Source organism: Chroicocephalus ridibundus, chromosome 1, assembly GCF_963924245.1.
Source record: "Chroicocephalus ridibundus chromosome 1, bChrRid1.1, whole genome shotgun sequence".
NCBI classification, from domain to species: Eukaryota; Metazoa; Chordata; class Aves; order Charadriiformes; family Laridae; genus Chroicocephalus; species Chroicocephalus ridibundus.
Window position 1 is genome coordinate 74,561,453 of NC_086284.1, and position 144,179 is coordinate 74,705,631.

General features: G+C 41.7%; 2 protein-coding genes and 1 long non-coding RNA gene across 12 annotated transcripts; 2 read left to right on the plus strand and 1 right to left on the minus strand.

Annotated features, from left to right (window-relative positions):
• Positions 1-12,337: 12,337 nt before the first annotated feature.
• Positions 12,338-49,890, plus strand: CNGA3 (cyclic nucleotide gated channel subunit alpha 3). 2 transcript variants are annotated; one of them, XM_063340016.1, is made up of 8 exons: positions 12,338-12,485; positions 21,026-21,157; positions 28,838-28,954; positions 31,732-31,911; positions 38,044-38,199; positions 41,050-41,157; positions 42,075-42,181; positions 45,675-49,890. In XM_063340016.1, exons 2-8 carry the CDS (start codon positions 21,057-21,059, stop codon positions 47,078-47,080), a joined length of 2,175 nt encoding a protein of 724 aa, XP_063196086.1. In that variant the 5' UTR covers positions 12,338-12,485; positions 21,026-21,056; the 3' UTR covers positions 47,081-49,890. The 2 variants fall into 2 exon arrangements, with proteins under 2 accessions (XP_063196086.1, XP_063196097.1); XM_063340027.1 differs by lacking the exon at positions 38,044-38,199 and having other exon boundaries at positions 45,675-49,880.
• A 1,685-nt stretch (positions 49,891-51,575) lies between these two features.
• Positions 51,576-115,016, minus strand: UBE3A (ubiquitin protein ligase E3A). Of its 9 annotated transcripts, XM_063339946.1 has the most exons (15): positions 114,503-114,872; positions 110,504-110,593; positions 106,111-106,178; positions 98,696-98,842; positions 97,960-98,078; positions 94,511-94,555; positions 83,671-83,981; positions 78,016-79,271; positions 70,265-70,409; positions 66,315-66,520; positions 64,025-64,189; positions 63,485-63,640; positions 63,317-63,390; positions 62,263-62,406; positions 51,687-62,026 (listed from the first exon to the last, which is right to left on the minus strand). In XM_063339946.1, exons 5-15 carry the CDS (start codon positions 97,977-97,979, stop codon positions 61,906-61,908), a joined length of 2,643 nt encoding a protein of 880 aa, XP_063196016.1. In that variant the 5' UTR covers positions 97,980-98,078; positions 98,696-98,842; positions 106,111-106,178; positions 110,504-110,593; positions 114,503-114,872; the 3' UTR covers positions 51,687-61,905. The 9 variants fall into 9 exon arrangements, 8 of the variants coding, with proteins under 8 accessions (XP_063196016.1, XP_063196062.1, XP_063196038.1 ...); XR_010071765.1 differs by lacking the exons at positions 98,696-98,842; positions 110,504-110,593 and having other exon boundaries at positions 51,576-51,723; positions 57,226-62,026; XM_063339992.1 differs by lacking the exons at positions 110,504-110,593; positions 114,503-114,872 and adding an exon at positions 114,967-114,985.
• Positions 115,017-123,104: 8,088 nt separating this feature from the next.
• Positions 123,105-137,877, plus strand: LOC134517952 (uncharacterized). The gene is made up of 3 exons (XR_010071779.1): positions 123,105-123,768; positions 130,703-130,862; positions 135,045-137,877. It is a non-coding gene; the product is annotated as an uncharacterized LOC134517952 (long non-coding RNA).
• Positions 137,878-144,179: the final 6,302 nt, after the last annotated feature.

The following is a 144,179-nucleotide window of genomic DNA, read 5'->3' on the forward strand; positions in this document are numbered from 1 at the left end:
GGGGGTTTACAGAACTAATTTCGCGAGACTCAGCTGGCTTCGTCCTCTTCTCAGACGTACTTTTTGCCTCACAGATTAGGCATTCTTCAAAAAGCTGTCCTGCTGCTGGATGCAGGAGGACACTGCAGTGTGTGTTCCAGCATGTGACGAGTTGTGACAGGCTGAGAGAGTTAGGGTTGTTCAGCCTGGAGAAATGAAGGCTCTGAGAAGACCTTATAGCTGCCTTATAGCAGCTTTCCAGTACCTAAAGGGGGCCTACAGGAGAGATGGGGAGGGACTCTTTATCAGTGAGTGGAGCAATAGGATGAGGGGTAACATTTTTTAACTGAAAGAGGGGAGATTTAGATTGGATATTAGGAAGAAATTCTTTACTGTGAGGGTGGTGAGACACTGGAACAGGTTGCCCAGAGAAGCTGTGGCTGCCCCATCCCTGGAAGTGTTCAAGGCCAGGCTGGATGGGGCTTTGAGCAGCCTGGTCTAGTGGGAGGTGTTCCTGCCCATGGCAGGGGGTTGGAACTAGATGATTTTTAAGGTCCCTTCCAACCCAAACCACTCCATGATTCCATGATTTCAGTCTATCATGGGCTCAGGATTTCATTTCATGATGGACTAAGAAAAGGCTCTGAAAACTCCTGTTGCAGTTAACTCCTGTTTCTCTGGTGTATTTGGGAGATGTTAGTGCTGCATCATCTGTCTTTTTTTTCTTTATTTCTCAGAGACTACTGATGATTAACCTGAAAACTCACAAGCCAGCTTGTCCTGGAGCTAAAGGGAGCTTCAACTTGACAGACTAACTCTGGAGAAATGGAAAGCAGCAGGAGAAAGATATCTGTGCGAAATTTTTTCTTTCTCAGATGATTGTCAAAGTACATGTTATAAAAAAAGTGCAATTTATGGACTCAATGACTGTGATTTTTTCCCAGTTTTGTTTCTTTCTTTCCATTTTAAAGAAAATACCTCAAAATTATGTATAATTTTTGTGGTCATTTAGCCATGGTGTTATTGGCTAAATGGTATTTCTCTAACTCACAGGCATCTAATGAATACAATAAAAAGGACCTTTTTAAAGACCACAGGATGGTATGAGAGCCAGTTTCATCATATGTAAGTAAAGGCAAATAACAAGACAGGCAGTGTCACAAAACACTGAAAAAGGGGAAGGCTGTCTCCCCATTTTCTCTCATGAAAATAGTCTAAGAAAGACATGCATTAAAACTAACTTACTGAAGACAAAGATTTCCTAAAATGTATTGTTTTAAAAAAAAAATAAATCAATAGAAAATATGTTGAGACATATTGCCTCAGTTTACCAGCCATTTTCTAGCAGCTGTAGGTTTTTTAAAGCACAGATATTCACTCTGAATTGGTGTTGGAGAGATTGTATTTTGTGTGTTATGCTCTGAAGGAAGAAAGGGATACTGCAAAACTGGAACGGGAAAGCTCTTAGAAGCAAGTCTTTTCAGGGGAAGCCAAAAAAATGTGGACTCTTCATCGTATCCCTTGGGTTGGTGCAGAATGTTCCTGCAACACCTGCTTTGCCGATTGGCAAGAAGATAAAATGTTTCATCTTGGCAAGGTCTTTTCACCAGAGGTTCCTAGCGAGGAAAGGCCCTGTCTTCAGGACACATGGACTGATATTGTAGTTATTTGTAGAAGTATATATGGAAAATTCAGAGGAAAATTTTCTCAGTTCTTCAACTCAACAGAGAACTGATCTGAAAAGCAGATGGAATAAGAATGAATTAAAACATTATTGGACTGCACTGATACTCAGGGACTTGAGCTGCTTGCCACTCCTGGGGGGACCACTGCTAGCCCCATGCCCCTCATGTCTCTGATGGATGAGACTGAGAATTCCTTTCTTGGAAGTGCTTGGTTTTGAAGTGGACTGCTGGGAAACCCTGCATGCAACAGAAAGCTCTGATGCCAGCCAGGTTTAGTAGGGAGCAGGTGACTGATACTACCTTCCTGGTGACAGTTGGATGCCTGATCCTGTCTTCTTCTCGATCTAGTATACCTGTGTTCAGTCATTCGTGGATCCTTTTGGAAGTTAATCTTATTACTGATGATATGCATGAATGCACGTGAACTATTTTTCTTCATTTTACCAACCTGGCTGTTGAACTCTCAGATATACTGTGTTTTATTTTTCTCTTATGCAGCAAGTTCATTTCTTCATCTCCTTTTTAAACAGCAATATGAGTGCTCAAATTTTCCTGCCTCTTATCTCTTCTACTACCAGATCTGCTACTATTGAACTGAACTTCTACACTTCAATTATAGACATAGAAGAGAATTTATTTTCCATCCTGTATACTCACTACACCAGTGCAAGCTGGTGGAGTGATGCTTTACAACTTTGTTGCCTAATCTGATTCTGTTAACTTCTTTTTCTGCACAGCAAAATTTATAAAGTCAATCTTATTCAAATTTAATCCCTGCCTCAAATTGGCTGGAACAGTACAAATTCCAAGTCAGAAAGTATCAAGGAGCTTTTCTGCTGGTCCTGTGTGGTCTAGGGATGCAGAGGGCAGGCAACACATATGAGATTGCAGAAGAAGTGTGGCTGAAGGCAATAACTCTGAGTGGAGCACAGAGACTTAGGAAATGTTGATGACAGGGCAAAGAAAGGAAGGAGGGACAACTTAGCAGAGTGGTAGAAATGAGTTGCCTTTATGAATCATAGAATCATAGCATGTGTTGGGTTGGAAGGGACCTTTAAAGCTCATCTAGTCCAACCCCCCTGCAATAAGCAGGGACATCCTCAACTAGATCAGGTTGCTTAGAGCCTCATCAAGCCTGGCATTGAATGTCTCCAGGGATGGGGCCTCCACCACCTCTCCAGGCAACCTGTGCCAGTGTCTCACCACCCTTATTGTAAAGAACTTCTTCCTAATGTCTAATCTAAACCTACCCTGCTCTAGTTTAAAACCACTGCCCCTCATCCTATCGCTACATGCCCTTGCAAACAGCCCCTCCCCAGCTTTCTTATAGGCCACCTTCAGGTACTAGAAGGCCGCTATGAGGTCTCCCTGGAGCCTTCTCCACACTGAACAACCCCAACTCTCTCAGCCTGTCCTCATAGCATAGGTCCTCCAGCCCTCTCATCATCTTCGTGGCCCTCCTCTGGACTCGCTCCAACAGGTCCATGTTCCTCTTGTCCTGAAGGAACATCCTTCGTAACTGATGTCTCCCATGGGTACTTAAGGGTTAGAGGGTCAGAGCTACAGAGGTATTTGATTTCCACGGGAGCGCAATGCCCACGTATCTGATTGTGTAGACAGACCTGAATGATTTGCCACAGGTTAGAAGAATTTTCTCACAGGGGAAGAAACTAAAGCGATTTCTCTAGGGAGCAAAATGTGCACCTAACCATGGGGCTATGTAGTTGCCTATGCTCAGTAGCTGAAGCATTATTCCTAACAGCTAATAGACATTACTAGAGCTATTCTGGTAATATTTCTAAGGTGGCAAATAATTCTCACTTGAAAAACAGTAACTGAGGTGCAGAAAGATTTGTGAAAAAGCAGAGAGCCAGAATTCAGATCTTCGGTGGTCCAACTGGTGCCTTACTCAAAAGCCTCTTCTTCTTCCAAGGCATCTAGGAAGCAAATCCTGAGTGGCAGCAGGCACCAGCAGCAGAGGCCTAGTGTTTAATAAAACAAATTTCTAGATAGAAAGGCACCATTTAAGTATTACTTAAATATTAGTACTTTCCTGGTTTCAAAATAAACTAGGGAAGTCTTAAAGTGGGTATTGGCAACTATGTTATAATTTTATTAAAGGGAAGAGCTGGAGGTCTGTGTGCGGTTGCGGGGCCATGATCTCATTGCAATTACTGAGACGTGGTGGGACAACTCGCATGACTGGAATGCTGTCATGGATGGCTATGTCCTTTTCAGGAAAGACAGACCAGCGAGGCGTGGTGGTGGAATTGCACTCTATGTGAGAGAGCATTTGGAATGCATCGAGCTCTCACTAGGGGCGGATGAAGAGCGGGTTGAGAGCTTATGGGTGAGGATTAAGGGACAGGCAAATATGAGGGACACTGTTGTGGGTGTTTATTACAGGCCACCTGATCAGGATGGGGAGACTGATGAGGCTTTCTACAGACAACTGAAGGTAGCCTCGCAAGCGCAGGCCCTGGTTCTCATGGGGGACTTCAATCACCCCGATATCTGCTGGGAAGACCACACAGCCAGGCATGCACAGTCCAGGAGGCTCCTCCAGTGCATTGATGACAACTTTTTGACACAGGTGGTACAGGAGCCAACAAGGAGAGGAGCACTCCTGGACCTGGTACTGACAAACACAGAGGGATTGGTGGAGGACATTAAGGTTGGGGGCACCCTAGGTTGTAGTGATCATGAAATGATTGAGTTCAGGATCATGGGTACTATCCACAAAACAACAACAAGAAGTAAAATTACAACCTTGGATTTCAGGAGGGCTAACTTCGACCTCTTTAAGAAACTGCTTGGAGAGATCCCGTGGGCTAGGGCTCTGGAAGGCAAAGGGGCTCAAGAAAGCTGGTTGATATTCAAAGACCACTTCCTCCAAGCTCAGGATCGGTGCATCCCTAAGAGAAAGAAATCGGCCAAGGGACGCAGGAGACCTGCATGGTTGAGCAGGGAGCTTCAGAAAAAGCTCAAGTGGAAGAAGGAAGTTTATAATAAGTGGAAGAAGGGACTGACCCCTTGGGAGGATTACAAGAATGCCACCAGAGCGTGCAGGGATGAAACAAGGAAAGCCAAGGCCGCCTTGGAATTAGACCTGGCTAGGGACATCAAGCAAAACAAAAAGAGCTTCTACAAGTATATTGGAAGCAAAAGGAAGACCAGGGAAGTTGTAGGCCCACTGCTGAATGAGGCAGGAGTCATGGTGACGGAGGATGTGGAGAAGGCAGAGTTACTGAATGCCTTCTTTGCTTCGGTCTTTTCTGCTCGGCCCAGCCCTCAGGAGTCCCAGGCATTGAATAAAGTAACAGGGAAAGAAGACGACTTCCCTTGGGTTGAGGAGCGAGTGAGGGACCAATTAGATCATCTAGATATTCACAAGTCCATGGGCCCTGATGGGATGCACCCGAGAGTGTTGAGGGAGCTGGCGGAAGTCATTGCTGGGCCGCTCTCCATCATCTTTGAAAAATCCTGGAGAACAGGCGAGGTGCCTGCGGACTGGAGGAAAGCCAATGTCACTCCAGTCTTCAAGAAAGGCAAGAAGGAGGAGCCGGGGAACTACAGGCCGGTCAGCCTCACCTCCATCCCTGGAAAGATGATGGAACAGCTCGTTCTGGGTGTCATCTCAAGGCGCGTGGAGGAAAGGAAAGCTATCAGAAGTACTCAGCATGGATTCACCAGGGGGAAATCATGTCTGACTAACCTGATAGCCTTCTACGATGGCATGACTAGATGGATAGATGAGGGGAGGGCGGTAGATGTGGTCTACCTTGACTTAAGCAAGGCGTTTGACACGGTCTCCCACAGCATCCTCATAGGGAAGCTTAGGAAGTGTGGGTTAGATGAATGGACAGTGGGGTGGATAGAAAACTGGTTGAAAGATAGAGCTCAGAGGGTTGTGATTAGGGGCACAGAGTCTAGTTGGAGACCAGTGACGAGTGGTGTTCCCCAGGGGTCAGTACTGGGTCCAGTCCTGTTCAACATATTCATCAATGACCTGGATGAGGGGATAGAGTGCACCCTCAGCAAGTTTGCTGATGACACCAAGCTGGGTGGGGTGGCTGACACACCGGAAGGCTGTGCCGCCATACAGAGAGACCTGGACAGGTTGGAGATCTGGGCAGAGAGAAACCTTATGAAGTTCAACAAGGGCAAGTGTAGGGTGCTGCACCTGGGGAGGAACAACCCCATGCACCAGTACAGGTTGGGTGCTGACCTGCTGGAGAGCAGCGCTGTGGAAAGAGACCTGGGAGTCCTGGTGGACAACAGGATGACCATGAGTCAGCAATGTGCCCTTGTGGCTAAGAAGGCCAATGGCATCCTGGGGTGCATCAAGAGGAGCATGGCCAGCAGGTCAAGGGAGGTCATCCTCCCCCTCTACTCTGCCTTGGTGAGACCGCACCTGGAGTACTGTGTCCAGTTCTGGGCTCCCCGGTTCAAGAGGGACAGGGAACTGCTGGAAAGGGTGCAGCGGAGGGCTACGAGGATGATTAGGGGACTGGAACACCTCTCTTATGAGGAAAGGCTGAGGGATTTGGGTCTCTTCAGTCTGGAAAAAAGACGTCTGAGGGGTGACCTTATCAACGCTTATAAATACTTAAAGGGTGGGTGTCAGGACGATGGGGCGAGGCTCTTTTCAGTGGTGCCCGGGGACAGGACAAGAGGCAATGGGCACAAACTGGAACATAGGAAGTTCCACCTAAACATGAGGAGGAACTTCTTTACCCTGAGGGTGGCAGAGCACTGGAACAGGCTGCCCAGAGAGGTGGTGGAGTCTCCATCTCTGGAGACATTCAAAACCCACCTGGACATGTTCCTGTGTAACCTGCTCTAGGTGACCCTGCTCTGGCAGGGGGGTTGGACTAGATGATCTCCAGAGGTCCCTTCCAACCCTATGATTCTATGATTCTATGATTCTATGAAGATAAAAATAAATATATAGTGAAGTCAGACTAAAAATCTAGAAAATAGAATTCTTGGCACAATAATGAAACAAGAAAACATGAAAGAGAGAAGTAGATGGGCATCGCTGAACAGGGTCTTGAGGGTAAGTATGAGAAGTTCATGACACGAAAGATGAAAGAAAACAAGAGGAAGAATTTGGAGAGTGGACTGACAGCTGAGGAATTTCACTTGTGAGCTGTAAATAAGCTGGAAAATAATAAAATGAGAAAGCAAGCTATGAGAGAGAGGACTATATTTAATAACCAGGTAGCTGAAGACCAAGGCATGAAAGACTGTAACAGAAGGGGTTGCTTTTTTCTTGATTTTTTCCCTCTCTTTTCTATTTTGAGGTGCTGGAACTCCAGATTTTCCTTTTCTTATTAATTATCATTTCCAGCTGCAAACTATCACTGATGCTTTGCTTAATTGCAGACAGAGTGGAACAAAATGGATATTTAATTTGCATATAAAACTGCAGGATTTTGTCGAGATTAGACATAGTAATTCATGGTTGTGTTTTCAAGAGGTGTCTGTCAGAGACCAATAATTTTAGAAGACTGAGTTATATAATCAGTAGTGCCCTGTTGAACATAACTATTTGGATGGATGATGTCTTGCAGCTGTCAGCGTGCTGAACCTACTTGTTGATGGCTCTCAGAGGACTGGTTTAATGATTGTACAAATACAGCACAAGCTAAACTTGAAAAGATAATGCATGGAAATTAGGAAAATGTTGGAAAGAAGGAATATTTGTTCTCTGAATAAGCATGTTTTCACTTATATCTAACAATTCAGAAAATGGAAAAGTGGAAAGGTATTTCTTTTTTCCTGTCATCTTCACTACCTAGGCAACTGGCCAAACTAGTAGGTTGAAACCTGCTAGTAAATAGGTTTGAATAAGAACATGATTAACACATAGGAATAAATATGAGAACTGGAAAATGTTGCCAAATTTAACCACAGGACTCGGGATGGTTTTCTGCCTCTTAATGCCTACTACTTTGACAATGACTGATGACAGTAAACAGCCATTAAACCTTTTTGTCAGTTTGCTGTGTGTACTTCACGCTATTAGCCGCGTATGGTTAGAACTTTAGTGGTTTCATATCAACACTTCTCTTTGTTTTGTCTGGGTAGCTCTACATTTTAAATGTGTTTGTTCAATCTCTTTGGGGGATTATTTAGCAGAATTAAATCTGTGAGCTTTGCAACTAGTTACATTTCATTTAGGATATAATTTAAAATATAATTACTAGCCACATCACTGAGGCTGCCTTTGAAGAGGTATGGTCCCGATACCAATGTCTGGAACAGTCACCGATATTTAGAAAAGCATTAAATTTAGCAAACCAGATTTTCCTTTGGGTAAACTTATGCCAACTAAAAGCCTGTACCAGCATTTTTAGTGAATTAGCTGAACATTGTGGTGCTTAGGAGCTGTACAAAGCCCTCACCAGCACCTGTGCCTCAGAAGCAAATGGTGCTCAAGGACCAGAAGGGGCAGTCGGTTCAGCAGCTCCCTACCCTACACTGATGACACCACACCAGAGCGTTGAGCACGCTGGAGACATCTTGGTCCCCTCTCACCTGGTGTATGTCCCCAGCACACACTGTGTACATATGGTGGAAAAGGGCTCTCTTGGTTGACTTGACACGTAATGGGGGCATGTATAATGAGCCATCATAAACTTGCAGCAAGTTTAAACCTTCTGCTACCCTTTTTGGGTGGGTTTCAATGCCTGAATGATTGGGAGCTTAATCAAGTCTCTCTCTTCTGTGATTATAATAAATAGGAATAGTTGACATGGAATTTGTGACTGGAGGACCTCCAGCTTTTTTTTTGCAACGAGGAACACGCAGCTGGAAGCAGGAGCTGGCTCAGCACAGCTACCTTCTAAGGGGCAGCAAGGGGGTGGTGGTGATGGGGAACCAGTGGTTGTGATCTGGTACCAGTAACAGCTCTGTTGTTCCAGGTGATGCCCTGTTTGAAGGGAGAAATGTGCAGCGTCTCTCAGTGAACGCAGCTTCTTGAAGAGGACAAGAGGGCTTCACATGAATTTGAAGAGTGCGTACTCTTTTCCCTGGTACTACTACAAATTCTATTTTTCCAGATTTTTTTTAAAAAGTATTTGCTATGCAAAAGCTTTTAGTGCAGAAAGGGCTGTTTTAATGTAACAGGAAAGCTGAGAATGAGGTGGCACGCTTAATGGAGAACACTTAATATTGCTTATGGTTTTGTATATATTTTAACAGCCTACATAAAATAAATAGTACTGGGCTTTAATTAGGGCTTCTACCCCTCTACAGTACTGTAAGCCTAGGTTTAGCATTTCTACAGAGAATGATGACTCCAGGAAGATCCTAGGAAATAGAAAGGAAAACAATCAGCGCAGGCTGTATATTTATACTCTGAAAAATCAACGACCTTTTCTAACATTTATATAATTCAGTTTCACCTAAAAATTGAGACATAATTATGTATTCTTTTAAAAAGTTGTTATATTGTTGATGCATTTTGTCTTTGAATAGAAAATAGCATTTTTAAGCAAACATGCATGTTATGGTAAATGCTTAGATAAATTCAGTTAACTTTTTTTTTCCTTTATGAAACATTTTTTCTCCCAGAGAGTTAATTCTATGATATAAAAGATTTGTAGATACTTAGCTTTTATTAGAGAGGTAAACTGAGGTATTGTGAAGATGCACTATAACTTTAATTTCTCTAAATTTTCTAACACCAATACCACTGAATACCATGACAGACTTTGGAAAGTGACGCATTCTAGATGTGGACACTCATTTTTGTGGATTCAGCCTGGTTCCCTTATTGTCCAGATCGGGGACCTTTTGGTCCTTTTGGCTTTTTCCTTGATTCCCTTCCCAGGCTTCCCTGACGTAACAACCAGAACATGGGGGCAAGGTGTACAACTAGACCTTGTTACAGCAGGAAGCCAGGACCTGCAAAGGGCGTGTATCTACGTGTAGCACCTGGAAAGTGAAATGAGATCTTGAGACTTTTGAGGGACAACAGCAACCTGGCACTTGGTGCACAGCCTGGTCAGCTAGCTCCCGTACCAGCACTTCCAGGACACTGCCCAGAGTTCTCTAGGGGAGCAAAATAGCTGGATGGGAGGAGAAAAAGCATGCTCTTCAAACATTTTCTGCCTTCCCAGGCTTTCCTGTTTTGATCCTCCAAAAAGCTGTTACTTGGAAGACTGATGTGATCACTGCGTGAGACCTTGAGTTTCTGATGGGGTTTTAAGAGTTTTAGACATGGCCTTTTCCTGTCATTAGTGCTTGTTGTGTGATGTGGTTCATCTTTCTTAGGTAAAATAATTCTTAGACATGGGAGAGCAGTGAATAACTCTGCCTTTCCATAAACCCAAGCACTTAAATGCATTTCTAGTGTTATTTTGTGTTCAGTCTAGCTGAATTGATGCTGTGCAGCAACGTGCAGTGGCCTCTCAGTTACGAATGATATGGCTTCTGACTCTTTTTCCAGCTGAAAAATCACTTGATGGAGCTTTCATATGTGGTCTTTGTTTCCAGCTTTTCTGGACCTTGCAAAAAGCAGAATCAGAATCGAACAGGTAAAGTTCAAGGGGGTGTGATAGCCTTCAGGGAGTTTCAGAAGGCCAAGGTGAGGGAAGCAGGCTGCCTGGTGCAGGCTCAGCGTCAGTGTGAAGGTGAGCTCCCTCCAGGAGGTCAAGGAGAGAGGGCCAAATCATAGAATGAATCATAGAATGGTTCAGGCTGGAAGGGACCTTAAAGATCATCTAGTTCCAACCCCCTGCCATGGGCAGGGACACCTCCCACTAGACCAGGCTGCTCAAAGCCCCATCCAGCCTGGCCTTGAACACTTCCAGGGATGGGGCAGCCACAGCTTCTCTGGGCAACCTGTTCCAGTGCCTCACCACCCTCACAGTAAAGAATTTCTTCCTAATATCTAATCTAAATCTACCCTCTTTCAGTTTAAAACTATTACCCTTTGTCCTATCACTACACTCCCTGATAAAGAGTCCCTCTCCACCTTTTCTGTAGGCCCTCTTTAGGCCGCTATAAGGTCTCCCTGGAGCCTTCTCTTCTCCAGGCCGAACAAACTCAACTCTCTCAGCCTGTCCTGATAGGAGAGGTGCTCCAGCCCCCTGGTCATCTTCATGGCCCTCCTCTGAACCCACTCCAACAGGTCAATGTTCTCCTTGTGTTGAGAACTCCAGAGCTGGACGCAGTACTCCAGGTGGGGTCTCACCAGAGCAGAGTGGAGGGGCAGAATCACCTCCCTCGACCTGCTGGCCACATTTCTTTTGATGCAGCCCATGTGTGCCAGGATGTGGTTGGCTTTCTGGGCTGCAAGTGCATTTTGTTGGGTCATGCTGAGCTTCTCATCCACCAGCACCCCCAAGTCGTTCTCCTCAGGGCTGCTCTCCATCCATTCTCTGCCCACCCTGTATTTGTGCTTGGGATTGCCACGACCCACACACAGAACCTTGCACTTGGCCTGGCTGAACTTGAGAGGTTTTCCACCTCTCCAGCCTGCCCAGGTCCCTCTGGATGGCATCCCTTCCCTTCAGCGTGTCAACCACCCCACACAGCTTGGCGTCGTCGGCAATCTTGCTGAGGGTGCACTCAATCCCACTGTAGAGAAGAAGAAACCTATTCATCGGTGCACCGAGGAGAAACCCCTCCTCATCAAGAAGGCGTCGGTCCCACCAGTTCTGTGACCGGCTGTGGGGCACCGTCTCCTCGCCGACGTGCCGGGACGGCGGGGCAGAGACGCGGCGCCTCCCAGGGAAACCCGCTCCCTGACGGCTGCCGGGAGGGGGGGACACGTCCCCCCACCGCCTTCCTGACGAAGCCCCGCTCCCCGACCGCCCGAGCCCGCTCCCGCCGCCCTCAAGGGATGGCCCCGGAGCGGGGGGAAGCTGCGGCGGGCAGCATCATCGGCAGGGCAGCCCATGAAGGCGGGGAGCCTCCATCGAAGGCGCAGGGGGAGGCGTGTGGGAGGGCGCGGAGGTAGGGGAGGGCGGCGGGGATCCGTCTTCCTCTGGCGGCCCGGCCCCTCTGAGGACGCGGCGGAGCCTCCCCGTGCGGGGCGGCGGCCGGGACATCCGCGGAGGCACCGGCGGCAGCGGTGAAGCGCGGCCGGGAGCGGGATGGCGCCGGCGACGGAACCCCGCCTGGCCGGGAGGCAGGGAGGCTGAGGCGGGCTGCGCGGCGGCCCCCACCCCGCAACCCCCCTTCTCCCGGCCGGGAGGGGATGAGCGTCCGCCCGGGCGCAGTTCCGCCCCGCCGGTAGCCGGTGCCCCGGGGCCGAGGACAGCCGCCTGGCAGGGCCGCGTCGCTTTTCGTGCCGGGGGACGGGGCAGGGGACGGCGTCGCCGCCCGGGGCTGCGGGTCCGCGGTCCCGTCCCGTCCCGGCCGTGGGTTCCCAACTTTCCTCGGCGTGGCAAGAAACGTGCCCGGGGCGCCGCCGAGCTGCTTTGACGTCTTGATCCTCTCCGAGAACTTAACAGGATCGCAAAGCCCTTGGAGCGGCTTTTCCCGGCCAGCCGGGTTTAGGCGTGCGGGATTCGGCTGTAATCCGCCCGTGCGGAGGGGAGCGGAGGGGAGCGGAGCGGAGCGGAGCGAAGTGGAGGGGCGGCCGCGGCGGGCCCTGCCCCGCCGCCCCCGCCGGGCCGGGCTGGGCCGGGCCGCCCCGCCTGGGAGAGGGCTACCGCTGCGGGGGTCCGGACCGACACGGGCTTGGGGAAGGGCAGCGCTGGCTTAAGGATAACGGCCCCGAAGTGCCTGCATTCAGGCAGGCAGACACAGGCTGTCAGACAGAGAGTTTCTGAATTGGGAAACAGCGGGGGAAAGCGTGGACAGGTGAGTCTGGGAGAGGAGGCAGAAAGCCTCTCCGTCTCTGTTGTGCTTGGGAGAGTGGGATCATGTCGTGCACCTGACTGCAGTTTTAAGCCTTAACTCAAAAGCTTGAAGCAGAAATGTAACTTACAACCTATTTTTTTTAAAGAAAAATACTAATTTGTTTAATTGACACAAAAACCGTGTATCTACAATTAAATAGGATTCAGGACAGAAATCTGTACAGAAGCTGGGCCGGAGGCAATTAATTACCTGTTGACTCCGGTTGATTGAGGCTTCGCTTGGCCAGTTTGGTCCATGTGTCTCTAACTTCTCTGCTGTCCGGTGCCTGCGGTACGAGCACGATGTTATCAGACCGTTAAAGAAAATGCTAGCAAATACTACAAGCACAGTGAAAGAAAATCACTTTCCTGGGATCCCTAGTGCTCCCACTAAATTGTCCTTGTTTTTAGCAATATGACATCTTTTGCAAAACTCGTGTATTGTAAACCAGGCCATAGTGTGCCTAAAAATGTGCAAGACACAATAATAACTATAATTAACATCTTTCTCTAATGCATGGTCCACTCGCTTGCTAAGAGGAAAAAGCCAAAAGAGGACAAGGAAAAATGATATGAACGTTACTTTAAATGTCTGAAGAAATGATATTAAATGTAAATGTTGGTACAGTTTTTACTGTATTTTATTTTCCAGATTCAGAGTTGTTACTTTCAAAGCAAGTAGTAAGAGGATTGTTGTATTAAAATCTCTATTTTTCTTTGTTACAACTGAGTAAATTATGATTTCAGATGCTACAGCTTTTGAAATAGCGTAACTTTGTCTTCAGTGGGCACAGTTGTTTTTTTTCCCTGTAATATTTTTTCTGTTGTTTTCTTTGAGTATGCATGCTAAACCACCACCTGATTAGAAAAATACACGGTGCAGATGATAATGGGACTGTCAGGATGTCTAATCAGCAAGGATAATCATGATAAACAAGCAGTGAATGACTTGAGGGAAGAGCACATCAGCTTGAAAAATTATACGCCATCCTTCCATGTCAGCATCTCTCAGCTCAGCCTTCTGTGTACCTCTGCGCATCCCAGCCTTTGTCATCCAGTTTGCACCCAAGGCTCTGCCATTTCGGTTCAGCACGTTATCCTGCAGCCTTCTCCAGTGTTTCCGTCTCTTTTCATTAGTGTCTCTTAAATCCTCTTCTGTCGACTGCCTTGTTACTGCATGTGAAGCGTGACACAAATTACCTCTCATGTCTTCCTTCCCTAGCCAAATGGGATGGCTGCGATAGTTCACATAAAGTGGGCAGGGGATAATTTGAGCGGATAACATTTGCATGTATGCACGTGCATGCATGCAAACATATATATATTTTATAGATACTCATTCAGATATGTAAACCTGCTGTGTTTTAGCTGTCTACATGCCCTTGTTATGTTCACTTTTAAGAGTTAACTTGGCAAATGAATGCACTGACAGAGATGTTGGCAAAACTGGTAGACAGTGGTTACAGCAGCCTTGCACAGAGTTTATTTTCTATATAGAAACATGGACACCTGCGTCAAGTTAACCCCTACTAGCAACAGAAACCACACGGTGTGACTTGTCCAGTCAACTGTGATTTGTAATTTACTGTGTTTTAATTTACAATGTTATGTTCAGTATACACAGCTAGTTTCTCCTGAGCCATTTCCAGTCTAAAAAATAATTAATAGAAAATTGTCTGCAAAAATATTTAGTAGATCTTAGAAAACTGAACTGCATTAACTACAATTCATAGATATAGAAGGGAAACTCAGCCCACATAATTCAGTTTATTTAAGAGATTATTTTGTTACTACAAGGTGGCAGGGACTCAGCCATCAAATGGATTAAGGATAATCATATGCATTTCATTCTAAAACTATAAATTATACATACATGAATATGCAGTGTTGTTTGTAGTATATGCACATCCTGGAGTACCAGTGAGAGGTAGTGTATTTGTCTGACAGTTCTTTAGTACTGAGGTTACTAGGCTATGCGTATAAATTATGTGCATTTTCAGGAGATGTCAGTGCCCACAGACTATGGAAAATGCAGTATGATGTAGCAGGTAGTAATAAAATTTGAAAAGTGTACTTTTAAAAGAGGTCATAGGATTTAAGAACTGTTGATTTAAACTGTTACAATGAGGGTAAGGTGCTCATTATTTTTTCAATCCCTTGGGCTTGATCCAGTAGCCTTTAAACAGAGCTGATTTCTGTGAGAGTGTGCCAGAGTTAAATCTGCAGGTTAATTTACAGACCTACAAGTCACTGAAGAAAATAGTTGCAGCTTGTCTTCAAACCACTTAGTTGCTTAGAGGTCCAGTGACCAGTCTTTAAAGTCTGTATGTTGCCTGTACTGGTTGGTACGTTGGAACTGCAGACTGTCACACGTAACATACACAACATACATAACGTGCAGCTGAACTACAACTATTACGAAGTGATATAACAAGGATCATGTAGGTGGAGGTCAAATCCTGAAATAAATCCCAAAGACTTACCAGGGTTGAACCTGAGAGGCTGATGTGAGGATTTGGAACGTGTCTTAACTAAAATGATGTAAGTGATCCTATGCAGCTTATCACTGCTTCCATAGCAATAAATAAAATGTTTTTTGAAAGCCCCAAGAACAACAATATATTACCAACTACACAAATACATAAGATCCATTATAAAATCATACGTAAAATTACCTTTTACTTTGTGACAGTGATAGATACTTCACCTTGAAAAGCCGTTTTTTTTAAATTCTGCCATATTTTCTGTCTTTAGTCCTTTAAATAAATAAGCTTTAAGAATATTAAGTGGTGGTATAAACAGCTTGATCTGCCATCATTACTTGATAAACAGCTACATTTGCTTCATATCAGAAGTATTAACATTTGTTTGGTTAACAATTTTGAATTAAGTTGGGGTGAGTTAACATATTCTGTTCAAAAGGGGAACTGCTAGAGTAGCCCAAATGTGAATCATAGAATCATTTAGGTTGGAAAAGACCCTTGGGATCATCGAGTCCAACCATCAACCCCACTCTACAAAGTTCTCCCTTACACCATATCCCTTAACACCACATCTAAACGAGTCTTAAACACATCCAGGGATGGTGACTCCACCACCTCCCTGGGCAGCCTATTCCAGTGTCTGACCACTCTTTCTGTGAAGAATTTTTTCCTAATGTCCAGCCTAAACCTACCCTGTTGCAGCTTGAAGCCGTTCCCTCTTGTTCTATCGCTAATTACCTGTGAGAAGAGACCAGCACCAACCTCTCTACAATGGCCTTTCAAGTAGTTGTAGAGAGCGATGAGGTCTCCCCTCAGCCTCCTTTTCCTCAAACTAAATGGTCCCAGCTCCTTCAGTCACTCCTCATCAGATTTATTCTCCAGGCCCTTCACCAGCTTCATTGCCCTCCTCTGCACTCACTCCAGCACCTCGATATCTCTCTCATATTGGGGTGCCCAGAACTGGACACAATACTCAAGGTGTGGCCTCACCAGTGCTGAGTACAGGGGGACAATCACCTCCCTCCTTCTGCTGGTCACACTATTTCTAATACAGGCCAGGATGGCATTGGCTTTCTTGGCCACCTGGGCACACTGCTGGCTCATGTTCAGCCGCTTGTCAATTAGAACCCCCAGGTCCTTTTCCACCAGGCAGCTCTCCAGCCACACTGCCCCAAGCCTGTAGCGATGCATGGGGTTGTTGTGGCCCAAGGTGGGAGTGATAGTGTTGCCCAAGGGGGGAGTGATGGTGGTGAATTGGCCGCCACCTCTTTTTGGCCTGGAGTTAGATGCACAGTTATTTTCAGTCTTCCATTTTAGCTTCAGTCATTTCACATCGGCTAGGAGATGTAGCTTCCTTCTCAACACCTTATTCCTGGGTACCTGATTTTCTGCATGCCTTCTGTAGGAAATCTGCTGGATGGTAGAGCTCCTAAAATTTAGATACTGCAGCCTTCATACCTCTAGTTCTAAGTCCTTAATGTTATAGTTATCAAGAGATAAGTAGAACCTGATTTTCAGAATTAGGAAATGCTTATGTGAATCTGAAGTTTTCATATGTTACTTGAACTCCTATTTGTTGTCAGACAACTGGCTGTCTTGCTAAAACAGGTCTTTTATACCAGACAGTGCATATAAAATAATTTGACACAAAACATCAGTTTCTGTTGAATCCAAAAGGAAGAGGACAAAAGAATACATGAAGTGTTTACATTTGGAGTAGGGAGAGCTATCACTAATGTATAATTTGTTACATTTTTAGTAGGATAATACGTCTTTCTCATTTAGCTCTAGTTTCAGTCCCAATGATTTATGCACTGAAAAGCAATATTCTTGAGTGTGGAATTATTATTAATCTCTTTCAGGCTAGCAAAGAAAGAAATACTAAGAGAGAAAGCACGTTAAAATTCTGCTTCAGTCATTGGTAAAGATGTCAATCTTGCAAAAGCTAGGATTGTTTCAGATTAAGTTTTGTTTTGCTGACTGATACTACTGGAACATTCTTCAACCTGAGGCGGTTTTTGTTTTCCATAGTTTTACTGGGTGTGCTTAAAGATAAGTCACCGAGATCTGGAAAATTAAAAAATACAAGGATACTTTAAGGATCCATTTCTCCAATTTGGTTGCCTGAAACTGGGTAACTAGATTCATGCTCAGAGGACTGCTGTCTGTCTGTCTGTCTGTCTCTCTCGTTAAATTACTTGTGAGCTAACTAACTGTTCTAAGTGCCTAACATGGACTTACCAGACTTGTCAGCCTTTGGGCAATCAGGTTCTACCTTCAGTGTAATTACTAGCTTTAAATATTCAGAGCAGAGAGTGTAATTCAAAAACAACAGGGATTTTCTAAAAGGCAGATACCTACTTGAGTTGGGTGTGGGTGCCCAGGCGTTGGCGGGGGGCTGCAGGGGCCAGGGGCTGGACACAGCTGGTTCCAGCTGGCTCCAATGGGCCCATCACAGGCATGGCTGAGACCCTCAGCTGAGACGGTGGCACCTTGGGGAAAACATATTTAAGAAAGGGTAAAACATCACACAGGCAGCGTGCGGCGAGGAGTGTGGGGGAAAAAAAAGTCTGAGAAACAGCTCTGCAGACACCAAGCTCAGAGAATAAGGAGGGGAGGTGTTGTTCCAGGTGCAGGAGCAGAGGTTCCCCTACAGCCCATGGAGAAGACCATGCCAGAGCAGATAGCCACTGTGGAGGACCCCACAGTGGAGCAAGTAGATCATGGAATCATAGAATAGTTTGGGTTGGAAGGGACTTTTAAAAGTCATCTAGTTCAACGCCTCCTGCAATGAGAAGGGACATCTTCAACTAGATCAGGTTGCTCAGAGCCCCGTCCAACCTGGGTTTCCAGGCTGGGGGCTGTTTCCAGGGATGGGGCATCTACCACCTCTCTAGGCAACCTGTTCCAGTGTTTCACCACCCTCATTGTAAACATTTTCTTCCCTCTCTCTAGTTTAAATCTTCCCTCTTTTAGTTTAAAGCCATTATGCCCTGTCCTATCACAACAGGCCCTGCTATAAAGTTTGTTCCCATCTTTCTTATAAGCCCCCTTTAAGTACTGAAAGGCCGCAATAAGGTCTCCCTGGAGCCTTCTTTTCTCCAGGCTGAACAACCCCAACTCTCTCAGCCTGTCCTCATAGGAAGGGTGCTCCAGCCCTCTCATCATCTTCGTGGCCCTCCTCTGGACTTGCTCCAGCAGGTAGGAAGGAAACTGCAGTTTCTTGAAGAAAACTGCAGCCAGTGGAGACAAGCCCATGCAGAAACTGGTTCTTCTGACAGGAACTGTGGCCCATGGAGGACCCACACTGGAGCAGGTTTATCCTGAAGGACTGCAGCCTGGGCAGTGGACCCACACTGGAGCAGTTCGTGAAGGACTGCAGCCTCTGGGAAGGACCTATGCTGGACTAGGGGAATGGTGTGAGGAGGAAAGAGCGGCAGAGAGGAACCATTATGGACTGACTGCAAACCCCCATTCCCCACCCCCTGTGCTGCTGGGCTGGGTGGAAGAGGTGGAAGTCGAATTTTGGGGAAAAAAAAGAGGGGGGGAGGTTTTTTTGTCTTTGTTTCTCACCATTCAACTCTATTTTAATTGGCAACAAATTAAATTAACTTTCCACAATTTGAGTCTGTTTTGCCTGGGATGATAATTGGTAAGTGGTCTTCCTGTCCTTATCTCGACCCATGAGCTTTCTCATTTTACTTTCTCCCACTGGACTGCTGAGGAGGAGGAGCGAGTGAGCGGCTGGGTGGGCGTCTGGCAGCCAGCCAAGGCCAACCCACCACACTACCGTAACAACTGTGTTTTTAAATACAAAGCTGAGCTGTATCAGTTCTTAAAACTGTCTCGTAAGCACCAGCTTTTAGTGGCAGTTTTAGGACTGTGGACACCAGCTGTCTCTCTGCAGCCCTGCAAAAAGTGTTTGAGGAGCCTTACGCCTTTGCTGCGTTTTCCTGCAGGCTGACTCCTTGTAGTTCCATGCTTGCTGTAAGCTGCTCCCTAGTCAGGCACTTGCCAGGTTTTGGATCCAGTTCTGAAATGCTGATCTCCTCCCTAGACCGTTAAACACATTTATCATTAAGAACCTTGGAGGCCTAGAAGGAATAAATATTTCTCCTTTATCAGATAGCCAATAATTTGTCAGAATTTTATGTGCTTCAGGCAAGGCCAAACCGTGTTGCTTCAGATCTCACCACCTGTGCTGTACCCAAATTACTGCATTACTTATTTCTACCGGTCCTGTCTTCTGTCTCTCTCTACCACAGCTGGGCATGCGTGGCACAATTTAATAATGAACCTTCAGCCACTCTCCCTACCTCCTTCCAAAAATGTATTAATGCATTTTATTGCTTAATAGTAGAGTTGTATTTCTGTGAAATTTTTTGCTCCTCCTTTCCTCCAGTCTAGTGCAGAATAAAGATTCAGACCACACTGCATATTGAATTTGGATTTTAAAGATGAAATCATTTTAAGGGCTCTGAAATCAGCTCCAATTGTACCTACATATTTTTATTTTACAGCTTCTTATTCATTGCCTTTCTAGGGTAAGCGAGCCCTGTTTTTCTTTCTCTCCTTTTCCTATGTCCTTGATCATTCTTGCCATGCTTTTATTCTGCAGTATCTTTCTGTTTAAGAGAAGGGCTAATAGTGTTCCAGAGAAGTCTGCGCTGTTGTTTCATGGACCAGTTTTAATGTTCTTTGTGTCATTACACTTTCCATGTGTACATACATTCACCTTGTTTGTTAGCTATTGTGTCAGCAAGCTTGCCCTGCACTGAGCAGGGCATTTCACTGAGCTGTACATACATAGTGTTCAGGTTCCCTGTCTGAGAGCATATGCTTAATTTAGAAGCATATAATGTAGTAGTTTACATGCTTTTCACCTGTATTTATTGATTTACATTTGCCTACATTGCATGTCACTTGCCATCAAATTCAGAAATTGATCTAGTTGGTGTGGGTCACCCTGAAGTTCCTCGCACCTCTCTTGTTTCTCTTGTTTCTCTTGCCCACAGTGCTTCTTGCCATCCTGAGATCTTCTTGTCTTGCTACTCCTTTTTGTCAGCATCATTAATGAGAGGTTTTCCTATGGAACCCTGAGGAATATGGTTCTTAACCTTTTGTAGTGGTGAAGGCGACCATTTAATCCTGTTCTTGCTTTATGTCTTCTAAGCAGCTAGTTTTTCATCCAAAATAGTGTTTGGTTTTGTATCCTAGGAGTTCTTTTGTTTCTTTATTGGTCTTGAATCTTAAAACCTGTTCTGCAGGTGATAGATGTGATATGAATTTGGTAAGTCATTGAAGGCCAAACCTGGAAAGGAATTTAGGTCAATTTCCTAAGTCTTGTAGGAGCTGGGATGTTAAATATCTTAACAGAACCTGTCTTGAAGCAGTGTAATAAAAATGACATATGGAAATAAATGGAAAAAGAACCCTAGTATGTGTTTGGTGCAGAGTTTAGATAATATAGAATTAATGCATGGCATTAAGCTGAGGGAAACATTTAATTAATTACCTGCTTGGTTAATATGCATTTTCAGAATAAAAACCTTAATCAGAAAATAGATAAAATTAGCGCAAGGGGATCAACTTAAAGAGGAATGGGTTGTCCTAGCACATGTATTACCTAGCTTTTATTAGTTGGCTTTCTCACTGTAACCTTCTTTTAATGAGATTTTAAATGCAATTTCACTATGGATAATAGCTATGACAGTGTAGGCATTCAGAAAGCCCAGAGACTAAAAAGAATATAGTGTCACGTAACCATTTCCTTTAGTTGTGATGAATTTTCTTTGTTACACTTTTACTAGTCCTTTTTTCTGTCTAGTGCAAATAAATCAAAAAGCAGGTATCATTTGTGTGTGTAAATATCACTGGCTATTCTTCAAATGGTTGAATTTGCTTTTTGCTGTTAACCATTGTTTTAATAAATCACTGTTTTTATATACTGAGCATATTTCTTTTGCAGCTTTCACAAAATGTTTTTGGTTGTTTTTTTTTTTTTTCCCTACTGTTTCAGCTGTCATTTAGATGTTGATATGTAAAGCAAAATGGCAAAAATCAACACCCAGCACTCCTACCCTGGTATGCACAGACTGTCTGTCAGAACTACTGATGAAGATATTGAAAGGATTGAAAATGGCTGTATCAGGTAATGTTTTCCTTTCGTCACAGTCAAGAGGACAGATTGCTGCATAATTTGTGGCACTCCTCTAGCTCTGTATTATGGGAGTGTTATGTCATGATATTGTTGACCCAGTGCTCTTCACTGACTTAATGAACCAGAATCTGTATTACCTCAGAAATAAACCCCATTTTCACATCAATGGGAATTACACCAACTCGTTAAAGAGAAACCTTTTTCTTATGTCACCACACAGGTAGCAGGATCTGTGCTTCCCACAGAGTCTGTGGGATTTGGAGGAAAAGGGATCCTCCAAGTCCCATGCACTGAAAAGCCTCAGGAAGTTTTTTTCTGAAAGTAGCCTCTGCAAATTGCCTAGTTCCTGTGGGGAGACCTTATAGCAGCCTTCCAGTACCTAAAGGGGGCTTACAGGAAAGATGGGGAGGGACTCTTGATCAGGGAGTGTAATGATAGGACGAGGGGTAACAGTTTCAAACCGAAAGAGGGGAGATTTAGATTAGATATTAGGAAGAAATTCTTTCCTGTGAGGGTGGTGAGGCACTGGAACAGGTTGCCCAGGGAAGTTGTGGCTGCCCCATCCCTGGAGGTGTTCAAGGCCAGGCTGGATGGGGCTTTGAGCAGCCTGGTCTAGTGGGAGGTGTCCCTGTCCACGGCAGGGGGTTGGAACTGGATGATCTTTAAGGTCCCTTCCAACTCAAACCATTCTGTGGTTCTATGATAGAGAACACCTGTAGTGTATAAAGTATTTTGACATTTTTGTACAGGCTTTTCAGAGCCTCTCACTCATTCACCTTTCTCTGTTTTGATAGTTTCAAGGTGTTCGTTTAAAATGTGCACTTACATTTTGCGCAGTACCAGTCATTTGTCTAATCTGGGCAAACCCTGCTGGGTCTGCAGGAAAGTATCTGATGATCCACAGCACTTGTGCTGGAAAAACTGTTCTTTTAACTTGTTATGGTCAACCGCCTCCACTATGTGGACCCTGACAGACTGTCTCTTCCTGTTCAAATGTGTACCCAGACTAGAGGACTTAAAATCTTGCTGGACTGATAGGACTGCCTGCATTATAAGAATTTTGGATTGCACGCCCCTAGCATCTAGTATGGATGTGATCCCTGTCCTGTTTGAATTGGTCCTTTTTTTTTCCTTTCTGCTTTGCTTACATCGTACTTTCTGCCATGTAGGTGTACCTACACCAGTGAAGACGGAGCTTCTTTTATTCTGCACAGTATGGCTTGCTTGACTTATTTCTACTACCCCATGGTCTCCTTAGGGAGATTGGCAAGAGCTGTGTACCCCCGTCTCCATTTACAGTTATATCTCGGAAACAGAGAAAACACAAATCAAAATGAGCCTCTTCCTTTTGTTTTTTAATGTCCTTTTTGTAGAGGGTATCAGTGATTGGCAGCTCACAGAATGGAATTACCGGCAGGGATGTGAGAGTGTGGTTATAAAGGTTTAAATGTAGAATTAAATCCCTGCAGTCATCTGCAGTTTCAGAGGCAATGACTTGCTTATGACAGATAGAGGGACTGAAATATGAATTGCACTTTATCATGATGACGATGATGATGTTCTTGAAGAGCCATTTATTTAAAAGAAAGTTTGCTGTTATCAGCATTAATTGCAGGAGTCCATGGATGAATAAAAAGATACAATCTCACTCTGTAAGAGATCTCATATTTAAGGTTTTTGGATAGCTGAAGTGATTGCTAGTAAGTATATAGCTTTGTAATACCACTCAAAGAATTCTGATACACTTTTTTTTAATTCAGATTTGTTTAAGAATATGTCTTTACCAAAAGACAGATCCCATCTAAAATTTTAGCCATTCTTTGTCTCGTAGCAAAATATACAACTATAGACATTGAAAAAACCCCAGGTTTTCTAGAGTAGCATAATTTCTCCTTTGCCTTTGCCTTCCATCAATTCCTGTTGGCTATAGTTCAATAAAGCAATTAAGCACATTTCTGAGTTCTCATTAAAGTCAGTGGGTGTTAAATTTATGCTTAATGCGAAGGATGTGCATAAGTGCTTTTCTGCTGTGGAATGAAGCATTATCAAGGAAAAGCGTTCACTGAAACAGGTAACAGAAAGCTGCTGATGGTCTTTGAACTGTCATTCTCAATTATGCTGGAGTAGGTGATTCACGTGCCCATATTCTTCCAGTGCAGTGTGTTACAAAGCTGGTCATTTTTTAGAAACAAAAATTAACAAAAAACCCCCAAATGAGCCTTCATGTTGAAAATCCAGCCTCTGTATAGGAAGAGCTCAAATAGGACAGGCAGCGCATTAGCTTATAGGCACAGCTTTGCTATCTAAAAGTTGGAAGTATGATTCATCTGTGCCTTGTAGACATCTGGATTTCAGTGTCTTTATGTGAATAGGTGTCTTAAGTTCCTGCTGTCATCAGCGGAGATGCAGTCAGTACTAACGGTGGAGCCTAGGGAACTCTTCAGATGAAGCTGAATAGCTCTTCAGACTCGTTTGGCTGTGTTGATTATGAGAGGTATTTAGTTGCCTAAAATAGGCATCTAAAGCTCTTTGAGATACCATAGAGTATCTGAAGCATTTATGTCGAGCGAGTGGATAAGAGGTGAGACCTGTGTGCTCTGGAGAGGTCGGATAAAGTATTTTGAGGTATTTCAAATGGTACTAGACTCCTATATTGAGGCAACTGAATCGAGCCCTAAGATGGCAGTTAACTATATTGGGAACTTAGATACCCAGCTTATATTAGAAACCCTAATTTAGGTCACTGCCATCTGGAGCCAAATCCCGCCCTTGAAGTTTGGCTCAGTTGTTACTCAAAAGGCCTTCAGCAATTCCTCTTGAACTGATCGGAACTTCAAAACAATTACTACTAAATGAAAATTCTGTATTATTTCCTTGCATTTTAGGTGAAAATGGTCTTCTAGGGTTTGCTTGAAGATCTTTGTGCAAATTTAGAGCCAAATTAAGTGAAGGTACAGAGCAGCTGGTGATGTAAATGTCCTTCCCAGAGCTTACTCCGCTAGATACCTCAAAAGCATGGGAATAAATTGGCCTTTAGAGAGCTGAAGAGGCATGGAGTAGGAACCCCCATGCCCATGAGTTTTCCCTAAGATATAGTGACATTCCTACCCTTGTGGAAATAAAATATTTTTCAGCATAATCCGAGATGGCACAATCATCTGCTGCTCTTTCTGCTTTGTAACCTGCTCTCTCCTTCTTGGCACACTGCTTATTCTCTTCTCAGGTTGATTTCACACCCTGTAACGCCCTTGGATAGTAATGGCAGCGGTTACTGTTTTGCTGCAGATACCCAACAAGTTTATGGAGTCCAGATGGGAATGAGTCTGTCTTTGTAAAAATAAAGTAAAAACTCTGCCTCGTGCATTGAAGGTGTTACACCAAAAGCCCCATCTGTAACTGTCCCTCTGCATCGATATAAAGCCAGCTGACAAAGGCGGCCTCTTGTATTATCTGAACGGGGTTGAGGAAAGTCGGGAATGAGTATATGAGTTTTATAATAGGGAGTTATAATAGTGGAAGGAAGAACTCATTTTAGATTTACTTTTTGCTTTGCATTTGTGTGAATTAAAATATGTTTGTGATTGCTGTGTAGTATCGGACAGGTGCTTTCATAAGAGTTGCCTGGCGGAGTCCTTTGTGTGTTGTTTTCTGATCCCGTTGCAGGTATACATAAGCTGTATTTGTAAAGGTGAAATGCAAGCACTTCAGTACTGTTTCCACAAAATGATTTTGATTTTCCTGAGTTGTCTACACGTTATGTCTATAACTTTTTTGTAAGGTAAACGTGAATTTATGTACAAATCATTATATTTAGTTAAAACATAAACCTAGCTGTAGAAATTCTTGATGCACATATAGAGTAATCAGAAAATTGTCTTTTAAAAACAGTCAAGCAATTGAAATAAAAATACAGACTTCAAAATTTCACTGGTTGAGTCCATAATCCACCCAATTTGATTCCAGCAGTTGAATCTGAGAGTTTTGCCTCTTTTTTTCCTACAGAATATAAATGTTACAGTGAGTATGTCTGATCACTTATTGGTAAGAATCTGACCAGAGAGCAATTTACATAATTTGAAATTTTTAATTTGTGTTGTGGGACTCCGGATCAGATGAGAAGATGTTCGGATCAGGTCACGCGGAGCATGCCATTTTCTTTCATGTAGACAAAAACATTTCTTCAACATACTTCTGTCTCTGGATACCAAAAGCCATACCCTGGATTGAAAACATTGGGTTTTAGAGGGTGCCATTACATGCTCGGTAGCTGCTGCTAGCAAGAGGGCAGACAGTTGGTAAAACTCTCAGTGTTACGGATGCACAGAATACGATGAGACTGTGTAGGGACAGCGGAGCACAGCTTTCCACACTGCTGAGGAGTATGGAGGTGATGATGATGTGTATGGAGCACTTAACAGATGATGTGCTTAGCAAGTATGAGTCCGTGCTGGTAAGTGGAGCTAGCAGGACATTGCTTTTTGGTACCTGAGCAAGCTTGTTTAGAGCTCACTCAGCTCTCTCAGCACTATTCTGCGTTGCCTTCCTAGGCATTTACTCAAAACAAAGTCGAGCTTTTCATTCTTAGCCTTTTATTTATTGTCAGCAGATGCCCAAGCACAGCTATGTCAGTAATAAAGGAGGCTGGGACTAAAAAAATGTTTACAAAAAAGAAATAAGAAGATTAGTTATCAGTCCATTTTGGATAGCAATTTTAACTCCTGCGTGGCCCTTCTTCTCACTGATAAACCAGCACAGTTATATCAAACTAGAACATCACATGGTGTTCCTTGTATTTCAGTATGCTTATAGAGGCTAATAAAATGGAAATAGTTCTCCCTCTGAGACTGCAGAAAAAGTCTGACTGGCCTGCTTTCCTGGGCCTTTTCCTGCTACCCCTGTGTAGGGTTTTATTAAACTGACAAAGAAGGCACTCTGACAATCCTTTTTCTTTTTTAAATTCTATTTGGAAGGACACGTAAAGTATTTCAATCCATGTTTACTTTGTTTTCTGTATTATTATTATTATTCATTACTTCATTTTTTGACCCTTATATTTAGTTACCTATATTTAGAGCAAATAGAACAACTTAATGTACAGTCATTAAAAGCATTTGTGTTACTGCAACTTAGTGAGATATTCCTCATTATCCGAGTCATTGATTGAACACAAACTTCTAATCCATCCAGATATGAAACTAAAGATACTGGTTTAAGCCTCCATGCAAGGCTATCTATTTCTGCAAAATACAATTTTTTTTCACATCTGAATTGTTACACTTAAAATTATTTTCTAAGAATGCCCACCGTCTTCTTTTAAAAATGTTTTTTCAGGACTTAAAAATAGTAATAATTGGTAAGTAAGAACAGAAGTGGCAATATTAGAATTTATTGCTGTGTAAGATCACACAAAATGTATATTTTTCTGTGAAAAGGAATAAAAGGACATAAAAACAGCCATAGCAGCACAGTCTAAAAGACTGACTAGTCCAGTATCTTTTCTCCAGCAGGACTGTAGGCAGATGGTCCAGGAAAAAGAAAAAAAAAGCAGGCAAATTGCAGCATACTTTCCTCTAATAGTCTCACAAGTGTCCACCTCAGGAGGCTTCTTGGGCCGAATGCAGGCTCTGTGTACCTGGTAATCCATAATGGATTTCTGTTCCAAGAGTTTGTTCATTCTTCCCTAGAAGCCATGTTGATTTTGGCATCCACAATATTCTCAGCATCCACAATATTCTCAGCACCCACAACATAAACTAGGTTATAAAAGTTTTTCAATAACTGAGCAGTGTCTGTTGGTGTCTTCTTATCAGAAGAGAAGAAGAAAACAGTGAACAAGTTAAGAATTCTGGGCCTGTCAGGCCCTATCTTTTTAGCATGGTTCTTTGTGTAGGAATAATAAAGTTTTTAATTCTCTGTTTGTCAGTTTCTCAGCTGTGAGTACACACAAAATGGAGCTGCTAATTATCCTTTTATGGGCATTCAAAATGCCATTGTTAGTTCATATGAAGATATTGCAAGTATCATTATAGCCAGTGTTTTCCTGGCAATCCAGATTAACAGACTCATGTGAGAGTTCTTGTTCGCATGACGAAGGGGGAAAAAAGTGGTCCTTAATGGATGTGACAAAGTCTTGTGAAAGTTAATGCTAAAGAATGAAAAAACATAGAGAAAACCTTAGTACTCTTATAAAAAAACCCAGAGTGAGCCCTGGTAAAGTCCAGGTTCTAGTGAAGCCAATTTCAAAACTCCATTACCGAAAGTTGAGGCTAAAATGTCATGTTTTTCTCAAATTCTAATTATTTCAGTGCTAATAAGTAGTCTTACAATGACGGGAACTCGTGGGAGTTGGCAGACACTGCACGTAGCTCGACGTTATAGTCACTGTCTGCAGTTGTGTGCTACTGGGCTGCTGTAGGGTCTTCCACGTGTGGCGACAGCCTGAGGTGCCTCGTCTCTGAGATGTGATAGCCTGTTTTGCTACGCAATAGGTGACGTTTCAGTGACGAAGCGGGCAGCATTAGGCCTGCAGTTGTGCAGCTGGCGGCAAGAGGCTGTTGAGGCCTGCAGTGGTGCTGCTCGGGGCTAACTACTGTAAAATCACTGTTTTTCCCTTTCAGTCCCAGCAGGAGTGAAAGCAAAAAGTGATGCGTATTAGCTTTGAGTCACAAATAGGAACGGCACTGGTAGAAATTCCACACTGTTAAACCCAAACAATGTCTAGGAGAACAATGCTCCTAGAGTGAGGCCTGGTGAGGCCACACCTCGAGTACTGTGGGGCCCCTCACCACAAAATAGACATTGAGGTGCTGGAGCGGGTCCAGAGAAGGGCAATGAAGCTGGTGAGGGGTCTGGAGCACAAGTCTTATGAGGAGCGGCTGAGGGAGCTGGGGTTGTTCAGCCTGGAGAAAAGGAGGCTGAGGGGAGGCCTTATCGCTCTCTGCAACTACCTGAAAGGAGGCTGTAGCCAGGTGGGGGTCGGTCTCTTCTCCCAAGTAACAGGCGATAGGACAAGAGGAAACAGCCCCAAGTTGCGCCAGGGGAGGTTTAGACTGGGTAGTAGGAAAAATTTTTACACTGAAAGGGTTGTTAAGCATTGGAACAGGCTGCCCCTGGAAGTGGTTGAGGCACCATCCCTGCAGGTATTTAAAAGACTGGCAGACATAGAGCTTAGAGATACGGTTTAGTGATGGTTTTTGTCAGAGTTAGGTTGATGGTTGGACCAGATGATCTGAAAGGTCCCTTCCCACCTAGGTGATTCTATGATTCTGTAATTCTAACACTGAAAAAAGCAGTAGGCAGCCGCTTTAAAGTCCCCTGGGGATGAACTCCATGTTGAAGGAAAGCTACCGAGGCCTTACAGGAGGTGTTAGAGTGGAAAATATGCTTCCCATAATTGTGTATTTGCACACCAGAGTAGTACTGACCAGTGAGGAATAAACTTCTGAGCTTGCTGGAACAGATGGCAGAGCCTCCACTGACTTCATTTCGTGTTGGATGGCTCCAGAAAAGAGAGGAATATAGGCTTAGCTCTATGTTTATCAAATGTATGTCATATTACTAGGAAGAGGACAATTTGCTGCATTGTTTCCTGATGTAGTGGTGGAAAGAATCAGATGGGGGGAAGTCTGCTGTAGGCTGCATGGAATTCTTAAAAAAACCCTTGTTTTGCAGAACCCATTCACTGTGTGAGGATGCGTCTTCAGAACTGCAGAGAGTCATTTCTGTGGAGGGAAGACACCTATCTGAATCCCAGACGAGCTCATTCACGGGCAGAGGAGCAATGGCAAGGTAATGTGCTAACTAATACCATTTCCAGTGTTAAGTTTAGCTTGTTGAAAGAGACTGATCACAATTTGGAGGCAAAATAAAAAGAACCATCACTTTCCAAAGAAAATGGATGGAGTCCATCTGAAGAAAGTCTATGAAAAGTAACAGAAGCAGCTTTTGATGTTGATTCTGAACTCATCGCTTACTCATTGCTAATAAAAACCTTAGAATCCTAGAGATGCTGAATGACCTCACATAAATTAGTCAGAGTACAAAAAAGTAATTTTTTTTCCCATTATCTGATCTGAAAACATATTGAATGCTGAGGAAATGCATGAAGTTAAGCCAGACTGTAAAGTAAATGATCAAGTGTTTGGTTCTGGCTGATAGCTGATGCAATGTTTGCTTCCTATCAAATAAGACATAATGATTCCCCTTGCTGGTAGATTGCTCTGGCAAGTGAGGAGACAGAGGCTCTCGTGTCGGGAGTTTCTCTCAGTTTTTAGAATTCAGTTATGTTTATAATGGATTAGGAACCTTAGTCAGCAAAATTGAAGTCAACCATTTGCTTAAGTCATTTACTTTACTGGGACTTAAACGTAAGTGTAAAGTGGAGCTTCAAAAATTTGTTGTGTCTGCTTTAAATATTTCAGGCTGAGGCTGCATAGCTCTGTCTTCAGATACCATTGTTACACACAGTACCGATCATAGTCAGTTTAAGCATAGTGAATTTCAAAGAGCAAAGAAAAAAATTATTTTAAACTAGAGTAATTGAAAGAGTGTTGTTTACACTTCAGCTTTTTGGTTGGTAGAGAATAAACTTGCATTTCCCTGTTTGGTTGTCAGATAGTGACACCACTGCGTGTAGATGACAAAGCCTGCAAGAAGTTGGTTTTAGGTGGAAAACATTTATACGTGTGTGTTTTATGTAAAAATAAAGTACATGAATATATAAACCGATATTGCGAACTTCCTTTTTAATCTTTGTTTATAGTGTTCTTTACCCTTTTTAAGAATAGTTTGAATTACATGTGTGTAGTTACAGTTACTTATGATCTGAGTATACAAGGAAGCCTGTTGTGAAAACACGAATGCTTAGCTATTTAAATATTATGGTAACATAACTTGCCTCTTGAATGCAAATTCTCAAGGACCTAAGACAACAGCATTTGATGGACTTCACTGAGTATCTTACTTCAAGATGTAAAGGACAAAAGAGTGAAAATAATATAGCATGGCAGAAATCAGAAAATTCTATTTCTTTGTTCAAATAGAGAGGCTCTCAATCTTACTTGGTAAAATCTGTTTGCTCCTTAACTAACGGGTCTCATCAAAATGCTTTATTTTCTAACATAAGTAAGAACATCCATATTAGTAGTTTTCCATACCACTCCTTACACGAAAGCTTGAGTTCTGCTCTGGCAAAGAGAAAAATTCTGTAGCTTAATTTTATGCAGTGTTTTCTGAATAGAGTGAGGAATCTATTAAATATTTTCAGACTTTATGTGGAGCTTTTATTTTCTTTTGTGTTCCTGGTACGTTTTAAATTCTCTTAATTGTTGTCAATTGTAGGTGATTTATATGATGCTCTCTTGGTGTAGCGCTAAAGAACTAGAAATATCTTTTTTCTAATTTCTGATATGTGATATTATTCCTGCCTTTTTTGTCCTTTTTATTTCAGGGTAAGAGAACCTAGGCAAGATCTATGAGGAATTGTAGTTAGGCCCTTGAGAATGTAATTAAGAGGCAGATGTACTTTACCATAAGATTTAAATTGTTCGTATCAACCTCTTTGTGGATTCTGAGCGTATGTAATGCTAGCCGATGCAGAGAGAACATAAAGAGCTTTCCTTGAGTAGCCCAAGGTCTCTGTAAGAAGTTAAGCATTGTTCAGGATTATGCTGTTTTCGAGGCCAATTATGGGAAACCTGAATTAACACCACTTTTGTCCAAACTGGACTGCTGATAGGAAATAGTACAATATATTGTGTGGGTAATAAAAAATTTTGTAGATTTCAGTCTCCATTATTTTCAATTTTTCAGAAAAATGTTTCCCTTTGAACTTTGACAGAAAACATTGTAAGGATTCGTAATATGAATTAGTGGGTAGAGAAAATGACACATAGTGATACAGTGATAAATTAATTACGTTGTCATGACTTTTTGCTTATCTCATTTCAGTGCTCTGCTAGAAATTTAGGATGAGGAAATAGCGCTTCCTATGCAGTAGGCAGGTTTATATGTGACAGGGAATTACTATGCCTACAGACAGACCCCTTAAAATCATGGGGAAAGTGGCTGAATTTTTATCATTCCTTATTTCAAAGTCCATCCTCCTTCACCGACTGTTCAGCTTTTGTTTCTAATGTGTGTACCAGCCTGGATGCACATGGAAGTGTGTGAGCATGTGATCCTGTGAGTGTTTTGTATCTCCTAATTCTGTCAGTCCATGGATTCCCCCATTATCACATAACATCAGAAGTTTGTCAGAAGTCAACTGCCCCACCCCAACCACTTGGTTTGCCCCTACTTGTCAAGAATATTCTTCTGTTCCTCCTGTGGTGCTGATACAGTGGATTAGGAACTGATGTGTGAGATGCTTCCCTGACGCACTGCAAAATGTGATGTATGAAACTGTGGGAGGTGACTGGGTTCACACAGTTAATCCATCAAGTTTAATGTTGTGGCAGGTGGAGAAGTGGAGAAAAAATCCTCCTGGGCTACTCTTTGTGGGGATGATTTAAACCATCTGATGTTCTTTTCTGGTTCAGTCGATGTTGTGTGTCTGTTCCATGCAGGCTGTCACGATTTGTCGTATCTGTGAGGTCATGGGCCACAAGACATTTGCGCCATGAAGACCGAAGACCTGATTCTTTCCTAGAACGTATCCGAGGGCCAGAGCTCATAGAAGTGTCCACTAGGCAAAGTAACATCCGCTCCTTTCTGGGTGTCCGTGAGCGGCCTGGGGGAGTAAACAGGTAAGAAGATGTGTTTATAATTTAAACGAAGACGACTGAGGTTATGGCATTTTCTTGGTGATTAGGCTGTAAGTTTTATTTTAAGAAGTGGGTAAGGAGCTTAGCATGGGAGATGAACAGAGTATCTAATGCTGCCTAGAAATCTTCACATAACTGAAGTATTACAGCTTTCAGCGGATTTTCTCTTTCCCCCTCAAACATGCTGTGGCAAACATGTTGAAGTAAAGCATTTTGATCGTGCTGCTTCAGGCAGAAGTGTTTCTCAGGACTGGAATTTTATCATATGCTACCTGTGCAACGTGATGTTGCTAAACTCTTCTCTACTGAGGGTGAATGCAATTTCTATTTTGGTAATCTAGGATAATGCTAGTTGTGGCTTTTCAGGACAGTAATGTTATGCACATTATCTGCGAGTGTTAGGAAACTCCAAACAAGCAGTTGTGCAAAGTGTGTCATTGCTTTTTTATACCTACTCAGGAGTTCAGCTGCTAACATTACAGAAGGCTTCTGATGCCTGGTGAATGAGAAAATCTTTTGGCTGCTGACTTAACTTACTAGCACATACTCAGTCTTTGTATGGAAGGCAGGTTCAGTCTTATCTTAAATTTTTTCCAATAAAACAACAGAGGCTTGCAAAAGAAACCTTTATGTGTTTACAGTCTTTTGACTTGATGAATTATTATTACTTTATAAATACATGGTACAGTGTTTTAAGTCTTTTGACTTGATGAATTATTATTACTTTATAAATACATGGTACAGTGTTTTAAATTTCACTCCAGCTAAAAGAGGAAAATGAAGTCCCAAGACAAAAGTTTACTTTCTGTTTGGCATTAGGCTTTGAAGCATAGACTCCCATGGTTAAAGATTGGTAGGTAAACAAGTAATAAGTTGATTTGTTTCAAAATCTCAACTAATGGTACAGATTGAAGCAAGAAGCTTTTAAGGGCTGAGCATTATACGGGTTACCTTGGTTTGTTGTGGTCCAGCACAGCCTCACTATCTAGCCTTATTATCTTCACTTGATCTACTCCTTAGAAATTCAGCTCAAAAGCACATTTTGTTGAATTAGACAGACTGTTGTCTGATTTCTCAGACGTCTGGATCAGTAGCAACTGCAGATTCGAAGTAATTAGAGAGGACAACATTGATCCTGGGCCAACAAACCTCTATATAAGGCTATTAGAAGAAGTGAATTTGGGAGCATCCATCCTTGCCTTTGCAGTTTTACACTGTTGCAACTCCCAGTTCTTATATTGTGAAGGCTTAATTCTGCAGCAATGGTAGGTATGCTTGTTACTTATCCACAAGCCTTGACACTGCATCTGTGGAGAAGACTTGAAAGGATTGAAGAAAGCTTAAAATAGTAACCAAATTATTACCGGGCTAAAAATAGTGAGATGCATGTTGCCATGCACTAATATGCCCGAGAACAAGCTTCAGACATCAGATGTGGTCACAAATGTGTATGCCAAGCACATGGGAAAAAGAAACTAGTGCCTTGAAAGAGTTATGCAATGAGGCTTATCACTGCAGTCAAAGCTGACCTTCTTAATCTTATCAGAGCATATGTGAGAAGGTAGTAAGTCAGTCCGTCATGTCGGTAAACACGTGTATGAAATACCAACAGTCTTTAAACTCTTTAATGTGTTTTATTTAACTTGCTGCAGTCACTGGCCCTTGGCCAGGTTTAATGTCAACTATAGCAACAACACCAACGAAGAGTAAGTACTGATAACTTCCAAACACCTTTCTACTAGTAGCTCCTTCTCTTTTTCCCTTTCCAGCCTAGTGACATTTGTAGTGTAAACTCCTTATCTCTTCCTAAGCCTTTCCTAAGAATATAGTTTAATTATAAAGAAAGATCTAGTCGTCTTAGTATGAAAAGCATCCTTCGTGCTCCCTATGAACTTCTTTTTGTGCCTTACCTCTCAAGGAGTGAATTCGATTAAGCATTTAGTCCCTGCCTCCTCTAGTTCAGCTGGCTGATTTTACTGCATTGACGATTTATTAATTCTTCAATTTTTAAATGAGAGTCACATATTAATTTTTTAATAGTGATTTTCCTCTTTTAACATACTAGTCCCTTTTTGCAAATCAAGTGCCCCAAAAATTTCAGGTTGTCAAATGAGAAGTGCCACGGCTCAGGGTACCAAGAAAACACTCGTGCACAGTCTAAATGAAAACTAACCGTCTTTTAAAAATGTGTGTTTCGGTTCAGAAGATATTGTTGATGTAGCTGTAGAGAGAGTGACAGGCAACGTAGTAAGGCTTGCATTGCAACAGAAGCTCTGACAGAAGCTGTCCTTTGAAGTCTGTTTTATATATTTGACAAGATATTTCACAGTGTTACACCAAAGAGAAATCTCTTGAAAAGGTGAAGAGCTCCTGTAATTTAAAATCACCCAACACCAGTGTTTGTTGCATGTCTTAGACCACAGCTATCTGAGGACATGTCTGCTCTGTAGTATCCAGCTGCAGATCTGTTCTCACGCATGATGATAGTTAATTTTTTTCATTGCTTTCCAGATGAAAACAAAAATTAAAAATAGTCAGGACAGTTTCTGATTATTTCAGAAATACTTTCAGGAAACTCTCTTTTTTCCCCCTCCAAATAGCTCTATCACGGGCTAGCTCAAACTGTACATTTTAAATGATGCTGCAAAACCTTTGTGCACATACCTGGACAAGAGGTCTTCCTGCTCCTAAAGCAACTTTTTGGTTTGGTTTGCATAACTTCTATTAAAAAGGAAAATCAGTGTGCAGTCAACAGTGACAGAAATGTGCAGAATTTTATTTAGACTGGATGCTAAAAGCCTGGAGCCTAGCCTGCTAGTCAGGGCCCAAAGGACCGATTAGGATGGAAATACTGCTTTCTTACTCTCTTTCTGACAATGACTCATGTACCTCGGGCAAAACTTTTATCCTTCCAATGTTTCATTATTTTTAAGTGAAGACAACACCTGTCTGCCTGCCTGCCTGACAGCCTGAAACACACTTGATTCGCAAAGTACTTGGCAGATGAGGAATGCAAATATTTGACTCATTCAAAGAGTATGGCAGTGTTTTTATAGGGGCTGATGAAGACATGTTTTCTAAGTCTCTGCAGACTCAGAGCATGCTCCTTTGAATGTGCTGGAAACACAAAATGGATGCCACTGTTTTGCTGTCAAAGAGGACAGGCACAAACAACTGTTTATTAGTTACTGGATTCCAGTTTACTCAGTAGCGCTGAGAAGCTTTGGGGTTTTCGTTATGTTAAAGACCTAAGAGTGCCTGTCCTTGGGGAGCTGTAGGTGATGCTTTCAAGTCTTTGATTACGGCCAGCCTTTTCTGCTGCGTGACTTCCACTGTCAGACTACAAGTAGGTGGGAGTATGAGAAGTTGGGAGTTACCACAATAGAGAGGTGAACAGAGACCACAGAAATAGAAGAATCTCACTTATGAAAGATACCTGTAGTTGACAGATGAGTTTGTAGCAGATGTCAGGCCAGAGAAAAAGAAGTTTTGGCATTAGATGTTGTGTGAAAGGATGGGTTTTTTTCTCTTTTTTAAAACAAAACATAGGAGGAAGTTGGAATTGTCAAAATGTTCCCTCTGAAGTTCACCACCACTGAGACTTTTTGATTGATTCTCTATCTCAACCTACTTTTCTGTGCATAACAGCATCCACAAATGTACAGTGGCCCTACCCTTTGAGAATTATGTTTACTCACAATTCTTCCTTTCTGGTAAGAAAGCCAGACATCTGAGGTATTGAAGAGCTATGTTAATGTTAACAACAGCAACTGTGAATTGGCCTTTAGATCGGTCACCATGCATAGAAATGTGCAGTGAAATCCTGACATGTTTTTTAAATATGAAGGAGTTTTCAGGGCAGATTTGAAAGAGAAGCCATAAAAGCCCAGGGAGGTCAGTGGCAGAGGAATAAATACTTGAGCGGCAGTTCCCACTGCTGTGTAGAAATCAGACTTGGGAAATGAAAAACTTTCTTTGAGTTTAGATGCATGTATAAATAGAAAATCAGTCAACCCAAAGGTTCTTTTCTTCTCCAGTTATGCTCCCTTGCAGTGTATAATTTTAAAGGTTTCGGTGTTGTTGGTCAGCTTGGTAGATATTGGTTGGCCAGCTTGGTAGGGCATGGAGGGGTGTAAGATCTCAGCATTTTTTAGCAAACAAGTCTGGGCTTTTGCAAATTACACTCTGGTGCTGCATCACTATGGAACTATCTAAGGGAAAGAATTGGAACAGGTGCTGCTCATTGCTGATAAGTGAAAACTCCCACTACCTTAAAATTGGTGACTGTTGTCTTCCCCCTTGGAGTGCTTCTTTCTCTCTGTAACACATTTATAGACAGGACTGCCATTCACAGCGTAGACTTTTTCTGATCTGAGTAATACGAGCAAGTATACATGAAAAGCACAAGTGAGCTTGTGCTTACTAAACTTTTTATCTGTTTGTTCAAATTCTGTAAGCAGCACTTTTTCAACGGTTATTACATATTCTGTCTCTGCTGTGTGATGTTTCTGTCGTTGAACTAATTTGTCCTTTCTTGACACCAGTGCAAGAGAAGAATCAGACCCAGTCTTGGCAGTTCAGAGGAGAGCACGTAGCTCCCATGGGAGTAGGAGTCCATGGCCTTCATCCAAACCAGACCTTATGTGTGGAGAGTTATGTTTAGATATGCGTTATCCACATACAGGGTAGCGTCAGGAACAGTTAGGCTTTTCTGTCTAACCAGTGGGGACACTTTCTGCTCCAAGGAATAAAGAAATTTCAAATACAAAAGAGGGAGATCTCAGATGATGCATTTTCTGCTTGTACAAATGTGTGCTGTTCTTCAGCTTACATGATTTTTGACCAATGCACGTAGCAAATTTAGCTCTAAGATTAAGTATTGACAGAATCTTAGGAAAGATGTTAACTTTCTGCATTTTTGAAGACGATGCATAAGTCAACATAGCTCAAGACTCTTCTGTTTAGACAAACCTAAGAATGGGGGGAGTCAGATTCATCTTTATATCTGGCATATCGCATTCTAGTGAGCTAAAGGCTGAACATACTTGAACTGTGTGAAAATCCATATCAGGAATTAAATCTTGCAGCTTGAGTCTGTACTGCATACTATGGAATGGTAGGATATAATTATGTTAAATAGTCTGTATTTTGCTTTATTGCATGAAAAGCAATTAACAAACATGGGGATAATCATGATTCCATTAAGTCTAGGCAGAATTCCCATTGATTTTAGCAAGGATGGAACGTCATGCTTAATGCTTAGCCTTTGAATGCTGTGGCAATTGAATACAGGCAGAGCAACGTGGGCATGGTTCCTCTGACCAAACACCTGCATCTGAACTAGGCAACACCATCCTTCCTTTACAGTTGATGGAAAGAAAAAAATGCTTTTAGGGCACAAGTCGTCTTGTAGATGTGGACTATGGACTTGATATGGACTATCTTGTAGATACAGTAGGTCTCTACTGTAGAGATCTAAAATAGGTTGGCTTAATCATGTTGACTAAAGCATTTATAAAATGACTACTCTGTGGTTAAATGAGACACACCTCTTTTCGCTACATTTGCTGCTTTTGTTCAGACATTGACTGGGATCCTTCTCCAAGGCAATTGTTGAAGCCAGAGGTAATTAATTAATTATAGCTATGTTGGTTTTAAAGAACCATGAGAATAAATTCAGCCTCATTTCATTTAATTACTGCTAAAGCTTCAGACAGTCAGTGTGAGGTTTTGGATGTGCAAAGAATGTTGACAGTTTGTTAAGCCGTTTCAAGTTCTATTATCATTTGAAAGATTTTGTTTTAAAAGCCTGAGTTCTAAAGAATGAAACAAACCGGAAGCATTCGACTAAAATCAGCCCGGTACACTGATGTCTGAAAAGGTCAAGAAAGTATGAGTGACTAATGCACAGAATCAGCCAGCTGGTTACCTGATGTGATAGTGTGGTGGCATCAGTTTGACAGGCCTCAGCCTGTAAACCATTTTTACCAGTTGGATCCCTGTCCTGCTCTGCCTAGGAGTCTAGTCTAGTTTCCTGTACCTCAACATCCACCCTCTCTCCCTTAACTGCTAGAATATTGGTAATATTGCTAAGCCTTACATTATGTTGTACAGCAAAAAGGAAGAAAAGAAAGAGGTTAAAGAGGAGAAAAAAGAGGAAAAGAAGGAGGAAAAGAAGGAGGAAAAGAAGGAGGAAAAGAAAGAGGAAAAGAAAGAGGAAAAGAAAGATGATAAAAAAGATGACAAAAAAGATGATAAAAAAAAAGAAGAGTAAGTATAAAGAACGAATGTGTGCTTGTAACACACCTCCTACACTACAAAGCATGGTGTGGCATTTCATCGTACCACTTCCACGACAATTACTGTTCTGTAGGCTGCAGAATGTTAGCTTGTCAAATCTTTAATATGTTTTTCCATTTCAAAAGGTGCAACTGCTCAACAAACTTGTTGCATCTTTAAGACCTGTGTTAAGACCTGTGTTTACACCTGTCACAAACAGCTTCCCAGGTCAGTAAAAGGGAATTCAGCTAGCTCTGGTCACTTTGAGTTGCTGTTGAAGATCACTTTTTTACTATGAGGGCATTTTAGGATTGCAGCCTGCTTTGCAGATCTGCAGGGGCTTTTCATTGTTCCAGAATGTCCATAAAAATTCAGAGCAGATGAATGAAAAGTCTGGTTTGGACAAAGAACAAAAATCTTACATGTAGAAAATCAGACATTTACTGATAAGTTTAACTTACACACTGACTAGCATATTTAATTACTTAATATGGTTAAGTTCATTACTAGTGATCAATAAAGTTTCCTTCTGCTGATTAGGAGATGCTGTATTTCTGCAACAAAATGGGATTATTTGAATGCTTTTGACAGCAATGCATCCTACTCTTGTTTTGTTCCCCCAAAGCTGACCCAAACATAGTACAATTTAGTATTACCAGTCATTGATTGAGAGCAGCCCTGAGGAGAAGGACTTGGGGGGTGCTGGTGGATGAGAAGCTCAATGTGAGCTGGCAATGTGCACTTGCAGCCCAGAAGGTCAGCTGTACCCTGGGCTGCATCAAAGGAAGCGTGGCCAGCAGGTCAAGGGAGGCTGATTCTGCCCCTCCACTCTGCTCTGGTGAGACCCCACCTGGAGTACTGCGTCCAGCTCTGGAGTTCTCAGCACAAGAAGGACATGGAGCTGTTGGAGTGGGTTCAGAGGAGGGCTGTGAAGATGATGAGAGGGCTGGAGCACCTCTCCTATGAAGACAGGCTGAGAGAGTTGGGGTTGTTCGGCCTGGAGAAGAGAAGGCTCCGAGGAGACCTTATAGCGGCCTGCCAGTACCTGAAGGGGGCCTTACAAGAAAGCTGGGGAGGGGCTGTTTGCAAGGGCATGTAGTGATAGGAAGACAGGTAATGGCTTCAAACTGGAAGATGGTAGATTTAGTTTAGATATCAGGAAGAAATTTTTCACTATGAGTGTGGTGAGACACTGGAACAGGTTGCCCAGGGAAGTTGTGGCTGCCCCATCCCTGGAAGTGTTCAAGGCCAGGCTGGATGGGGCTTTGAGCAGCCTGGTCTAGTGGGAGGTGTCCCTGCCCATGGCAGGGGGTTGGAACTGGATGATCTTTAAGGTCCCTTCCAACTCTTAAGCATTCTATGATTAAAAATAACAATGATAGCAGATGAAAGGAGAATGCATTTGAGTGGACTTCACAGTTCAGGAATATGTTAATATACTGTTATTTATATGTAATATACTGTAAGTTTATATGTATGTATATGGTGGCATGTGCTATGTAGGCATGGGCACATGCAGTTAAGAATCACTTCCAAACGGAATCTGCTTGATCTCAAGATCTTGACTTTCTTATTCAGAGCTTTGTTTGATTAGAAAGCCTTTGTTCTTAGGATTCTCTTTCAGCTTCAATTACTACGTAGAGAGAACCTGAGCTTTGCAGTAGCCTAAAGCGTTTTAAAAGATTTCAGCAAAGAAAATAAATGTTTTAATGTTTAGAAGGTAGTGTACTCTGTCATACAAAGACCATATTTCATGGTCACCAGTTTTGAGATGGTGACCAATTTTTTAGAAGAAATGGCTCAAAACCTGTTGTGAAGATGGCAAGGGAAATACTTTTTAGATTAAAGCTGTTTCCTTTACTAACCACTGTCAACTGGACATTCATCTGACAGCAGGGATAATGCCAGAAATACACTCAAATATGAAATAAATTATCACTACATTTTAATATATTTACATTCTTGGAGATGGGGAAAAGTCACACAAATACGTGTCCAAGCATTGCCCGCTCACATATTCCCCACACTATTATACAGTTCACGCTGTCACCTGCTACTGTTGGAATAACTTCTGCAGTGTGGCCCTCACAATCCATGAGTACGTATTTCCTCTGATTACATACACCGTGCCTAATTGCTACCTGTTCCTGATCAGCCATTTCTTGTGCTGGGGAAAGGGCACTTCTGAGCATGCTCTGTGTGTGCCATTAGCCATGCTATTCTTTAAATCTTTAAATTCCAGGCCTGTACACTTCATTTAGCATCTCATTGTTGAGGCCTAGGGAGCCAGGACTGTAAATGTGTGAAATTTGGTTTTACATAATAATACATGTTTTAGTTCTAGTCATACACTAGATGTTTGTATGCACACAGTCTGACTTGTGTAAACAGGTATTTGATTACGTATGCGTTTTACTTGTTTAAATGTGTGCTCCTACAGTCATTTCCACAATAGGATTTGCCAAAACCATCAAAATTAATCTGCAAAGGAAGGCTCTTTCTCTAGCAATGGACCGTAGCCTTCTAGCTGGAATAAGAAACATTTAATGTTTTACTGTTTTTAAATGGGCATTATATGCAGAAAGGGTGTGTGTGGTTTTCAGCCTGGGCAATGTGAATGTATCTGGTTTTCTTTCCACTCCTACTTTTTCCAAAGTTGGGTCAAGCAAATAAATGGAGCGTGTCAGATGGTATGAAGCTAATATTTGGTATTTCATCTGGAGCTGCTTGCATGGAAACTTTCTCTTAGGCAGCTGTGAGATGAGCAGCTTCCAGAAGAGGGAGATCCAGTGGGTCACTTCATTACATTTCCAGTGTAAATATGCACATTCTACTTTCCAGGAAGAAAAAAGAGATCTTTGTGATAGATCCTTCAAGCAATACTTACTACAACTGGCTGACCATAATTGCAGCACCCGTGTTCTATAACTGGTGTATGCTAGTGTGCAGGTATGAATTTAAGTTCATAATAACTTTAGGTTTCAAATTTAGTGTCTTTATTATGTTTCCTATGTAAATCATCCTTGTATATCCCTGCAGTATTTTTTGAGTGGCTTACCTAGACGATTTACAGTTCATATACCCTTAGGGTTATATGCTGTACGTACCACTGGGAACAGATGGCCAATGTTTCTTTTTATCTTTTTTGTCTTAAATATAGTTTGTTGTAACTTGCAACGAGCGTCCCCCTGAGCTCTGGCTGTGGCTTTTGTGTGCCACCTACTGGCGAGCTGCAGAGATGTGCCTTGGGCACTGCAGGCTCAGTAAACCACTGCTGGAGAGGGGTCTTCCTATCACCCAGTAGAGAGCAGAAGGGAGAGGTGTGGGCAGTCTTGGGTCATCTTAAAATAATATCATGCATCTATAGATGCTTCAACGGCAGGAGGATTTTACTCGAGTATCTATTTTCCCTTGTAAAATGTGGAAATCGGTTTTAGTCGAAGTAATGGAGGGCTGTGGAAATGGTTCACCGTGTCAGGCTCCGTCAGATGGCAGGGAGAGATGAGGATGGCTTGCCACTCAGAAACAAATCTTGTATTTGGTAATTATCTTAATAGAGATGTGTATCCCATTAAATTTGAGGCATGTTTAATTGTAGGGATATGTGTATTCCTCCATAAGTACACTTGTGTGGCATATATGTGTTTGAGTTTTGCTCCTGGCCTAAACACCCTTGAATTCTGAGAGATCCTAGTGTCTGTTTAGCCATAGCTCTAGCATGCAGATGTCTAGGCATGGAGATAGGCTGCCCTTAATTTTTCAGTGCCAGTAATGTGCACTAACATGCTGCTAGGACTCACAAATACTCTGCTTATGCAGTTGGTGTAAATTTTTTTCTTTTTTTTTTTGTACCTTTATATCTTTAGAGCCTGCTTTGATGAGCTACAAGTTGAGCATATCAAATTATGGCTGTTCTTGGATTATGGCTCTGATATCATCTATATTCTTGACATGTTTGTCAGATTCAGGACAGGTGAGTTTTACGGTGTTTTCAGATACAGCATGAATGTAAAGGCTAGAAATAGAAATTCCCCTGTGGGGTCTGACCGGTGTAGTGTCCTGACTTCATCAGAGCCCAACAGTGGAGGCTTTGGGAAGATGAAGTGTCTGATCACCTTGGATTGTTTTAAGGCTGGACATCCCAACACCTGCACTTCCTTTGTTTCTGAATTTAATTCTATCAGTACTTAGTAGGCATGTCGAACGCTGACTGAATAGTCACTGTAACAGACTGTGTGGGGAAGGGAGAATAAGGCACTTTGCATGTCATGATCACTCTGTGCATGATATGTTCCTTGTGCTCATTAGAGTGGGCAAGAAACCAACTGCACCCCACAAGTGCTGCTTTCTTAGCCAAGTTGTGCAGCATCCTCCTCAGAAGTGATTACTGAGTTGGTCGGGTGCAAGATCTGGCACCCATCTCAGCGTCCAGTCCGAGATGCCCTCCGCCTGGAATGGGCACTGCTGCCCCTGTGCCACCAGCTGTGTGTCCTGCAGTCTCTGGGAGGTCCTGGCAGGTCTCACACTGCCTGGTGGTGGCATAGGGTTAACCCAGGAAGGTGGTGGTGTGGCATTAACCCAGGCACCTCTGCTTAGGTCCTGCCTTCCTGAGGGAAGTGTGAACCTAAAGGATGTGTGAGGACCATGCCAGGTCATGTGTGAAGTGGTTCTCTTCAGCGTCTGTCCCTGTTTCTGTAGTCCAGACAGGCTGAGAAGATTTCATATTTGAATGTTCCCAGCTGATACAGATTCTAGCCTTAAAGGGATATCTGTTTAAAACTAAACAAGGTCATAACATAAGCCTAAGCAATGACATACAGTGATCCATACCATTAAATTGCTACAATTCGTCCTTGATGTATTTTGGTGTGTGCACTGTGGTCTGTGCCAGCTGGCACTCTCTCAGGCAGCGTCTGGGCACAGCTGGAAGGACAGCAGAGGTTGGGCGGTGTTCATGGTGTCATTTTTGGAGGGATCTGGGAGAACTTACATGTGAATAGAAGCTGTCATGGTAGCTGGTCTCAGGGCCAGAAAACGTTTCCTGGCTTGTTGTATTTACTTGTACGGACCCAGGCCCAAAATGTCCCTTGAAAGGGTCCAAAACCACACTGATCATTATAAAAATGAGCGTTCTTTTAAATCTTTGATTTTTACCTTTTCTGGGGTTTTATTTGTTTGTTTGTTTGTTTTTGGTTTTTTTTTTTAATCATGCGGACAGTTTGACATTAGTTACGGCTTGTGACAAGTTGTAAACATAATTACAAGACAGAGGCTAAAAATGCTGTCACATTGGGAAGCACACAATTCCTGGCAAGCCAAATTCTTAAACTTAGCAAGTACCTTGTTTAACAGGAAAGTCCATTCCAGATAGCAGCCTAAATCACAAGACTGGTGTATTTGGGGTGGGGCAGGAGGGAGCTTCTTTGTGTAGTTAAAATGTCAACTGTGCCAACTACATTTCTCTTCTGCAATTACAGCTGTTGTTGTAACGCGAAGGAACCGAGCAGAAATTGGGCATGTCCAGGGAATGCAAGTTATAAAATTTCCATGGGCTGTCCTGCTAGTGATTGTACAGCTGTTAAAGCGTGGTTAGAAGGTCGGCTTTGCAGGCCTGGATTGGAACTGCAGAATTGCCGCAGAGATCTCCTGAACGCTTCAGTGCAGGTGTCAGCTGCAGTTTCATACACTCAGATAAGGACGTCACTTCCTTTAGGTGCTGAAATCTTTGTCAACTCTCTTAACAACCCCTCCTGGCTCTGCCTGTCCCTGATGCCTTTTCCTGTAAGTCTTTGAGGTCCATCTGCCCTGGGGACAGGGGTCCTGGAAGCCTTTGGGGAAGAGCGTGACTCCCTGCTGTCTAAGGGCAGAGACTGGCTTTGAACTGGGATCTAGGCAGCCCCACAGCTACAATGATCCACATCAGCTTCTCCATGGGGCATTCCTGTCTAGCTGCAGGGCCAGTTTCACTGTATTTCACCTATTTGGTAACTTTGCGCTGTGAAGGAGAAAAGATTGCTGTCTCTCAGCAGCTGGTTGTGTTTAGCATACCCTGCATTGTGATGCTTTCAAAAGGTTTTACTGTAGGACTTCAGTTCTGTGAGGGGACAAAAAAAACCTGAGGAGTTTTTACCTCCCTTCAGGAGGAAGGTGTTTTCAAAGTTATTTTTAATAAATGTGAGTCGGAAATTCATCGGCCTGGCCAACTTTTCTGTTTGGTTGCATAACTCTGTTAATAAGGGCGTATTTGACCAGCTTTTTCAACAGTTTTCTGGGAGGTTACACATTCATAGCACAGGAACTGCTTCCATTTGTAGTCACCATCAGTTTGCAGATCCCCGAAGACAGATACACACGAGGCAACTGTACGGACAGGCACACGTTCCAGAAATGCAGCTGTGCTGTGTAGGGCACAAAGAAATGCAGCTTGGTCTTCCTCAGGAGATGCTTCCCTGAGAAAGCTGCTCCTTGTAGATTGCTAAGGGATTAGCAAAATGTGCTCATCCCTGAGGCACAGGTAATGTTTGGCTTTTCTCTCAGTGGACTTTTCCTCCTGACTGGGCCTAGTGGGCAGGCAGTTGGACGTCTCCACTTGAAATTGCAGCAAGGATTTTGCAGTGCAAAGGCTGTTCCCTGCAGAACACTTTCAATGCCTTCAGAGCTTTCAGAGGTACAAACCAGCACCGCAGCTGTACTGCTCAGACAGCCTTTCTATGAGAGCTCTTACACAGATGCAGTTTACTTTGAGGTCTCTTACCACAGTTTACGTCTTATCATATTTTTTTGAAATCTAATACTTTCCAAAGTATTTTGAATGAAGAAATACTAATGTACAAAATTCTGCTTAGTAGCTCTGTCACTAGAAACACAAAAAAATGGCAAACCATTTTCCCCAAATGAAAAGGAATATCCTGTTAGCTTTAGCATTGGACACAAGAGGAAAAGCATGGCTCGGGAGGGGGTGGAAACTGGATTTCTTTTTCTCAAGGGTATCTATATTGTTAAGAAGAAGTTTCCAACAATCCATTATACCTACTTATTCTTGATATTTATTTAAAAATATTTCACTCCAATTTTATACACAATTGCTTAACATTTGCTTAATGTTTGTTATGACTCATGCCAATGATTCATGAAAAATGAGACATTTGAATCTCCCCTTTCTTTTTGCAAAGATATCTAAAAGAAAAAGATACAGCTGTCTCAGAATAGAGTGGAAAACTGCAGGGAGCACTGTGGTAATAATAGAGTCATTGCTCTTTGTCATTATATATCAGCTTTGAAACCTAATTGAAATATTTAAATTTGCAATTAAATATTTTTCATTAAATGAACCCCTAGTGTATCAATGTCTGTATGCATAATAGTACAAATGTTAATGTTGTCAGGTATCTGAAATGTGAGTCACTCAGTACTGTTGATGGTATTTTTATTCTGACAAGTAAAATATGTATTTTTATTCTTTGAAGGCTTCCTTGAACAAGGCTTGCTAGTTCATGATGAAAAGAAATTACGAGATCATTATACCAAAACTATGCAGTTCAGACTGGATGTGCTGTCTCTTCTGCCAACAGACCTGGCATATTTCAAGCTTGGTTTAAACTACCCTGAGCTGCGATTTAACCGCTTGCTGAGGATTGCTCGGCTGTTTGAGTTTTTTGACCGTACTGAAACCAGGACAAATTATCCAAACATGTTTCGTATTGGAAATCTTGTCTTATACATTCTTATCATCATCCACTGGAATGCGTGTATATACTTTGCGATTTCGAAGGTCATCGGATTTGGAACCGATTCTTGGGTCTACCCCAACGTGTCCATTCCAGAATATGGGCGCCTGTCTAGAAAGTACATTTACAGTCTGTACTGGTCAACGCTCACGCTGACAACCATTGGAGAAACACCTCCTCCGGTGAAAGATGAAGAGTATCTCTTTGTGGTCATTGACTTTCTGGTGGGTGTGCTAATCTTCGCTACCATTGTCGGTAATGTGGGCTCCATGATTTCCAACATGAATGCCTCCAGGGCAGAGTTCCAGGCCAAAGTGGATTCCATTAAACAGTACATGCATTTCCGAAAAGTGACTAAGGATTTGGAAGCCAGGGTTATTAAGTGGTTTGATTACCTCTGGACCAACAAGAAAACGGTGGACGAGAAGGAAGTTCTCAAAAATCTGCCTGACAAGTTGAAGGCTGAAATTGCCATCAATGTCCATTTGGACACACTGAAGAAAGTGCGTATATTCCAGGATTGTGAGGCTGGACTTCTCATTGAGCTGGTGCTGAAACTGAAACCGACGGTCTTCAGTCCTGGGGACTACATTTGCAAAAAGGGAGACATTGGGAGAGAAATGTACATTATTAAAGAGGGAAAACTGGCTGTGGTGGCGGATGATGGCATAACCCAATTTGTAGTCCTAAGCGATGGCAGCTACTTTGGTGAAATCAGCATCCTAAACATCAAAGGTAGCAAATCTGGCAACAGGAGGACAGCCAACATAAGGAGTATTGGTTATTCGGATCTCTTCTGCTTGTCTAAAGATGACTTAATGGAAGCCCTCACAGAATATCCAGAAGCCAAAAAAGCTCTGGAAGAGAAAGGGCGACAAATTCTGATGAAAGACAATTTAATAGATGAGGAAGCAGCAAAAGCAGGAGCTGACCCAAAAGACTTGGAAGAAAAAGTAGAAAGACTTGAAACAGCTCTGGATACTCTGCAGACTAGGTTTGCAAGGCTCTTGGCAGAATACACCTCCTCTCAACAAAAGGTGAAGCAGAGACTTGCCAAAGTAGAAACCCGAGTGAAAAAATATGGTAGTGGCACCTTATCAATTGCAGAAGCAGACGCTGAAAAACCTGAGGAGGAGAAAAAGTAGTAATGGAGTATTTACGTTTCCTTATTTATTGGAGAAGGTTGAAGCCTGTGAAAGCCATAAATATATGTAAATATGTGTGTGCATACATAGACATGATTATTTTTATATGAACTCAAGAGAATGGTTTTTAGCATTTTTAACTGAAGCAGTATTTTCTTGTAAATAGAATATTGTCACCTTCTTCTTAGGGGGGGATTTGGTCTGGCATTTGGGTACTTTTTTGTACTGGGAGTGGATTTCTTACAAGTCATGCTCAGGACGTCTGTTGTGTATGGTACGTATAGGTCTTGACACGTTGTCTGTTCCCATGCATGTTGCGTTCAGAAGGCATTGTACCTAAAGTACAAGAGATTGGGGTTTTTTTAAGGGCTTAAAAAAATAGTGATAGGATACATGCTTTATGTCGCTACCTTAGTAGCTGAGTAAGTGCATGGAGGCACATCTGGGCTTCTCAAAATCTTTGTTCTTTCACAGCAAAGCATCTGCGCAAAAAGTTGGGCTACCACTAAGCAGCAGCACATACCTTACCTCTGCGGTGTGTCCCCGCACGTGTATGAAGTAGCCGTGCATCCAGATGCTTTAGTCTGATGCTTTCTAATGAGCTGGGCTCTGCACAAAGGACCGTGCTGACAGAGTAGCAGTGCTCATTCACCTCCTTTCTTGCGCGGTCTGCAACAGCCTTTGCTGCTCTGCCGCTGCTTCGCTTGGGGACAGAATGGGAGATCCTCCTTTTTTTTTCCTTTTTGTATTCCCTCTCAGCAAGTGGGCAGTCCTCGAGGGAGGCTGCCAAGAAACTGCACGAGCTGCAGGCAGAGACAGCCTGTTCCCCCCAGCTTTGCCCCCCAGCAGGGTCTCTGCAAGGCAGGGAGAATAAGCCGTGTGTTGCAGTCTTTTCTGCTACTAGGCCTATGTTGTCTTCCTCTTTATTTCATTTGCTGATGCCTGCTCCGCCTCCTTACGCTATTTAGTGCCAGCTTTTCTCTGAAGTAGTCGTCTCAGTGCCGTGTTTCCATTAGTTAGGGAGAACGAAGGCCGCATTTGCTCTGGTTCTGCTGGTAGGAGCCTCATTGTGCTGGTTGCTTTTCTCCTCGCTGCAGAGTAGTTGTCTCTGCCAATGGTCTGGCCCTGAGGTGAATGCACAGGTCAGGTCCACTCAGCCTACCGTCATATTCAGGGCAAAACGGTACTGAGGAGGTTTCTTGCTCTGTCACATTGCAACCTCAGGATTTGCCTCTTGCACAACCCTCTTAGCCTTCTCCACACCAGTGCTTCCAGTTTCTTTCCAGGCTTCTCTCCCTCCCACCGAGGGGATTTCGCTAATATTCTCCCACTGGGAAGATACTACTTTTCATTCTTTTGCTGTGCAGTATTTTTCTGCCATGTAGCTTTCCCTGCATTACTTTCATCCTCCAGCACCCCACTGACTTCAAAAGAGCATGGAGTAGCAGAGGCTGTGCAGCATCTACGGCATGGGGGCTGGATCCTCCAGCGGCACTAGATATTACCACGGGCAGTGCTCTGCCTTTTAGGTGTCCTCAGCCCTGACTTAGGAGCCCTAACAGCATGTGGGCACGGGTGACCTGTTGGAAAATTGGTGAGGAACCCGATGACAAGAGAGTGGTTTAACCAGATGGTAGTGAAATGAAAAGAGGAGGTTGCTTTGCTAAACTGAGTACAACCGCTCAGGGTAAGCACTCGTCTCTGGGCAAGCAGATGTCCCCCTCCTATGGACACTTTTGAGCCTGGTGAGAGAGACAAATCTGTCAGCGACTAAGGAACGGGGCTTTGCCAGCAGCACTGGCAAAGGGACCACCAGGTAGTAGATGTCCACACATGGTCCATGTCTAAACTCGTGTTATCATCAGCCTAGAAGCCAACTAGGCTTAGATATCTACTGTAGGCTGGGCTTAACCTCTATTATCAAGATTTCCACCGAGTATAATGAGGGCTTTGGCAAGTAGCAGAGACTGTATGCAGCCAGCAGAGTTTGGGAGCTTTGGTTCTTCAGATGAATCTCGTCCTTGTTTTCTCCAAGGGCTTGAGGCAAATGGGGGAGGTAAGAGAGGCTGCTTTTGGCAGGGTGGAGTGCCTAGTGCCCTCAATCCCGCCCTGAGGAAGGCAGCAGGGTGGAGGTGGAGCTGGGTGCTGGCTAGTCGCAGTGTTCCACAGATGGTCTCAGGCTGCTGAACTTGCAACTCTCACCTTGTAGCAGCGGCAGGTACCGCACTGGCCTGTGGCTGATGTTCAGTGGTGTGGTATTCAAACACCTTATGTGGTAGGGGTTCCGTACTTACTGTCATGTTCTACATCAGTCGTCATTCTCTGTAAATATCTAACTGTCTACCCGACATACTACAGCTGTTCCAGCCTACTAAGTATATACAAATAGAACTGTTCAAAGTATTATTTGTACAAATATATACCTGTTAAAAAAAACAACCCACAAACACAAGAATGCTTCTTTACCTGATGGATCAGACCAGCTTAAGCTAGCAGTTAAATACACGTTTGCCCTTCCTTTTTCCACGCCTCTTGGTCTGGTTTTCGCATGCCAGAAAAAGAGCTATTTTGATGCCATTGGCTTCAGTGACTTTGAAATACGTAGCTTTTGGCATGATGAAATCACATCCTTTGCTGTCTTTCATCTCTGTAAGATGTTTTTCCCCTTTCTTTAATGTGACTACAGCATGTACATTAAAATATTTTGAGTAACGTTCAAGTAACTCTGTGTTTTCTCTTATCCGTGTCCCCTGGATTTTAGCATTTCATGACAAAACTTTCACAATGCCATTATTACACGGCCCAGAAAATCATTAGCTGGAACAGAGATCCGAAGTGACAGAATACCAAGCGGGAATGGCGGTGTTCTCCCCTCACCGCAGGGGAGTTGGCACGTGGCTTTGGTCCCATGCCCGATTTTGACACTGTTGCTGTGTTTGCAGATACCACACAGGCACAAGAGCCCGGCCACCACCTGGCTTTCCCAGGGGTGCCAGGCTCCTCCTGCCGCTGCCACCCCTCTCCAGTCCTCCCCTTCCCCAGCTCCATGCAGGGTGGCACTGTGGGGATGAGGCCTTCTCCAGCAGAAATGAAAGTGTTTCCTTTTTCTGGGCTCACCAGTTAAAGAAGGACAGGGAACTACTCAAATGAGTCCAGCAGAGGGCTACGAAGATGAACAAGGGACCGGAGCACCTCATGAGGAAAGGCTGAGGCCTGGGTCTGTTTAGCCTGGAGGAGAGAAGACCGAGAGGGGAGCTCATCAATGCTTATCAATATCTAAAGGGCGGGTGTCAAGAGGATGCGGCCAGACTCTTCTCAGTGGTGCCCAGCAACAGGACAAGGGGCAACGGACACAAGCTGGAACACAGGAAATTCGACCTCAACATGAGGAGGAACTTTATTATGAGCATGCCAGAGCACTGGAACAGGCTGCCCAGAGAGGTGGTGGAGTCTCCTTCTCTGGGGGATATTCCTGCCTAGATGTGTTCCTGTCCAGCCTGCTCTAGGTAAACCTGCTTTGACCAGGGGTTGGACTAGATGATCTCCAAAGGTTCCTTCCAACCCCTGCCATGCTGTGTTTCTGCTACTTGTGCACATGCACTTCACCTACCAAAAATCTCCCCCAGGCAGTACCCGGCATGGCTTGTGCTGGTCCTTCAACCCCACCACAAGAGAAAGCAGGGAAGGGGACAGTTTCTGTGGAGCATTTGAAAGCACAGCTTGAACCTGCAAACGCTGTTTAACAGCCATGGCGCTCACTTCACACAGATACAGGAGCCAACAGACATGGAAGCGGGCAGCCGTGGGGTGGTACCGATGCTCCAAGCTGCCTGTGCTGAGCGAGACACCAGATGGACAAAGCCCGAGGTTGTCTGAAATCTGCCGCAGGTGCAAAAGGAGGGCAAAGCTGGTGGAGCAGCACCGCCATGCTCCAGGTGCTGCCCGGCGTGAGCTTTTCCAGGGAAAGGGCCTTGAGTCACGGGCCCTGCTCCCTAACAGCAAATGATTCAAGTCCTGCTGGTCCCCAAAGTCCTCTCCATGGCAGCACCCCACCCTTTCCCCTCATCCATTACTAGCATTTTTTACTTAAAAAGGGTTTTAACAGTAGAAAGCTCTGCTCTAGAAAATTCAGCCAACTGAACTGGACAACAGACAGGGTGGTGACAACAAAACAGCTCGCGTGTGTGTGTACAAACCCCCTCACATACAGCCGAGGGTTGGGGTGAGCCCCACTGCGCAGCTCTTTCTGCAGAAACAGCCTGGGGCAGGAACAACCCTGCATTGAATTGTTTTTTCTTAGGCATCTGCTCTACAGTTTTATTCCTGCCAAATATTTATTAACCTACAAGCAGAGATGGTTCTGCTTTACATTAAGAAATGAACTGTTCATTTTCCTTTCCCCCCCAAAAGCGTTAGTGCCTTCTCGGAGCTGGTCTATACGCTGCTGATGTGGAAGACACGGTTGTTTCTGTAGCGCTACTGATGGCGAGGACTTCGCAGGCCAAAGCTAGTCCAGGTTGTCCAAGGAGATAACGCAGTCAGGCTGACTAAAGGAGAGCTGCTCTTCATCCAGAAGATTTGTGAGATGACAACATTTGTACTTGGCTTCAAAGTCCCCTGGCTCTTCTATTAATGTTTCCATCCTGGAACAGACAGAAAGAAAGAATCAAACCCTTGTTTACATAATTTAGCATTCATAAAAACCCTTTGTATATCCCTGAGAGCAAAATGAATTATGCACTAAATGGATCTGGCAACTGTACAGGCAGCTAAAACACAAGATTTCAGCTGTGGCGGCTTTCCTGAGGGAAGCCATCAATCCGGGAATCCCCCTCTCTCCCCAGCCCAGAGATGGAGGATGCTGCTGCCTGGGGAGTCCTTACCGGGAGGATGGGGAAGCCCCTGCTCCCTTCCACTCTGCCTTAGATGGAAGGGGCGGTAAAGACATGCAAACTCTGGGTCTAAAAATGGCCGGGCCTTTTGTTTCTGAAATGCAGATTTTGCAACCCTTTCCAGCTGACAAATCAATGGCCGGGGCTTGTCGCTGCCAACTACCCTCGCAGCTTCGCTGTGGAAAATAAAATTCTGCTGGTTTGTGTGTGCAGTCCTCCCTGCTCTGCGCCCTAAAAGCAGAGTGAGGAGGGAAGACTCACATTATTTAAGCAAAATCAGTTTTTGCAACCTCAAGAGCAGGGCAGCAGGTGTCCCTCAGCTTCAAGGATGAAAAAAATTAGCATTACTCCAGAAGCAGCAGCAGTTCTCATGAACAGATATTCTTCATCAGCTCTACCTTTTCTGCTTGGCTTCTGCAGGGAGAGCGCAGGTTGCCGTGCCAATGGCTACAGCTCCCGTGCCAAAGGCTGTCCTCCCAAGAGGGCGAGGAGGACACCGTCCAGCTCTGAGAGAGGCCTGTCTGATTTGTATAGGTAAACTGGGGGGAGGTTACTAAAATCAGAAGTGCAGAAGCGTGAAAGGAATTTACTAATGGTTGCTATTCCGTTTGTCTTTCCCTAACGTTTGTTGTGGCTGGCATCAACCTTTCTGTAACAGAGCAACTGATGAACAATAACATGGAAAATCAGGAAAGCACAACTGTATTCCAGACTGATGAGCAGCTTGAGGAATAGCTATTATTTTCTCATCTTTTTGTCTGTTTTAACATGTCATTTCACAGAATCACAGCATGGCAGGGGTTGGAAGGGACCTCTGGAGATCATCTAGTCCAACCCCCTGCCAGAGCAGGGTCACCTACAGCAGGTTGCACAGGAACGCATCCAGGTGGGTTTTGAATGTCTCCAGAGACAGAGACTCCACCACCTCTCTGGGCAGCCTCTTCCAGTGCTCTGCCACCCTCGAAGTTCCTCCTCATGTTTAGGTGGAACTTCCTATGCTCAAGTTTGTGGCTGTTGCCTCTTCTCCTGTCACGGGGCACCACTGAAAAGAGCCTGGCCCCATCCTCCTGACACCCACCCTTTGAGTATTTATAAGCGTTGATAAGGTCCCCCCTCAGTTGTCTTTTTTTCCAGACTGAAGAGACCCAAATCCCTCAGCCTTTCTTCATAAGAGAGGTGTTCCAGTCCCCTCAGCACCTTGGTAGCCCTTTGCTGCACCCTCTCCAGCAGTTCCCCATCCTTCTTGAACAGAGGAGCCCAGAACTGGACACAGTACTCCAGATGTGGCTTTCTTTACTTTCCTGACAAGAATAAAAAGAAACCAACAAAAGAAACCAATAAAACCATTCTGGTTTTATTGCCAACAGTTTTTTCCCCCCCATGGCCCTGGCAGGGGAGCCACCCCACAGCAGCCACTACACCTGAGCAGCCCCTCCAGGGGGGCAGCACAGCAAGAGCCCAGGGGCACTACCTGCCTTTCCAGAGATGGAGGAAGAGAAGCACGAAAGGATTATTTTTATTTTTTTTGGCACAGTTTGCCTCCAGGGCTGATGAATCAAACTGACCACGCTGCAAAGATCTACTCTTTTTAGGAGAACCGACTGCCAGTTCCCCGCTGAAGTACGAATATTTGACTTGGAGAACGGTGCAGATAACTCATCCAACAAGCTTCAGTGGGATTCCCACTATTTTCAAATTACTTGCAAATTTATGCTGTTTAAAGCACGTCCTCGGGGCTGCTTGTTCATGGGTACTTGTCCAATGCGTGGCACAAGGAAGCCTCTCTTACAGCAGCGACTTTGGGCACTCCATGGTGAAGGAAATGATCCAGAGGTGGGTTTTTTTAATGGAGTCTGACTACTGGAAACTCAATGCCTCATCTCCTTGCAATAACACAGCTGCCTCCGACTACACTTGCAGGAAGGTTAGGAAAAAAAAAAAGGCTTATGTCTAGCAACAAAAAGCTGCAGAGCTTTTCTAGGGAAGCGCCTCGTGCCTTTCCAAACACGTTGGTTGCCACCACAGCTCATTTGTCCTGTGAGCCACGACCAGGCTTCTCCGTGCGTGGTTCAGAGCAGAGCACTGACAGGGCGGGCGAGGCTCCCGGCCAGCGGGCAGGTTTGGCAGAGGAGCTGCCCCAAACAAAACACTTTCAGTTCGGGGTTTCAGGGCCAACTGCTTTGAAAAGGTTCCTCCTGCCATACCCGAACTGCACCAGCCGCAGGCGCTGGCAGCCGAAGGAGGATGAGGGCGATAAGGAGAGGAGCAAGGGAAGAGTGATGCAGCACCTCAGGGCAGGTGGTGGCAGTTCAAAACTGCAGCCAAGAGCAACGGGGACAGACGTGTCCCGAGCCAGGGAGAAGCACCAGGCGGCTCAGGTTCCTGCCGCCAGGGAAGAGAGGCTGCTACAGAAGAGACAGAGCGACCTGGAGCCCCGGGGAAAGCGAGCTGGGAAGCCCCTTTCTATTGACCAGGCAGTTTTCTACCACTGATTTACACTTAAACTTTGGTGGCCAGAAGGGGCCCACGGCGGACCCATGGGCAACAGGGACATCGCCGGTGCCGAGGGCGGGAGAAGCGTTGTGCAGCACAGCAGAGCTACCTACTCCATACAGGTGTCAGTCCTACAAGGCGTCACTCTCACTTGTGTAGGGGAGGAAAAAAAATTGCAGTTAACTCAGGTGATGAGACCAACTGATGCTGCCATCAGCCACTGGGAGACTCCAGAGGCTGCAACCAGCCTTGGGGTGGGAGATTCCCAGAGGAAAGGTGAAAACCAGCAGGATACGGCTGCTGGAGGCTCCCATCTTGCAGATGCTGGGAAGAAACTGCCGAAACAGCCCATTTTTACCACCCACAGCCCAGCAGCAGCGAGGCTGAGGCAGCAGGCAGGCCAGAGTTGCTTCTGCACCTCCAGCTTCCCCCATTGCAACCCCTGGTCTTCAGCGGGACATGGCAGCCGAGAGCGCTGGCTTCAGGCCACCTGCTGTCCCTTCGGGAGAAGCCAAGGGCACAAAAGAGAGAGAAAGGGCTAAAACCATCCTCTGAAGGTGGCAACAGCAGCAGTGGGTGGTCCCAGAAACAGAGTCCTGAACCCAGGAAACCTTTCCTAGGGCTGAGACACCACGAAAGCGCCTCTTCTCCAAAAGCAAAGCCATCAAAGAAACTGGCAGAGATGACAACGTCAAACTGCTTATCCCAAAAAGCTGCAGGTCTGGAGCAGGATTGCCTCTGGAAGGCCTGAGGTCCGCTGTCTGGAACAACTCCTGGCACAGGAGCGACGCTCTCACCGGGGCTGGCTGCTGGCAATTACAGCTGGGGCAGGAAGTGGAGCCTGACAAAGGCAGAGCCCAAAGGCTGCAGCCGGACAGGAACTTTGTTAGAGATACCCACTTGGGAATTTTAGTTTGGGAATATGAGACCCTCCCCGGAGAGATTCAAGGTGGAAAGAAACCTGGCCCAAGAACAATCCTTATCAGACACTCACAAAGAAGTCTGTGTTGTGTTTTGAAAAGAAAGTGTAAGTGCTGGTGAGGCCAAAGTGTCACCTGCTTTATTTTAGGTGACGTGCTACAAAGTTCATAGGATTCTTCGTGTGCAGATAGCAATTAAAAAAAGTTAATAAAATGCATCATTGTACATAGCACAAAGGAGATTATTCTTTTGAAAACATGCTTTCATCTAGGAAACGTTCTAGTGCTGAGTTTCCCATTTTTTATTAAAACCAGTTATATTGGGAAACACTAAAATGATTAATTCTATCATATTAGCTCACCTGTTCTCTATCCCTTGCTGCTCCCATATCGAGTGCTTGCAATGGGAAATAACTAAACCAAACGTAGCAGCACGAAACTTACAGCAGCTCAAAACTTAGAACAAAAACATTCAACTAGTTGCCATTGTGTACGGTTACCTGTGAGCATCTTTACTTACGCTGCTGCACTACACAGATCTGGAAGCAAAAAGACGCCGTGGGAAGCTAGATGTAAGGGATTTTTCTCTGTGTGGGTGAACCCACTGGCACAGCAGAAACGTACAGCAGAGCTTTCGGCGACAGTAAGAAGAAAAGCTTCACGTCAGCTTTGCACATGACAAGAGCTCTGCCACAGATCTTCAAGCTGCTGCAGTTTTTATCCTCGCTTGACATTGCTCAGTGCTGGTTGCCAACCAAGCCGGTACGAGCAGCAGCACCATTCCAGCGACCACCGGCTGACTTCCACAGTCAGCTCTGGCTTCATTTTTAAGTCTCAAAACTATGTGTAAAGCCCCCCCGGAAGATAATGCAGCAGTTCCTAACGCTATGTTATTATCCTAAAATAGAATAACAGTTCCCACCCGCTACTTGTGTGTCTGATGTCCTTGTCTCTTAGAAGTTTCCCCTCATAGAAATCCTGAAGCAGAATTCACGTCGAGTAACAGACATCCATAAACCCACGTCTACTAGGTAGACTTCAGTTATTTATCAGGACCACTCTCTGGATGTATCCTACAAACGCTGCAGAAGAGAACAAGACCACGCTTGTGTATCGCAAAGCGGCACCTCTGCAATTAAAACCACCTTCCCACCAGCCCTCGTCTCCCCAAGAGCCTTTCAGTTAAAACAATAAAATCAAACCAGGCCTCTGCTTCATTCATCCTCCCTAGTCTCTCGCTCAATCAAAATCCATTTTGAACTGCTTCTCTTCCCACCTAGTTACTTTTTTCTTCCAACCCATCTCCTCCTCTCCCATCTCACCCTTTCACTCGCTCCCCCACCAACCAACAGCTGGAGGGACTTCTCCAGCCAAGCCCAGCTCCCGCCCAGGGCCCATCCCATAAACCAGCCATTGCAAGCGGGACCAATGTCTCAGAGAAATGGGAATTTCCATCCAAGTGAAAGAAATACTACATTTTTCTAAGGAGAGAGAAAAAAAAGTGAAAAAAGAAAAAAACGATGGATTATTGCTTTCAAAGATCACAAGCCTTTTCTCCTTGCAGCCTCATGCCTGTTGGTTGGAAATTCCCTCCTTCTGTTCCAAGGAGAACGTGGGATCCCAAACCAACACCTACCATACCCCACTTTCTGTTCTTTGGAAAGGAAAGCTCGCAGGAGACACAATCCATGGACACATCAAGGAGAAAGCTGCTTTTTCTGCTCCCCGTGCATTCTATCACAGCAGCTTTCAACAGGCTGGGCAGCCCCTGGTCCGCCTGGTCTGCAGTTGCAGTGAACTGCAGTTGCGCCGCTTCAGGCTTGGCCACGATGCCACTTACCAGAAACTCAATCGAAGACACACCGGAGACTTCTGGGACACCATGAAGAAGGAGATTCCCACATTCAGTGACAAGGCGGTACATCAGGATGCCGCACCAGTGGCAGGAAAGCCCTCTGAGCGCCGGTCAGCCCCTCGCTTGGTGGTTTAATTACAGCAAAGCTATGAAGACAGAAACAGCTGTGCAGCATACAGCCCAGTGCTAGCAAATAACATTTAAAATTAATGCTTAGAGAAATCCAGCACCAAGACATCCTTTTCAATTTTGTTAATGAAAAAATAATAAAGAAATCAACTGCAGAAGACATCTTTAGATGGAGCACTGGAGAAAAATACATGCCATTATTTCATGGGTTTTTCAAATGAATTCATCTGCATAAGAAGTGACCCATATAAAGGCAAATGCCAGTATCAACTCTATTTCCAAAGCAGTGTCTCTTCTATGATACCATGTAAAACTGAAATCCTTAATAAAATTCATTTCAAGTCCCTGATGGTCTCACGGATTTGGTGACAACTTTGATCACTTCAATAATTCTGAAACTTTTAAGGAAAGTTGTGCACAAGTACAAACGGGAACTGTAGGTAACTTACGACAAACCCTGAGGTTCTGAGACTAGCCATAATAAACTAAACTCTTGTCAGGAAAGGCTCGATTTTGCATAGCTAAAGTTGGAAGATGTTCCTGCTCGGCCTCAAGTTTTGCCAGGGGAGGTTTAGACTGGGTAGTAGGAAAAATTTTTACACTGAAAGGGTTGTTAAGCATTGGAACAGGCTGCCCAGGGCAGTGGTTGAGGCACCATCCCTGGAGGTATTTAAAAGATGGGTGGACATAGTGCTTAGAGATATGGTTTAGTGATGGTTCTTGTCAGACTTAGGTTGATGGCTGGACTAGATGATCTGAAAGGTCCCTTCCAACCTAGGCAACTCTATGATTCTACGATAATAAGGCACAGCTCAACTATTCAGCCTGACTGAAGTATCTTCATTCTGAAACTTCTTGAGACAATCAGGAAATTTTTAATCCCCTGGTGAGCTTAAAAATTTACTTGGAGGTACTAGGCAATAACAATGCTAGGGAAGCACCTTAAAGCAGATGCTGTGGGGGCTGTCCTCCTCCTGAGCATCAGCAGCGTGGAAACCTGCGCCCCACTCCACAGAGCAGAAACCTGGGCAAGCGTCCGGGTGGCCCACACTGCAGGCTATCTGGAGGCTCAGCCCAGCAGGTACATCACACCCGTGGGGTAGGACATGTGGTATGAAGCTCCTGCTTCAACAGTGAAGACCGCTGTTGGATGTCTCATGGCACGGGTTGACTACTGTAACACAGAGCTGCTTGGAGGCCCAGGCTCATTGCCAGCCCATTCCTGCATCAGCTTTCCTCAAAGCACAGGGCCGGAGAGGGTCTCCTTGGCTGCCCACAGTCCTGTCTCAGGCTACTGCCTGCTGAATGGAAGAAACCCAGTTAGAAGTTTACAAAACACTATTCCTTAGTTAGATGAACTCTTCTCACTCCTGAGGGCTGTTCCTGAAATCTTTTTATCAACAAGAGCCTTCATCTTTGAAAAGGTGATGCTCTGTTCTTGCACTCACCTGCCAACGTACCTTTAGAGCTAAACAAAACTACTCCTTCACTCCTAATAAAATCTGAAAAAATACCATATTTTTTCAGTACTTAAGATGATTCTTTCAAGGCATCTGGCATTACCGTCATTTGAGGCCCATGATACTAAAAAATACAGCTAAAACTCTGATGTCCCCTTTGCACTGAGGTTGGAAGCATTTTGGCAGTCTATTAGGGCGCAGAAGGAAATGCTCAAAGAGGCATTTGTCACTTGTCAAATGAGACAATGCTGAGATGCGCAAAATACTTGCTTGTTAACATATTAAGGACACCCTGAGGAGAGAGCACCAGCATCCTGGCATCAGACTGCTACCTTGGAAGAGGAGTTTTCTGGCTCACGTGAGAGGTACTTCAGTGACCCATAAGTACACCTAAGTTTTTGAGGTAAGTTTCATGGACCTAAAATTTGCTAAATGCTATGAAAATGTGAGGGTGAAAGACATTCTGTGTGTACCTGGAGCCCAGAAAAAACGACCCAAACAAACAAAACTTAAACAGCATTTTTCTCCACTTTGACAAACCTTTCAAGCAACAGAAGACTGACCGGAACTTCTGCAGGGCAGGAGGGCAGCTTGCAGCTACAAGACCTCAAGATTTATTTATTTTAAGCCTTATCAACTGCTGCTGCTGGACAATTAGCACATTTATGCCACCACAAATGAGATAAGGTTTCAATACAGTGGCATTTTGAGGGAGGCGGTATATACTTAAATGGGAAATCTGTCAAATATAAAGTACTTGTATCTTACCTGAGAATGATTCCTTGAAAAATCACTTATGCTTTTAAAGGCCAATACAATTATGTATTATTTTAATCTTAATGCTAAAGGAAGACAGAAAAAGCATATTTACAATGTCAACAATTCAGTCAGAGAACTTTGTATTGCTATCCGATTACGCTGTCTGCCCAGCTTTTGGACCTATATAAAAAACCAGCATGAATTTCATACACTTGTCAGCTGGGTATAACCACCATCCATAGCTACATCAAAATAAAACAAGGTACAGGGCGATAGCTTAACAGCATTAGACTACTGATGTAGTACATACCACACAGCAGTATCATGATGTGGTTCATACTTGTAACAAAACACCTCAAGGTTCTCGGCAAACCTTGATCTCACCACTTACAGTCAAAGACGCCCCAAACCTGAAGGAAATTGGCAAGAACTGTTGTTAACCGCCCTACTGAGAGGCAGGGTATCTATCTTGTTTTTTCCTCTTCAAGGACAGGCAACGAGGTGGACATTCAAAAAGGCATACCCTAAGTGCCACCTCGAGATCCAAGACCAGGGGCCAGCCAGCGCCTCTCCCTCCCCAGCAAGTTCCAGTCCCCAAGTCCAGACCAGCAGCTTGGATTTGAGAGGGGAAGACAGCTGGATCCCGCATCACTAGAGCTCACTTCTGGTGAGTTTTACATACCTGTAACCCTCAAATTATGCTGTACTACAACGTTTTCTAATTAAATGATTTAATATCCAATTTGTCAAAGTAAGGAAGTCACTTGTTTTCTTTTTCACTGAACCGTGGTGAAAAAAAGGTCACCGTTTTATTCAGCATCATAGTCACATAACAGTTGTCTGTTTCTATTACTAGAAAGAATTTATTAAAATAGTCCTGAAAGACATCTTTTCTTTCTCCAATGATTTCAAAACTATCCCTTTTAATGCCAATTCCACACAGTCACGGGTTTGATCGGTAGTAGTCAGTTATAGCAGTTGTCAAGGCACAAGCTCAGCTCTGCACATCCGCTGCAGCTTGTATTATAAAAGAGATATGCCGGCTATGTCTTCTCTTAAAAACGCATGATCCCTTTATCGGAATATTGCAACAGGAGAAATTAACATTAAACACAGACTACGAAAGGTAAAGGATTTATTTCTGATATGGTTTGTAGAGTTAAATTAAAAACCTACTGAATACTTTATGTAGCAGATGAACATAACCTTAGTACTTGCTTTCTAACAGTTTATTTAATGGTTGGAAGTGTACAACATGAAGTAGGCCTTACGTTTAATATTGTTCAATTTTGCTTATTGTTAGATGAGATTAAAATACAGTAGCCATCCCTTTAGATTATGTTGCAACACTGATCATGTGCCTTGATAAGTAGGAACAACGATTCATTAAATAAACGGTGATGACATAACACGTAGGGAAGACTTTGGATTGTCTATTTAAAATGTCAACATAATAGGCAGTTAAGAATAAAACTTCATTTTAAGTGCACTTCCACATGCTTTGTTTATAATATAGCAAAAACTTCCTATCTTTTTTCCAAACACTTCACTCCCTACTCTAAAGCTGTTCAGTTGAAAATGCACTTTCCCCAGTAAACTTTTTTTAAAAAAGTAACTAAAATTTCTACCCTTTCATATGCTAAGAAATGTTTCCTAATTAAAAACACAGTTTATTACAAGACATGTGAAGACAACATATAGTGAAATGAATTTTAATTGTTGTGCTGTGACTAAAGTAAAGTTCTCAAGGCTGCAATTTAACATTCCAAGTTCTCCCTTCCATCTTTATTGATTCTTAAGATTTTGCACAGAAACTCTTTGGGGGCTAGAACAGCAGTAATTGCATCACACTGTTTTCCAAGACTTCAAGTTTCAAAAGCAAACTCTTCAAAAAGTACAGTTCTTGATTTGATTAGATACAGGGACAAAAATATAGCACATACTTGAAGGTTACATGGTCTACAAATGATGGCAATATTTTCCTTGGGAGAGTACAGTTTGTTTTCTTGTAAATACTCAAAAAGGCTCAACTTCAAGCAGTAATAAACACAAGCAAAAGTGATTTAACCCTTAAAATAAATATTCAGGAAAACCTCTCTGTACATACAAGTGAAAGAATATGTAACACTTTCACGCTAAAAGAAAAAATAAAGATTTTGTTCATATAAGCAGCTGAAATCTGCTGTTCCAGCCCAATGTCCCCAGTAAAGAAGGGAGGCACAAAACACAGGTGACTACTGTAGCTCACTATCTTATGGCCTTTTTGGACAGGGACATCATCACCATCATTTTTTTTTAATCCCTTTTGTTATATTTATTACAGCATGCCAAATCCTTTGGCATATGTGATGGCCTTCAATAATCTTTCTTTAAGCTTTTCTTTGCTTGAATACTCCGGAAGCAAAAGTACATTAAAGCATGTGTGAGATGTAGGTAACCTGTGGGGAGAACAAAAAAGATGAATTCAGGTTTGGGAACATGCAAACTGCATGCAAAGAAATACAACGCTATTTCACAAATCCAAGGGAATGAATTTAAAGAGAAAATTTAAAGAGAATCTACTTCGCTTAATGATTCAACTTTCAGATTTAACTAAGCTAATAAATTAGAAGCACAGAAGTTGCTTCCATTTATAAACAAAGAAGCATAATGTAGATTTTTTATTTTTTTTTACCTCTCTGTATCTGGGCCATTTTTGGCTATGATCATCTTTAATTTTCCAAGACCTCCCACAGGGGCTCTGTCTGTGCCTGTTGTAAACTGTAAGAATAGTCTTTTCTGTTCATCTGTAAATGAATGGACTATTTCCCAGAATTCCCTATCAAGGAAGAAATCAAAAAGTAAGCAAAATGAAAACTTTCTTTGGTATAAACAAGACTTTCAAAAGCAATCAAACTTTGAAGGCTTAGTAATTCTAATCAACCTTAACATCAGTTTACAAGTTGCATTCATAAACCAAAACTAACAGTAACGTATTTACCAATGGATGAAATTCAGAAGTAGAAATCAGAAGTATGACCAAAACACTGCAGTTTAACTGTTTTTAAATGTTAATTTGGCTGGTGAGTGATCTGCAAATATTCCTCCTTTATTTTATTATTCCTATTTCCTGAGGAATTATACTGGTTCCACTACACTGTCCATTTCTACCACCTTCTTAAACACCACAAGAAAGAAACGCAGCTGCTGTCAAAGGTTTTCTACCCTAGCAGGAACTAGTTAAGTAGTTAGCAAAGTCAAGAAGACCAAAGGTGCACACTTCTCTGACTCTCGTCTTCAGAGGTCTCTAATCAAAGGGGACAAGAGGGTAAAAACATTTTTCCCCTCTTAAAAACACTGAATTTACTTAATTTCTAGTTAGAGAAGAAAATTCTGCACATGTGACCTTTTCACACAATTCTGTGTTTTATTTTTTAAACAACAACAGAGCAGTGGTAATTTACTGAAACAGCCCTGTTTATGCTGGGAATTATTTATCTATATGATATGAGAGAGGCAAAAACCCAGGGAAAAATCCCTCTTAAGCTTTACCAAAGTTCACTGGAAGCTAAAGACAATGCTTATACTATCTGCTCTTTCCTGATGACAGTACTTGAGAAAAGTGAAATTATACGTAAGACACTTGCATCTCCAGTACTACAAAAATACTACGTCTTACAACATTGAATTCATTATGAAGAAACAGGCATGCGAAGTGCTTTTAATTTTTTGGAAATGAGAAAAATTACCTAATAATAAGAGAGTCTCTCGTATAGCCACCATCATATTCTGTAGTTTCTTCTAGTGCTTGAAAATCTAAATTCTGTAAGAAGATGACATTTTTAACAATGACCACTAATTACATACTTAGGATCAAAAGAGCTCCACTTTTTCTGGTGTAAATTCAGGATTCTTACCCTACTTCCACAAATAAGTAATTCAATTTCCTCTGGTCTAAATAAATATTTCAAAGGAGATTCATTGGTCACCATGTGGAATCCTCTCCGAAAGGCCTTGAACTGCTTTTCTACTGATTTATTGAGTATATAGTCAGCATACAGATTGACAAATTCCTGTAAGGAAACAATCCCAAAAAAACCCTTAGTACTTCCACACATGCCACTTGAAGTATCTCCCAAAGATATAAGACCCCAAAATACATCTAATTCTATAATTCTACATAGATTATCTGGGCTCAGTTTCTACTCAGCAATAATAAAGAGCAAGTCTCAAACATTTCTCCAACAGGTCAAACACGACATCCAGAAGCAGTGTACGCGTGTATCAATGCTTTCTTTAAAAGAGAAGCCTTTTCTGCTTACAACTACATTGCTATGGCAATTTCCAAAGGCTTTTAAACTTAAATATAAGTGAGACCAAACCTTTATAGAGTCCTACATAATTCTGCACGGAATATCTGAAAATTACAGATTACGTTAAAAAAATCATGAGCGTACCTTTCTATTTTCATTCGTAATAGGAATTTTATCACCGTTTTCCTTTAAATCATGCATCATTGGATTGCCAAAGAGATCCGTATGAGATATTTGAAACGTTATCATCATATCATCTTCCACACTTCCTTCATACTCTAGTAAGTCTCTCAAACTCTGGTAAAGAACCTAACAGAATAAGAAATATGTGTGTGTCATAAATAAGTTTCAACAGATTTCACCAAGTAACACCAGAAGACATGAAATCATCTGCCTCAAAAAGGGTTGTTACATTCTATGACACAAGTCACCTAAGATCTCCCTTAACAGTCCAAATAAAGGTATATTAAAATCAGTGTTTGTAAAAACAACCAATAGCAGATATTAAGGAAAGACAAAAAAGAAACACGGCAATAAGTGATAACTCCCTTAGAAGAGTCTACCAGTACCCAGGAATCTTCCTAAATGACACGGTCTGACCTGTAGCTTAAGAGCCACTGATTACCTCCTTCCTCTTTTAACTCTTTTGAAACTGTATTTGCTTTTGGCATCCAGAACATGTTACACTAGTAAGATGAACACATAGGTGTTAAAAAAAAATAAATCAAAGAAAGCGCTGTATTTTATATCAGATAAAATTAAGGCAGCACGCTTTTATCTCCTAAATCTTGATTTAAAATCTGAACAAACTGGGAAGTAATCTTGAAACAACACAGATGGGGCAGTCATTAAAGTAAGAAAATGCACAAAAAAAGTAATAATCACAAGTTAGGTTAGAATTTGCCAAGTGAAACCTGAAATTATCTGTAAATTTACTCTATTCAAAGGAGCAACCAGCCTTCCTCCCTACCATGCCTTAAGAAAAGCCCAAGATTCTCTGGGAAACCAAACGCTATATGGAAAAGCAACAATTCTTTGGCTGAGACAGAGGTGTAGGACTCAAAAATTCAAAGTGAAGGTAAAAGCAACAACGTATTTTTATAGTGAAGTAATAAAGTTACCCTCAATGTTTTAATTACTGAAAGTTTACATGTAAACCTCATCCTATCACCACCTGTATCCTTTTGATTCTTCCACAGCACCTTTAAAAAAATATCTTGCATTGGAAATTACTGACTTCGAACTGTTGGTGGTGAGGGCTAGTGAACACCTTGTCCTCCATGCCCTACAGCATTAGCTCCAAGCTTCATTTTTGGTTTCAGAAGCTCTGAAGTAAGTGTTTAAGTCATATTAGAATATAAAGAGTTTAAAAGGGATTATTTTAAGGTAAGTCAGTGTAGGTTTCAGAGGAGAAACATAAGAGTAGGGGAGAAAAATTAGAAACTGCTCTGACTGCCCTGTTCCAGAAAAATAAATGCACTTCTTCTGTCATAAAAAGCTTTGTGTAATAAAAGTTACAGGAAACTGAAAGCATTGTGTATTTCTCAACACCATTTTACAGACAAACTGGTCAAAGTTGGCATGCTGTTACACACAGCCACCCAAAGCAGACTGGATAACCTATTTTTTGATTACACATGCCTCATTTTCCAATTAAACAAAAAAAAAAAGGCAAGTTTTTTTTTTAAACACTATCGTTTTACTCATAGTTTTTGATTAGCTGAAGATTTTGCGTAACCGCTTGTGAAAAGGGAAACGTGCTACCATTTGAAATGAAATGAAGCATACTAATAACTCACACCAGCTAGCATGAGGAAAAGCTACTGGTGATCTTTGATTGAAGATGGAGCAGGGCCAAGACACCCTGCACGCATCCTTCTATGCTCTAGCTACTCAAGCATTTGTGTATGGGAGAAGGGGCTGGGGAGGGGTGGGGGAAGATGGACACTGACCACTGCTCCCAGACTGTAGGGATATTCATGAACTGCCTTATCTGTCTTTTGGTTTAGAGAAAAACCAATACAAGGACCACACTTTTCCATGTCTACTGTTACTGTCACATTTTTTGTAAAAATCAACTTCTACAAACAGATATAAACAGCCTAATTTTAGAAGTCGCTTTGGGAAGGTAATAACAGTTTATGCTTAATAGTGCTTAGTGATACTAAGCAATTTAGGCAGTATGTAAAAAAACAGAACAAAGCTTTATAAATACCCAGCCCTATTTGTTGACTTGACAATTCTGCCTCCTCCAAACCAGATGTAGTAAGAGGTTTTCGTGCTTATGAATTTATTTTAACAAATACAGACTCTTCACACAAGTCACTGTTGTTTCACTTCCGCTTCTGACAGTGATCTTGTGTTTAATTTAAATGTAGATTAAGGTATTGCATGGAAAATGCATTAATAAACTCAAAGAACATAATGAACTTACAGGATGAGAGTCTGCCAGATCACGGAAAGTTCCTTTTTTGCCCATTAGCTTCCTGTAGACAACCATGGGAAAATGTACATCCAGTATACAGTTATTGTAAATAGCCAGACCCAGTACTATGCCAATCAGTGTAAACTGACCCTCAGTTTCAAAAGAGGACGGATTAAACCAAAACAGTTTTGTAGATTCATCATATGTGAACATCCCTGTAAAAAAAATGATGTTGAACAATTATGGTTACATTTCAATAAAAATTACAAGTAAAACACACCATTATAAACCCATTTGCATTAGAATGCCTCTAAAACATGTTTAGCTTAACGTACATTGAGTTTAACAGCAAAAAGAGAAGCTACTTACCTTAGAGTAATTGGAGCAGCTCAAAATATTGTTACTCACATTACCACTAAAAGCATGCAGGAGACTTGCGATATGACGTCCTGCAATGCCCACTGAAGCTGTACATACACAACCTTTCATGCCCCTTCCATTACTGAGGAAGCAGCAGCACATTGTCAACACAGATGGTAACTTTGATAAACACAACAGTGCAAGAAAAGAACACAAACCAAAAACCAGGTGGACGAAATAATCCTGAAGAACTCCAATTAAAGTGATAGCCTTTCTTCAAAGTTACAGCAGATGCAGCCCTATTTCTGAACTGGAAGCTACAATGACGGAGCAGGGATTAACCATCATGTATAAACTTAAGAGTTAGATACCTAACATATTTTTTTTTGTTCGTTTAAAGGTACTTGACAAGGTCCGCTGTTGCTGCAGCTACCACGTACATCCTAACTTGAGCGGAAAATGTAACACGGGACTGTTGTTTCACAGAAGGAGTTGCAATTTTAACAGCTCTTCACTGTTGAAAGGGGGAGGTTTTGCTTTGTTCTCCTACTCCTTCATCTCATTCAGCTCACTATTTCAAGTGACCAATTTCCTGCCAAGTTCAAAGGCTGAGTACCTTCACAGAAAGCTTCAAAAAACAGCTGAACTGGCACATGCCAGGAGCTGGAGGGAGCGCGTAGGACTGTACAGACAAGAGAAGGGCAGAGAGCCCCTCACCTGTAGCAAGGCACTAGATTAGCTCTTGTTCGTGAAACCAGAGTTTGTGTACAGGCTATAAACTATTTATATGAGTCCCCACAGTAAAACCCATTGCTCACCTGACTAGATACCAAAGCAAGATAAGTGCAAAACCCATACACATAAGGGGAGAGAGAGAGAGAGAGAGAGAGAGAGAGAGAGAGAGAGAGAGAGAGAGAGAGAGAGTGTCAGTCAGTCCACCCTGGACAAATATAGTCCCAGTGACCTGTTGCTTGCACGGTTAAGTATCACAATTTCCAGGCAGAACCTAAGTGAAAGTGCCCAAGCTCCTTCCTCCCAACACACCAGAAGTTAGATGCACGTGGTCAAGAACAGGAATTACATTTGCCACAAGGATTTACCTGTCAACTCTTAAGAGATATGCTTATTTACAGCCTATGGAGATGTACAACTTGATTACAGCGCCACACAAACAGACCCACAAAATTACTCCTAACACTGAAAATAGGATGCCACCTTCAGCCAAGAGATAAAGCCTGAATTCTCACTCAATGTAAGGAAATGAACAGCAAACTCATTCAGAGACACTGGCTATTCCCCAGAATTGAAGATTATTTATCTTAGTAAGGTACTAGGACAGGGGCAGCTATTAGGGGAGAACACAAATAACAGATGACACGTCAGGTAAGCCAACTGGAAATCAGAAATGGATGAGCAACACAAGCATATATAGAAGAAACATTAAATAGAAGCCTGCATTCCATTTTCTGAATTGACTGAAGTAACTTCTGGATTACTGGCACAATAAAACCAATGACTTGTACTTTCTGGAAGGTGACGGAAGGGTTAAAATAGTCAAAACAAACAACTCCAGCAAATGTTAATAATGAAGGACTAACACTTTACCTAGATCCATATCTGGAAACACTTTAATGTGAAACACAGTATTTTATTCACTGACCAAAGTTTATTCACTGACCTATAGTACATTAAAATCATAATAAAACACTAAAAGAAACTGGAAGCTGCAATAAGGGAAAAACGATTGTATAGTGTTGCTAGGAATATTATATGAAATTATTCCTTCTTCTCTTTTACCATGGTGACTGTTGGTCATGAATCTAATAGTTTGAGTTATTGCCTCTTTTGAGTAAAACTTTAAGGTAGTTTAATATGAAAATACTTGAAATGTAATGGCAAAGAAACTATTACAGCAGTAAACATCACTCCACACATACCTATCAGAGGACAAACATTTTAAATTCCATTTAAGGGTTTTCCTTAATGTTCTCTGGTAAAGGAAGTGTTTGCAAATCAACAAAGTCACACTTGGTATATATGGTGTGTGAACTGTTATACTGCAGCGCATATAAATAGATGCAAAAGAAAAGACAACTGTGAATGAAAGCTACATATTCTGCCAAAATCCAATAAATGCCCCTTTTTTTCCCCCCACAAACTTGATATGAATATAAGAAGTGTACATACTTTTTTGTATTTTTGAATACAGAAGTAAAATTTAAAATATGCATGCACATCTAATCTATTACCCATCTTTACACACAGGAAGTGTATATACACAGGCTGGATTTTAGCTGAATCAGACTTCAATTACTAAATAGGAGTATTTCAATGTAGACACCCCACACAACTTCTGTTTAAATAAACTCAGGTTAAGAATGTATTTTGCATTGGAAATACAACTTTGTCCAAGTCCTAAGACTTCATTATTTTGCCATACTCTAATTTATTCCAAGTAACTTTGCTAATTCAGATTCCAAATCCCTGCAAGTTCATAGCAGTTTTCAGAGTGAGTAAGACTTGCCTATGGATCTGTATCACTTGTTACAAGAACTGGCTTGTGTGTGGTGAAGGGCAACTGACAAGGTTCAGATTCTGTTGCAGAATTTGAAGACTTCCTCTTTAACCCGGTCAAAATGAATTCCTGTGTTCCTTCAACAATTTTCTAAGCTACAAACACAAGAACAGCAGCTTCCTTTTTTAAAACGGTTCTATGAACCCAAATTAACTAATGGCCATAAGCTGTTGAGCTTCTTTAATGGAAGCCATTACAGGAACTACAATGTGGCATCGTATTTCATGAATTATGAAATTAGTACAGGAACCTTGTAGGTCTCATTTCTATTCTAACACAAAGTATTTGTAACATTTTAAAACATTTTAACCTTTTCAGAGCCGTAGACGAACTGCATATTAAAAGCAGCATGTCCTTGAACGTGTAAAGATGGAAGTATGTAAGACTGGTGCAGGGAGCAAGGGAAAAAAAACACTAAGATGTAAACGTGACTGTTAAAACACAAATATAAAACTTTGTCTCTGTGATGTATCAAATTACTCCTGGTTCTTAACTAACTACAATCAACTTTGACACTACTCCCACACTTTGGATCTATATTCCTTTTAGATGAAATCATTAGAAGAACTGAGACTATCGTGTTTTTTTAAGCTGGAGGAAGGGGAGGAAATAACTTAAAAACTCACCATAGTCCTACTCTGGTTTTATTGCAGAAGCTTTTCCTCTTTGGTGTGATTACTAATTCTAGAAGCTAATCACAAAGCAAAGTGAGGAGAAAGGCAAGAGGACAAAGGAACCCTGCAAAGAAACCCTATGCTACTGATTTATATCTAAACAAGCAATGATAGCTTTCACTAACTATACACAAATAGGAGGATGACTGATAACATAGTGAGCCTCAATGGATCAAATACTCTCATGATCACCAAGAAACCTGGACAGCTTCAGAGAGAAGCAGCAGCAGATGTAGAAAGGCACTGCATCAACACATAACAGCCCAGGTTGGAAGGGACCTTGAAAGATTGTCTGGTCCAGCCTTTCATGGGAAAAATATGATAAATTAGTAAATTATTAGAATACATACCAATATCTGGATTGAAGATTTCTTCCACAACCAGTTGAAAAAATTCTTTGGAAACACCTCCTTCATCTACCCCTTGCTCTCCTTCAAATTCAACATACAATTGCTTCTTCAAGTCTGCAGGATTTTCCATGGCAATCATCTCTAGCTATTGAGTGAACAGATAGAAGTATTTCATTAGTAAATCTGTTAAGCAGAAGAGTCAGTTGAGTATCAAATAATGAAATGAAAACTACCCTCCAAACCTTAGAAGAAAGCAAGTAACAGTAAAATATCAGAAACCAACAGTAATGCTAAATCAGTCTAAGCACGTATTAGAAGTTGGGGATTAACACAGCAAGAAACTTACCACAGATCTGATCTTTTAGCCAATTAAGTCTGTTAGCTTTCTCCATTTCTATTCTTTGAAGCACTTATTTAAAATAAGTTAGTATCATGTTGCACAAAATTCACAGAAAACAGTATGAAAACAAGACGTATTACTGAGATAATTACATTCATCTGACAACGAAAAGAGACTGCAATCTGATCTACATGTTTGACAACGAACGGTTTTGTGAAGGGATTACAGAGATATGTTTTCAGAACCTTCATGTGATAATTTGCAGTGGAAGACAGAAGACAAGATTTTGACTAGTAGCTGCATCTCACAAACAAAGAGTTGGGGGGAAAAAACACCCCAGAAATAAAAAGACACTAATATTACAATCAAATCAATCCCCTTCCTGACCCTATCGAAGAAGTCTCAGAAATCTCTTGCTCTATTACTTCAGTGCCTTTAAACAGATCTACCGCATTGCTTCCAAGAAAGTGAACATTCAGTTAAGGTCAAATAGAAGGTCTGATATTTCATAGGAAAGGGTTTCATGTCTATACAGGAGGCCATTACAGATCTTTCACTTTCTTCCAACACAAATGTATCATTTCAATAAATTAAAAGTTATGCAAGAATATTTTGTAGCTGATAATAAATATGTTGCTTAAAAGCGTAAACATATTGGTTAAACCTGTGCAGCATGATTACATTAAACATACCTATGTGCCAAAGAAAACTCAACAGCAGTAAAGTGAGGCACAGATGGATCTGTACATTCCTCTACAAAGACCATATTATTGGTGAGATTTGCCTCTAACCCAGGCTAGCGCAAACTGTACTTACCAGCAGGTGTCCTTAATGTGCCAAACCATTTCTTTGTATTTCACTACCCTACCTTATCCAAACACACATGCCAACACATCCTTTACATCCCAGAATTTTACTGCAGAAGCATAAAGGAAAACAGGAATAGAACGGAAAGGATAAAGGCAGCAATAGTGACACCATCAACTCATAAAATGACACCACCAGCGACATACATTTTCTCCTGGTAACTGCCAAGTCAGCCAGCCACGTTGGAAATGTCACAGCAGGGGCAGATGGGTGACAGAGCTAAGGAGGTTAGCATAACACATTTGAAGACTTTGAAGCTCCTTATGCAAAAGGAGCATGTGGAGAAAGAATTGCACTAACTGGTATGGAAAACTAGTATCAGGAAGAGAGTGAGTTTAACTCCGTAGCATAAAAAGCTCAGTTTATAAAAAAAAAAAAGTGGCAAACCATGAAGACCTCAATAACAAGAGCAAGTCAGATTAGCTGATAGAGATATATATTAAATTACGAGATTAACTGGAAAACTTAGTTATGTACAAAGCGTTCGGTATTCTACTGCCTATCATTTGCAATGAACTATTTTTGCTGATAAGGAGACCAAGTAACACTTGATCTTTGAAATTCACTGTATTTTATCAACAATACTTCTGCAGCAAAAACATGCTGTAGTTCCCTCCATTGTTATTCTCATCACGTTTCCCATAACAGTGTAGTTTTGCATCTTGCCTTTCATGTAAATCTTAAAATTATGCATCTTACAGATGTGTAAAAAAATTTTGTTCCTGAATAGGAGGACAATGGAGCTTAAGCCACGTTCCAGATATAGCTGAGACTTTTTAAAAACAGAAGTAGCATTTTTAAGCCCATAACTACAGTTATACATTCAAGAAATTCTCCTATTTGAACCCCTTCCACTTACAACTGGCACTAATAATGCTTTGGTTTTTTTCTCCCCAGTCATGACTTTGTACTATTTACCACCAGCGATTTACTATTTTCCAAGTTTTACGTATTTTGATGAATTCTGAGAAAGCAAGTAATGCCTCTGCATTTCTTTTGTGACAGCAATCCTTTGTCGTAGTGTAAATGCTTATGTTATAGAAATAAACTTAAGCTATGGAGAGTGCTCATATTTATATATAATAAAACAATTAAAAAAGCCACTATTTCAAAATTATTTTTGTACTGAGAACTACACCACAATGAGTGACATAAAAGAAAAGCATTATTAAAAAAAGAGGAAACAAAACACTTTTAGCTGAGTAACACCAGCTGAGCAGATTGTAATGCTGTGCTGATTTCTGTGAGGGAGTCAGATAGAGGATTACCAAGAAGCCAGTATTTTGAGTCAAAGCCTAACGTTCCTTGAAGTAGATTCTATCTATAACCAGGACAATGTTGCTAAGCTGCTCAACTGAAGGTTGCGGATTTAGCTGCTCCTTTGAACATTTGTGTCTCTAAACACTGATGCTTCACAAGAAAACTGGAATTCAGTGGAAAACGCAGCAGTAGCTACGATAGTGGAGCGGCACTGAATTTTAGCAGAACTGCAGCAGTGTTTCTATAGCAAGGAAGTATGAACTTCAGTTTAAAGCTGTTTGGTTTTGTTTTTTTTTTTTTTTTAAATAATCAGAGCTGTCTCATGTCAACAGAGATGCTGCTGGATAGACCAGCGTTATGTGTGAATTCCCCAAAATTTTAAAAGCTAATATGGTCTCTGTCACGATGGTTTGACTGGCCAAGCAGATGAAGTCATTGTTCCATTTTCCAGGGACTTTCCAGAAAGCACGTATGTAGCATCTCTGAAGAAGCAGCATCAAAAATTGAGTATCTATGAATTGGAAAGCTGAAAGCTGAGATGGCATTATAAAGAATATCTGTATTTTGTTGGCTGAAACGTGATATTGTGCCACAGCATAAGAGACTGTATGATTTACTTTGCTTACAGAACAACATCGCTCTTTCCTGAAAGAAAGGATTCTTCCATTGAATGAGAGAAATACGACAACATTTAAAAACAGCAGAGTTTGTTCACCTTCTTAAAATTGATAGCAACTGATCTAATTTCTATTCAGTTAAAACCGATCAAAAAGACCCCTCAAGTTCTACCAATAGAACAAAAGTTCTCTTTAAGGCAGTGGCAGGAATACTTTTCGTGCTATAAGGCAAAACTGACAAAAGCACAACTAATACAAGTTTGAAAGTACTGGTGACACAGCATGACATAGTCGGTCACTACATTTTCTGCAAAACAGCATGTGAAGTAATACTTAAAGTGACTAAGACGCATCCTCTCAAGCTGTACTTTATGGTTCATGCATACACCACCAGTCAGACATATTCTGCATGCAAACAAGGCACACTAGCGCCAGGATTTTTCAACTCAACACACAAACATTGAACCTCAAAGCTCCTGAAGTATTTTGTTGCTAATGTAGTATGAGAGAATCTGCCTACTGGCTTCAGTTGTCACATAGAAGTTTTAGCTCAAAGTATTTTAGCAGAGCCTGGCAGCCACCTACATTCAATGTGAAATTTGTCAAAGTGAGTTTCTAATCTGTGAGCAAGTATCAGCCAGACTCGACTCTGCTGAAGCAGTCCACCACATTTTCATTCGTCAAACTCACATGTCGTAACCCACACCCTTTAAATTACTGCTACCTGAGAATAAATCCACATACAATCTGGGGAGCAGGGGAGGAGAGTAAACTCAGACGAAGGGGATGAAAGAAATAGCTGTTGGGGGATGAAAAGGCAGAAGAGGTAATTTAAGGATAAACTTCCTTTCATTACTACCACATATCCATGCAACATGACTCAGCAGGAGTCCAGCTAACCTCTTAAAAGAAATCTGTTAAACACAAAAAAGCATGTTAACTGTTTTCAAAAAACTGTAAACTGAGCTACCAACTCCCAAATGTAAGGGCTCCTTAATAAAAGTGGGGATTAGCACCTTACCATTTCCAACACCCCACTCCCTCCGTGACTTTTCAGACTAAGATACATACAAATAAGTATATAATACAAAGAAAGCATATTTCATAAGTCCATTTCAATAAAAAAATGAAAAATAAGTTTCTGATGCAAGTTTCATACATGGAAAGAAATCGAACAATGACTCTGTAAATAAATTTTTTGCTTAGAAGTACTTGCTCCAAAATGAACTATGATTCTCTTAACAAGCAATTTTAAACAAGCTATTGGTTCAAAGGTATTTAAAAGGTACTGCTTCAAATTCTCGATAAAATAAAAAAATCCTATAGTAGTAGTAATAATAATAATAAAAAAAATCACTTACCAGTGCTCATATTTGTTTTAATAAAGTCCAAAAAGGGAGAAGATGCACATACTGAATTCTAAAAGTTTAAATATTAAGTATTGGTAAGAGAAAAACAGCTTGGTGGTAGCTTAATTAGCTCGACTAATTAGCAAAGAAAGACCCATACTTAGTCCACTTGCATGAAGAAATTATGAAAGCTGACCGATATACTTGATTGTAGTATCCAGCATGAATGAAGAGAATGTGAATAAAACGATCTCAACCTCATTTTAATCACTATTTCTGAAAATGTTTTTAACATGAAATTATCACAGTTATATATAATCAAAATTCTGCAGTGGTTGTTCTGTAGAGACACAGGTCTAGTGACATGAGTATGTAATTACTTACAATTCAAACAAGTCTATACGTTTTCAAACCCCAGAAGTGAAAAACGCAATGCAAAAGTATCAGTAATCATAATTACTTAGTTGTAATTTAAGTGTGTTTGGAAACATTTTGTCACTGAACACATCTAAGAATTATGCTTCTACTACTGAAGACTATTATCTCGGCAAGATCTTTCTGACAATTTTCAGGTGAGACACTTCCAAAGTTCAATACTGCACCCAAAACTACAACCGTCTCTGATGACAACTCATACAACATAGCTTTCACTTAGGCTTGATGCTGTCCGTGTTGCTACAGAAGCACATGGTGCCCGTCTTTGACCTGCAGTTCCAACTCTCACTTCAATCACAGACAGAGCAAGTCACTTCAAGCATTAGGACTTCCTGAGGTTTGTGTGTGGGTCACATCAAAATGCCTGTGATGCCCATAACCTTTTGATGGATCTTTCTTTCACGAAGAGCTACAAGTTCTGGGCAACAACATCCATAATTTTAAGGTACATTGTGTGGAAAAAAAATATGTCCTTTTGCTTATGTTAAGCCTGCTTCCTGATAACATGACTGGATGCTACCAGCTGAGAAAAACAGTATTTCCCATTCAGGTTCTCCATGCCATCTTTTATGTCTCCTCTATTGTAACTTTTAACATTAAGAGGACTTTACAGCCTCTCTGAAGAGAATCTGAACTCTCCAGATGTATTTATTGTATCCTTTTTGATATTAAAGTGAGAAGAAACAAATCAAAAAGAGAGGCATAGGCATACCATAGTAAACAGAGACATTGCATTGTTTCATTTGCTGCTTTCTTAACTCCTAACATTTCCTCAGGAATATTTAAAATCTCTTCCTTGAGCACTCATACTTCATATTATCAATTAAATCACATCAATAGTTAAAAGGTGACCTCTGTAGACACTACTTATATTTATCAACACAATTTTCTCTAAGTCTACACCATTTCACAACAGCTACCTTGTTGTACCTGTTTGAAGTGGCACATACAGCTCCCATCCCCCTGCTAGGATGGCAAGCCTTCATTCATCTCCATTTTACTGAATATAATCTGTTTTCCGCTTTTGAGAAATGCCTGGGCCCCACTTGGTCTCGTTGACTAATGCTACAGTTCAGCTCAGACTACTTGATTTAGAATAATTGTATCTTTTTCCTTTATTTTCTGTCCCAGAATAAACAGTTTAAAATTCTTACTCTCCTTGGAGCTTTGACAGAGTCGGATCACCATAATTTAGCATGTTCTGACAGCTTAAATTAACAGCCATAAGAGGATCCATGGCAACTGCCCAGGCACGTACTTGTAGACTGCTAGGTGGTGCAAGGGCTGCTGCAAGTGCATCACAATTTAAATTAGTATGTTTGAGCTTTATCTTATTTAGATTACCTAGATTTCCAGCAGAGCAAGAGTGTGCAGAGTGATGACTGCTGTGGCCCCGTTGCGATACAGCAGCTGCACCTACTTGATGTCGCCTATGAGCTTTCTAAGCAACATTAAACCTTTTTTTTTTTTTTTTAATCCTCAAGGATTTCGACTTCCTTCCACAACAAGAAATACGTAGAAGAATGCCTTTTCTCATATTTGCAGATTTTCCTTCCCCTCATCAGCATGAGGGGAAAGGTCTGCTGGTCCTCTTCTGGAACTGATGTTAAAACAAACATCTTCCCAAAACTAGCTCTTATCCTCTTTCAGCCCATCTTCTCCTAAAGAGACAGTACTATCCCTCCCCTTTTTTCAATATTTATGTATCCCAAAGCTGAACAGAATCAAGGAAATAAACTCTATTACATCAATGTGACAAAACATAACTGGATACAGCCATAAGTCTGATAGGTAGTAAAATTACATAGGGAATTCTTAAATTAGAAAACTGGTAGACAACAGGATTTAATCTTAGAACAGTATATTCCTCATTTGCCTAACAAAATTGGGTTTACAGACAGAAGTAATTTCTGCATTGCAATTTTGTTTGTCCTATTGGTACTGGAGACAAAGGTTTTGCCTGCTAAGTCATTATATCAGCAATTCCCATGAAGCAGCTAACCCATCTGGAAACTCAGAGGTACTTTCCCCAGAGTCTCCACAAATACCCGTCTGGCTGTAAAGCCATAGTTAAATTTAAAATTTTGCAAGCCTTGCTGTGTTTTAATAACGGAACACAGAAAAACGAGCTTCTGAAAAATAACAGCTTTAGGGAAAAAATAAAGGAAGAGTCCTAAAATTAAAGGACATATCTATGAAAAAACTTTACTGTGAAATATTCTTTATAGTTTGTACCTTGTATAATTCCCATCTTCCAAAAGCGTGTGAACAAATGGCTTTAAGTTTTACTGTAAGAAGCCAACATATTCAGAAACAGGCTGCTCTCACTGTTCTCAGGTCTTACTTCTCCTTTCTCAGCCATGTAAGTATTTACACCAAATTGCAACAACGCTTAGAGAAGCGGGAAGTTCTACTTATCACGCAGTCACTCCACACACTTTGTATGCAGAAGTTCAGAAGTCCACAAGAAAAGTGGACAAAATAAAAGCTTTAATTCTAACTTCCATCTGAAAACGCCTACTATCAGAAGATGATCCAAGACAGTCCAGAGGACAAAGTACAGAAACAGAAGCTGGTCGCTCTCACCTTTAAGAGCTATAACAGTGCAGAATCTGCTAATGGGGAATAAGAACTATTTGACACTTTAAAACAGCTAAGTCTGCAACCGTTATGAGTAGAAGTGATTCTGTGGAACATACAAATCTTCAGCAGCTAGCTCAGAATTCAAAATTAATACAGTAAGGCTATTTGAGTTTCTTCTAGAGGAACTCCAGTACATGAAACACTGCACTCGCACGCAGTCCTTTTCAGTTAGTCAAAGCCCACCAGGTTTGCACTAGTCAGAACCAACAAACCTAAGTTCCATGTTGCTGCATGACTTACCCGGACGAGCGCATCATCTATGATGTGATCACGTCGCACTTTAAGTCGCAAATAGGGGTTGAGCTGCTGTCCTTGAACTAAGCTGTAGAGTACAGTTATGCGTCTTTCACTGTACATCCGGATTCTATTGTCATAATACAATCCCAGGTTCTTGGTAACAGCATTCAATATGAAGGGACAGGTCATAAAAGAGAATTTATTTTCTGTTTCTACTTTGAAGAAAGTGTAGTCTTTGTCCATTTCTAGAACATCATTCAGTGGTTCATTAATAAATTCTTCAAAAGGGATAAGTGGTTTTCTGCAATCTATAGTTTTAACACCAAGTTCAGTTTCCAGTGGGTCCACTCGAGGACCCTTTTTATTTCTTCTTTCCTCACCCAATAGCTCTTGAAGAGTTAGTTCACTTGATTCTGGGATGGGTTCTTCATCTTCTTCTTCGTTATGATCTGTATCCACATCCCCTCCTACTACATTTGCATAGTAAACCATTTTCAAGCACTTTGAAGCAGCAACAACAGCATCATCATCATTCACTAGGTTACGACTATTGAACTCATTGCTTATGACTTTGTAAGTAATAAGCTGCTGAAATGTTTCCATCATTCTCCGAATTTGGTCTGCTCTATACTTAGACCACAATCTGACCAGTTTTGCTTGAGCTGCAAGGGGCAGTTTGCTCATTGCTTTGCAAAACAACGGTAGAGCCATTTCCAGATACTCTGGGCTATGAAGATTGCCATTCTCCATAACGATAATAAACAAATTCAGATAGTTAGGATCCCGAGAGTACACATTATGATAAGTCAAGTCACATTCCACATTAGGTGACAAGTACACAAGTGCATTTAAAAAGGCAGTTTCTATTTTTTCATTAGAAAGTAATCTATCATAGACCCGCCTGACTGCTTCAATATCTACAGACACTTCATCCGGGCCTAGTTTTTGGAGGTTGTTATCTCCCTGTGGGTTATCACCTATTCTGGATGATGAAGACGATGATGCGCCTGAATCTTCTTCCATAGCAGCAGCCGAACAGGCAGCTTTTTCCTTCTCATCTTCATCTTTATCTTCATCCTTTCCTTGAAGAGACTTGAGCTCCTCCTTGGTGTGCTGCTTGGCTTTTCGGAAACTCTGCACCAATGCTTCAGCACTAGAAAATACTCTCCCAATCACCCGGATTAAAGGGGAATAATCCTCTTTCTCTCGACATAGTTCAAGAATTTCATATATCTTGTCTTCTGTTAGAAAAGTCACATCTATAAAAAGATAAAATATTAATTTTATTAAGATAAAAACTAAAAAGATAAAATATTTTTATTTTTTTCTACTCAAGAAATCTGTATATTATCACATCATTAACACTTTGGAAGAAACAGTCAGTGCTGGATAAATTCAAGACGGATACTTTATAATTTCATTAATATGATAAATCATGACTTCATTCACTATGATTTTGTAAAACATTTTATTCATGGATGTTGATCACTGAACACGCTCAATGGCAAAACAGTTTTGCAGCCAATTAACTACATTGGGTAGTGCTTAACAGTATTGCATCATCTAAACAAGAGCAACTAAATCAATCAGTATGATGTTTAAACTTTAAATAACTTCACTAATCAGACTGTCTGATAATAAGGTCTTCTGGTAAATCTGCACAGTTAATGCACAAGTCAAACTCCAGACAAACTCCACTTTTTTCAAACATAGCACATACTTATGGACTTCACACACTTGTTCCCCCTTAAAACAGATCTCAAAGAAAAGATTCAATGATTTATTTTGTTGTATATTAACTGGAATTTAAAATTTCTTATTTCTGCTTAATGTTTTCTGCAACTGTTTTTATATTAAACTGATGCCTGAAAATCATCTGAAATAAAACACAATACAGGCTCAGAAATTTATGCTGCCTTCTAAATTACACACCCAGGTGGGCATGTGGGTTTGTACATTAAGGACATTAGGCCTCACAGAGATAAACAACTTCAGTATACTCATCAACTTGCTATTCAGAGGAACAAGCTGGTTAAAAAACATCATTTGTATGTGTTCCAAGTACCTGTCAATTCCCCCTCCCCTCCAAACCCCTGAAATGAAACACACAATTTTGTGGTTGTCCTGGTTTCAATAGGATAGAGTTACTTTTCTTACTAGTAGCTGCTGTGTTTGGGATGTAGTATAAGAATAATGTTGATAACACGTATTGTTTTAGTTCTTGCTAAGTAATGCTTATCTTAAGTCAAGGACTTTTTCAGCATCCCATAGAAGCTGAGAGAGACAGGACAAGCTGGCCAAAGGAATATTCGTAACATATTTGTCATGCTCAGTATATAAATGGGGTTGGCCAGGGGACAGGAATCAGTGATCCAGCAATGGGCTGGGCATTGGTCAGCAGGTGGTGAGCAACCTGCATTGTGCATCACCTGTTTTGTATATTCTTTTATCATGATTATTGTTATTATTTTCTCTTCCTTCACAGTCCTATTAAGCTGTTTTTATCTCAACCCATGGATTTGACTTTTTTTTCCCCCTGATTCTCTCCCCCATCCCACTGAGGGGAGGGGGGAAGTGAGCAAACGGCTGTGTGATGTTTCACTGCCTGTTGGGTCAAACCACAACAGTGGTCCATTTGTTATTTAAAATCTTCCTTTCTCATTAGAAAAGAGAAGGAGAAAACATTATTTATATCTCTATATGCTACTTCTCAAACAGAACCCACAGTGCTTTCACATCAGGTCATGATTTGGAGTAGGATTACCACATGACCAGACACTGAAAAGATGTTCTAGTTTAAGCAGATTCTTCTAAAGTGACACATAATTTAGAAATAAAACTGAATGTGTTTAATAGCATCTCTAGAGATCTAAAAAACACACAGCACTGTATTCACCAACCGTGCTAGAACAACTACCTCTGCAAAAAGTGTATCATTTTAATAAATACAGTTACATGTTAACGTATTTTGAAATGTGATTGCTTACACTAACATTCATTCCAAGTAGTCATTAAATTAAAAATACAAACTAAATAATGCAAAGACAGACAACCTATAGATTTTTGCAGAGCCCCAGGCCATTCTTAGAGCACCTACAACACAGGAAATATTAAGCTTGTGTCACGCTACTGAGATTGACTTTCACAATCTAAAGATAGCGAAAAAGCTTCAAAACTAAAATCTGTCCTGTTAAGAAAACCAACATCATTGAAAATATTTTGAAAGGATTCAAGCTTAGTGCAACATGTCCTAATTTCATCTGCTGCAGTGCACGGTCAAGAAACAAACTTGCCTGGAAGAAATTTAACTGCTGATACAGATGCTGTTCCATGCCATAGCTCCTCAAGTTCACTGATGCTGGATAACAGAGGTTATTCATAGCATAAAAGTTATCAGCAAAAGCTGACAATTTAACAATACAACACATTTCAATTTCCATACTTACAACAGGAATTCCCTAGTCATTCTTTTAAAGTTTTAAGGAATTAACCATGTGCTATTTCTAGTTAAAATATTTAGTATTAGCATTAGCAGATTCCTAACAGTTTTAAGTCATATCCTGTGACCATCCTCTACTGAGCTGCCATAAGGTTCTGCCCCATTTTTACATTACAGCAGTGAGAAAAGCTGCAGAAAAACAAACCTAAGTGAAGCTTTCATCTAAGTCAAGTCAATTTTAGCTGACTTGTGTCTGAATACGTGAGCTTTTACACGCCTTGTCCTCTCGGCCTTTCTATTGCAACTAAGTGACCCAGCCAAGTAAATGATCTCGCAGACCTTGTTCTCAGTAATGCTCCATGACAAATCTGTACATGAAGTAAAGCTTTAGCAGCGATCCTTGACTACGAAAAAGACTGTATGTAATCTATATATTGCCAACAACACACACCCTAATGAGAAAACTTATTAATTATCTTTTCGTTATCTCTTATGGAAGCTTTGTTATGACTCTGTGCTCACTGCCTGTCCACTGACCTTCTCTGTTCCCAATTTAACATTTTGGTGATCAGAGTTGAAAATAGTTTCCCAGGTAATTACAACACTGATTTTGAAATGGCTCTCTCTATATATAACTACATTTGTAAGCCATGCTTGTTATATATTTGCAATTTCTCTATTTCCTTCCTCTTTTTGGACTGCCATCTAAGATATCACTGAGATGCTGACAACGGCCTCCAGATACGTTTTTCCCCCCAAAGGTAAATAGTCTTAGGGCACAGCACTACAGAAAAGAAATTTTAGTAGTTCTTTCTGAAGGGCATTTCTTTCAACTTATTTAGAATTTACAATCCTACGTCAAGCATAAAAGCAAGATGCACATCCTTTTCCTTGGCTTTCTTAAACTTAACTGCAGTCTTCCCAGTAACTGTTGCTGCAGATGGATCTAAAAATTTCAGAGTGCTAGTCTCCTTCGACATCGTCCATTTCCAAAGGTAACTAAGAGTCTCAGATGAGCTTTAAGAATGCATTCACGCCCTCTGTCCATCCAACTACAAGACAGGTCAATACTTGTGATGCTGCAACAGATGAAGTCTGAATCATAGCTTTAGAGAACAGACTGTCTCTGGAGATAGGCTGAGGAGACTCTTAGATATCTCTCTTGGGGAGAGGGAAGAAAATCCTGTACATGCACACGTTCATTAAAAATACACAAAACTAAGAGACAAATCACAAAACAGACTTAATGTGCCTCTTGTCCATTTAACACTACACTGGCTCCCCTTTCCCCTCCCTACCGTTTGTTTACTCTGATCATAAATAATTTGGGGACAGATTTATCCTTGCACCAGATAAAGAACAAACTGATTCAGATATCGACTGGAGCATCTTAGGTCACTTATAACACAGTGCTATGTTTTATTGCTGATTCTGTAGGCGTTTTTAATTCTCTGCTGTAAACAGTTTCACCTTCTTCAGCTAAAATGAGTGAACCTGAGCTTCTGTGTTTATACTACATACTGCAACAATACTTAAAAAAGGTCTGCTCAAAGGGTTAATGGCTTTAATTTCATTTAGCTTGCAATTTCTGTTCGCGGCACAGGCTTTGATGACAAAGTTATTCTTGTACTACGTATTTACTATTCTAGTGAGTTTGAAAAGCTAAACAGAAGTCAGAAAAGTGATACAGAAAAGTATTTCATTTTCGTACACTGACCTAGAAATCACTTTGCTTAAACTTTTTCTAGCTTGGTAGATCTATTGCCTATCATCCACTGTATCATTTTTTGTTCCTCTGTTAAGTTTCTTAACACAGAAACTGGAATTAGTTAAAGTATAACTTCTATAACTCATTAACTACAGAAGAGTTATGAAACAGTGAAACTAACACAGTCATACAACAGCACTTAAAAAAACCCTCCAATATTTGCAAAACCAGTAATCTCAGAAAGCAACAAATGCACACGGATTTTAACGGAGATGTGGTAAAGATCCACTGGATAAAAAATCCAATGATTTGGAATCGTCGTTCAGCATTAATCCAGCCATTTTTCAGAATCCATAGTAACATATTTGATTTCCCAGTATTGTATTTTACTTAAGAAGTCAGCAGAACACTACCACAGTCAGCAGAATACCACCACAGTGAATTCTGTAGGCTTATACTTATGCATATTAAACGTGTTCTATTTTAGGAAAATTCTAAAATAAAATCTTACCTTTAAAGTCATCTCTTGGGCCTTGCATTTCCTTCTTGTTCATTTTTCTGTCAGTGCAGGAATTGTTATGGGCACCTTTGGAATTGTTTTCTAGGTAAGCTGAGCTCGTTCCTTTCTTGGAGGGATGAGGATCACAGAGTTTTGCATTAATCTTATAAAGCTCGAGGGCCTTAATGGCTGCTGCATTGTTATCCATACGGAGAAAAGTTGGACAGGAAGCACAAAATTCATTCGTGCAGGCTTCATTTCCACAGCCCTCAGTTAACTGGTGGTAGTAGCGCTCTATTAGATGCTTTGCAGCTGCTCGCTTCCTGTAGCAAACATTCAAACAGTAAGTACATGGATTAGTAGAGCTTTCACATACAAAGCTCATTCAAAAGCATCAGCAAGGCAGAGATTAGTCAGGCACTGAAACACAAGATTTCTGTATCAGAGAGGACACATCAGGAGATTTTTCAAATGCAGGATTCTCATCTTGACAAATATAGTTAACACACCATTTAATTTGTGGGTCCTATGTAAGTGAGAGATATATCCTGTTTACGCAGTTTTCAGCTTTACACTCTAGGGTTACAGCGGACACAATCTTGTTCAGTTCTGAACAATCTCAATTGTCACTGAAAAAAAGAGAGCAGTTCAGATGCAAAGCAAGGCTGCAAGTGAAACAGAACTGGATCTCATACAGGTGATCGAGTCTGATGTACAGTACTGAGGTGTGGTTGCCACTGACAGAGGGAAAAGGCATGAAATACAAACGATCCAGGCATCTATTTAATAATACTATCAAGACTACAGCAATAGGATATAAATGCTTTAAAAAGATAAACCATTTTTTAAACAAGATTCCAGATGACTAAATTATCTGATATTTAGTCTATTTAAATCTATAGGAAAAACATCCCTTGCTTAATTAAACTGATGACAAAACCATGATTAAAAAGATGAGCTCAGGGCTGAGCATATCTCTCCTCAGCTTAATAAGGTATATGGTTCTCTAAAAAAAGTATTTGCCAAATCCTCCCCTTTCTCCTGCAATTATACATGGCAAGTATGTATTTTGAAGAATTACAACTGTATTGCTATGTAAGTCAATGTGTTCAGCACTATATATATACACACAGAAGAAAATTTAACTGGCAAATTAATAAGGTCACAGACTTTTACAGAAACATGCAAATGATAAAGAAATCGCCAGAAATCTGCAGGTAACTGGGACAGAAGCAGCTGCATGCAGCACCAAGAGCACCATATTTCACCACGTTTTGGAAGGAAATCCCCAAACCTGCACTTTGTTTAAGAAAACAAGCTATTAATGAAAAATATGAAACATTTCAAACATTATGATTAGGTGTAACATGCAGGCTTTTTACCTAACTTTAGTGATACAGTACTAGAAAGATTAGAACATGGGAAGCAAGTTTTTCATCAGAAATTGTGATATTTACCTAAAGTTGCCTTTTCAGATGTTGATGCACACACAGATTCTGCATACAACAATTATTTGAGAATTGAAGTGCTAGACCCACTGGTACTACTCAGCACTTGCTGCACCTAGCTTTTAATACTGGTTGGTTAAGTACCAGAGTTTCAATGCAGCTGCTTCAGAAGGGAAAATACCCTCAAGTTCTGGAAGTAACTATTGAAGTGTATATTATTCAGCAATAACACCTTTGCTCCTTCCCTTTCGCTCTTCAAGATCTCACGATCCTAGAGAACACCACATTTCTGACAAAGAAAACCATTACCTCAATGTCTAGCTGACCTTCCAAATGTCTTAGTGGGTTCCAAGACAAAAAATAAAATAAAAAAAAAAAATTGAAGAGAAAGGTTTCCCCGGCACCTCAAGATGGATGTGGAAGACCATTTAAAAAAAAACCCCAAAACAAACAAACAGCCCCAGCAATATAATCAAAACCGCTACTGCATAAACAGGGAATAGCTGTATTCTGATCCAAGCAGAGAGTTCTAGTTTCTCCAATTTTTATATTTGGACTTAGGAAAACCTGTCTCTCCCCATGTACGTATAAAAATATAAGGTTTTTTTGATCTTATCTTTCAATATAGAGGCTTTATTTAAAAACAACTGTTTTTAAATACAGTTTAGACCACTACATAATTTCAGACTTCTGTTTCTGAATGCCAAGATTTCATGCTTTTATTATTCTTGACTTCCAGTCATTCCAGACCTTCAGATTTAGATTGTGAAATATTGTTATCTGCAACCAGATAAGTATATCACATGAAGGCCTTTCTTTGTTAATATTGAATTTTTACACCTGAGCTACGGCCACCTGTCTCACCAACACACTCCTTATTTACTCCTCTTGCAGTCTCTCCTACGCATTATCTTGATGCCTTCACGAAAGCTCTGTCCAACTCAAGTTGAAGCTTCCTGTTCCTTTAATTATATCCGCCCTCTCTCACTCACCACGTTTTCCACAGTGCACACAAAGAGGTGGTTATTTCATATACACATTGTCATTTCAACTTCATCCTTCCTCGTTGCATTCTCCTTCCATCTTATTTCTCCATTGCAGTCTACATGTAGATGACAATTTTTTTTGCTGTAATTTTGGTGGTTTCTGACCTACGTGATACACCTATGGTTATATATGGATATATTAGGGTTATATGGATTATTTCTCACAGCTGTTTTAAGTGTGTATCTATTAGGGGCCCATGTGTTTATTTACCTAAAGCAGCTGGAGCTGTTACTCAGATTAAGTATATTGTGAAAAGCTGACCAATTCCCTAAAAAGAGGGAACTTAGTTTTCAAACTGGAGAAATTGTTAGTCTTAAAGAGGAACGCACACCTTTCTAGCTTAGGTAACATCTACTTTGAATAAAGTTATTTCAACATATAAACATCATATATTAATAACATGTTTTATCATATTAAACACTCAACTTTAATCAGGTCATACCTGAGACACCAGGAGACAAAGCTCAGCTTAGACTTGTCTCTAACAGTTAACTTCCAAGGGACTCCAGTTGGTGCTTCCAATTTTTAGCTAGCAATTACTTCTCAAACTGTGTCATGCCTACAATAATGCTCTTTGTACAAACATTTTCATTTTGACTCATGGCTGCAGACTCACTGACTCAAGTTCTAGGAAATTCTATTAGAGACAGAAGGTCTGACAATACAATATACAACAATACAATACAATGTACAAGAACACAACAGTACTAGAATTCCCCCCCACCTCTCCCTAACAGCTATTCTGCAGACTTCTGACATGGCCTCAGATAACTTACTGAAGTAAGTAAAAAAAAAAAACCTGGAGACTTAAAGTGAGGATACAGACTTAAGAAAGTAGAAGAGAATTTACCAAGCCTTCCCCAAGAGCTACCCTTACTGAGGTCCATACATGAAAGCACTTACAGAGAATGCAGGTCCAAGTAAGCCAATGTGTGATTTTACACAACAGTAAAATATTCCATACCACATTCCCATTGGGGTACTTGAGGGATTATTGTCACTGTCTAGTGCCAACAGCCCACGTTTCTGTGTTATTCAGAAAAAAAAAAAAAGTAGCATACCTTCTCCGTTCCCCAGAGCTGAAAACTTGATCCCTTTGTACATTCCTCAGCTCATTTAGTATGTAGAAAACTAAAACTGGTTCTTCAAGCGAGGTAACACAACCCCCCCTCTCTATTCTTAGCTCAGGCTACACAGTGAAGACCTGCAGCTCCTTTCCAGATCCTACACAGGGATCTAGTAAAGAGTAACTGGTCCCTTATAAACTCAACGATTAGTTTACAGTACATCAGCACGCAGACACCTAGTGCAGCTAAGGCTGCAGTGACTGACTTGCATGTATGTTTGCAAAGAGTCACGTTGTTGTTGCACATCCGAGCAGGAAACTGCACTGGTGTGGCTGCAGTTGTAAACATTTCACAGGCATATCCTTAAGCCTTAAGGGCAACTTCCCACACAGGGGGCCTTGTATAACCTCCTCAAGCAAGACGCACTGCTTCAGTGAGGGGGAGAGGCACCTAAAATAGGCATCATCTTCCTTCCCCAAAGGGCAATAATTTCACAAGCATATTTTTTTCTGTTTAAAAAAAATAAAATATTTGTATTCACTGACTTACTTTTGTTGTACTTAAAGAAAAAAGAGCGCCTTTTTACTTTTAAATTCTTCTTTAATTAATAAAAAGCCAGATAAGTACTTTGCGTTTTTAAGTGAAATGCTGCCCAAACTGTGGAGTATCACTAGAAACGTACACCACTGAGCCTCTAGATACTTAGGCAATGGTGCATTGAGCTGCGTTTTGGGTTGTAAAGTAAATTTTTAATGTCTAAATCACATACAAAACAAGGGACTGAATGCACTGGTTAAAAAGTTCCTATGTAACAGCATCTAATTTACATTTCCCAAATATCTTAAACTAAATACAGAGAAATGCTACATAAAGGAAACTTTTGCGATAGAGAGAATCAGATGTTTAAACATTTAAGGAATTTTAGAAAAATCTGAAGCATATAATTCTTCAGAGCAAGGAATTTTCATCCAAGTTTCAAAACTTGCCTGAAGTTATAAATATCTGCATAAATGCATCATTTTTGCTTTAAGTTTACCTAAATTTTAGAAATATGTATGAAGGTTTCATACTTGTCTGGAAACATCAGTATGAAATGACATACTTCTGAATGGTTTCTGCTTGGGACACAACATCTTTTATATTATTTCTACACAGAAGTCTCACATTGCTCCAAGAGGGCCAATTTTAATAACTGGAAATTTACAATGGCCTGTTTTAACAAAACTATTTGGGATTCAGAAGTGCCAGAATGTTCATAAGCTGTTTTCTTTCTCAACACAAACACACCAACAAAAATATTAATTATTAAAAGTATTAAACTGGAGGAAAATTTGTGTTTGTCTTTTGGATAGGAAAAAAACACGGAGCAGATTTTTTTTAGTACTAATAGCAAAACGACTTTCAGTATATGCCTTAACAGACAGGAGCATAGAGACTCATACACCTGCAACAATTACACCGCTGTGGAAACAAGACGACCACCAGATCAAAAACTGTTTAAAAATAAAGTGTGGGTTATGGATGGTCATCTTCGTGAAGTTAAATATTGCTTTCTGAGAGTTTCGGTTTCAAACCTTGCATGCTGGTTTCCTGCTACTGTTTAGTTAAGAGCAAGACCAACAGTGCTAGAGAAGACCAGATTCCAGTGAAAGCACTGCCCGCACAGACCCTTTTGAAGTGGCCTGCACACTGCCAAATGCTCCACCCAGAGCTGGAGCCGAGTCCCCCGTTCTAGCAGTGTTGTAACACCTTTAGCCTGCCTTGGCCACTGTCATCCCAGTGAACGTATGTCTGCAAATGTGCATGGAGTCTGCATTTTCCGACCTCATTCTTTCCAGTGTGGTGGCCCCCAATATCTGGGGTGCATACTGTGAACTCCCTTGGACTATACTGGCTTCACCCAAGGGACCTCCCCTCCCCACCACGTGTTCTAGATCCACTGTGCCTTTGGGAACATCACGTGCTGACAAAGTCAGGCATGGCACTTCCTCAGGAAGGGTGAACCTGAGAACAGAAGAGTTGTCCTGGACTTAATGGAGCAATGCAGAAAGCTAGAGAGAGAGGATCAAGAACATAGTCAGCACACATCTCTTCATCTTGTCTCACAGACAAATTACCTTGCCACAGTCCTATTAGAAAAGCACCCTTCATTACTGCCCTTTCCCCTCTAAGTTATCAGCTCCAGGACTCTATAGAGATAACGTCATCCCACAGACCAACTGTTTTCATACCCCGGTTCCTATCTGTCCTTCTTAAGGCGGCATGCAGTGCCCTGTCACCTATGCGATTCCTCCAACATTCAATTACCCAAAAAAATTGAGAGATGAATAATGCATCAATTATACCCTGGCTTTTCAACCCAAGCAATTTCAGGAAAAATTCCTAATTCCAAGATGCCCTCCCAACATTACAGGCCTCAAGCCATTAAATAACTGATTATTGGGAGACAATTATTAGGCAATTATTGTAAGCAATCAACATATGTAAAAATGGTAATGACTGCAGGCAAACTTGACTGCGTTTTAAATACTATGCTCATGGTTACAGCATCAGTGCCTTTTGAAAAGGCAGGGAGAAAAAAAAAAAGCCCATAAGTGTATTTAACTACAGAAAGAAAAAGTAACTTGAATTACTGCTGGAATAAACATATTATGAAGCTTAAGACTGACTAAAAACTTACAAGATCTTACTTTCTTTGAACAAATGTGTTATTCTTAACATTTTAAAGAAAAAAGTACACTATTGTTATCAGTTGTTAAACTTCCAAAGAATAATTGCATCTAACCACACAAAGTATTTCAACAGTTCTCCAAATTTTGTTTTAAATTATCAAGTAATGAGTCATAAATTCTAAATCTCTGTACTAGCTATGAGGCCACAAGAGGACCAATTTTGTCTTTATTAGAAAGAAATTAAATGACAGTAACTTCACATACTTGCAGGGATCCTTCAGTCTGTCTTTTATATTCATGCCAAAACAAATAATGAATATTTTATAAAATATTAAGCAAAATACATATTCTTGAGTACCTTCCATGTTGTTTTCCCTTGGTTAAAGAAGCCCTGGCACTCAAGCAAACACAATTAAAATTCATGTTGTTCACTACTGAACTAGCTTACATTTGTCAAATATGAAATTTATACACTATACTCTAATCAGCAGCTCAACCAAAGAAAGGAGATTAACACTGCAGTGAGATATCAAAAGATATGGACAGTAACTTGGAGACACTGATTCCAATGGTCTGCTTCTGGACCACTGGAGCATTTCAGTAGAAAGCATGACAGAAGAGACAAACTATTTCAGACAAAAATACCGATATGAGAAGAGGACTGACCACTGCAATGCGTAAGACTGACCTACAGACAGAAGAGACCTAAATGCTGATCAACCTTGTACTCTTCCTTGTATAACTTGAAGAAAAGAGGCGAAGTACAGGAAAGGGACAACCATACAACTCTGTTTTCAAGTTATTAAAAACTCCAGAACACTTTAAAGTTAGGTTTCCATGGTAGCATTCTTTTACTATGCCTTCATTCTGCACGACACTGTCCTAGAAGGATGACCATGATCACGCAGAAACTAAAGGCAAATAACATGGATGATGGATCATAAGACTTAAACACCTGAGTTTCCAGTTTAAGAACAGTCTAGCATATGTGGATTAGACAGATCCAGAGAGAAATATCTCTTTAAGCTTTCTTTTTGTTTATTTTTAACCGGTAAATTTACAGCATCCTCCAAGCTCCATGGGAACCAAGGTCTATAATACATTTGCTTCAGTTATATTTTCTAGTGCAAAATCTAGAATTCCTTTTATTTCAGATCATTATAGAATCGGTCAACTTATCTCGTCTTTGCTCTCGGAAGCAAAGGTAAAACAGACACAAGTAGTTGCTAAATTTAAGAAAGTAGTAATTCTTGAGTACAGTCAATACAGTCTTATTAACTGATGAAGTTTCCTCAAGGGAATCACTGCTTGGCTAAATGATGCATTGCAAGAGGCTCCAAGAAGAAATTTTTTAATTCATCCTAGACAGCTCACAGTATAAAATAGTGCAAGGCTGCAGGCATACATAAAGATACTTCTTATATCTTTTCCTTCCAAGAATGGCAATAAAACAAGCAGCAAATGCTACAAAAATTCCTACACGTGGCAAGATTTGATACAGAGGCCACAATCAGCATGTCCCATGGTTACTGAGTTTCCAGTTTAAGAACAGCCTAATATATGTGCATCAGACAGATATAGAGAGAAATCTCTCTTTAGGATTTCTTTTTGTTTATTTTTAATCGGTGTTTTCAGCTATGAGGAAAGTAATTTAAAGAATTCTATATGTCTAGAAAGCACTAGGATGGCATCAGAAAGTATGTAGCACAAAATCCTAATACTTACACAGTTACTGTATATATTTGCCCCAGTTACTGTATATATTTGCAAGGGCTGTAGTTTATTTTTCTGGCATGTTCTGAGACTGCTGCAGAATTTTTATTTTGCCATTCTTTTCAACAAACCAGCTATCAAATCTACCCCAATGTGAGATGACTATATATCAACTATAACTGTAACAACACTTTAAACGGGGGGGTGCTAAATGACTTTAAAAAGAGAAAGAGAAGCTTTGAAATTGCAAAACATCCCATCCTAAAAAGAGAAAGGAGAAATGAATGCACAAAAAGACATCATATCAAAATACCCAAACTTTTGCCTTGATATGTGACAACATATAATACACAGAGTGAAAATACATGAACTGAAAAGATACTATAAGAATACAATTACTGTTAACGTAAGCAAAAATTATGTAACTTAATGAAAAAGAGATTTTAAGAAAGTTATACTAATTGAAGCTGAAAATTAATGCGGACCTGTGACAGGAGCAGACAGGAGAAGATGTTGACCTTAAAAATTCAAAGACTTGAACGAATGCTAAGGAAAAGAGACTCCTAATTCTGACCTAGCACCAAGATGTTCATCACGCATAGAGACAGAATCTGAAAAGCCTGGGATAAACAAGACTTAACCGTGGAAGAATTTGCTGCCTAAGAGTCTGAAAGAGTCAGTAGATTTTTTTTTTTACTTATTTATTTTAATTCACATGTGAAACATATGTGACTATGCTCTTGGTATAAAGCTTTGCAATGCAAAACACAGTAACAAATAAAGCAATTATATCAGCCAGAGCAAAACTAACTTAACCATTCATTGTACAAGTAATGAAACACTTGCATAATTCCCCCCATTTACTGATGAATTATAGGCATCTAAATAACATAGTAACTATTTTAGCTACACAGAAGGCATGCCAGTCACACTGTATTACCCAGCCTGCCATTCCACCTTATGGGGCAAGAGCAACTATGCAGCAGGATTGCAGAAATTCTCTGCAACAGGTAATATACATATCACATTGTGATAGTTTTAAAAAATTTAGTTTTGCGAGTATACCATGCATTAATACTGTATAACTACTGCTCAAATATGTGAATCCCTACAACTTGACTGGTTTACATCTATTTTAGACAGATACCCGAAATCTACACGGTCAAGGCAACTCTGGCTGCACAAAAAGAAAATAAAATAAGAAATACAGCTTTCACATAGGAAAACTTGCTACTGTAGATTACCTTTTCAGGTTCAGTTTTAAGGAGGGTAAAACACAAAAAAATTTGCCAAACTGCTAGAAGGAAAAATAGTTGTACTGTCTTTTCCTTCTGATTTATCATAGGTCCTTATAGAGTCTTTGTTTTACACCAGTCAAGATCCTCGTTTCTGACACATCTTTCCTTACAACGTGTAAAAAGCTGACAATATCCTGAGTGGACTACAGCCAGTCTACAGCCTGATTTCCCCCGTTTGGCTAGGCCAGGGAAGCAAGAGAATACAACTCAACTTGCTGCAGGAACAATAAAACGCAACGCAGCAGGGTTGCTACTGGAGCAGGAGAAGAGACCATGGCAGGCTTTTTGCGCTGCAACCTCTGTCTCTAATGCACATCCACGTAGCAACAGCCCTGCAATCCATACTCCTAAGGCGGCAGCTAGACAGCAGTTCTGTAACAGGTGGCATGAGAGGGAAAAGCAAATTCATCGTCCCAGGAGAAATGTTCCTCCTACTGCAAGAAAAGACTTCACCGCATCAAATTGCTAAAAACACATGAGAAAAGCATTCCTTGTTTGCTCCTCATCACTTTTAAGGTTAGGTACGCAGTCCAACGTGGAGGGGCTCACCTCAGCTTTGCTCCTCCCCAAGTTGGGTAACTACAGCAGAGTCGTCCTAGAGCAATTCACACCATGTCCCTAGCCTGCAAAACATCCTGAAACTGGCATTCAGCCCACAGTGCATAAAATGCTAGACCACTTGGGGGAAGGGTGTGGAGCAGACAGCTTAAAGTCAGAGAAGTCTGTGGCAGAAGAGAAACGAACCCAGGTCTTTCGAAGCCTTGGACAGTACCCTAACCACTGGGCTACGCTCCCTCTATTATTTTGGAACTTGTGCTGTAAGCCAGAAAAGCAGAGTTTGTGGTTTCCCTATTTGAGTTTATGACAGGACAGTTTGAATAGCTAGAAAAGAACCTTTGTTTGCTAACTAACAGAACAATAAAGTCTCAAAAAACTATTCTTTTTTTAAAATGGTCCTCTCATTCCTGCAACCCTTTTGAATTTGAAATTTAAATTAACATTTCAGCCTATCATAATCTTGCTTCTAGGCTATTGAAGACAGACCAAAACAAGGTTCAGAACTGTGAGCAAGGTACTACATGAATACTGTTTAGTGAAAGAACGACAGTTTTCTGCTTCTAGAACTAACTAGCATATAAATTTGCCAAATTAAGTCAGAATTGGTTTTTTTCTTTGTAGTTCAGCAATCCATCTGCCACAACATATTAGAGGTATTGTGCCTTAGTACTGAAGTGTCTTCAAACCCATGCAAGATGTTAGTGAATAGCAGGTAGAAGTTACACCCGTACTGTCAAGTCTGAATATAGGCCTGAAGATTTCTGACACTGTATTATGCTACCATCTACTGGTTTACATTAAATTAAACCTCTGAACTTTACCTTCAACCCATTCACCCTCCAAAAAAAAAAAAAAAAATCATCACAGTTTCTACAGAGGCTTAAAATTATTTTTCCATAGCAAAATACTAACTTGAAATTTTCTAAGGTGATTCTGCAGTTCTACTCAGCTTTTGTCTTCTTTATTAAGGCAGGCGCAAGAGTAACTGTTACATGTGTTCAGAACATTTTTAAACAAGATACACCAAACTCATCCACTCATTTACTTACATTCGGCTAGTTTCAATGTTTTCAGAGTGAGGTTCTCCTGGTGATCTGCAAATACAGATACGAAACCTTAAGCATTGTTTGTTATTTTAAATCATTACAATATGAAAAGTTAGGAAAGATGGAAAGTGATGATAATGTATTATTGACACTAAATTATGCACTTGCACATTGAAATTTGTTTGACCAAACTCTAAAAGACAGTTTGTAACATAAAATCTAACAATACAATTAAGCCAGACTTCTCTAAGGAGGACAGCGCTGTTTCCCTACAGCTTACGCAACAGCAGCCATTAGCGGAGACTTCTGCTGGCAGCACTTCCGTATTCAGGTTGCCTAGTGCACCAGTTCTGGGCTAATTCTTCATAACCACTTCAGTAACCAAAATGTATACTTAAAGTTTATCAGGGATCAACTGTTACAAACAGATTCTCTGCACACTTGGACTCTAAGCAGTAGCTCAAAAGCAGGTCTCAGCAGAATGTCAAAACAAAATTCACATCTCTACTTGAATTTATGGACATAATCTCACAGAGCATAAGCGTTAAAGGCAGCTTTCTGTTTCTTCCTTGTAGCCACCAGGTCAGCCAGTAATATTCAGAATTAGGTGTTATTGCCTGGCTTTTTTTAATACACAAGCAGCACCTGTGTTCAGCATGCCAACCCCCTTGACTTAATTTGCAGAGTAATTTAAGGGGTATAGTAAGCTAAATTACAGCTGTTTAGCTCCTCCTTATTCCCATCTTCTTCCTTATGCCAGCATTGATTCAAGTGCCTTTTTTTTTTTTTGAAACATTATTTTTCTCCCTCCCTTCTGGACTTCCCCCTGCCCAGTGACTTTGTAGCCAGATGAGCCAGGAGACTAGGTACTACAAATGCAGCAGTTTTGACTTCAATCACCTTAAGCTGCCTTGAAATGATATCCTGAAGAACCTTATCCAACCTTCACTTGGGTATAGATTTTGGTACAGCTGACCAGAACTGCCACGCTGGATATACTGCATAAGGAGTGGAAATAGAGCACAGCCATTACAGTAAAACTCTGTAGCTTACATGAACAAATACGTCTTTCATGACAGAGCTTTCTCAAAACAGAAGTGAGCTAAAATCTGCAAAGAGAACTCACTTTGTAGGTTTCCACAGAGTTTGCTAGGGGACTTCAGTTAGCACAGCTGAGCAGGCTTTGCCATAGCTTTACTGGGAAAAATCTTTCTTTACAGGAATAGAATTTCTAATTTTTTCTATTTATTATATGACTATCTATACTATTCTAAATACTATTGGAAGTCTCCACCTGTAGCCTGTAACATGTCCTTTCTTCCTATGTTTCATTGTACTACCTTCCTGGATGGGCCCTCCTATTAAAACCTAGACTATTCTCCAAATTCCCTATTAAAATCTTAGTTCCTCTACTGACATACCAGATTTTAGCAACTTTCTGGATTTTACCAAACTGTAGTATATTAACAGATCCAGTGCCTAGAAAGCATTTCTGGCAGATAACTTAGAATTCCTAGGCTAGCTGGATACTATGCAGCAACAGATGATGCAGAACACAGGAAGTTATTTGTTTATATTCCACTAAGTTATGAAATTCAACTGACACTATGACAGAATTCTGCGCTTGCTATCCAACCAACTTAATGCTTAAAATGCAAATAACCTCTAATTGGAAAATAGCAAAACCTGCCAAAATTTGGTCTCTATTTATTCCCTCACTCATTAAAGTTCATGACTGATGAGATAGTTGCTGTCAAAAATAACGCTCAACAGCAAAACAAGTAAAAAATTAATTTCCCTTCAACTCCCCTGACCAAAATAAGTCACTAAATACTTAGCAGAGATAAAAGAACCTCAATTATTTTTTTCCTGGTTATTCACCTAAGCATGCAAGTGCTAGAAGCCATACAACCTGAGAAGCAGTGGAAAAGAGAGTATTTATATTCATACTGGCTAGCTCCTCTATTCACACCCAGGACTTCAGAAACTGATAGCGAAGAGCTTGGAAGTTTGAGGCGGTTGCTATCTTTGTTTTAGTCACAGAAAGTACAACACAATGAGGCTTTCGGTAAGAGTACTGCTTTAAGTCTCTATGCAAATGCAAGTTAAATAGCGGTGTTAAAAAAAAACCACCACGAGTATTAATCACTTTGAGCCTTTAAGATACATATCAGTATGAAAAGTTACAGAAAAAGAGCAGACTGGGACCTAAACTTAGCGTGTAAAAAAGGCAGCCCAGTGATTTGTACTCCAAACATGTAAACATAGCTATCAGTATAGCCAAAATCTTTTCCTGTCCTTATCATTTGTATGAGTTTTATCTGGGCTTTGAACAGACAGTGCAGTTCAGTACATGCTATTTCACAAAAATGTTTCTTCTATAAGACAAACAATGTAAGAGAAGACACACTTTCAGGAAAGTTCAGAAAAAATGAAACCTGAGTCAAAAAAGGTTTGGTCCTCTAAAGTAAATGGTTCTACAGAAAACAGGGACGAAATTCCTTCAGCTTACTGTTTTCTATAACATGAGCAGACCTACCACAACTATGATTTGCAGAACCTATTGATGTACTTATTAACCAGATTTTAAGAGGTTTCAAATGACAATATGAGTACCAAATAAAAAGAACTTTCAGTACTCATTAAAACAAGTGGAAGATCAATCCAATTATACGAACTGTAGTTGTTTGTTGAGAAGCTATTTATTCTGCAATACCCAATTGTTTACAAACAAGATACCTTGTTATTCCTCTGAGCAGGCAACAGTACTGAAATACAACTATATAGCATGGCAAGACATCCCTTCATCATGCTTAAAATCTGAAACAAGAGTTCTGTTCAGAGAAAATCTCAGAGCAAATGCTCTTACAAATTTCAGCTTTGAATTAGATCGTAGATACTGATCACAAGACACCAACTAATCTGAATACTGCAGTATGAGCTAGCAAATTCAAATGATGGCTCACTTCCAATAACACAGGGAACAACTTCTCCATTCTGCAAGCCACTCCTTTTACCTCCACTGTACCTCCCTAGGAGAGAAAAGTAGAGGTATGCAAGCCTAGAAATTTTAACATCAAACCTCCTCGACAGATACATTAAAAAAATTGAACAAATTGCTTAAATAAGTATGCTAAACAATTTATACAGAATTTTAGTATGACAGTAAAGCACACGAGAGACTTTTAAGTGACAGTATTGCTCTTAAGAGGCATACCACGGAACACCACGGTCCTCGTATTTTAAAAACGAGGCAGGGACAAGGTAAGTTGCTTTGAAATCACTCTAAGCAAAAGGATAAGTCAACTTTGCAAGCTGACTTATCTTAAACAAACAATATACCTTAATACTATTTATAAAACTAACTGCAAGCCATACAAATGAAATACTTTTAAAATAAACATTATACTAAAAGTGATCCTGAGAAACAACACTACATGCTTTATGCTTACCTTTTACAAGCTGTGGCCATTCGGTGACATCAGGGTGATCACAATTTTGAGTCACTGATTAAAAACGAGTTGTCACACCAATCCTGTATCACGCTGGGCTAAGCATAAGCTTAACAACTCTAAATAAGTAAAAATAATTTAGTTAAAAGTCCTTAAAAATTATTTTCAGCCAGTCCGCTAAATAAAACCCATAAAACAGAAGAAAAATATTGATGCTAAATATTGTTTTATCTGCGAGATTAAGACCTACAGCACAAAAATTAGTTCATTTTTGAATGCATTCTAAGGCTTCTGGAGTAACTCACTACAGCACACTCAACTGGTAAACTTGAAAATTCATCAACTTCTTTTCCGCCTCTCTAAAAAAAACAAAACAAAACCCATCTCTTGGACCAGGGGAAAGCAACCGACATCAAGACAATGAGCATTCAAAGATTTGGAACCATGTGCGTAAATACGAACTGGAATTTCTAACTACAATAAAATTATGTTAGTTGTTTCCCTGCTACAACTCAATTAATACTGACATTCTAATGAGGCTCCATGTTTTCAGGGGAGGAACACGTAGCTTGCGCTTTGCTGTGTGTGCCTCTTCCTAAAATGAAGCAAGCTAAAGGTATGTAAAAGTTTCAGAGAAGCAACCTTTGCTATCTGTGGCCCATCTTTTAGGTTCTTTGTTCCATTCACACCGCATGTAGTCTCTCCTCTCGCTTAAATTTTCAAAAGTGTATTTTACCTGTCAATTGTTTCCCGTGATCTGGCTCCACTGGTATAAATTGAAGGGTTGGTCCTTTACTTTGTCACGCAGGTGGCAGCCAATGATCACTCAGCAATACTCGTGCCCAGAGCGCCCTGGGACCACCCCAGCTGATTACTTCCATGGCTGAAAAGGAACCAGTTAGTCTCTTACCTACTGCTATTATCTACTCTAAACTAAAGTTAACTGATAATATATTTCCAAACATAACCCTCAACACACAATTCACCCCGTTCTCTCTCCCACCCAAGCTCCTAGGTGCACTGCACAAAGACTGTAAAGAAAAAAGGCCTCAGATGGAGAGTCAGATCACAAACAGCATTATTCACTTTTTGTTAATATAAAGTCTTGATTAAAGTGTTATTACTGTATTTAGTAAATAAAAAGTTGACTTACTTTCTCTAAACAACCAGTAGCTACAAAGACACGGACCCCTGTACAGTATCGGAGAAGTTTACTCCTGTGGTTCTAGCCCAGATGAAACCCCACATTGGTAGGTTGCCATGCAGCAGAAGCCTCACACAGAAGCAAGGTGCACAACGGGTACCGAGCTATTTAGGGCACACCTGCAGTCACAAAGATCTGGTGCAAATACTAACAGAGCACATCCAACAGCTTCAAATGGTTCAGTAAAGAAAGCTTTTGTGCTTCAGTCCAACCTATTATAAGAGTCTTTCAGTAAGGTCTTAGGTTTGAGGGGCAATCAAGCATTCTCAATGCTAACTTCTATCTGTTGACTTGTCAGAGATATGGAATCACTGATCAGTAAGCAAGGCCAGTGATTTTCTAAAGTTTGTCAGAAACGCTGCTCACTTTTGCCATTCTACTACAATTTGACACTCTGCAATGGAACAAAATTTGTATTAGTTTCGGGATGATGCTTATTAGGTTTATTGGGTACATTCCTTGAAGTAGGAAAAGCGCCATTTAATTATTTTAACATCAGTAATATTTGACTCTTCTCATCTAAACACAAGTGCATTTAACATAAGTAAAAAAGAAGCAGGCTACCCTCTGAAACAAAACAGAGGTTCTCTGGTACCTATCTGTTAGGGGAGTAAATTGTCAAAGTTTAACTGAGTCAATGCCAGGAACACAGTACAATGAATGAAAGTCAGTTGGAAAGGTTCCTCATCTGTCAACATTAAATGACAAACAAGGTAAAGATTTTCAAAATAATGTTTGCTGACCATCGGCTGTACAGAAAAGCAAACAGCAAAACCCAAGATGCTGATGCAAAACTAAGAAACCTTAAAGACACTGCTTATGGCATTGTCATTGTTTAAGACCTGACAATGTCTACTTTCAGGCAAGCATTAGCTTTAAAGAAACAGATGCCTATTCTAAGGCAATGCTTTCTCCTCAAGTTAAATCTAAATTCTTGCTGCTTTCTGAACTGATGTGAAATGGCTCTGTAAAAATGCATTTAGAAATTAAAGCCTCCTCTAGCTCTTTGTCCAAGTAACTTTTAGTACGCTGGTCAAAGAGGACAGTGGTGTAATCTCTAATGCCTCGTTGGTTGGGAAACCCACATTCTGTCTGACTGATGGAAGTACCAGCTCACATTCTGGAGCGCACTGAATCAATCACTCCCTACCTAGGCTTGTGCCCTGTATCACCCAGACCATCTGCAAGAGCTAATTACGGCAGCCTTCCATTCAAATGCAAGCATGTTTGAACAACAGGCTGACAGCAACCTTAGTAAAACAGGGTTTTCCTGAGGCTGTTTCATATAGGAGAAGTCATGAACATGACGGTCAACAGTGAAGGAACACATGAAGTGTCGGTGCTGGATTCAAAAAACATCAGATCTTGGAATGTTAAAGAATATGCATTGAGGTGGCAGCTCCACAATCACGGCCAAGACAAGTTTGTGCCCAGGCCTGACACAGATACAACTCTGTTAGTCAGGTTTACTATGCCGCCTAACATAGTATCTACAGCAGCTTCGTGAAGAGAGGCAGTATCTGAACTGGCACGAATCTCACCGAGCTGAAGTTAACTCATCTAAGTATTGTAGTGAAATTTGTATCTATAAATTGAATTTATTGTGGATCAGAGCTTTGAATGAGGTAGTTGCAGCATTTCTGATCTGTTACAAGACACATTAAAACTGGATTTACTGTACTGGGGTCTAAAAATCTCATGCTACTTTTCAACAATCCAGATACAAGAAATAATTTTCCCTTTTATCTCCTTCTCATCCTACCTTCCCCACCTATCCTTTCTGCCACTCCTGTGGGACAGAATATGATTAGCAAGGATTCCCTAGCACAGATGAAAGAATTCACTTTTTCTAAAACTTCACTCATTCATGCATCAGCAGAGTACTGTCTGCTGGCAAAGAGTCCAGCATGTTGAAACATGGGGTGGGTGGTGAAGGAGACTGCCATCAAAGATCCCTTATTCTGAATCTAGTTTGAACAAAGGACATCTTGACTGCTGGATCCAAACAAGGCAGAAAAAAAAATAATGGTAAGAGAGTCAAAGGACACTACTTGATCTGGAAAGGGAAACCACACTGATGAACAGACTAATGTGTTAGAAAAGGGGATTATGAAAAATAGGAAACTGACCTAAACCAGATGCTTTTCTGTCACAGGAATTCCTTTACAAAATATCTTGGCATGTAACTTACTTTCTAGAAGGCAGGACCCTACAACAGCAGCCCCAGAACAAATATTTATTCTTAGAACAGAGTTACTCAAACAGATTTCTGGGGTCTTCACTGTCATGATTAGCACGGCTTACAGTTTAGGCTTTCACGGACACACAGAGAAGCTGAAGGCATCAAACGCAGTTTGTGCCTGTGAAATATGTCCAAGAAACCCAAGATGGCTGCTACAGGCTCTTTGGGACTGGGCAGGCTCCAGTACAGCCACATCTACATCTGCCTAGTGACTATTTACAAGAGGTAGATTCAACCAGGACTGCAGCAACCCCTGTTATAATTAGCAAGACAATACACAAGACCCATGGCTTTAAACCATGTATCTGAAGAACCCTGTATGGCATGGGGTAGCACTCATCAAGAGGGAGTGGGATAAATAATGTTTATGCAGTAATTTGAGACTACACACATTTCTCCAAGGTGACAAAAGAGCAGATTTTCTGAAAAGGATGTTCCTATCATCTGAAAAAGAGGAAATAAAACAGTGAAGGAACAAGAAGCCAGAAACCAATTTCAGATGCATAAAAAGGGGCTAAAACCCAACTTTGTTGCATATCCTGATGAGATCTTCTTTGTGCATTTCATTTAATCTTGAAAGTCTGGAATCACAAAAATGAGCCAATAAGAGGCCCCCAGTTTCAAAACACAGAACCTAAAGACATACCATGGAGAATTTAACTATCTATTTGTCAGCAATCAAAAACAAAGCCAAAAAACTTACAGATACAAATCATTTAATTGCAATTTGTCACTTACATGGATTTTGTACACCTATTACTTTCCCTATATTCTATGATGTACAGGTGTTCAGTTTCTGTGACAGCACAGCCACCTGGCACACAGTATTTGAGGTCTAGGAAGATCCTTGACTGAAGGAACGCTTTTCTTATTTAATCTATGACGACTTATTGACCTTACTGAATGATGGGTGCCCTGGCAGATGGCATTTTTAAGAATTTATGTTTCCTTTACGAAAGAATTTAAGTTTCCACCCAAGCAATCTTTGATCCAATTTTTTCTTTAAGATTCTTTTTGACAGATGATCTAATGAAAAAGGGGGTGTGATTCACCTGTACAAAAGTAGTACCATGACACTCCTCACCTTTCAGTGGTGGAACTGGAGCTTCTTAATTAAAAATAACCATCTCAAGATACAACTAAAGACAGCTTTTGCATCTTTTCTGAAGAATCCCTCTGAACTTCCCAAGAATGAATGCTTTTCTCAAATTTGATATATTTTCAAAATAACTTTGAGTACCATGATGAAACAGACAGTCATCATCTCTACAGTAAAGGGTGCCCTCAGAACTACCCTAGCTAGCTTACTACTTCAAAAAAAGGAACTGCCAACTAATAAGAACACTGGCCTTTTATAACTTGAGATTGATTCATCAAATGACTTGGAGGGAACTGTAGAATATGCTCCAAATCCTTAAATTCAATCTTATCTGTCACTTGCAGAAAAAAAATGCAATATGCATGCTTGAGACTTTCAATTGCTTTTGTTGCCTGCATGTGGCTTCCAACACAGAAAACATCAAAAGACATAAGATTCCAGAAGTTTTCTTCACGCAACTAATAGCACATCAAATTACCAATGACCCTAAAGTAAAATAAACCAGCCACTACTCAAACCTCATTACATAAATCCTAATGGAGCTGCAAAAAAACCCCCAGACAACAGTAATAAGGCATCTATATGATTTTTTTTTCCACTGCCTGGTAAACCAAACCATTCAACTAATAACAACAAATGCAAAATCACATAGATCAAAGACCAAAAGAATTGGGTTCTATCCTGTAAAATGCCAACCTAAAGCGATTAAGGCACTCACAACTGATAAGCAAACACACACTTACTCCCAGTATTACAGCTAGAATGACAGATATTACTCATGAAGGGCTCCTGAAAAGGTGTTCATCTGCACAAAATACTTCTGAGATGTTCAAAACTTGAGCCCAGTTCTCCAATTACTCAATATTCTTCAAAAGTATTCCAGAAGTAGCAGAAAAGAGGCATAAAGACAACATGAGGAAAGGAGAAAGTGCCTTGCGATTAGACAGTGGAAAAAGTTCAAAGTTAATCAAGCTAATCAATATGGATACTAGAAGAAATGAAGTCCTCTCATAGCCCCAAAAGAATACATTAAAAAGGACCTCCAATTAAAAGCAAGCATATAAGCCCCCCCCAAGACTAGAAACTGAAGACTGACAAATTCAAATTACAGTAGGAACACAAGCATGCGGGATAGCTAAGACAATTAACACTTGAACAAATTATTTGGGGTGGGGATCTGAATTTGCTAATACCTTCAAATTAAAGGTGGTGCCATTCTGGAATTTACACTTCAGTAAAAACACAACTTACTGAGTTTAATAAAGGTAGAATTTCGTGCATCTCAATATACAGAGATCAACTATAGATTTATATAGAAGTTTCATCCTATAATATCTGTATACTTGCTCTGCCTTGATGTCAATGTCACAAATCACACGGTAACACAAAAAGGTCTAGTGTTTGCTCCGATTCCCTCCTCCGACCCCAAAACTAAAGGCCTGTGTGTTATTCTCATTTTCTACAAATGCCCCCCCAACTCTGGACACTATATTTTCCCTTCAACACTTGTTTTGGGTTTGAGAGCATAGATGTACTTAATTCACCTCTGTAAGAGGGAAAGACCTGAAATTATTCTTAGCTTCTGCATTTTTCACTTAGACCATAGCTGATATTTATTCCACTACATACATTCCTTATTTTTTTGCAGCAGAACCATGCGTTTCTAATCTCAGTTATGCCTGCTACTTCAGGCTCCCTCCAAAATGATATACAGATATGAATGGAAAGCCCCACCTACATCAGGAGATGAAATCCAATCATCTATTTAAATTTCTTTTAGTAGCTCTCCTTTTACTGGTTAGGTATCACATTAAATTATACAGGTAAACAGGTAAGTTTTACAGCTTCACTTCAGCTTTAATATTTAAACTTTCATTCCATCTGTCCTTTTGCTTATGCTGTTATTTTACTTTCTTTTGCCACGCATCTTCCACACAGCCTTACATGTAAAGTACCTTTCTGTTCACCAAGTTCTCCAGTGTCACCAGCACGTTTGTTTATACATAGTTCATATTAAGACCAAGCAATCATGCAATTCCATAGCATAATATTCAGTTTTTCTGATGCTACATTAGTATCCATTACTCAAGTTGTGGGGGATTAGAGGGGAATTCTTGTTCATCAATTTATGAAGCGCAAACCATTACAAAGACTCTATGCATACATACGGTGGCAAGCAGTTAAACATTCAGAGAAAAAGCAGCCAGCAGAAATAATGGCAATAAAGAAGTAACAGCTTCAGTTTGAAGAAGAGCCATCATACACAAAACTGGTACTGAAACTAGAGAGCAAGAAGCAGGTGGGTGGTCCCAGTGGTGCTGTGGGTGCAAAAATGAATATACGCTACCTGCCAGATGCCTGCTAGAGTAAAGGACCAATCTATATAATTCTCTCAGGAACATCTGGATTGTGATAATGTTACATTATAGCTTTTTAAGAGATTTACAGTTTTTAATTAGCACACATTATATTTACAGTTTCAGCTTAGAATCCATCATTTTAGCTCCTGTCTGTAGCTTCCTACAAAATAGAACTTAAAAAACAAAAAAAACCCCACCCAACAACTCTTCTGCGAGGTTGAGATTTCAAAACTTTATGTATGTTCTTATGTTAAGTATCTTCAAAAGAAAAAAATCCAGACATAAAGACACAGGGTATAAAACTTGTATCAACAGTTACTGAGTTCTTCGCCACATTTTAAGCGGTTAAAGAAAGTACCCACATAGCTTAGAAGTAGCTTCTAAGAAGTAGCTTAGAAGTATACAATTGTATAAATGCATTAACAGACCTATTTAATATGGTAGAAAAATTAACTTAAGCAAAAATTGGTTTTCTGAATGCAGCAATGCAAAACGTTTGAAAAATCCCCTATGTACCAAGTTGCAGAACCACAGACCTTAAGAGATACTACAAAGTGGCGCGGTTATTCCATACTACCAGGTATGTCCGCTGGACTACACCAGAATAAAGTTAGAAAATGGCAATTAAAATAACTACAAGCTAAGGTTCCAACCTTGCTGTACTGCATGTATTTTTAAGCTGGCTGGACATTTAAGAGCCTAGACAAAAACACATACCATGTGCCATGGGCTCATGTTAGCACTGCTACTGAAAGTCACATTTCTGTATTTCCTAACATTTGAATTTGCAAGTTTGACTTACACTGATGTCTGCTTAACTTTTCTAGTAGTTCTGAACTTACTTTGCAAGTCATACTTAAAAAGCTGTATAAGCCTTGGTATAAATACGCTCAGCAGCAAGAAAAAAAAACTTTGAGAAACAGCACTGATTCTTATCCAGTCTATGGATAAATATATGGATGGTAGCAGTGTGATGCTGAGCTTGTAAAACAAATTAAAAGGGTATTCAATGTTGTATCATCAGTATTTATTTTCCCCAAGAAAAACCAAGTAACTCAGTTTTCTAGAGAACTATGCCTAAGTAACAGACACTGCAGTAAAAAAAAAAAATAGGAAAAAAGAATGTGTGTGTTTCTTCCTGAATTTATTTTCAACTTTTTTTTTTAAAATCAGGGAACAAAAAAGTATAAATATTTGTTATTATGATTATTAGCATATACACAATTAAGTGAAAACATAAACATACCATATCTTTCCAGAGATGCAGAAACTTGTTCTTTCAAATTCTAAAGTGGGCTTCTACAGTTCTTGTACCTGTAATGCAAAACATTACATTTCAGTTTTTGCACTATGCTCCATACCAATCTGAAACTCAATGCAACTTCAAAGCAATACATTCAAGAATGGCCATTCACAAGTTTACAACTGAAGGAAACATATACTTTGAATTATAGAATAGAATCATAGAATATGTCAAATTGGAAGGATCATGAAGTCTAACTCCCCCCTCCTCAAAGGAGTACCTAAAACTAAATCGTATGACTTCCGAAACTAAATCATACTTCTCATAAAAACCAAAACAGAAAATACTTAGTATGTTAGGGAACCTACAAAAGTAGAAAGTCCATACACACAACGTTCCCTATTCTTTGCTCTATAGTGATGCAATTGAGTTTTACAATTCCATTCATCCAGTTCATTACAAATATCCATTTCCTTCTTCTGGAAGATTCTGACAAGGTTTTTCTCCTCCACACCCCGCCCCCCCCCCCCAATAATTTAAAAAATTGGTACTTGTAATAAAAAATAAAAAAAACGCCAAACCACAAACACCAAGTCACAGATAGAACCCCATCTCGTCCTGGCTGCTGGAGTTTGATAAGCTTTTCTATAAATGGTTCATTTTCAGGGAAGCCATAATTAAACAAGGGACACATGACTAAAACATACTCCAAACATTTTCAACAAACACCTAAAAGCACAACCAATGTAGTTAGGTATATAACTAAAGAAATCTAGTAATTACTTTCCAGAAAGTTACTCACTTGGCACAGAGTATCACATTTTCAGTACTGTGAAGATTTAATACTTAGTTTCTTGGTTCTAAAACTCTACTAACAACAAACAAATCCAATGCAGCTGATTTAGGCTGATCTCCAATATAGATCATAGTTCCCACCAAGGAAACCCTGATCTGATTACCTTAAGAGTACATTCAGGTTTGTCTTAAAAGATGTCAAACCATAGAGAACCTGTCCCCATTCTTTATCAGATACGTGAAATGGGGTGATCCTGGACTGACAAAGTCATGCCAGTAAAGCTCTACAGCACTAACAGTTTGTGTACAATTTTTTGTATTTAAAGAAAAAAAAAAGTTAAATAGGGCATCCTACCTGTTTCATGAAACAAGACTGCTATTTCAACACACAATTACGATAATTATGTGGATTTATGTACAGTTAGGATTAATGAGTTAATGTTATGCAACTGTGTCAATAAAACTTTACCACCATTCAGAAGAAAAAAAAGAATAATTGTATCTGAACAATATAAGACAGTAAGTGATGATCTTCCTGTTTGGAGGTGGCGCTTCCGCTCCGTACCAATAGCAGAAATCCAGAATATCTCTCTTATATTCTATTAGAGAATAATTCTTCATTCACCGTGATGCCATTAGGCAAACTCAGTTAAAAGTATTCTGACAAATCTGACCAATATTTTCACACCTTGTATCACAGGGCTTCCAGCTTAACTGCCAATGTATGTATTTGTTCATCTAAACACAGTGCAGCGTCACCTATATAAAATTCACTCACTCTCCTCTAAGGTACAAAAGAGCCAACAGAGTATGAGCAGAGTACGAAGTACAGCATGAAAAAGTATCAAAAATATATCTATCAGGGATCTTATGATTATTGCCCATCAAAAAGAAAAAAGAAAACAAAGGTTCCAAATACAACTGAAGCTATGTAGTTTAAGACAGTACAATTTACAGAAGAAATAAGACCATAGTGGAGGAGATGGGGACAAGGGATTTGCTTAGTAACATGTCACTAGCAGCAGAAGAGCAAGTAATTCCAATAGCACAAAACCGAAGCTCCTGGACTTCTAGTTCTTCCATCTCCCCCCATCAGCTACCAAGGCAGAGTAGGAGTTCAGCAGTCTAGTAAAAGAAAAAATTGCTCAAAGGCTACATGGATGACAACAAAATGAAATATGGAATCTGTAATGCTTGTCTAAAAGGAATGAAAGTAATTCCATGAAGTCAGATGTGCTTCAACATCCACCTTTAGTATACTTATTAATTAGCATTAAGCCACATCTGCCTAAAAAAATGCGAGTGACAAACGTGACTAAAAGCATTGCTAACACTATTGCTTCCACTCAACATAAAGAAATCTTGATCTGTCACATGACCAGAACCAAAAGAGCTGCTTTTTTACAACTGCCATACATTTTCAATACGAAAAACAGACTTCAAGGCACACCGAATGATATTAACGAAGATGGTAAGATACTGAATTAATTAAACTGTAGTGTATGGAATCACAAAATATTTAAGAAATTAATTATAAATTATGAAAAATAGTTTGCAACTCTCATGTCTGGCCTGACGAAAGACATTGTGAAGTCACCTCTATCAGGTGCTTAAAGGACGTTTTCCACTTTTTTTGGGGCAATAACTATCACGAGACAGAAGCAGAATAAAAAATTCTGTCAGTGCTACCCTAATGAAAATGGTAGGTGTTTTACCTAGTATTATAGATTATCTCACACAATTTCAAATATGTAAGTTCAAATAAAAATAGTTTTCTTCCACGACTGACATCCTTAATATAACATTAATCAAAAAAAACCCCAAGTATTCACAAACTTCCTTCTTTCAATAAGACATCCAGGTCATAAGAACCATGCAAACAGAGTATTTATCACCACCTTAAAACTTAAAGAGCTCAACCTTTGCAACCAAGAAATACCAGTACTTCACAAAAGTGACATGCTCTCTTAAGAGCTCCTGTGTTCTTGAACTCTCATGAGACTTGCAGGTTGTGTGGACTATAAGTATGTATTCCTCTGGTGCACAATAGGCGAGTTTTGCTACAACAGCTGAAATATATCTAAGTGCTGCTACTGCAGCCAGTTGTACGCTAGTATACCTTGGACTTTCTAAAAATAAAATAGGGTGTATATACACATATTAAACCACAATATTAATTACTAAGACTTTGGACATGAGATGTCACTATGAAATAAAAAATAATCATTATCTGAATAAGGCTATAGAAATAAGAAAGATGAAAAAATTGCATTGGAAATAGAAATTCTGAAGAAGTGATAGACCTCTTCAGCATTACCTAGCTTTGTAGAAGTTTTTGATACCTTTTAAGAAAACCAAAAATACCATACTGTAAAATGAAAATATTTTAAATGTTAAAGGAGTCAGCTGAAACACATGACTAACCACAATGCCAAAGAAAAACTTGACTACAACTACTGTAGCATTTCCTGAAGTATTTTGACCTGCAGCCCATTTTAGAAGTTCAGCTCCTTTAAGAGCTACTTCACCACCCTCTAACATCCCAAGCCTGCTGAACTGCAGCTGCTCCAACCTGGGTCCCACAGAGCATACCAGAGCAGGAGTACACAAGTAGTGCCAGAGCCTGGCTGCCTGGACAAGTCTGGCATCTCTCAGCACCACACAAGCTTGGCAACACATTACAGATAGCTCTTGTGCCTCCCCTGCACACAGCTCCCAAAGGCAAGGGAAAAGGGATGTTTATTTGTCATTCTAACCTCCTCATTTCACCAATTCCTTTGGTGTAACCATTATCAAGGAAGTATCAACAAGTCCAAAAAGGGGTTCATCAAAGTAAGGAAGAGTGTGGTCTCCTCTATGAAGCAGAGACGAAGAACTAGCTTCACCCCTAGAACTCTAGCTTGGTCAAGACAGCAGAAGTCCTGACACAGTCCTCACAGAACACTAGAATGAAAAGTAAACGATGCGGACTAATTGTTAACAGAAAATTATGCAACAACCACCAAACCCAAATGCAGGTTCTGTAATTTTCTGCTTGTGATCCCACTGGTTGATGCAAAGCCCACCAAGGCCAAATTTCCATCGGGTTTCAAACTGGGATACTGTACCTTTAGAGTTTTTGAGACACTTAAATTTTGAGTTATTTAGTTACTTAGACCACCGCTTTGAAATTATGGCATAGAAGGATTAAACATGAAAAAAAGCAGCACTCTCCATATCAAGCAGAGAACTGGTACATTAGTTTAAGTTTGTGCCAAAACATTGCTGCTATAATTCAACTCTGGTACAGTCCCACTGTTGACACACTACACAAGGCAAGCACGATTCTCAAAGGTAAAGTGTGTGAATATAGAGCATGTTTTTGAAGCTACGTGGACGGATGCAAACAGTAACGCTTTTTGATGAAAAGCCTCGAACAGCTACATACTGTGAATATCCTTTTCAAGGCTTTTACAAAAAAAAAAAAAAAACCAAAACAAAACAAGCCAAAAAAAGGAGTCCAAACCTCTGCTTCACTAGCTAGAAGTTTCTCTTAAAACACATATACCTCTGCTCTATGGAAATGCAAGTTGCTTCAGAAGAAGCAGGTGAGCCCTCTTACCTAAGACAGTGAAGTGAGGGTCCAGAGGGAAGCCACCCATTTAGTTCCACTCAGCGGAACAACTGCAGCTTCTCCTAATTCTTCACCACCCTGTAAAACATGGGCAAAGAACCATGCAGTATGGTAACGGGAAGAGTATCGGTAAAGACTGACTTCCGCCCCCTTCCTCCATTCAGCAGTTTGCATAATACAGGGAAGCAGGCTCAACCTATTAAAAGTAAGAAGTAGTTAATGCTTCCTTTAAGAGATTCATTCGTAAGAGTATTTGTGAGACAGAACACTACAGTAATATTTAATTTATAATGTAATTTTGCAACCAGCAGGTTATTTTGTCGTCAATAAGTTCTGTCACTCCTAGCCACAAGAAGGTGGAACTACTCAAAAATAGCAATTTAAACTGCTACTTGTTCATGTGTTACATTGCTAAGCATGAATCCTGGATCTCAATGTTATTTATCTTTTTTTATATTTCTCATATGAGGTTATTTTCCTGAAGAAATGTCTCACCAACTGGTATAGCTACTGAAGTGTTTCTTCATTACAAAGTATTACCTTTACACTGTATTTGCTGACTTTCTGCTAACGAACCAGATACATTACACACATTACTATTCATATGAATTAGCTTTTTTCCAAACTTTCATTCATGGACAATACAGCCTTACGAGGCTGTCAGGCACTGCCTGTAAATACAGGAAATCAACGCAATAAATGTTAAGGTCAAAGCATTTAAGGTGACTAAAGTAACTTCAAGCATGCAATTTGCTCATTGCTGTTGTCTCTGAGAACCAACTAGTTAGCAAAGCTTACAGCACTCTCCTGGGGAGGAGAGGGGACATTATTTTTTAAAAAAGTAAATCTCATATTCTAAATTATTTGTTACAGACCCCTCTTCTTCCACGTCCAAATCAGAATTTGATCAATGACAGAAAATCTTTCAACACTGCTTCTCTATAAAACTCATAACTACCTTAAATATGCTGGATACTTCAGAAAAAGTGTAAAACATACCTCCTTTGTTTAAAAATCACTATCAATTCATTAACTAAAGTAAAGCAAAGACCTGGCTTACAGTATCAGAAATTAAGATTGACACTGGAAATGAGATACATGCCTACATACTTTAGGAATTCTCTCCTCTTGTCCCTTAATTGTATATTCTATTTTTAAGAATTAGTGGCTTTTACCTTCAGGTATATGAATAACTGGTGTGGGGAGGAAGGAAGATATTTCCTGCGGTTTTTTTTTTTTTAAAAAAAAAAAAAAGATGAATTCTCTCTGGGCATTCACTAAGTAAACTGAAACCAAAAGTTGCAAAGGCAAAAAAAAAAAATCTTTCCTATGGGAAAAACTAAGATGATGCGTATTTACAAAAATGTAAACACTAAATTTGTTCCGTGATAAGCGGCATATCATGTACTACACTAATTATTGTTTATACAAAACTTTATATGCTTAAACATGTTCACAATTAAACATACTTATGACTATTAAAACTTGACTTAAAGATATTTTCCCCTTTAGTTATGGATTTGGTCAAGTGGAACCTGTGAATTCATGGAGAACTAGTGAAGAACACATCAACAAAGAACACCTTCATAATGAAATACACATGATTTTCCACTGGGGTACATGTCATATTTCCAAAGCGGCTTTTCTCCTACAAAAAGTGAAGTTAAATGAAAAGAAAGATAATCTGTTTATTTTCTCAAGTCCACGAGAACAGGAACAAACTCAAGGTGCTCTAACAAAGACTAACAAACTGAGAACATCACTAGATGTATTTAAAAAATACACACAGTTTTAAAGTCCATTCAGAAAAGAATCAACTTTTGCATATGGCTTTAAGCAGCAGCAGTAATTAAAAAAAAAGACTAAAAGTTTTGTTTGCTATTTAAAATAGGATAAAATCCACACAATGCTAGAGTTTTGAAGAGGACTGGACTAAAAGATCTAGGCTCTGAAAAAGTTAAACATCTCTGCTTTTTCAAGCCTCCCTTCCTTCAAACAGGTTTTTTTTTTTTTTTTTCACAGTCACACAATCATAACCCTAAAACCCCGCAAAGAAATCAAACCATTTATTTTGCCGTCTAACTTGGTGCTTTTATTTCTAAGTTCTTGGGAGATACTCAGGATACTCCAGTGAGGCAAAATAGCAAACAACTCTGGTAAATGGAAAAAGAACTTGTTAATCCCAGTATGAAAGATGCCACATTAAATAGCAAACATTTAGAGTGGAGTGGAAGGTATTCATACAAGAGAGATGAAATATCTGTAATATTGCATGGAAATAATTTCAATTAAAGGTATTTTTCACCCCTATAAACCTAAGTAGTGGTCTAGCTCTTCTTCCAAGGTTGTCTGTATTGAACTGACAGAACATTACTGTTACAAAGAGTAGTCATAAGCACTGCAAACTGCATCCGTTTTAAAAGACAAATGTATGTGAGGAAAACTATGAAATACCCACAGCAATCTGGTAATGCACATATTTTCAATTCAGCACACTCACTGAACACTGAGTTTCACAGTATTTTCAAATTTTAAAAAAAGTACCTTTAACTGTTTACAAAATAAAAGGGCACAAAGCATTTAGTGCCATCACACAAACCAATCAGCTTGTTAAAACTGTAAAGCCCATTTTCCAGCAGTTTGCATTCTTATCAAGAGGTATCTCTCACCATCTCCGTTATTCTCCCACCCAGTCATAGATGTCTAACAATGGAGTTAAACTTACTTCTCCCTTAGCACGGAATCTCTCTCTAACTGGATGCTATTTGCATGAATTAGGAACTTAATCTTATCTTTTAGACCTCTCCCTTTCAAATCAGTCAAAAAAAAAATAAAACTGACAATACAAACACATAGGTTTTACTTCCTTAGGAAATCAAAGCTAAAATCAGGTGCAATTTCACACTGAGCAACTTTTCAGTAGACATGCAAGAGACACAGTAAAACTAATCTGACAAGTTGATTCTCACAGAGCCTCAGGTTTGCACAGCCTCCTACCGAGGTAGGGAAGTTTCCATACAGACACAGAAGGACCAACTCTGAAGTGATGCGCAAGACAGTCTTTGTCTCAGAATTAGAACATCACTTACACAGAAAGAAAAATAAACACGTATTTCCATTAACCAGACAAAAAAAGCATAACTACAAGCCCATAGATTACAGGTTCTTGCCACTTAAAGGAGAGTTGTGGAACATGTTTTGTTTCCTAAGCACTAGTAACTTCTGAATGACCATGTCATGTCATCTTAGGCATCCAGTTTACAAATTGACTGTGAACCATAAGAACCCATAGCGTTCCTTTGAAAGAAATACTGGGGGTACACTGAAAAACTGAAACCCAGCAAGTCCTGTAGTCAGGAGTGACAGATGACACTGACAGGCAGGGCAGCCTGTTCACAGGTGAGCAGATCCAACTCTCCGGACTGGACAGAAGGTAACAGGAGCCAGCGAACATGCCTAATTCGTTAAGCAGGCCTTGCACACTAGTTATGCCCCCTCGCAGTACTTCACGTACTCCCACCTCCCCGACTGCCACAGCCGGCCATACCGAAGGCACCCAGGCGCTCCCTGCCACCAGCAGCAGCCCCGGGCAGAGGGCACCGCCGCTGCGCCGAGCCCAGCCGGCAAACTGAGGCGGGGGCAGGCTGGGTTCACCCAAGGTCGCCCAGTAAGCCCGGTCTCCCCGGGGGGGCGGGGGGCGGGCTGAAGCCCGGAGCCGCCCGGCCTTCCCGCTTCTGGGGAGGGACGGGGCGGCCCCGCACCCATGTGCCCGACGGCGAGGGAGGGAGACGACCACCGAGGCCACGCACCCCGGCTGCCGGCGCCTCCCGCCCGCCTTTCCCACCCCAGGCCAGGGATCTGCCGGGCGACGGGAAGCGGGCAAGGGCCGCCTCCCGGCCCCCTCCCCTTGAGGGCCGGCGTCAGGCGGGCGCCATCCCCCCCCTCCCGGCTCTCCCCCGGGCCGGGCGCTGCGCAGCGCCTACCGACCTGGGCGCCGCGGCCTGCTGCTCCCGGTCACTCCCGCCGCCGCCGCCTGGGCTCATGCGGGGGCCGCGCCGCGCTCGGGGCCGGGCCGCAGGCGAGGATGAGGAGGCGCCGCTGCTGCTGCCGGTGGAGCCGCCGGGGCGGAGAGAGACAGGGCCGCGGCCTGGCGGGGCGGGGAAGGGAGAGGCGAGCGGCCTTGGCGAGGCCGGCGGGGCGGGAGGGCGGGCCGGGCCCGCGGGTGGCGCCTCCTCTCGCCGAACTCGTTCGCTCTCAGCCCGAGCCCCACGCCACCATCTTGGGAGCAACGCGGATATCGGCGCGGCGCAGGCTCGGAGGACTGGCGGCGGGCGGGGGTGGGCAGGAAGGAGGACCCACTGTGTCCCGGCGTGCAACGCGGGCGGGAAGGGAGGGGGGGGGTGCGTCGGGAGGGGGGCGGGCGGATGAGGCGGCAGCGCCGCGCTACCCACCGCGCGAAACCATAGAGTTCCCGGGGCCGATTCCTTCCTGCCTCTTTCACCCGCGGCGCCCGGCGGAAGGGCGGAGAGGCGGCGCCTACGCGCCCGCAGGCGTGAGGCGGGCGCCGCCATCTTGGAAGAGGGCAGCGGGGCCGAGGGGAGCTCCCCTCCCTATGGCGCGGCGCTCCGCCGGGAGGTGACGCGGCGGGGGTGGGGGGGCTGGGGGGCGGAGCTCCGAGTCGCGCGTGCGCGGGGTGGGGGGGGGTAGGGGGAGGTGAGCCCCCCGGGCGGGGTCGGCGGGAGCGGGTAGGGGTGTGTATGCACACGCGTACGGGCACATATGTGCGCGTGTATGTAGGGGGGCACAGGCACGTGAACGCGTGTATGGAGACGTACGCGAGGCGCGTACGTGTATTTAAACGTAAATATTTTTTTTTTGGGGGGGGGGGGGGGGGGGGAAGGGGAGTTTTGAGGGAGTTTTGAGGGAGTTTTAAAAACAGCAGTAAAATTTGCGTGCCGGCGTCAGAAGCGGGCGGACCAAATAATTTCCGAATTGGGCAACGCGAGGGAAAAATCGACTTTCTGGGATGTTGGCTCGTTTTAGGTATTAAAAATGTGGAGCTGCGACCATGGCGGGGGGGGGCGGGGAGAGGACTAAGTGGAGAAAAAAGGAAAGCAGATCTGAGTCTTTTTTACATTATCCCAAACCACAACATCCCTCAATAAAGGGAATTAAATAGAGGTGATTCGACCCTGGCAGAGAGTATATATATATTTTTTTTAAAGTATAATCGAGAAGCATGAGTTCTTAAATGTTAGGATAAGCTGTTAAAACCATAAACGTAAATCCTCAAAAGCGTGATACTGAAGCCAAGTATTTGTTCCGGGCCAGGAAATGAGTGTTTTAAGATCTTTTTAAGAAGAGATGGATACGTTACAGCTTTTAGCACAATTTTGGAAGACCTACAGGGTAATAATGGCTGGTGAGACCAGTGGGCTCAAACCACATCGTCATAAATCAGCGCGGAGAGGCCGGGGACTCATGAGGAACATGGTGGGCAGGTGTGTCGTGGAAATGTTAAGGCTAAACAAAGGGCTCTCCTGACTGCAGTGTGGTCTGAGAGCTGGGTGCGTGGTGGCGCTCAGATGGACGTCGCTCTTCATCTAAAAATAGTCGCCGAAGGGAACACTGACTTCTGCGCCTGGAGGCTCACTCCCATGCAGCAGCGAAACCCGCCAGCTCGGATGTATTAAAATTTCGGACCCAGGACAAGGTTTATTGTGCCATGAGCTTCCCTGTCACTTCAGAAGTAATGAGAAAACTGGGTCTGGAAGATGCACCTTCTCGCTGCTTTTCCCTTGCTCTCTTGCAGAGCCTGCGTGTCCAGTCCCTATTCTTGCTTGACTATAAGGATGCTATGGGGAAGCATGTCACAGGCTGAAGTCCGAGTAAGCGATGTCTTCTCCTCTTCCCCTGCCTACAGAGCCAGGCTTCTCATCACAGAGTTGCTCAGGCTGGTCAGGCGTGTTTGGTTTTGATAAATCCATGCTGGCTGTTCCCAGTCACCTTCCTGCTCTGAGTCTGGCAAAAACCTCACAGAGTTTTAGGTGAAGCTGGTAGGCCATAAGTTGCTGAGATCCTCCTTGCCTCCAGCCCCTGGAGACCTCCCACGAATACCACAGTCATTCAGAGATGACAGAAGGTGGCCTCACAATGACATTGGCCAGCTTTCAGTCTGCTTAGTTGCTTCCCATCTGATCCCATGAGCTTACATATGTCCAGTTTCTCGAAACAGTCCCAAACTTCATCCTCTTCTGTGAGCAGCACCTTTTTCCCCCAAGCTTTGCTGCTACCCATAGGGATCTGGGAGCACCAAGAGCCCACCTGGCCAGTAGCGACAGCACTGGCATAGTCTTCTCCATGTCCTGTGCCACTAGGTGCTCTGCACCATTAAGCAGCAACGCCACAGTTTCCTTAGTCCTTTTGCTGCTGATGTACCTACAGATGGCTGTTACTGTCTTTCACATCCCTGACCAGTTTCAACTCTGGCCTAGCTTTAGCCGTCACAATTTTATCCTTGCATGCTTAGATGATGTTTCTAAAGCCCTTTCTGGAAGATATCCCAGTTCATCCTTGCATGGAAGCTGTCTCCATACCTTTTATCAGGACATTTGGTCATCTTGCATCCTTATAGCAGGAAGGACCAGCACTGCTCAAACTATCCAAGATAGGGACACCATGGATTTATACGGTGACGGTCTTTACCCCTTTTTCTTTCCAAATAGTAGCTGACACTTGGTTTGGAGTTGGGTTTTTTGATCCTTGCAGAGCATCAAGTGCATTTTTGTCTATGGAACTATTGATTGCAATCCTGCGATCTTGTCCCTGGTTATTGCTGGGCAGCTCGTGGCTCATCACTGCTCTGAGGTAATCATAGAATCATAGAATTGTCTAGGTTGGAAGGGACCTTTAAGATCATCAAGTCCAACCATTAACCTAACGCAGCCAAAACCATTGGTAAACCATGTCCCTAAGCACCACGTCTACCCATCTTGTAGATACCTCCAGGGATGATGATATTGCTTAGACACGTCAAGGGTTTTCCTCTGAAGAAACCGATGCAATTGTAAGGAAGAGGCAGAGGACAGCAGATGGAGGAAATGTGCAGGATGGATCCAGCTGGTGTGGATGCTGGGGTTTGTGTGTTGCACTGGCTGTATGCAGAGGTACGGGAAGGAGACTTCTCGGAGTAGGACACAGGTATGAGAAGATCTAGCCTTCCTTCTGCTTTGAGGAGGTGTGAGACAAATCACATTGGCTATGGATGTGCGAAGAATGGTATGTTAAGGAATATACCCAGGACAAATCGCTCTATAGCAGTGTTGCATGGGTGACCAAGCTGCCTGATGGATTTCACTTTGATTCTGCTGGGGATAAACTGCTATTCTGGGGGGAAGTATTACGTCACACTTAATTTTTATATCATGTGCTTGCAACTTTTTACTCTGAAGTAGCTCTACTAGCCGTAGATTAACTGTGGCCATCGGTGTGCCCAAGTTATTTCTGCCACAAAGGGGATAATTGTACGTTCCTGCCTCGTTTATGTATGTTACATATTCTGAAGCGCTTGGATATTAGGCTACAGAAATGCTTTTGCTGCCTTGAGTGCTTTCAGCTACTTTACATTGGCACAGCCAGCTGCTGGAAGGCAACTGGATCTGCCCAGCTGGGCAGACTCTGAATTTGGAGAAATCGGATTGCAATTCCCAGTGGAAAAGCCGCCGCTCCCTCCCTGCTTCCTCGCTAATCCCTGCGGCAGCTCGAGGGCCTGGGTGTGGACTGCAGCTGAGGAGAACAAGTGGTGGCACTGTGTTTCGCAGCGATCCCCTCCACAGGGCAGGCTCCAGTGAGATGCTTCACTTGCGTGACTGAAGGAATGCTCGGTGGAAAAGTAAAAGTCAACAATTCTAGCTAATAACTTGGTCGCTAAGTAGAAGCCCTGCAGAAAATCTAATCTTAGCGCCTGAACATTTGGAAACAAGTGTCTTTTTTTAACTGCTGAAAGGGAACGAATACAACTGGCCTCATACACAAGTTGTGTGGAACGGGCAGCGGTTTCCAGCAGGAGGAAAAGGACATTAAAAATAGAATCCCCAGCCTCATTCACCCTTTACTTGTGACGCTGGACAAATGCCAGCATGAGCCAAGACTGCTGCGTATTAATTTCAGTAGATGTTGATGTCTCACTTCAGAGCTTTGTAGAAAATAGATTCCTCTGGAGATGTCTTTGTAAACACACACACAACATTGCCTGTTCTCATTTCATGTGAAAACCCCAGTAAAAAAGACCTGATAGTACCTTTTTTTTTGCTGTTGATTTCAAATAATTATGTGAGTGAAAATTAGATTGTGAAGCTCTGTAAGTGTAACCCCTTAGATGATAGGCATCTTTTTGTGAGCAATCTACCTTAGTTAATCCTCTTTAGACAGAGGGAGTACACTGAAGTGTTAGGAGCCTTTGGGCGCCAAGCCAAATGCTACAGCTTGCTGATAGCTCAAGCTTTTGTGCCTCCCTTTGCAGATAAAAAAGATAAAGAAGGGGAAAAGATCATCAGCAATATAATGAAATACTGAAGTTGTGAGTTAGAGCTTAATCTGGGCAACAGGGAGATAAAAAATCCCTGTCGTGGCTGGGTGGTGATGATAGACTGTGGTGGTCTGTCCTCTCTTCTGTTCCTCTCTTTTTCCCTGGCAGAAATTTGGCGGCGAGGATGACACTCTTGACTCAGATCTCGTTGTTTTCAATGCAGACATCAGGGACTTGAGCTCGTAAGGCTGTCCGTAGGGGACTGCAAGTCAGTTGGCTTAATACAGTGTAATCCTTATTTTAAGCAGGCAGTGAATCCAAGACCGTGTGGTGGAGGCTGCGTGGCCAGGAAAGCAGGCAAGTGAGGTGCTTTGAGCTCAAGCCCTGGATGTAGGAGAAGGCAGGTCACAACTGAAGTGGGTGTTGTTTCTAACCTTTTCTCCTCTGAGTCCTGTCATGATGGCGAGGAGTTAAATTAAAGTGGTTAGTTATGTGCCCCCAAAACCTTAAAACCTGTCCAGCCCCTTCTTCCAGCCCACTCTGCCCTTTGCCACTTATGGTAAATGTGACCTTCCTTGTACTAAGAGCTGTGGTAAAACTCTTAGTGGGGTCGGACACGAGTGAAGCAAGTGGAAACAGGGAAACAGGCACTTTGCTTTTCAAAGGCCTCTGGGGATGGCCCAGATATGATTCCCCCTACCTCCCATATGTTTTTATACCTCCCGTATGTTTGTGTGTTTTTTTCCCAGTGTTGATTTTTAATGTCTGAAACCAGTCTTAGCTTTGATGTGTAGCAATAGCAAGGAGCATATTTAAACTCTACCAAATTACTGCTCTTTTTATTCCCAAGATAGAAACATTAGTTTGAAAATTACAGAAGCTAAATGCAAGCAATATTCAGAAAAGTTTGTTTCATTCCTTGACTAAACTCGATATCCACTTTTGTCTGGTATGCCTCCAGTTAACTTAAATTCCCACTGGAGAACGAAAAGGTGATGAGTGATCAGTGAACATACTATTGAGAGGGGTTTTCAATATTTCATTCTGGGACCTGAACTACTTACGTATAGTTCTTCATTTTAACCTGAAGGATTGAACTTTTCCGTGGTCATTTCTGAAGGGCCGTGCATGCTTCTGAGTCCTGAGAAGCATACTTGTTCTCTCCTTTCCCCACACAAACAGGCGAACCGGTCTCTTGGTTGAGGTGTGATGTGGAGGTTCATGTTACCTTGGAGCAGTTCCCACTTCTGTCTCAAAGACTAATCTTGATCGAGTGAGGGTGTTTCGGTTCCTCCCTGCGAGCTGACGGAGATTTCCCACTGCATTTTGCTGAAATAAGCTTGTCGTGAGAGAGTCTTTTTTCCCCTGAATGCTTTGCCCGGCACAGTGGCCTCTGGAAAGAAATAGGGTGAAAGGAGAAGCAGCTCGTGCGCACCCCTCCATCTCCAACTCTAGTGTACCACCTTTCTGCCAGCCTTGCACTTACCTCCTCCAGTCTTCTCGAAGGAGCAGAATATAGACATTTCTGTTCTTCCTCATGGGATGAGGGGTGTGCGCTTCGCTGCAGGTCTTCACGGTATTTCCTTTGGTCATCTCTGCAAATGAGCTGGAAATGCTCTCTTTTTTTTTTTTTTTTTTTTTTTGACCATTCTACATTCTTTCTGGTTCTGTGCCGTGAGGATGCCAGCACTGCAGAGATTTTCAACCCGTTTTTTTTTCTGCCTTTTTTCTCTCTGCTGCGCCGTATCGCGCATTTTTTTACATTCACAGCTTGGCCCTGGTGCCTGACGTGGTGTCTGGTTTCAGGAAGAAGTTGAGACCAGTAGATGTGAAAGATGCTTGGGAGCAGTGCTTTTCTTTACTCGAAGATTTCATGGGGACATCTTAGTATGTTCTGCAGCACGCAGCGCAGCTGAAACCGCCTTGCTTCACATCGCTATGCAGGTTTGGGTTAACTGTTGTTTCGGTTGTAAAAGAGAAGCCTGACTGACAGCTGTTTTTCTGACCACATGCCTACATTATTTTTCCAAGATATATATAGCAGTCTGACTTGCTGAGCAGAGCAAAATGACTTTGTGCAATTAATGTGACATGCTTAATAATGCTTGGAAGGGTGCAGGCATCTGCAGTTATCAACCTGACATGGCTAAAAAAAAATATCTGACAAGCAATCCCAGCGCAAACACAGCATATGTTTTTATAAAACAAGGGACCGCACAATGCCCAATTGGTAATATTGCTTTTGAGATGAGACACACTATTTTTCCAAGAGAAACTTGTTTCATGCCAGAAACTCACTTTACCCTTGGGTTATACTACAGGGTGACAAATTCAATGTACTTTTTTTTTTTTCTTCCTTTGGCATTGTAATGTCATAATTACTTTCCTATTTAAACAGCTCGTTCCTTGAATACAAAGTATGGTTTGGTTATTAGCACTGCAGCGGCACCTTGGTGAAATCAGGTCCAACCAGCTATCCATATTTTTTCCAGTTGATAAATGATTTTTAAAAGGTCATCATGACATAATTGAAAAGTTGAAGTCTCAAGTAATTAGCATACAATATGCAGCTTTCCACACCCAGTATTTTTATACAGCTGCATTAGTAATACTGTTGTCTGGGGAGGTTTTAATTTGAAAAAGAGGGCACTCCCGAGGGGTGTCTGCTTGAAGATGAAACCTTATTTAGCTTGAGAAGGAAAAGCGTTAGCCACAGCTCCAACCTCTCTTGTCTCAGGTGCTAGAAGATGTTAGAAGAGAAGCCCGGTTCCCCTCCTTTCCTCAGCAGCAATACTTATTTTACTGTAGCTCTTCCTGCCACAGAGACAGCTATACCAGGTTTGACCTCCTGGAGCTAGTGGGACCCTGGGACCTGTTCTTACCCAAAAGGTAGAATATACAAGTCACAACATTTTTTTATCAGTATATAAACACCAGATGCTTGGCTGGCTGCCCCTTGCAGGAAAACGCAGAAGTAAGAGGGCACGGGGGATGAGAAGGAGAGTTTAAGCTGCCTCACAATGTCTTGTCCCAGTGAATTGCCTGGTTTTAGTATTAGGTGGACATTTAATTCCTGTGTTTTGGGTCTTGCTCCCCGCCTTACTTCCAAGGAGCGTCAGAGAAGGGGGCAGAAGGACAAGGACGTGGAAGGCATTGACCATTAAGGAGCATAGTTGGGGAGAAGGGGATGAAAATGTTAATTTATTACCAAAATGGGAATGAATTGTGTTTGAACCCAGAGGTTAAAATTGCTATAACTTGTTTGTCTCCTGAGACAACCACTATCCCCAGTGCGAAGCTCACCCCGGAAGCGTAGGATTGAGAGATGCCATACAGATACCTGCTGAAAGATGTATTTTTATGCTTGGTGTCCTGCTGGAGCATGTTGCAGGCTGCATCTGACCCGTGTGCCTGCATTGCCTTTCTATGGAAACTACTATATAATCTCCGTCTCAGCCCCATGTGACATTGGCATGTGGCCAGGTCACACCTCTTGACCCCAGAGCTGAAATACACTCTGGACTGGTAATACCCGTGTAACAGAACGGGTCATCCAAGCCATTATGTACCCAGCAAATGCATTCAGTAAGTGTTTTGTCTGGAAAAGCATTCAACATCTATCCCATACATGTCAATCCACCACTGCCCAAGCACAGATCTACGGTAAGGGATCTTCTTTGCATTCGTGATTTTGCTTTCACAGTTTTGCTTTCTTAATTTTACATTCTGGAATATTAGAAAATAATATTTTCTGTCTGTCATGCTGAAGAAATACAGGTATTTTCACTGAGAAAGTGAAATCCTACGTGACAGAGGAAAACCCAGTTGAAATACGTGGGAGTTTTGCCTGAATAAGTAGTGAAAGGTTTGGCCCCTAGGGTGGAAATAGACCTTGGAGTTTTACCAAGATGCTTCAGAGCTCCTTGTTCCCATTGCTTTTCTCTTTCAAATGTGATGACTGGAGCTATCTGGATGCAGAACTCATTTGAACTAAAAATAAGTATCTTTTAAAACAGGATCTTCATTCTCTGGTCTCTCAGAAAGTCTGCTCAGGTATGAAACAGTTTATTGCTTTTGGTGCTGATTTTCTAGGCTGGTGTTTAATCTGTGGGAAATGTGAAATGCTGATTGTACTTTACTTATATGGAAAAGGCCCAGCTTGTGAGCAAATTATTGTGTTGCTAAAGATTGGACAAGCTCCTTTGAACTATTTTCTTTACTAACCTACAGTGATCCTTTATTGCAGGCACTTAAAAATGAAAACCAGCGACTTCACAGTGTTTAGAGACATTGAAGAAGAAATATAGTGCTCTTCATGCACATGAGAATCAGATTCAAACAGATACAATAAACGTTAATTGTGACTTCTTGTCAGGTTTTCCTTTGTAAGCCTACAAGTTCCCTGACAGCCTTGCAATTACAGAACGAAATATTAAAAAAAAAAAATCACAGGGTAGATGTGATTCTGTGCCCAGGGATTATTCTGTAACCTTGAAAGGTTGAACTGACACCGCTTCTGTGAAAGGAAGCAGTGGGTGAGCGCCTATATGCTTTTTCACAAGTGACATCTGATTTAAGAAGTACCTTACCTGGTATCCTCACTGTTCTAAAGAGGATATTGAAAATTAATGCCATTGCACGCTTCTAAATTGATCAAAATTGATGTCATTACAGGCATAAAGGCATTGTAAAGCTGGATGAGCACTCACAAGGCGTAACTTCAAGGGTAAGACCCCTATATGGTGTAGATTCTGTAGCAGTGGATATCATGGCGTAGTCTGCTGGGTTTTGGTTTCTTTTTCTTTCTGTATGAGCAAAACTAGATTCTTGTCAGTTATTTAGGACTTCTTATCTGTAATGACCATAAAGGAGGTAAAAATGTACAGTAAATTTTAAGTTGGTGTGCTATTGGAGCTGAAGTCATAAGAATTGCATCTTTGAGACTCGATCACCAGTGCAAACTTCCATGTTGGAATGGTAATTTTTCCTTCAGGGAACAAATTACCCTCTTCAGCTTCAAGTGAACAGCTGGAAATTGCTGAAGGATCTGTCCTTCAGAATGAGGGGAAATGCGGTAAATTGCATTGTGTAGCATGGGGGTTTATCTTTCATTAAAGTATCCGTGTTGATGTTTCTAAGACTGGCATGTTACATTCCAGAAGGAACATCCTTCCATTTTCATCTTATAATTTTGGTTGATTCCATGCTTACAGACACCGTTATGCTCTCCACTGTTCAATTAAAACAGATGAGCTCCTAAATGTAGCAAGGCGCCCCCTCTACTTTTTTTTTGATTATCCATAAGAACACTCCTACTGAACCTGGAAGCAAGATTTGCTCAAGAAAATTTCTGCCCTGAGAGTGAATATTGTGGTTTGATTTCTCTGCCAAGACTCCAGGCTTCTCAAAAGCTTAGTTATAAGCATGTAGGATCCTCAGTGAAGATTTATATAGTATATTAAGTGCTTGTCATCGTTTATGAACTGGAATTAGAGTTGTAGAGTGATTTCTAATGCTATAATGCTCGTAATACTAGAATTAGTACTTTCATACAGTGTGTCATAAGTCTGTCATATGCTTAATTACTAATTAAGACATAATTAGATGAAACACTGGTTATCACGCCTAAATCTTCTCTACCCGCCCCCCCTCTGAATAAAGTAATGCCAAATCCGTAAAATCATGAACTGAAAATAGTTGAAAATAATATCAAAATTAGCGTCAAAACACTCATGACTAGATATGAGCTCTGAAGTTTAATACCAAGTGAAGTTCTGATCGTCAGTCTTACTGTGGCAATATGCAAATATTTGGGTAAGGAATACACAAGGAACAACAGCTCTATACTTCATGTTGAACTTTCCTTAGAAAAGAAAACACTTCTCATGCGGTCCCATCACAGACACAGAGGGCATGCAACCTTTATCTTCCTTCCACAGACACATGTTTATAGTGAGGGAGAACTGGAGAGGCCACCTCACAGAGTGACACCCATTGGTGACTCCTTTGTGCTCATCTTTCAGTTTCCACTCTCTTAAATTAAAAAAAAACAACAACCAAACACAAACAACTTATCACGAGAGAAGCCCATTTTCCACGCTGTTTAAGCCACAGACTATAGGGAAAGTCATGTGAATGATGGAATATTTGAACTGCAAAGTCTTTTACGTTACATTTACATTAAACAACATCCTAGGGCAAGCCTTCTCTGACCTACTCGAGCAGATAATTCTCTTGTGTACGGAGATCATGATTTGTTTCATTTTTAAGTGTCTGTTGCTAGCAGTGGTTGGGCCAGAAAGTTTTTTGGTTTTCTTAGCTTTTTTGTTTGTATTTATCTCTGTGTGTGTGTGTGCGCGCGCGCGCACATGCATGTTGATGCATGAAAAGACGAGGCAAACGTATGATAAAGGCTAGCATTTGAAAAGATTGTTTTGGAGTATTGAAACCTACTTGTATTGAGGTACCATATACTTATGACAAAGGCAATTTTTATTATCCTGATAAGCAATTAATAGGAAAACAACAGTGGCTTATTTTTAATTGGATGTTGCATGGTTTGAATGACTCCACATATTGTTAACATAAAATGGGTATAAATGGAATAAATTGCTAATTGTTTATATAGAGGCATTGCAAATCTAAATGAGCATTCATAAGGAATGACCTTAACTGATAAGATCCTTATATGATGTAGGTTCTACATCAGCAGTTATCACTCTGTAGTCTGCTGTTTTACCATTTCTTTTTTTTTTTTAACCATATGAGGAAGAATTGATGTTTGAAAAGATGTGTGATATTGTTAGCTTTGTGTCTGTGAAAATGTTTTTAGTCAAGGCAGCATAGATAAAAGGGCTGCAGGGAAAGCATCAGGGAGGGATGTCTTTGCTCCACGGGTGCTGGCAGAAGCTGATTACTGAGACAGAGTTGCTCCCTGGAAGTTTGTGCCAGGTTCTGGTAGCTGGAAAGAGTGATGATTACTTTAGAGTTGTCTGTGAAAAACTAAATTTTTATCTGTAGATAAAGCAATTATAAAGATACCATATGCACTGCTATCACAATACTGATGTCTTACCCCCTTGGGAAAGTAATGTAAGAGGCTTTGGACAGCCCCTCTTTGTTGACAAGGAAGGTCATATGAGGCAGGTTTTGCAGGTTCAGACCATTGTACCGTTCTTTGCAAGAAGAGGGATTGTAATGTGGGGAAACCTTGCTATAGACCCAAATTCTCTTTCAGCCGTCTCGTGATTTGAGTTTTGAAACCTGATTTTTCATATATGAATTCATGAATACAATTAAAAAGATCTTGTGTCTTTAGTAGAGTTCCTTATGATGGTCTTCTACTATTGTATTTTCTCCCTACTCAATGGAAGACATCTCAGGTGTCCATCTCAGCTGGAATTTCAGTTTCCACCTATATTGTAGGAATATGGTTAAAATAAATATGCCAATTAATTTAATTACTTTGTTCTTTTATTTGATGCATCTATATACGACCTCCAGATACACTTAACACAGAGACAAACTGAGCAGCGAAGTTAACTAGCGTGACAAGTAAGCAAGTACGAACTAAAGGACTAAAAGCTCTCTGGTTTTCTCAGTAACACGCTGGAAATGGTCTGGTTAAACAACTAATTATCCTCAAAGCATCCTCTGAAATTGATTAAACTTGGTCTTTGCTGGGGAAAGGGACTTTGAACATTATATCCTCTGAGACATGAGGCATCTATCTGGGCAACCATGAGGATGCCTCTGAGCTGTGGTGCCTGTACCCTGACAGCACATTAGAGAGACAACTGGCATGCATCACTCCTCCCCCCCACTGCCTACCCTGGTTTCTACTGGAAGAAAACCTGTAAGAAACTCAAGGAAGAATCATGGTGGCCTCCATCAGTCCCCTCATGTGGACATTGAGGGACTGAGACTTTGGGACACACGGCAAAAGGCATTGCATTTGCCCCATAGTTCATGTGTAGCATCAGAGTTCTCTGACTGATGAATTGCGTGGCTGAAAACGTGGAGAGGTGTTTTTTCAGAGGCCTAGAGTCATAAGCAACTTGACAAATCAAAGCAAGGTACTAGATTTGGACTGGAGAACTGTGGGGTGAGACCTAGTGACCAAAGATGAGGAAAGACTGAGGCACTTAATGCCTTCTTTGCCTCAGTCTTTAATAGTAAGACCAGTTGTTCTCTGGGATGGACAACAGGGATGGGGAACAGAATGAAGCCCCCATCATCTGAGAGGAAATAGTTAGCGAACTACTACACCACTTAGGCGCACACAAGTCTGTGGGGAGACTGGTGGAAGTGCTCACCAAGCACTTATCAAGAGTCCTAGCTAACTGGGGAGGTCCCAGTTGACTGGAGGCTAGCAAATGTGACACCATCCACAAGAAGGACCAGGAGGATCTGGGGAATTACAGGCCTGTCAGTCTGACTTGGTTCTGGGGAAGGCTATGGAGCAGATCATCTCGAGTGCCGTCGCACGGCATGTACAGGACAACCAGGGGCCTAGTCAGCACTGATTTATGAAAGGCAGGTCCTGCTTGACAAACCTGATTTCCTTCTATGACAAGGTGACCCACTTAGTGGATGAGGGAAAAGCTGAGCATGTTGTCTACCTAAACTTTAGTAAAGTCTTTGACACCGTTTCCCACAGCATTCTCCTGGAGAAACTGGTGGCTCATGGCTTGGGTGGGTGTATGCTTCGCTGGATAAAAAACTGGCTGGGTAGCCGGGCCCAAAGAGTTGGGGTGAATGGAGTTAAATCCAGTTGGCAGCCAGTCACAAGTGGTGTTCCCCAGGGCTCAGTACTGGGGCCAGTTCTGTTTAATATTTTTATCAATGATCTGAAGGATGGGATCGAGTGCACTCTCAGTAAGTTTGCAGACAACACCAAGTTGGGTGGGAGTGTTGATCTGCTTGAGGGTAGGAAGGCTCTACAGAGGGACCTGGACAGACTGGATCGATGGGCCGAGGCCAGTGGTATGAGGTTCAACAAGGCCAAGTGCCGCGTCCTGCACTTGGGTCACAACAACCCCAGCAGGGTTATAGGCTTGGGGAAGAGTGGCTGGAGAGCTGCCTGACAGAAAAGGGCCTGGGGGGTATTGGTTGACAGCTGGCTGAATATGAGCCAGCAGTGTGCCCAGGTGGCCAAGAAGGCCAACAGCATCCTGGCCTGTATCAGAAATAGTGTGGCCAGCAGGACAAGGGAAGTGGTCATCCCCCTGTACTTGGCGCTGGTGAGGCTGCACCTCAAATACTGTGTTCAGTTCTGAGCCCCTCACTACAAGAAAGACATTGAGGTGCGGGACTGTGTCCAGAGAAGGGCAGCAAAGCTGGTGAGGGATCTGGAGAACAAGTCTTATGAGGAGCAGCTGAGGGAGCTGGGGTTGTTCAGCCTGGAGAAAAGGAGGCTGAGGGGAGACCTTATCGCTCTCTACAACTACCTGAAAGGAGGCTGTAGCCAGGTGGGTGTTGGTCTCTTCTCCCAAGTAATAGGCGATAGGACAAGAGGAAATGGCCTCAAGTTGCGCCAGGGAGGTTTAGGATGGATATTAGGAAGAATTTCTTGACTGAAAGGGTTGTCAAGCATTGGAACAGGCTGCCCAGGGAAATTGTTGAGGCACCACATTTGGAGGTATTTAAAAGATGTGTAGATGTAGTGCTGAAGGACATGGTTTAGTGGTAACTTGACAGTGCTAGATTAACGGTTGGATTTGATAATCTGAAAGTCTCTTCCAACCAAAACGGTTTTATGAGTCTATGATTCTAACTGAACTTGGAAGCTGGTGCAGTTTATGCAACATGGGAGTAGTGTGGCCTCAGGGAACAAACCTGGATATGCAGCTACACCTTCTACCCCCTTTTATTTCTCAGCTGCCTGAGATCCGTCTTAAGCACAGAGTAACAGCACTTGGGGAACTGTAGCAAAGTCCACGCATCCAAGAAAGGCTTCTAACTCCTTAGCTGACTGGACGGGCAGGAACAGCCCTGGCTACTGCTGCTAGCAGTCACATTCTGAAACAATGTGGGATTAAAGCAGGAGATTTTATACTTGGTGGTCAAATTCTTGAGGGAATGTAAAATGGCCCCCTCATGTCTTCTGCACTGGGGAGCAGATGAGTCATCCTCGCTGCAGAGAGTTACGCACCGAGCAGGGATGGGATTTTTCAGTGCATTCAGCACCGACCTAATAACTTTCTTATTGGTGTCAAGCAGAATAGAAGAGGGACAGAGCTAACCATTTATTGCAGCTGTTTAAGTAAATGGTGCAAGCAACACCTCGTATGTGAAACTTGCAGGAAGGCTGAGGGCATCGGGGTGGATGTCTGAGCCGGTGGGGGGCGGTCACAGAGAAGGAGCTTCCGTTTCAGCTCTCCTGGCTTTTGTTCTCAAAGATTTAAAACAGGTTTTGCCTGGATAACCCAAGTGGCTTTTCCCAACTCCGTCATTTAAGTCTATGGTGCCCAAATTGAATGGCCTTTAACGTTAGTCTTTAAATCTTTTAATGTAGTGATTAAACATGACAGGGATTAAGTCCCTGTCCAATAGCAGCTCACCTGGGTGCATTGTTGGTTAGATGCAAAGCACAAAGCCAAATGCTCTTAAGCGCCCAAGCATACTGCTGTTTCGAAATGTAGCAAGCTCCGTCACGTCTTGTGATTAGGAAGCATTTCTTTTTTATTGAAGACAGAGTGGAACGAAAAGCTGAAAAAAAGAAAGACTTCCAGAGCAAAAAACCCATAGATTGTGGACATAGGTTAGAACAGAAATTAAAGGATTTTATCCTAACTATTTGTACATATGTATATGGTATGATTTAAATATATTTATGAGGTACCTAGTCCAATGGAAAAAGAACTCAAAAATTCATAATATTCTCAGGTATCCAGGTGAGAGACTAAGTTACACATACAAGGCAAATCAAATAGAGTTTGACACAAAACCTATTAACTAATAAAAACATTCCTCTGGTTGCCGAGTTGCCTAAAAATCTCCTAGGGAATGTCAGAAAGAAGGTGCCTGTGTGAGCCATGGAGCCTTTAATTATATCAGCACACAACATATTTGTTCTTGCAGGATTTTTGCCTCAGTATGTTTTTTCCCTCCTCATCATTTTATGTGGGTCTTAAGGTTAACATACAGTTCATGCATGATTTAAACCCTGTTCTGGAGGCAATGTCCTTTGTTTCCTCATTGGCCTTTTCCTGTGATGATAATCACTATAGCATCTGAGTGCTTCACAGGGCTTTATTTTCGTAACACCTTGAAGAGATGAATAGGTAGCATTACTGTGCTTTACAGATTAACAATAGAAAGTTTGAGGTAAAAAATGAAGTGAGTTTATTCATTTATTGAGGAAAATGTAATTTCAAGAAATTTGAATTGTCTATTTGTGGGTTTTGCTTTTACCTGGAAACCCCTCTGGGTAGTATGATTGTGTCACTCTGCAAGTGTGATGCTTTTGTTTTTTCCTCCAGAAAAATAAAATGAAAATATTTCTCTTCCACGTGCTTGAATTTAAGAGGAACACATTTGGGTTTTTTGCATTTGCTCTAAATATTTCATTTGAAATCTGTTCTCTTGAAAAGAAGTAAACTTGGTCAGCGGAGCAGTGTCCTTGGCGAGTTGTCTCCTAATGCGTGTTTTCTGTACAGGGGTTACATTATGCTACATGCCATGGCAAATGGAACCAAGATTGGGAGCCTGGGTTTCTAAAAAGCAAAGAAAACACGTGGATTCATCATGTTTTTGATACCTGCAGACATACCAACAACCAGGACAAAAATGCAAGTTTCCCTGCAGAACCGGTGCCAGGTACACAATGAAGAAGGTGGCAGAGAGCAGCTGCCAGCTGCCCTCTGTGGGGTGGCTGAGGCTTTTGGGAGAGCTGGGATGCTTTGTCAGAAACTTTTATAGGCATTTCTGGACAGAAAAGAAACAAAAAAGGAGAGTCTCAATGCCTCTCAGCTCCCAAACATAGAAGCTTTTACTTTAATCTTTCTACGTTGTCTTTGCATGCTGCTTTGCACCTCTCACTCTCTCCTGATGCCACGTACTTGCCTTTCTCTGCATTCCTGGTTCTCCCCAGATTCCTGTGCTTCTTGTACCATGTTTTATTTATAGAGTGCTCTTCCTGCTGCCTTGCTCAGCGCCCCTCCCTGCTTTGCTCTTTCATGCTCTCACTACTCAGCCAGTTCCAGTTTTCCCTTTTTGCTCCCCCTGCATGTTGTTTTCCTCATGGTCTTGCCAGCCTCCAAACCTCTGTGTTCCCCATTTTGCCCTCCTGGTCTTCCTTGCCTTTTCCCTTTCCAGCTGCTGGTCCTCATCCGCTCCCTGCCTCCCCCAAACCCTGCAGACTATGCTGATCCCCATCCATTCCACATCCAAATCAGGTGTCTTCTTACACGGTGCTTGGATGGTGTGTTGCTCTTCAATTTCGGCTGATGCTCAGTCTGAAGCATCCCAGAGCTGTAGAAGTGCCGGTTGGGACAAAAGGGAGCACATCTGGCATGTGATGGTCACTTTGAGAAGACCTTTCTGAGGCTAGAGGGGCTGTGGACATCGGGTAGGGCTGCTCAAGGGTGAGCAAGACGTGTAAAATGGGATCCTTTGGCAGGCCTGGGGAGGATGCGGAAGGCAGAGGGATAGCGGGGAGGGAGCATGGGTGGCAGGCAGGGGACCGAGGTGAGAGACCACCCCGTTCTTCCAAGGTGGCCCTTTAGGCACCCCCCTTATTGCCAGCTCCTTTCCAGGGTTTGCTTTTCCCATCCCCGCCAAGAGAGCAAGAGTTAATGCGGAGGGTGGCAGCTGGACGTGGCCAAAGCCCTTGGCATGCCTGCGTGACCCGGCCACTGGCACCTGCCTCCTTCACTCTCCCCAACCCGGTGCCTGCTGCACAGGGGGCTCTGCCTCCTGTCTCAGGCAGAAAGGTGGCGTGAGGAGGGTGCCACTTCAACCCTGCTCTCTTTTTTTTGGTGCACGGTGGTGTGATTCAGCTGGGATTTTGTGGGGAGGAGGAAAGGATGCTTTGGTCCTTCACAAAATCCCTTTGCATGAGCTGCCCCAGGAGGGAAGCTGGCCTCTGACAGGAGGTGATTTGAAGCCATGTGTGCAAGCAGGAGTGGTCAGAGCAGTCTTCCAGCTTAGCTGCTGCCTAACCCTAATTTTGAGGTTGAGGAGGGCTGAAGAAACGGGGAACTGGTGCATAAACTGAGGACAAAGCACACTGAAACCGAAAAGGCTGCGCCACGACGAGGAAAGAAACCATCTACACAGCAAAGAAACTATAGTCTGTACTTACTGCTGGGCTTATCTGCACCTTATTTCTGAAAGCTGTTCATCTGTATGGGTAGTACAGCTGAGTTAAGTTTGAAGAAACAAAGACTTTGCCCAAAGGTATTCTCCATCCCAGCAAATGAACTGAAAATATAAAACATATGGGGCAATCTGATTTTTAACAATGGTTAAAAAAAAAAAAAAGAAAAAGCTTTTACTGTGTATTTTAAAGTTTCAAGGACAGCAGAAATCACTGGTGTGATTTAGCTGCATCCAGAGAGCGATGCAATCCATATCAGTAGGGATTTGCCTAACACATCTGGGCAGGGTTCCTGCTGGTGGTGACTGCTGGACCTCTTTGCAGTATAATAGACAGTACGTGGGTGTTTTGGGGCCTCCACTCTGGATTCCTCTCTTTGAGCCTGTAATTTCTTTTTCCCTTGTTTGCTGATAGTCACCAGCTGGGTCCTGGCTTGTGGGGCTGGGCTGTCCCACCAGATGGGCATGCACATTTGAGACCGTAGTGCCTCGGACCCTCAGAAAGCACAAGTAGAAATGGTGGAGGCCTTTCTGATAGCTTCAGCTGGTGTATTTTGCTATTATTTTATGTATTTTGGTCTGAGAGCCTCCCAAAAGAGGATTTAAGTCCCCTCACGCTCAGTTTCCCACGCAAAATAATTATGAGCATTGGAAATAGAAGTGCCTGTGTCATCCCCTCCACGGAGAGAAGCAGGAGGTGAAGACAGCAGGCGCCTTGAACACTGCCACAATGATGGTCATTGCGGTAAGCAAAGGTCCCAGGAAGCCTATAAGCTTATAAAAACCCCCTTTCAGCTAAAATAAATCACTGCAGCTTCCCTCTCACAGCTGACCAGAGATTCACTCAGTTTACACTCAGTTTAGGATCCTCCCAAAGCGCTTACAGCCTTTTCTGAACTCCTCCGCACGAATAATCCTCAACTCCTGCTAAGTGTCCGTACAGTCGAAAAAATAGCGTGTATCTTTGTGCTTTCAAATACCACAGTTGCTGGGGGGGGAATCCCTGCTGTTTCCCCCCTCAGCTTTCTCTTTGCTGCTCTCCCCCTCGCTGGCCAGGATTAGGCTCGACTGCTGCCGACTTTGCTGTCTCACTCCCTGCATTGGGGTGCCAAGTGTTACACACTGATGCAGCAGCTTTTCCCCCCTTCCCTCCATCTGGCCCGGCTGACACCGTTCCCTTAAAGCTCCGGGGCTGCAGTTTCTGCCCGGTGCAGGAAGGTGATGAGGCTTTGAACTTTTGCTGGGGGCTGGCTTGTTGTGGTGGGTCCGAAGAGCGCAGCGAGGTGCAAGGAGCCGGCGAGGGGCCAAAGGGACAGCTGAAAGCTCCAGAGAGAAGGATGCCAGGCGCACTTTGTTTCCCTCCCAGTTTTGAGCCGGCTGTATGTCCTTCCAGGTCTGTCCCTGCAGCTGGGCTGGCTGCAGTCACGCTGGGAAGCTCGAGCCTTTCTCTTTATTTTTATGTATTTTAAATTTTTTTTTTTTAACCATTTCAAACAGTTTTGTAGGAACAGAGCCATAAGATTTTCTTTAATCTTTAAAGGGCGCGGGCTTTCTTTTTCAGAGCTGAATTATTTGTTGTCAAAATACGTGCATAACCTTGAGATCCCAAAAGCCTGTCTCAGGATCTGTGAACAGGCTGCACGTGATTCTCTTACAAACTAACACTTTAAAGCACTTCTCTTTCTTCCTCTGGTTCTTCATCTGCCTTACCGAGACTGAGGGGTGAACCAATTGGGTGTTTACTAATATTCTGCCTTGGTAAAACAACACAAAACCACCCACCTTTTTTTTTTTTTTTTTTTTTTTTGAGGTGGAAGGAAATCATTATGAAAATATGTCAGGATGTATATCCATGGGTGCATGTGTGCAGACGTACTAGTTTTGATTCAGAAGTGGAAGTGATGGCAGCAAACATTGACAAAATGCAAGCCCATTTCTGACTTCTGTCAGGCTTTTTCATGAGCCTAAAGCACTGTCACAGGAATCTACAGGTTGTTGATTTTAAAAAATGCAATGAAATTATGTTCCCATTGAAATTGCTATGAATTTTAATGGATATGAGCTATTAATACAGTGAATAAAAACTAAAAGACCTGGCTTTTTGCTTGCCTATTTGAAATATGGTGTTTTATTATTATTGTTGTCATTCTTGCTGCCAGTCTGAGGTGCTGACGCTAAATTTCAGTATTTTTGAAGACTCCTGGAAAAACACAATAAAAAGAATCCTGCAGACTACTCACATTGCACTTTAATTGGTACATTATAATTTTCCCTCTTCTTATTTTCCTTCCGTTTTTTAAAAGTACTTTTTAGTTTCTCCAAATCCCTTCATAAATTTACATTCTGGCTTAGCTGGTCAATTTTTCTATTTCAGAAAAATCAAGTCAAGTTGGCTTGGCAAAGCAAATTAATTTCCTTCAAATGCGATGGGTTTCGCTGAAGTCTTAGTTCCCGAGTTCCACAGTCCTCTAACTGCGGAGCTGCATTTATTTAGTCAGATGCAAAGCTGTCCAGCTGGAGGAGTTGTTACTTGTAAAGGCAAGTGTTGGAAAAAAGTGTCGTCCCCTCCCTGTGCTACCTGTATATCCAAGGCCAACTCCAAGTTTTTGGGTGGGGTGCCTGCGGGGCAAGGCTAAGGATGAGCAGTCATGGAAAGGATCTTACCTCTGCTTTTTCTTTCAGGATGCACACACATGCTCACACTCTGCCACAGTCGCTTTGGTCTTCCCTGGATTAAGTTTTTAACTCAAGCTGCCCGTCTCAGCTGAACTTCAAAAAACCCAGGAGAGCACATCATCTGGTTATGGGGAGCAGGGATGCAGAACCAACTGATATGAGAGCATCTGTGTAATTCCAGCTGATGCTGTTGCGGAGGCTGAAGATATCAGACTCGTTTCATTTTTTTTTTTGTTTTAAATTTACACTGTATCCCTCTGGCATCAGCAGAGAAGCTTGAGCTGGAGATGATCGCATAGACAAGCTTGTCCTTTTTGTTCCATTGACTTTCTTCTTCATCTTTTCAAGAAGTTTTACATGCTCCAAGCTGCTTAAAGACTTTTGACTTTACAGGTTTTTTTCACTGAAATCCTTGTACCTATTTCTGATCGGCTTGAAGAGTCTTATGCAGACACAGAACTGGATTGTGAAAGGTCTGTGAATAAGTATTTCAGCTGGTTAATATTCCCTGTTCTGGACAGCAAAATATCTCTGTATGTTTGTAAATGCCAACCATTCTAAGCTCTGGTTCAATGTTTAAATTGCCTGTTGCAAAACTTCATCAACTTTCTCATAATTATTTGTGTACTGGAGCAGCCTCTCTATACAAAAAACCAAAAGTCAAAGAGCAGATCAGGTTGATGGTGTTCTCAGCCATGTTTGTTTCTGTCAGTATGCGTTGAGGGACCGGAGAGAGGTGTGTGAAACTCTTCCCTGTTTGTCTGCCCGGCTCTCCCCTTTGGCTGTGCTCGGAGGATGAACTTTTATGCAGAAATGGGAAAAATCTCAGAGAGAGTGCATGGCTCTCAAAACAGTAGCTTGCCCTTTATAGAAGAACTCGTAGTGGGTAATGGTTTACACATCTTTAAGGGAAAGAAAAATTGGTTGACAATGAATGTTTTTATATGCAATGGAATTTCAAGTTACTAAGCAAAAGGAAACACACATAATATATAGACAGAGGCATAAAGTGAATCTTTTCACCTAGGCTTTTGGAAAATGCTACCCAAGAAAAAATCAGTTGCATAAAAACCTGTGTCACACTTAATTCTGTGAACAGAGTGACTGCGTAATTAACCACACTAGCTGGGGATGAGGACACATTAGAAGATCAGGTGAGAGAAGCAGAGTTAAAATAGCACGAAAGTAAGAACCGTGGGGCAGAAACAATGCTGTGAGGGGAAAAATTACTGGCTAGAAACTTCCATCCCTACACGCACAAGAATATCTGTTATATTTTAAATTCAAGTCGTAGCAGACTTCAGAATGTGTGCTACTTTGGAAGAGAGAGAACATCTCTAAAAACATGCTGAAACAAGGAACGAGGTGGAGCATTTCTGAAATACTGAAAGCCTATGTATGTTCTATACCATCTCTTTTCGGCCACAAACCTTTATTCCTAGTTTAGGCATTTGGCCATCCTCGAGTCCCTCAGTAGTCAGTGGGATTCCTGCTTGGCATCTCCAAAAGTGGTAAAGCATCCCTGCTTGTTCATGCAGTCCCTGAGAGCAACAATGGGCCTTACTGAAAGTTTTAACTCAGAGTACGCTGAAAGAAGTGGGATATGGCGCATATGCCAAAACGGATCCTATTTTTCTATTCCATGCCTTCAAAAAAAGCCCCCAAAGATTCAGATTTAGCCAAGCCGCTAAGAAAAAAATGAAATGAATGTATCTGTTCTTACAGTGTGTTTCAATGACAGCAACAACACAGGAAAACTGTCAATAAAAGCAATAAATTGAGTGAGCATGAGTTACCATGTGTCATCGTACAGGGGTGAAAGTGAGACCAGGTAGGGAAATGCAGGGTATCTTTGTTCCTGTCTAGGAGCAGAGACACCATCTCCAGGTCACACTCAAGCAACTGCCATCTCCTGCCACCCTCGCTGCTTCCTGGGTTACTCACAGCTCTTCTGCTTTGCACAGGCAGTGAAATTTTCCCTCAACGGCTGGTGTCAGTTTAATAATCTTTCCTGAAAAGCACTCTGCTTGGAACTTCTCTCTGTTTTCCCCTGCTAATTTCCAAGTGGGAGCATCACTGCCTGAAAGTTTGGCTGCTTAGGAACTGGGCCGAACTGTGGGGCTGGTTTTAATTTTTGCGCTCTTGCAAACTCAGTCTCTTTTTGTCTCCCCGTGGCCACATTTAGCTTCTCCCAGCTTTTTCCCATTCGCTGGTGCGGTAGACCGGGACCTGCTACTCCATAACCAGCCACTCCTGCATCTGCTCCCGCATCCTCTCTGGGACAGTGGGAAGTGCCAGGTCCAGCGGTGAAAGGTCTGAGAAATGCTGGAGCAAGGCAGTTAAAAAGAATGTCCTCTGAGGGGAAAAAGTTTGGTCTCGCCCACCCTCAAAGACTGCTTTATGTCCTGCAGCCTACACTGGAAGATAAGCTCCATTAAAATCAAATCACAACTTTATTTTTAGCACTTAACGCATTCTCTTTTTTTCCATGCACCTTTCCATTCCCTTTTAATTCGTGAAACTCCTGGCCTCGGTTGCCTCTGGTGGCAAGAAACTGCACCAGGCAGTCGTATGCTGTGGGAAAGGGTTGCTTTTCACCCTTTGCCTTTTATTTTCAGCAGATGCCCTCCTGCTTGTGTATGATGGGAAATGATGAACAGGACTCACTTTCTTTGGTGCCATTCGTTATTTTGAACACCTTTATCTTTTCCCTTCTCTGAAGTGAGCAGGTTTTATTTTACTATTCATCTAGAAGCTTTTCATGCCTCTAATTATTTTCATTGTCATTTCTGAACTCATTTCATTTCTGCTTTGTCCTTCTCAAGGTGTCCGGAACCGATCACAATGCGCTAACTTGGGGTAATAAAAAGTATTTTCAGTATCGCTTCTGTGTTGCATTGTTTTTCCTTCCTAACTATTCCTTTTTTTTTATCACTGTGAGACATCTCCGACAATATGCCTACAGTGACACCTGAGTGTTTTTCTGACTCTTGACAGTTAAGTTTAGAAGCCAGAAGATGTAGTTCGTATTCTTCCTCTCAGAAGGCACCATCTTCTGTTTGAAAATGCTGCATTCATCTGTGATGGCATCTTGCTTTGCTGGTATCTCATCCGAACTCCTCTCCTGGTTTACTTAAAAGTTTTTTGCCTTCCACGATTTTCACTCTCCTGTTTCTTTATTCATTTTCCAACTTTCTCAGCAAAAAATCTTTTGTCACTTGACTGCCCAAGACTGTTTTATATTTGTATTTTATTCCTCTCCAGTCCCAGAGCCTGAGTTTATCTGTACTTGTTACAAGATAACTTGAGTTATCTCGTACTTTTTAATATTGTCCATTTTTAAAATACTTTAAATACAGGTCATATCAAGGAATTACCATGATTTACTAGTAAGTCTCAAAATCTTTGGCTTGACTAGTCTGTACTTAGAGCAAAACCACTTCATCAACTAGGATAAATCACTAAGGTTCACTCGGAAGCGCAGACGTTGATCAGCTCATCAGTCATACAGGCTGCAGAAGGCCACGGTGCAGCAAATAATCATAATTGATTGATAATTTCAGGGCTTTTCTTTCTCATTAGAGATACTGACCTACAAACAAGGATAATGGTGTAGCTGTGTATTTCACGATTGTATCAGCCACCACAGGGGCAAATTGGCTGATCAGAAAAGAACATTCCAACCTTTTTTTTTATTAATAAAAATGCTTATCCAGGAATTGCTTAAGCAATTCTCATGACTGAAAAATAGTAACAGGTTAAAAAATGTAATTATATATTTTTAAAACATTTGAAAAAAAACCCAGCTGCTTCTCTCTGAATTGCCGGTTTCTGACTTGGGGACTCTGTTTCCAGGGCAACAGTCGATAACATAACAAACACCGAAGGAAGTACACGAGAGAATTCCGTCTTCTGTTTTAGGTGAGAGTTGTGTCCCTCCGTTATCGCTAAGGAAATGAGGCGTATTTTGCACTGAGAAGTATTTATCACGCGTCTCTGCATGAAGAGCCGGTGCAGTATGTTCGTTACCGGGTGTTTGCCAAGAGATGGAGCTGCCGAGCCAGACACCCACCAAGCCTGACCCCCGTAAATCAGGAGCGACACAATAAAACCCTTGGCAGCAAAAGCCTGTAGCCTCTCGTACTGATGCCCGCTGCTCTTCCCCCAGTGACGACGGGCTTGCGCTGGGCACTTAGCCAGCTCTGTCCAATCTATTCCAATTTATTTCATTAAGCCATGGTTCAGAAAAGTCAAGAAACAAGCTATATTAATCTTGGTGGATCCTGGCCTGTGCTCAGATAATGTTATAGAAAATGCTCAGCAGTCCCACAGTTGAGCAGTAACAGGATGAAAACAGCTGCCCTCTTGGACTTGCCTTAAAATGCCCCTTCCCTACGTACACCCCTGTAAAAATGCCGCTTGCGCTGCACGGCTCTTGTTCAGCAGGTAATTCTCAGGGGCTCCCTTCACAGCTTAGGCATTGCCCCAAACCTTGTCTCAGTTTCTGGGCACCTACAGTGTAAGACAGAAGACAGCAAAGATATCAAACTGTTGGAGACCTGAGTTTGTCAATCTGTCAAGTGTCCTGCCCCTATGGACTTGGAAGCCGCAAACCTGTGTTAGTGCAAGGCGAAGACAAGTGTTTTTGGAGCAGACTTTGGATTCAACTCTGGGTTAATGAAGTGATCCAGCATCTCTGAGACAGCTCCCATCCAAACCATGCTCCCATCCTTTCCATCCCAGCACCCCGGTGGATGGAATAGGTCCAGGTTTGTCAGTACTTGCTCATAACATTACGTCCTGGGATTGCCTAGAGCTACTTTGGGATTGGGTACAAGCACAGGGAGCCTGCTGAGCTAATCAGGCTCCCACTCCTATCCAAGCCCTGGGGGATTCTCAGAATAGACGTTCCTGCAAACAAAGTCACTCCAGCCTCTGGGTCTTCCTACAACACGTCTATCACATCAGTTCTCATGTAAAAAGAGAACCGGGAAAGGGCAGAAACAGACTTACCAAGTACCCTCTTGCACCCATGAGCAGTTGGGGCATTTCTCTGTTTTAAGATCTCTGTTCTGCTTCATTGTCTTCATTGAAAATCCTCGTGCTTACTGAATTTTTGGTGAGAACCAATGCGGGATCATGGGATAAATTGTCCCTCAGTCGCAGTCCCAGGTGAGGGAGGAAGGGAGAGATGGAGATGAGTGAAGGGAGATGAGTCTGCCTCTGCCTTTGGCTTGCAGTATGAACGGCGAGCCTGTGCAAACCACTTTTGAACCTTCATTCCAATAAAGATTTTATTCTGTGTGTTAATTGGTGTGTCAATAAGAGAGAGACTCAAAACTAAATATGTTAGAGGAAAGGACACTTGTCTATTTGCTAAACAGGATTGAAAAAAGTCCTTTCTCCGCCCTGTTTTTTCATGGGAAAAGGCTAACCTGGGTTATATATACATAACTCCAGCAGAAATATCTTGGCTGGGAATACTGATCAGAGTGAGGGGTTCAGATACTGTTGGGGGTAAGGATCAGGCAGTGTGTGTCTAGTTGGTATTTCCTTTTGGGTGTCAGAGGCAACTCTTTGCTTGCTAATTTCTGAAATTGCTGTTCTTCTTCCCTGACTTTGGGCTACGATTGGCCCCAGATGACAGATGATATCCTGAAAATTTAGCAGGGCAACCCCAAGTTCTCGTTGGAGTTTTAGACTACACAAAGCTTGGTGAAATACTTTTTTATCCGACTTCCCAGTGAAAAGCCTGTTTGTCAATCAGTCTGTCGCTTGGTGGTTGGGTAGGGAAGGACATCCAAAAATAGTACTGGAGAGAAATGGACTATTATCCATGCTTGTAAGTGGCAGGTGGCTGGTCAAACTCCACGTGCCTTTTGCCCGTGTGTAGATTCAAAGCAACATAACACACATTGTCCCTTGCCATGGTGTCAAAAGAAAGAAGAATTGAAGTTTAAGAGAAAAATAAATATCTGTCTGCTGAAAACTCAACTTGAGATAATAATTTATTGAAACACCTGTGGGTTTTTTTAGTGAGGTAAATAAATTATCATTTTTAAAACCAAAATAACCCGCTTAGACTTAAGTTCTTCTGACGTATGGACCTATAGGTCCATGTGCTTCACTGGAGCAGTGACTTCCAGTTTTCATAGCCATGTCCCTGAGCCCAGCAAGTCACTGTGGAACCTTCACTGGGCTTCTAGCTTGGGCACTGGGCTACGGTTCAGGTGTGATAAGCTCATTCCTCACCTCTGAAGCCCACATCACAGTTTAGAAACTGTAGCTCTAGGTAAGTCCTGGCAACTCACTGAACCTGAGTGTCTCAGCCTCCCTGTGTTGGTAAATGGAAACATCAGTAATGGATAAACACAATGATATGTTTTGTCAGAGCTTAAAGATGATCTGCTTCATACAGGTAAGTGATGCTTTCTTACTGTCCCTGGTTTAGACATGTGTTTACTGGCAGAGGAGTGGGTAAGTGACTCAACGTGGAGCTCACCAAATTTGACAGAAAGCTCTTAAAGACTTCACTTAGCATTGGAGAGATGCCAGTATATTTATGCACATATGTCAACTGATGAAAAAAGAGCTTGTTTGGCATTTTTGCTCTGTGAAAGACCTGGGGAAATTTGTTCCTATTGCCTGCGCATATTTATCTGAATTTTCAGGGAGTAGTTCTGTGCACTGGAGAGCAGACAAACCACATACACGTGAGCTGAGCTATATTTTAATTAAGCAATTGAGAGTAATATTTTTGCACTGCACAGGTAGTTCATATTCTAAATGATGTAATTAGGTGCGCATACTTTGTTTGTTAAAGATAAAGTGGCTCTATTAAAGTGCTATAATGAAATAACCACCTTTTGTTGGGGCAGCTCTATTTTCTACGTTGTAAAACAGCTTTCCCACAGTACAAAACTTGTCCCAGCACACAGTTGCCCCCTGAGGCCATGTTAGAAATTGCAAATACCCTGCTCCACCTTAAGCAGGAGCTGCATGGGTCTGGAGGTCAAAACATGCCGACTTTCAACAGAAGAGGTAGGCTTTGGTGGTTACTTATGGAGCTAATTCTTGAGACCAGACAAAACCTTTAATCACTATTTAAATCTCACTCTCTAGCCAAAGTGCTACGTTAAGCTGATATTAAATACCTAAAGAGTGTATCAGGTCAAGCAGACATCTCATGGACATTCCAGTTTTGCTCCTCTGGTAAGCCATGAGGTAATATGACTCAGACTTCAGGAATTTTAAAAGTCATGGGATGCTGGGAGTATTTGAGTCCCTGCTCCTTCTTGTGCTTACCTGTTTGTGGAACAATGGTTCAGTGTCAGTTATAATAGGATTATAATGGGATGAGTACACACCACAATATTTCAAAAATAGTTTCTCTGTGTATTGTTGACTGATGTCATACATAAGATTGAAGAGTGAGAGAAGACAAATTAGCACATTTGGGCTTTTAAGATAGAAGTATTAATGGAGGACCTTAGAGTGACTGGACAACGGATGGCAATGGCCCATGTGCTGGCCAGGCATTTTCCAGTGAAGCATGTTTCTGATTAAAAATGGTTCTTTGAACCCAGAGTATTTCATGGACACATCTCAGGGTTGATTATCATTCAGCATCAACAGGCAGGGGTCTCCCAGCCATGGCAAGTCTTGGAGGCAGGCCCCCTGCGAGACAATCTGGCTGTGGCTAAGCGGAAAAAAACCCAAATAATATTAGCTGGTTTGACATCCACTCAGTACTGATGAGTAGAGGTGAAATGACTGATCTTAATAGAATATTTTTTATATTCTGGAAGGATGCAACAGCTGTTGGTGTCCCAGTTTATGACAACTTTCCCATGGAGGAAGTATATGGGAAATACCTGAACATCCAGGGTTGATAGTAGTAGGGCAGATGGACTAAGATCACTCCTACCTTCTGAATGTCAGATTATTTGTTTTAAAAGCTATTCTGTTTTTCTTTAAGAACACTTCCTTACTTCCTTTTTGTTCCAGGTACATGATTACAGCTGGGATTGTAGTCTACATTGCAAAAAAATCAGTTATCACTGGCTCATATCTACGACATCAGAAAATTATGCTAACTGAGTAAAAAAAAGACTAAGACCTGAGTAGACATGGAGACCTAATTCCTGCTTTAGCTTTTTGGAGATTCCTTCAGAACAACATGAATAACATTTTCTTGGGTAATACGTGTAACAGCAGTTTGCCCTTTGAGTGGCTTGGGATGAAAAGGAAATAGCTCTTGGAAAATTTGGGTTCAGCTCTGTTATTCCCACGTGTTATTCCACATGAGCAGCTTGAAAGACCCACAGGGATCGCCGTTGCTCTCACACATTTTTCTTTGATGTTCAGCTGCTGTTTTCTTCAACATCACTGCTGTTAGGTTTAAGACTTATCATAGTATATGGGCTCGAGTTCAGGGGTCTGTTCGTTCACCAGTGTGGGGTGTGTTGGGGGACACATGTCCCACTGTTGTGAATGCCAGGTACTGGAAAAGAGACATAAAGCCCTAAAGCTTCTGAAGCTGTCATTTGTGGTACTTTTCACAAGGAGCACATTCACTTGGAAAAATAATAATAAAAAAAAAAAGCTGATGCCTTTCTTCTGTGCTCATGGCTCAAGCTGTTCCCTCCGAGCCTCCTGCACTGTGTTGATATGGCAACAGGCTGCCAGATTTTACATCACGAGCAGCGCTGCAGCACTTTGTTCTAGCGATTTATGCTTGTTGATTCAAGATATCTGTAGAACTTTCTTCACTGCTTCCCTTACCTCTCTGGACCTTCAAGGTCAATCTGTTTTTCTTCCTACAAAGCTGTCAGGGAATTTCCTTTCCTGTTGCATTCCTTTCTGGATCATTCCCTTCAGTGCAACATACACCACTACGGAGAGGTATAGACAATGCCTGGCTAGTTTATTTTAGCCATGCCGAGTGCCTGCAATTCCTGGACCATTAAGCTGTTGGAAAGCCTAACTCCAGTGGAGATCTGCCTGGTTTCCCACCAGCTCACAAGCTCAGGCTTCTGGTCAGTGGCCCTGAGGCAGCCCTGCCTTTCTGATATCTGGTGAGTTTTATACTTCTATAACATGAGACAAAGGGTTCAAGGCTCCCCGGCACAGACTGCGCAA

What these genes read in the sequence shown, in the direction of transcription:
- CNGA3 (XM_063340016.1), top strand. Translation starts at nt 21,057, where the DNA reads ATGGCAAAAATCAACACCCAGCACTCCTACCCTGGTATGCACAGACTG. An exon ending in TGGTGTATGCTAGTGTGCAG is followed by an intron (nt 41,158 to 42,074) that starts GTATGAATTTAA and finishes TTATATCTTTAG; the next exon opens with AGCCTGCTTTGATGAGCTAC. An exon ending in GTTTGTCAGATTCAGGACAG is followed by an intron (nt 42,182 to 45,674) that starts GTGAGTTTTACG and finishes TATTCTTTGAAG; the next exon opens with GCTTCCTTGAACAAGGCTTG.
- UBE3A (XM_063339983.1), bottom strand. Translation starts at nt 97,979, where the DNA reads ATGGCCACAGCTTGTAAAAG. An exon ending in AACATTGAAACTAGCCGAAT is followed by an intron (nt 83,982 to 94,510) that starts GTAAGTAAATGA and finishes TGTTTGCTACAG; the next exon opens with GAAGCGAGCAGCTGCAAAGC. An exon ending in AGAGACTCTCTTATTATTAG is followed by an intron (nt 62,407 to 63,316) that starts GTAATTTTTCTC and finishes CTTCCTTGATAG; the next exon opens with GGAATTCTGGGAAATAGTCC.